Raw genomic sequence first — 144,179 nt, 5'->3', positions numbered from 1 at the left:
TTTTTTCTAAATGCAATTTCTAAATGTGAGTTAACTAAATGTGGCCTACATTATGTACAGTTCTGGGAATGGACTAAATGTTATAAAGCTATTTTTATGTGTATTCTAGAGTGAAGAAGATAAATATGTACTTTTGGATATGAAAGCAAGGATTCTTAATGTTTTAGGTCAAAATTATGAATATAGAAAGGAAAGATAAAAGGCTAGAATAAATAGTGTTCAGTTTTACTATTTATGATTAGAGAGATAATATGAATTTAAGTTCAGATATATTGTATCCTTTTTAGTAAAAGGAAAGAGAAGGAATGAGCAGATCCAAGGGTAGTGGAGAAAAGTACAAGCTGATCCTATAATAGGAAGTAAGAAAGTGCTCAAAAATTATTGAAGCATGTCCAAAGGACACAAAAGCTATCTTGAAGAAAATCCCATTGGTTAAGTCTGGGAAATATAAGTGAGAAAATAATTATAATGATGTTCTATAAACAAACAAACAAAAAAAACTAGAGTGTGCATTAATTTTTCTTGGTGTAAAAATAAATAAGGATAGGGAATGTCTTGTAGAAAACATACATGAAATATCAATTGTCATTTGTAAATCATGAAAGCAGTAATTGTTTGGAGAAGAATCATCTATGAATGCTCTTCCCTTGTGTGTGTTTGTTGTTTGTTCTTCTCACTTCTTTTTTGGGAGTGGGGGGCAGTTGCTGAGGATGAAATCCAGGGCCTTGCAAGTTCTCTGCAGGCAGTCTGCCCCTCAGCTAATGTCTCTGGATGCTAATATTAGCAGAAAGAGTATGACAAAAAACAAAATATGTGCGTGCTTTTAATGTATCTCCCAAAAGATATTAATTTATAAAAAGAAAAATAATAACTTTACCCCGTAGACAGAGAGAAGATACAGAGTTTACAAAGTTCACACATTTAGAGTTATCAGTGTTGAGGCAAGGCAACACAATGCTTCTTTTGAATTAATTAAAAGAAAACTGAATCGCTCCAAGATCTTCCTGGAAAATATTTCTTCCACAAACCTTATTACAAAGAAAATTATACAAATCCAAATTACAGAGAAATATGAAAAATAACTGTCCAAAAATTTAAGATCAAAGAGGACATAGGGAAATTGATTCAGATAAAAGGAGACTAAAGAGATAAGACAACTAAAGTAAATAATTGGTGATATTTTAATAAGGCCTTATAATAATAATAGTGATGCATCACTGTTTATTGGCTGATTGTTTATAATTGTATCAAAGTTGTATAAAACAATGTCCATATTTTTAGGAAGTCACACTGAAGCATGTAAAGATAAACATGTTCACAACATACTGCAATGAAAGTAAGTATCTATGGAGAGGTAGAGGATAAATGATAAAACAAGGAATGTGCTTCCCTTGTAAATCTGGATGAAGAGATTTCATGATTTTTCTGTATCATTTTCATAAGTTGAAGTTAGTTTTGAAAATTAAAATAAGTCATAATCCTGGAAGAGCAGAATTGGTACACCTTGGATTATAGGGAATGGTTGGAGAAAGAGCTGGATTGACAGTCCCTAATGCCACAAGTAATGAAGAATGAGTCCCTGATGGAACATAAGGGCTATTATTAATGGGCAAGGGGAGTAGTCTTTCTCAGGCCACACAAGTATTTCCCACAGATAGGTTTTCTGATTTCAAGTGGTCAAAATAAAAAAAAATACAAATATATAGTTTACAGTTTATTAAAAATAAGGTTGTAAAAGTGTTTCTAGGATGTCTACATCTAGAGAAAGATTCTTAGGCTATGACAGAAAACTCTAAGTTTGATACAGTGTTGTTCAAATTCTTTTACCATATTGTTTTTTGTCAAGAGTGTCACAGTAGCTGCTAACAATATTTTGGTTGCAAAAATAGCTAATATTTTTGAACATATATTTACAAAGCTCAGAAGACTTAAAATGTTGGACAAACTATCTCTATATTAGTATGTATATATATAATATTGCTATAATGGTATGCATATATGTGTGTGATAATTGTTTTTAGAATCAAATGAGAAGTAAATCTAGAAATAGGAATATCTCACAGATACAACAATGACTAAAAGAGGGACAAAAGATTTTAAAGAGAGTAAGTATGCTCATGGTTCACTTTAAAATATTCAATTTAGATAAAATAGATGACTTTTAACTTATTTATACTCATGCACCCTGAGTTCCCAGAAAAGCTCAATGGAATAGCAAATTCAGCCGGGTTTACAGATGAGAGGAGATGTAATAATCTTAGTATTTCTGACTACCTCGTGGAGACGAGGTGTTTCAGAATGGTTCTGTTTGCCAGAGTTCAGATGGGGCAAGCATAAATATCTCAGGTGTTCTTTCTCTTTGTGGTTCACAGGAATGCTCACTGAAGAGCTTCTGTGACTCTGGCCCTGAGTGTTTCAAATGCAACATAGCAAAATAAGAAGCAGTCTATATAAGTTTGCTTCCTCCCATCTGATTCCTTTTTCTTAGTACAGTACCTCCAAAACTCCTCAATATTTCTGAGGCAGCAAGTGTGAATGTGGAACATCAGGACAAGTATTCTCTAGATACTTGTTTGAAGGAATTACTGATGAGCAGACTCAATTCTCGGCAGACTCTGAGATAGCTAAGGAATGCTCACACCTGACCCATTCCCCATCATTGGAGTTGGGTCTCTGTTTTGGCATAGTTTCTTTCAAAAGAATCTTCTGGTTCCTGGATCTAACTCCTGAGGATCAAAACAGTACCTGAGCAAAGTGAACCTCACCTAAATTAGAACTATTGTTATGATTAAGATATTGGGGGTCTCTCAAAAGTTCATGTATGAAATAATGCAAGAAAGTTTAAAGGGATTGGCTTAAGAGAACCTTAACCCCATCAGTGAATTAATCCTCTGATAGGGATTAACTGGGTGGTAACTGTAGGAAGATAGGGTGTGGCCAGAGGAGGTGGGGCATTTGTGGTGTGCCTCTGGGGTTTATATTTTGTCCCTGAAGAGAGGAGCTGTCTCCATGCTTCTTGGTGGCCATGTCCTGACCTGCTTTCCTCTGCCACACTATTGTGCCATGATGTTCTCTGCCTCACCTTGAGCCATGAGGAATGTGGTTGGCTATCTATGAACTGAAATCTCTGAAATTCTGAGACTCAAAATAAATTTTTCCTCCTAAATTTGTTCTCATCAGGTGTTTTGGTCATAGTTGTGCGGAAGCTGCCTAAAACAACTATGTGTGCCCATTCTCATACCTGCCAAGCACTGAAATTGCTCAAATCAACGTAATTTTAAGGCAAATTACTATATTATATGATTCTTGCCTGAGAATTTTAACACCTTCTACATGAGTGAGTTCATGACATTCCACAGACTTTTTATGTGCATCTATAATGTACCAATTAAAAAAAAGGAAAAAAATAGAAGATGAGATCAATGTGACTTGAAAATAGGAAATGACTCTAGAACTTTGGGCCTAAATCTGAGTATTTAACACATTTTGGTAAACTAGATTTTAATCATTTTATGTTTAAGGCTTCACATATACATCCAATGATGTGTATGTGTGTGCGTGCATGTGTATGTATACCTACACACATGCACACATGTACACAAAAGCAGTGTCAGAAAACTTTACATAAAGGAAATATTTTCCCTATTCCATTTTGACCAAACATCTCATCCACTTCATCGGGCCTCTTTAAAGACAGAAATTTCTTCTCCAGGGAATAGCTACTGGACATATTCCCAAGAACACCGTCATTATCAATTTCTAGCAGAAAGTCTCTGTCAGCATTTTTTAACCTTTTGAGCTTTATGTTGATTATTGTTTCTTATACTATATTTCTCTTTATTTCTTTTTTATTTGCGGGACAGGTTCTTTATTTTAAAAAGTCACCTGTTAAAATAATATACAGTATTAAAACAGTGTTGCACTGTTGGTTTCTCTATCTCCTAACGGGCTCCAAAGAGACCATAATATTTTAGTTCAATAAGCTGCAGTATTCATAATTAACAGACTTCATAGAACCACCCTTACCTAATAATGGGGATTGGGTAAGGAAAGAAACTTTGAAAGATCAGCACATTACCAGTCCAGATTGTAGATGAAGTAATCAGGTGTCCCATCCCTGAAGAAGTCTAGTTTCAAAATAACAAAATTTTAAACATTTGGTACATAAACTCTCCAAAAACGTTCCAGCACTGACTAAAACAAACCACAATGAGACAGCCCTTTTAGAGACAGCAGCTTCAGACCCGGAAAAGGGTAATGAGATGAATTTCATATGGCTAAATCAGTGGTAAAAACAATTTTCCTACTTTCAAGAAGACAGGAGAGCAATAATGTGGTCAATTCAAGATTAAGAGTTCTATGACTTCATTCTGTGAAGGAGGTTGAGATGGGGCAAACACTTGGGTCCAAGGGCTGAGGATAGGCCTCAGTGGTAGGAGGCTAGCCAAGTATGGATGAGGCCCTAGGTTCAATCCCCAGCAAGACAAAAAACAAAAAGTCTCAAAGATCTTACCATCTTCATTTGTTCACTTTTGATGAAAAAAAATAAAAAGTTATACAAAGATATCTTAAAGCTAAACACACACACACACACACACACACACACACACACACACACACACACACCACCTAAGTAGCACTGGTTTTGCTTTTTGGCAAACTCCTCTTACAATCACTTTTATGGTTTCCTCTGGTTTGGCTGCTACTTTGTACAGATCAATGAGGTTTACCTTAGCCGACTTTTCTCTGGGCTCTGTTTTGCTTTCAGTAGGGTAAGCCTATACCCCTTTCCTTCCTCTCTGCAGAGGGCAATATGGATTAGACTGAAAAGTTACCTTCCAAAAGCAAGAAGGGAAATAGATTGCTGAGTCAGAGCTGTAAATTATTTGAAGTGTTTAAAAAAAAAACCTGGAACTTGGGGGAAATACAGAGGCATTTTGGTGAAAAATACAAGGAGGGGCGGGTGCAGAGGAGGTGTCAAAAAGAGAAAGCAGCCTTCCAATCAAAAATCAGCCCTTAGTTTCAAGGTGACCTTCCGGCTGGTTGGCCTCAGGTGAATCAGGGTCAGAGGAAGGAGCAGCAGCAGGACAGGTCTGGGGAGCTCTGCATCCCATTCAGGTCAAACAGAGTCTGATCCAGCATCCTTTGTGTATAGAGATGCTTCTCTACAGTGCATTACAGCTTATCTTCCAAGTCATGAGTTGTCTTTTCCCGTTTAGCCACCTGTCTCTCAGCAAACTCAGTATGGGTTTCTGCCTTGAGTTTAGCAGTAAGAACCTTTATCTCTGTCATATTAGTCTTCTTTTTCAGAGTACTTCTCTTCAGAAACACCCAGACGGTTCAGGTCCTCATCCATCTGTTCATCCACCTCTCATCAGCCAGATTCTGCCAGAAAAGCTCATTCCTCTTTGCACTCCAAATCTCCTCTAATAATCAAAAAATTATGAGTCACACTTTGCATAATTCCTATCTGCTTCATTTGCCATGTGCTCAGCTTCTTTGAGTTGGATTTCCTGGAGTTCCATCTTTATTTAGTGTCTTAGAGTCTGGTTTTCAATAATCTTCATATCTCTCTGACTCTCATCAGCAGCTTCCTCTTCTCCTCCTCCTCCTTCTTTTTCAGGGCAGTAGCCAGCTCCTCTTCAACCAGTAGGATCCGATGGTTCAAGGAGGTCACCTCAGGTGTTTCCCAGGCCTACCTTTCCCCCTTCACTTCCCCCTGGAGGCACTAAACTCCTCTGCATCATCTTCCTGGATCTTGCACTTCACTTTGTCAATGGTGGTGAAACCAGCCACAGTGCCCCCTCCCCACTCCAGCCATCTTCCCCTGATTCTTAATCTCTGACACCTGCCTCTCCTCCACTTGAGTTTCATCCCTGAAAATAGCAGCTACGATCCATAGCAAAAATGTATGTGTAATAAATTATGCATATAAAATAAAAATCAACAGTGTATTTATTATATACTATACAATTAACATAATCATATTTAAGTGCAATTAATATTAATATCAATCTTTATTTACATAGACATGACTTAGTACAATTGTCAGGCAGTGCCATTTGCCAACCCAATGTTTATCCAGCCACCTAGTGTTTATTCAGGTTTGATGAAGGGAAGGAGAGAAGTGCCTCTAAGGCTGTGTTAGACCAAATTCTCCTGCTCTTATAAAGTGGAGACCTACCAGAGTCTATCCTGCTCTAACATTCGGGCAAATATTCACACACCCCCAATTCTGCCAACATCCTGATAGATATTTGACAGTGGTCATTTCAAATTTCGTCTCTACTATAGTAGAGGTCATATTGGTTTGTATTTCCTAAACTATTGATGGTTTTATTTTTCCGTTTTCTTTTCTTAGTGTTTCTATTTGCAAGTTCAGTCAGAATCACAGATTCTCAGATTCTCCTTCTCCTTCTTCCACTGATGAAGTATCCTAAGTGGGAGACTGTGACTCATTAAGAGTAAACAGTTAAGAGCTTGGTGAAGTGATTTTCTATTTTTCCCCCTCAGTTATGTCTCACCTGGTGTGCTACTTAAAGACAGAGATCACTATGGAGCTTCTTTGAAACTTGATGATGTATATAGTATGTTTAGTGACTTTCTATGTAACTTCAAACAAATTTCAATAGAGATGGAACACTGGGCATCATTTAATTATGGCAGTTGAAAAATGGGACAGAAGATAACTAATGCCATTGTAATAATTCTAGCTTCTTTGAAATCCTGTCATATTCCTAAGAGTATCACTAATTCTCTGAATACTCAGATTCTCTAATTTAGTTTAAAGGCACAAATTGCTCTCCAATAAATGGGATGGACATCTGTCACCTGATCACTTAAGTCATTCACATATTGTAGAAAACTTAAGAAATAAATGCCAGATGTTAACTTGAAAAGAATTCATCTTTGAAAGTATAATTGATGGGCATTCACATATCTCAAGGTCTGAAATCTGTTTGTGTACCTCTAGCTAAGTAATGGAAATGAGATAAATGAGTGTAAGAAAAATTACATTATTTAAAACTAGTGTACTACAAAAGTCCACTTAATTTTACTAGAAAAAAAAATTTCAGCCCCAAAGAAATATATCTGGACAATGATGTAAGTACAATAATGATGAGTAATAATTATTTCTGGAATTATGTAAAAATATTTTCTTATTTTGCTTTTAAATAGAAGATAATATAGCACAGTTGATGCTTGTTTAAATTTTGCATACAAATATGCATAACGCCAACTGGATTCAATTTATTCTGTCTTAATTTGAATTAACTTGACGGGTTTTTTGACACAGGCTGAACAGACTAATTGTTGCTTATTTGGGTGCACTGAATCAGTGAACATGGCAATCAGATTCCAGACAGATGTTCATAGTTTCTTTGATTGCCCAGAGCCTGAGGTTGGAAAAGAAGAGAGAATCATTTTGCTGATTTACTTTGGTTAGTGTCTGTCATGGCACAGACTGCATTACAAATACAACTGTTAAAACAAGCAGATGCTGCTAAAGAGTTGTGAGGAACAGATAGGAATACTAATTACAATGTAACCTTTTGACACATTTGAACTTGTACAGTTTTGGTAAGCAGAATTTGGCCATAGTAAAATTACAGTACTACATTTATCTTCCCCCCCTTGTTTGTTTCAATATCTTCTTAGTATCAGTGTTGCTATTAATTTATTCTGATCAGTTTCAATGATAAAGATAGCAATCAAATGATAAAAAGAGTACCTTCCTCTCTCACTGCCAAATGGTCCTCTTATTGTCAAATTTTGTAGTGCATACTATTCACTACATATATTTTTTTTTAAAAGAAATAGGGTTTTATAGGTTCCATTGAATCCTCCTGTGAATGAATATGAGAAACAAGTAGAAGATGATCAACTGTGTACGACCATTGAATGTGTGTTCTATGGTTATGTACTCTTGTCAGGAGCAGACTAGGCTGAATATATCAAAGGAAGAAATGAAATAATGATGAATTATGTAAAAAGAGTAAAAGTGCTCTAAAATTAAATAGTTCAGAGGTCTTAAAGTTATTACTTAATATTATATGCATTTTATCATATATTTCTGGTTCATTTATGTTTCTCCTTCAAAAATTTTTTTTACATCTTGCCCAGTTTTTCCATTAAATATTTCATTAGTTTATTTTAAATTGATTTGTGGAAATTCTTTATATATTTTGCATAACAGTCTTCTATTGTTTTTGTGTATTTATGTGCAAATATTTTATAAGCTATGATTTATTTTTCAAATACTTAAAATAGTCTTTGCTGAATCAATGTTTTTAATTTTTAATGTTGTAGATTTTGACAATCATTTTCTTTGTCTACAGTGCTTTATAGTCTTATTTAAAAGTTATTTCTGTAAAGAAATCTTTTCCAACAAGAAGTCTTACATATAGTCCTATATAAATATTCTTCTAAATATCTTAAAGTTTGTTTTTTTCTCGTTACAATTTTTCGTACGATGAGAATTAATGTTATGTATAAGACATGGTTCCAAATATTTTTTGCATTAAAGTAACAAATTATCCTATCACTTTTGACTGCAATTTCTATTAATATTATCTTTTTGCCTCCCTTACCATCTTCCTCTCTTAAATTTTCTGTTATGCATATCTATGTAATTATTTTTCTTCATATCTATTATCTTTCTTTCTTTCTCATCATTTTCCCTCTCTTATTTATCTTTGTGATAACCTCTCACACACACACTTCCTGGTTCCTCAGTTCCTTTATCAGTATATCTATCCTTATTATCTCTCTAGTTCTATTTAAACATGTTATATTAAATTATAGATTTAATTCCATGAATATTTGTGTGCTTCTTGAAGTTCCATCAAGTTTTTTTTCCAAATATTTTGAGCATATCTCATTCTTTCAATTTTTAAATTTTAGACTTCACTTTATTTTTTTTTTAGTCTCTCTGAGTCACCCTTACATCTTAGACTTCTTTTTTAAATGATATATATTTGTACATCTTTATGGGAATACTTTATTAGTAATTTAATACATCATATTATATTATGTAATTATCAAATAAAGCTAACAAACATTTACAACTCTTCAATCATTAATAATTTATATGTGTTGGATATTTTGTACTCTTAGTCATTTTTAGACATATCATATTGTTTTAACTGGTACTTATCCTCAGGCACCAAAGAATATGCAGTAGAGAAAAGATAGTTTCTTCAATAAAGGGTGCTAACATAAATGAATGAACATATGGAGAAGAAAGAAACTAGATCCCTCTTCTTACTGTAAACAAAAATCAACTCAAATGGATCAAGACCTAGATGTTAATCCTGAAATGGTAAAATTACTACAAGAAAAAAAGAAGAAACACTTCTTTTAAGAATTGGTGTAGGCAACAAATTTTAGATAGGACCCCAAAGGCATAGGAAACCAGAGTGAAAATACACAAGTGGGATTATATCAAACTTAGAAGCTTCTGCATAGCAAAGGAAGAAATCAACAGAATTAAGAAACAATTTACAGAACGGGAGGTCTGAGACTTCTTAATGTCACTTTTCAATACTGTGTACAGCTAGAGCAACATAAGTGTTAGCAATCTAGGACTCCCTTGTATCATGGTCCATGTACCTTAGGAACGGGGAAGCTGGGTGGAAGGAAAACATCCTCATTAATGGTCCAAGAGAGCATGTCGTATTATTCTTCACAATACCAAAGGAAACATAAGCTCTAATGTACTTTGAAATCCATAACAACACTAATTTTCCATAGATATGTTTGAATCCTTAGCTTATGATGACAAGGAATACTTATGCCTCTGTGACTCTTTTTTTTTGTAGTTAATTTTATCATAATAATTATAGTTAATGGGTAATTACACCAGATCTCAGCTGCTTCTAGATAGTATACTTGTGTACATAGTAATTACAAATTACACCAAACATGCCAAATGAGCACATGAAAACCATATTATGTACTTAATTTTACAAATGCCATTTGTATTTATTTTACAAATATTTTTTTTAAATGAAGCAATATCTGTTGCTAAAATCCTCAACAAAATCAAAACATTAAATGATATGTCTGCAATAAGTAAAAATTTCCAATTGTTTTACATATCCATTCATTCTAGAAGTCATCAAAAGCCTTTAACTCTATTGACATGAATTTTTAAAAATATTTATTTTTTTAGTTTTAGGTGGACACAATATCTTTATTTTATTTTTATGTGGTGCTGAGAATCAAACTCAGTGCCCCAAGCATGCTAAGCGAGTGCTCTACCACTTGAGCCACATCCCCAGTCCCAATTGACACAATTTTTTTTGCATTGCGAATATTGGATTATTCAATTATCAACAAACTATGTTGCATTCCTTTAAGTCAGGCACCATTTCTTGGTCATAATTGGACCTGTCTACACCCTACTATTGCTTCACAGTCACAGACAGAAAGTAAGTATTAAGGATTAAATTACTTTTCTTCAAAATTCATAAGTTGGAACCCTAACCTCAAGTACCTTAGAATATGACTGTATTTAGAGGTAGGACCTTTAAAGCACTAATTACAATAAAATGAGGTCATCGTAGTGGGTCCTAATCCAGTTAGATTGGTCTTCTTATAAAAAGAGTACATTTGAATACACAGGGAGATCCTCTTGAATAAGGGGAAGACCACGTGAAGACAAAGGGAGAAGACAGCTATCAGTAAGCCAAAGGAGGAAGCCTGAAGAAAAACCAAAGCTACCAACACCTTAATATTAGACTTCCAATCTTCAGAACTCTGAGAAAACAAATTTCTACTATTTGAGCCACCTGATCTATTTTACTTTGATATGGCAGACCTAGCAAACTATATGCAGTGAATACTAAATAAAGAGATTGTATAAACTAGTTGTGAAGGAAATAGGTAACGTGTCTTAAAAACCTGGGAACTCATTTTCAGCTAATAAAAAGGACTAAGGGCATCGGTGACAAAGAAAATTGCTTGCAAAGGCAGGTAGATTTTATTTGTTTATTCAACAAATATTTATCAAGTCTATTGTACAGTCTAGTCTGTGGGGATGCAATCTGATGTACAACCATCTGTGTCCTCAGTCCTCATGGCATTTATAATTTGTGGAGAATGACATTTACAAATAAGCCATTTCCTAAAATCATTACTATGAGCTGAAATAAGCACATAAAGTAAAATAAGTGTATGTAACACAGAATTAACTCCTTCTTCTGAACTTACTGAATATTCCACTACTGAGTTATTATGTTTAAATTTCAAAAAGTTCATGTCATCCCTAGCTTTTAAAAGACATTTTAAATAATTTAATTTCTACTTAGGGTAATGTTATTCTTTTTGATGTTTTTAATAAACTGCCTACAACATAATATATCAATTTGTTCCTTCCATGCATTGTTCCATTGTGCTCAGACATTTAATTTCACATGAGCTTTAAATGTACCTTATTTGTGTTCATACATCCCTGTGATATATATCACTATTTTGCATTAGAGTTATTTAATAACAAGCATAAGAAAAAAGAATTTAATACTTTTCATTGTTTATTTCCTATCATTTGTATTTATTTTCAGCAATTTAAATATGATATGCCTAGGGGTGTGTGTGTGTGTGTCTGTGTCTATATACACACATGTGGCTAACAGTAGTTAATGTGTATCATTAATTAAAGAAAATCTGTGTCCCTTATTTTCCCAAACATTTCTTCTCCCTGCTCTCTCTCTTCTGAGATTTGAAAAGTTTGTTAGAACATTTGACATTGTTCCATTACCATTAGAACTCTGTTCTGTGTTCTCATATTTTGTTTTGGCCTGTCTTTGACATAATGAATCATATTTATTAAGTCATATTTGCTAAATGAATCAAATTTACTAAAAAAATACATTGAAGACACTCCTTATCTTTGCTATAGTGATAATGTGGTATTTTTGTATGTTTCCGTCTAAAATACTCCATATCAATGCTAAAATGACCCATCTGATCCCATATTATGTCCACATTCTTCATGAAGGCCTTTCTTGTGTTTATTATACATATTTTGAAATTCTATTCAGAAGCTTCCAGTGTCAGTGTCAAATATCTGCCTGTCTCTTTCAATTATTTTTTGTCGTTTGGCAGGTTTTTCTTTCTATTCCTTGCTTTTTCATAAACCTTGTAATGTTTGGTTGAAAGAAGCAGACACCTTATGTGAGACAATAAAGACATAGTTAAAGTGTCTCATTTGGGGGTGAGTTAAAAATAATTGGCATGCCTCTCATGCTAGAGTCAGGAGTTGCACTTAATTCCATTTCTTTTGTTGTTATTGTTAACTTTAGAGCACCCTGGTTATCAAATTCCTGTAGTGATTATCAGTATTTAGGATTGAGAAGGGTTTCTTAATATGATTTTATTATTTCTGCTAAACTCTCAACTTTATATCTTCTCTTTGCAATGTGCCTTAAAGACTTGTCCCCCTCCCTTGGCCCCGTAGAGTCTTATTCTTCTCCTGGTTCTTTTCTAAAAGTTTTACTCTGCTACCTGGTAGTAATTAGCTTTTAGTCTGGTGGCAGAGTCTGTGGGGAACATTCCCCATTATTCTTATTAAGCCTCAATCATAGGCAAACACTGTGTCTCTGCAGGGGGCACTGGTTTAGCTCTGGACTTCTCAGTGTCTCCACTGGTATTACAACTGCAGTTAGGGCCCAGCCTATATTTCTACCACTTGTAAAGAATTTCTCTCACCAGCCATCACTAATGTTTTAGGAACATGGCATGTGAGTCTTCTTTTTCAATATGTTTTGTGGGAAAGGGGAATAGGGTCAGAGTGTCAGAATGGGCTCCTGACATCACTGTGATCGCCCTTTTCAAGCCTACAACATTAGACAACCTTTTTTTTTAAAAAAAAAAAATATAACTTCAGCCAATCTTTCTATATCATATAAGATCCACATAGAAAAATCTGCAAATAGGCATAAACTCCCTCTATTCAGCACCAAAGTTCTCTAAATATGTTAGTTAGGGCACAGTCATCTCTACCAATTTGTTAGCAACTCCAGCCATATCCTCACCCATGCCTTGCTGCAGGATCCTGGGTGAGAACATGTTCACATCTCCTTTTCCCCTTACAGGCTTCTCCATAGATTTTGGGGTATGGTTTGTATCATTGCTTCAGTACTCCAGCTAAAGAAAAATCATGAACGTGGAATATTTTTGTTTGTTTGTTTGTGTTAAGGAACAGTGATCCTCTTTCAATTCTCTGGTTTTCAAGAAGAAATGCAAACTAAATAGTCCTAATTTCTAAGTTAATATTTGAAACATAAAATGTGGTTAAACAAATAAAAGGAGGTATTCCAGAAGAATATTCAATTTAAAGGAAACACTATGACCTGAGGAAGCATGATATTTTCAAGGAAATGAAAAAGGAACCCTTAGAGGATGGTGGCTGAAAATAGATAATGAATCCATAGATGTGAAGTTGGAGGGTAGAACAGGTCACATTATGCCAATATCTTTTTTGGGTCTTTTTCTTGTGAGTTATACAAATTTCTTGAAGTATTGTGAAACCCAATTTTAGAATTTTATTTTGAAATATTTGCCCCAGTTGTACTCTACAACACTAATTTCAAAACATATATGGAACAATTTGGAACTACTGTCACAATATAGTTTGAGAAAAAAATAGATCCTTGGACTAGGAAAATAAAATGGACATGAGAATAAACAGGAAGACTCCTCTTTGAAGGATCTAACACCGGCAGGGAATTGGAAGAAGTGCAGGGTGGCTATCAAACATGAATGATAGAATTTACGGGGACTAAACCAGAAATGGGTTAGGATGAGATTATGAAAGAGCACAGAGGCCATGCCAGGAAGCCTGTACTAATTTCTTCTATAAACAGTGATGAGATCACAGTGGGTTTTAAGCTGACCTGGAACATGATCATATTTAATTTGAGGAGAGGTAGTTTAAATCATTTAATCAGGACCTATATGGAAAGGATATGGTTACATTCTGAATTGTAAATGCAGCATTTAAAACATACATGCTAACAGTGTAAAACTACATAAGAATTTGGCTTTCCAAGCAAATTAATCAGCTACTCAAAGAAAATTTAGTTTGATTACCATTCTGCCTTCCTCAAAACAATTTGTCCAATCTTGGACTTCCCAGCCCATAGAATTGTGAGAAATAAATGTTTGTTTATGTCTGTTTAAAAAAAAAAAGCAACTTGCCATAAAATGTATTAGTCATGAAATAAGAATCATAGAATCTATGAAACTTAATTTGAAGATGATAAAGATGAATCAGTTGCTAACCAGATAATATAAAGACAATTTATCTTTTCCTCTTATGATTCAAATAAAAGCATAAATGAAAAATGTATTTTATATAATAGAAAATTTTATAATCCTGGTTTACAATGTAATTGCCTGTTATGGTTTAGATGTTAGGTGTCCCCCAAAAGTCATGTGTGAGACAGAGCAAGGAAGTTTAGAATCTCCTGATAGGGATCAGCTGGGTGGTGACTGTAGGCAGGTAGGGTGTGGCTGAAGGAGGAGGGTCACTAGGGGTATACCTTTGGGGTATATGTATTTTGTTCCTGGTGAGCACTCTGTTTCTTGATTGTCATTTATTTAAGCTGCTTTCCTCTGCCACAACCTTCCTCCTTGATGTCCCGTCTCACTTGGACCCAGCACAATGGAGATGGCTCTCTGTGGACAGAGACCACCATACCCATGAGTGCCAAATAAACTTTTCCGCCTCTAAAATTTTTCTTGTCAGGCCTTTTTAAAAAAATGACTAAAACATTGCCTTACATGATTGTTCTCAAAGGTTTTAAATGTTAATTTATTAATGTATCCAACTATCCATTCACTTGTTTTTTCAAGTGTTCACTGAACACATACCAAGTGCTGAATATTGTGCTGGATATACTGGATACACGAATTTCAAAGTTCCATGGTACATAATGTATTTTCCAAGAGTCCAGGAATCCATAAAAGAAAAAAAAAATCAAAAACACTTTACAATGCAGCAGGATGTAAGGAAATGAGCAAGGAAAGAATGTAAGGACCAAAATGAGACAGAATCAAGGCAATACAAGAAAGACAAGATTTTTTGATATGATTTACAATGCATTTAGTTAAAATTATTTCAGCAAAGCATTAAAGTGTTCTATATACTAGACCTCATGTTCAGTCTTCAGCATTTGAGCTATAAATATTGACAAGTTACAGTCACTAACTTCAAAAAACCAAGAATATAGTGAGAAAAGCAGACATATTCAAAATTAAGTAATTATTAAATTCTAATAACAATATAGACTATGTGGAATGAAAATCCAAAATGAGGAGTTGGATCAAATATTTAGAGAAAGTGACTTGGAATGAGATTTCGAAGGTAAATAATACCTCACCAGGAAAGAAATGGTGACACAGTGTTTCTTGACATTTCCAGATCCTTCTCTGCAGTAGCCTGCTATCTTATTGCTCATCTGTTTTCCACTACTCGGACATTCAACTTCACCTACTATTTCCCAATTCAAATAGAAAATTCCTTCTCTAATTATGTTATCTTACTTGGAAAAGTATTTTCCAATTTTATAAAGCCATGACTTAAAGTTAGTAAATATGTTTTATTGTCTTGGTTATCAAGCTCTATTTATGTTCCTGTCACATACACATTTACAAACCACAATTTAATCTGCTACCTATATATTTATTGTCAGAACAAAGAATAAAGTACAATGTTGTCCCTCACGATTTTGAAGTCTGCAATTTCCCTCTCCCTGGTTTTAAAATCTATCTCATCTGTCCTTCAATTGACTCCAGAGCCTGCAGAACAAGATAGTATCTTGGAGTCTTGAAAGAAGAAGAAAACTTATACCCCCTCACATAAATTATTTTCCCCTACTGATCAGAACATCTGGTGTAACAGAGTCTATAAATATTTAGCAAATGACTCTCAAATATTGTTTAAATCTTCTATTTGCCTCTATTTGAAACCCACTCTTTTATTATAACTGAGTTCTATTTTTCACCTTAACTAGAGTCACTGTTTATTGTTTTGCCATTAAGCAGTCTTATTGTTTAACTACAATATACTTAGGTACAAAGCTGTTACCTCAGTTGCTCACAAGTCAATTCCCCCAAATATATTAAAATGTATTTAAAACCATTGTTATGATTTGGATATGAGGTATCCTTCAAATAAGATGTGTGAGACAATGCAGGAATGTTCAGAGGTGATGTGATTAAAATATAATAACTCTAATCTAATTAGCTGAAAAATCTATTTGATAGATTAATAATTCCAAAGGAAAACTATTCTAAGCATAACTGTAAGCAGACAGATTGTGGCAGGAGGAAGTAGGTCACTGGGGTGTACCTTTGGGTTCATATTTTCCCCTGTCCCACACTGGCTCTCTGCTCTCTGGCTGTCATAAGCTGAGCAGTTTTCCTCCACCATACCCTCTGCCATGATGTTCTGTTTCGCCTTGGGGCAGAGAGCAATGGAGTTGACCAACAAAATACTGAGAACCCTGAATCTGTGAGCCAAAATAAACTTCTCTTCTCATTTGTTTTTGTCAGGTATTTTGATCATAGGAATGCAAAGCTGACTGACAAAAACATTAAAAAAATAAATTTAGAATGCTCAAAATTATCCTATTATAGTTAACGCAATGTCCCAGGGTTTCATAAATTGACTTCCAGATCACTCACATATAATTGAATCAAGCCTTTATTGAAGCATACAGGTGGCAACTGAGCAGGAACATAAAGTCTGTTCCCTGATCAGCCCCGAATAATTGGAAGGGGACTCCTTTTAAGCCAGAAAACCACAAAAGGGACGTTTGGGTGTTTAGCCAATGCAAGCAAACCAAGTGACAGAAGGGGAAGATTGCTGTCAGGTGGCGGGAAGCTTTACCAATCACAATTAGCCCAGTCAACCCAGTTACAGAAACAGAGCCCCTTTACAAAAACCCTAGTTACAAAACAAAGCCCCGTTAGGTATTTCCGTGTTCTTAAGGGTTTCTATAGCAAAGGAAAAGAACAACTTGCCCCAGTCACAACCTTTCTACTTGGCATGGCTGTTTTACAAAATGGAGTCACTTGGGCTTAACTATCACAATCCCATGTATCATAATTTAAATTTGTCCACAAAGTTTATGTCAAAGAGTCTTTCTAAGTGACTTGTACCATATATGGCCCTGTTCTTTAGGGGACATCTCATATTGTAAAAAATCCTAGTCAGATTCAGCACATATGTTATAATTCTTCAAGTACTTTATATAATGTGAAATTTCAAATATTCAATTTAAATAAATTTGAGTAAAATAAAATATGACTGACACATAAGTTCCATTTAGAATCTTTGTAATTGAATGATAACCATATAGACATTTACTGATAAAAGACTTAGATGGGGAGTCGGGATATATTTCAGTGGTAGAAAGCACTTGCCTGGCATACTTGAGGTCCGAGATTAGAACTCCAGCATGGCAAATAAAGTAGATTCAAGTTATCAAAAAGCAAGTTCATTTTTCAAAATTTTTTCCCCTCATACATTTTAAAGTATTCCAAATTTTCTGTTATGTAATACATCTCCCTTGTATTTGATTAAAATATATATTTCTTTTTTTTCATCTTTCATACATTTGATTCATGTGAGTTATGCTTTTCCATTTTTACCCCAAATACAAATTGCAGAATCACATCAGTTATACATTCACAATGTTTACATAATGCCATATTAGTGACTGTTGTATTCTGCTGTCTTTCCTATCCCCTACTATCCCCCCTCCTCTCCCCTCCCATCTTCCCTCTCTACCTCATCTGTTGTTGTTCCATTCTCTCCCTCCTCCCCCTTTCCCCTCCCAACCTCATATATGTGATTTCGTATAATGATGTGGTTTTCCTTCCGTTTCCATGCAATTTCCCTTCCCTCTCCCTTTTCCTCCTTTCATTCGTCTCAGTTTAATGTTACTCTTTTTCTCATGCTCTTTCCCCCTGTTCAGTTCTTAGTTGCTCTCCTTAAATCAAAGAAGACATTTGGAATTTGTTTTTTAAGGATTGGCTAGCTTCACTTAGCATAATCTGCTCTAATGCCATCCATTTCCCTGCAAATTCCATGATTTTGTCATTTTTTAGTGCTGCATAATACTCCATTGTGTATAGATGCCACATTTTCTTTATTCATTCATCTATTGAAGGGCCTCTAGGTTGGTTCCACAATCTAGCTATTGTGAATTGTGCTGCTATGATCATTGATGTGGCAGTATCCCTATAGTATGCTCTTTTAAGGTCCTCAGGGAATAGTCCGAGGAGGGCGATAGCTGGGTCGAATGGTGGTTCCATTCCCAGCTTTCCCAGGAGTCTCCATACTGCTTTCCATACTGGCCACACCAATTTGCAGTCCCACCAGCAATGTACAAGAGTACCCTTTTCCCCACATCCTCGCCAGCACTTATTGTTATTTGACTTCCTAATGGCTGCCAATCTTACTGGAGTGAGATGGTATCTTAGGGTGGTTTTGATTTGCATTTCTCTGACTGCTAGAGATGGTGAGCATTTTTTCATGTACTTATTGATTGATTGTATGTCCTCTTCTGAGAAGTGTCTGTTCAGGTCTTTGGCCCATTTGTTGATTGGGTTATTTGTTATCTTATTGTTTAATTTTTTGAGTTCTTTGTATATTCTGGAAATTAGGGCTCTATCTGAAGTGTGGGGAGTAAAGATTTGTTCCCAGGATGTAGGTTCCCTATTTACTTCTCTTATTGTTTCTCTTGCTGAGAAAAAACTTTTTTTTTAAGTAAGTCCCATTTGTTTATTCTTGTTATTAACTCTTGGGCTATGGGCCTCCTATTAAGGAATTTGGAGCCTGACCCCACAATATGTAGATCGGAGCCAACTTTTTCTTCTATCAGGTGCAGGGTCTCTGATTTGATATCAAGCTCCTTGATCCATTTTGAGTTAACTTTTGTGCATGGCGAGAGAAAGGGATTCAGTTTCATTTTGTTGCATATGGATTTCCAATTTTCCCAGCACCATTTGTTGAAGATGCTACCCTTCCTCCATTGCATGTTTTTAGCCCCTTTATCAAATATAAGAAAGTTGTAATTTTGTGGATTGGTTTCTGTGTCCTCTATTCTGTACCATTGATCCACCTGCCTGTTTTGGTACCAGTACCACGCTGTTTTTGTTACTATTGCTCTGTAGTACAGTTTGAACTCTGGTATCGCTATACCTCCAGATTCACACTTCCTGCTTAGAATTGTTTTTGCTATTCTGGGTCTTTTGTTATTCCATATGAATTTCATGATTGCTTTATCTATTTCTACAAGAAATGCCATTGGGATTTTGATTGGCATCGCATTAAACCTGTAGAGAACTTTGGGTATTATCGCCATTTTGATAATGTTAGTTCAGCCTATCCATGAACAGGGTACATTTTTCCATCTTCTAAGATCTTCTTCTATCTCTCTCTTTAGGGTTCTATAGTTTTCATTGTATAAATCTTTCACCTCTTTTGTTAGGTTGATTCCCAAGTATTTTATTTTTTTTTTTTTTGAGGCTATTGTGAATGGAATGGGTTTCCTCATTTCCATTTCAGAAGTTTTGTTGCTGACATACAGGAATGCCTTTGATTTATGCGTGTTGATTTTATATCCTGCCACTTTGCTGAATTCATTTATTAACTCTAGCAGTTTCTTTGTAGACCCTTTTGGGTCTGTTAAGTATATTATCATGTCATCCGTAAATAGTGATAATTTAAGTTCTTCTTTTCCTATTTTTATGCCTTTAATTTCTTTTGTCTGTCTGATTGCTCTGGCTAGCATTTCAAGAACTAAATTGAATAGAAGTGGTGAGAGAGGGCATCCCTGTCTAGTTCCAGATTTTAGAGGGAATGCCTTCAGTTTTTCTCCATTTAGAATGATGTTAGCCTGAGGCTTACCATATATAGCTTTTACAATGTTGAGGTAAGTTCCTGTTATCCCTATTTTTTCTAGTGTTTTGAACATAAAGGGATGCTGTACTTTGTCAAATGCTTTTTCTGCATCTATTGAGATGATCATATGGTTCTTATCCTTAAGTCTATTGATGTGGTGAATAACATTTATTGATTTCCGTATATTGAACCAGCCTTGCATCCCAGGGATGAATCCTACTTGATCATGGTGTACAATTTTTTTGATGTGCTTTTGCATTCGATTCGCCAGGATTTTATTGAGAATTTTTGCATCTAAGTTCATTAGAGATATTGGTCTATAGTTTTCTTTCTTTGAAGTGTCTTTGTCTGGTTTTGGGATCAGGGTTATGTTGGCCTCATAGAATGAATTTGGAAGAGCTCCTTCTTTTTCTATTTCTTGAAATAGCTTGAAAAGTATTGGAATTAATTCTTCTTTGAAGGTTTTGTAGAACTCTGCTGTATACCCATCCGGTCCCAGGCTTTTCTTAGTTGGTAGTCTTTTGATGGCCTCTTCAATTTCTTCTTTTGTTATTGGTCTGTTTAAATTGTGAGTGTCTTTCTGACTCAATCTGGGCAGATCATATGACTTAAGAAATTTATCAATATCTTCACTATCTTCTATTTTATTGGAATATAGGGTTTCAAAATATTTTTTAATTATCTTCTGTATTTCTGTAGTGTCTGTTGTGACATTGCCTTTTTCATCCCGTATGTTAGTAATTTGCGTTCTCTCTCTTCTTCTCTTCGTTAGCATGGCTAAGGGTCTGTCTATCTTATTTATTTTTTCAAAGAACCAACTCTTAGTTTTATCAATTTTTTCAATGGTTTTTTTTGTTTCAATTTCGTTGATTTCCGCTCTGATTTTAATTATTTCTTGTCTTCTGCTATGTTTGCTGTTGTTTTGTTCTTCCTTTTCTAAGGTTTTAAGATGTAGTGTGAGTTCATTTATTTGTTGGTTTTTTCTTTTTTTGAGGAATGAACTCCAGGAAATGAATTTCCCTCTTAAAACTGCTTTCATTGTGTCCCATAGATTCCGGTATGTTGTGTCTGTATTGTCGTTTAACTCTAGGAATTTTTTGATTTCCTCCTTTATGTCTTCTGTAACCCATTGATCATTCAGTAACATATTGTTCATTTTCCAGGTGATGCAGGATTTTTCCTTCCTTCTTTTATCATTGATTTCCAGTTTTATTCCATTATGGTCAGATATGGTCCATGGTATTATCTCCACACCTTTATATTTACTGAGAGTCGCCCTATGGCATAATATATGGTCTATCTTTGAGTAGGATTCATGTGCTGCTGAGAAGAATGTGTATCCACTTGATGACGGTTGATAAATTCTATATATGTCAGTTAAGTCTAGGTTATTGATTGTGTTATTGAGTTTTATAACTTCTTTGTTCAGCTTTTGTCTAGAGGATCTATCCAATGGCGAGAGTGGTGTGTTGAAGTCCCCCATAATAATTGTGTTGTGGTCTATTTGACTCTTGAACTTGAGGAGAGTTTGTTTTATGAACGTTGCACACCATTGTTTGGTGCATACAAATTGATAATTGTTATGTCTTGATGGTGGATGGTTCCTTTTAACAGTATATAGTGTCCTTCTTTATCCCTTTTGATTACCTTAGGTTTGAAGTTGACTTTATTCGATATGAGAATGGCCACTCCTGCTTGCTTCCTAGGGCCATGTGAGTGGTATGATTTTTCCCACCCTTTCACCTTCAGTCTGTGTATGTCTTTACCTATCATGTGAGTCTCCTGAAGGCAGCATATTGTTGGATTTGTTTTTTTAATCCAGGTTACTAGCCTATGTCTCTTGATTGGTGAATTTAAGCCATTAACATTTAAGGTTACAATTGAAATATGGTTTGTACTTCCAGTCATGTTTATTTATTTATTTATTTTAGATTGGTTAGTTTTCCCTCTTTGGTTATTTTTCTCCCCCTTTACTGAGATACCTCCCACTGTTAATTTTGGGTGCTATTTTTCAATTCCTCTTCTTGTAATATTTTGCTCAACATACTTTGCAGTGCTGGTTTTCTAGCTGTGAATTCTTTTAGCTTTTGTTTATCATGAAATATTTTAATTTCATTGTCCAATCTGAAGCTTAGTTTTGTTGGATACAGGATTCTTGGTTGAAATCCATTATTTTTCAGTGTTTGAAATACGTTGTTCCAGGATCTTCTCGCTTTCGAAGTCTGTGATGAAAAATCAGTCGTTAACCTAATTGGTTTACCCCTAAATGTAATCTGCCTCCTTTCTCTCATAGCTTTTAGTATTCTCTCCTTGTCCTGTATGTTAGCTATCTTCATAATTATGTGTCTTGGAGTTGGTCTATTATGGTTTTGGATGTTTGGGGTCCTGTAAGCTTCCAGGATTTGGCAATCCATTCCATCTTTCATCTCTGGGAAGTTTTCTAGTATTATCTCTCTTAGTATGCTATCCATTCCTTTGTATTGATTCTCTGTGCCTTCTTCTATCCCAGTGACTCTCAGATGAGGTCTTTTGATGAGGTCCCATATCTCTTGGATAGATTGCTCGTGAGATTTCAGCATCTTTTCTGTCTTGACTATATTCTTTTCAGTTTGATAAACTTTGTCTTCATTATCTGATGTTCTGACTTCTACTTGATGCAGTCTGTTTGTAATATTCTCTTTAGCACTTTTAATCTGATTTACGGTTTCTTGCATTTCTATGATTGCAGCTTGATATTTTTTTAACACCTCTATCTCCTGATAAAGCTCATTCTTTGTGGATTGAATTTGTGTGGTTAGTTCCTCTTCAAAATATACTTTCAATGCTTGGATTTGCTGTCTCATGTCTTCTCTAATATTCCGTTCCATCTGAATTACGTATGCCTTGATTTCTTTCCCTGTCCATGTTTCCGATTCTTCTAGGCCCTCCTGTAAATTTGGGTTGTCCTCTATTGTTTGTAACCCTTTTTTTCTTGTTTTTTCATATTGTTCACGTTGCTTTCCAGCTCTGTTTGACTGCTTAGTAACTGCTTTCTCCTACACATTTGTTTTGGCTTTGTATATCTCTGTTGTCTCTCTTTTGTGGTGGGAGATTATGCCTAGAAATGTTGGGCTTTGTTGTACTTTACAGCTGATTCATTCAATTCATATAAGGCTTCTAGGTTCTGTATGCATATAATGTTTTGCTGTTTGTTCTTAGGACTATATGTTTAGGTTGGGTGCTCTGGTGGTACGACGGTTAGTATGTCTTGGCTACTTTAGAAGATTGCTCCACTGAAGGTGGATACTACCAGGCAATTGGATCAGGGTGCTGATAGTAGCTAGGTATTTATGAGTCTTATAGACAGCCTCGAGACATTCACCTATTTGCATTTAGACAATTACACGCAATGGAAGATGTAATGCTTGGGATGAGAGTTGGGGGTTAGGGGAGTGAGGGTGCTGTTAAAAAAAGAAAAAAGGTTATAGGTAGAGATAGATTAGAGGGGAATGAAAAGAACAATAAAACTTGAAATGGGATAGAAAGAGAGAAGGAAAAGGGGAGAAAGGAACAGGGAGAGAAGAAGGAGAGAATAAAATATCGACAACCGCAACAACAACAAAAAAAAAACACCAAAAAAACACAAAAATTAAAGTCTTAGAGATCCACCTTCCTCTCTTCCAGTAGGCGGTGCTGTGCCCTCCAAGAGGAGCGTCTGCTCTCTACCAGCCAAGAGCTGTCTCTGTAGGGCGTCTCCTGGGGGTCTCTCAGACTTGTCAGTCCAGAGCCATTTCACTTCTCCAGCTCTTAACACCCTTCCTCCTGACAGTCTACCAGCCAGGTCCTGTTCCCCAGAAGTGACTCCCCCAAGGTCTAGTTACACTTTCAGCCCCACCCCATGTCCCTTTTAAGCCCCAGTGCTGTGGTAAACTGGTGGCTAAGACCTCGGGATTTGCCGCTGGTGATATGTGGGGCTGGGGTTCTGGGATCCCCTCTGCTTCCCTACGGACACGACCCCTGAGAAGTCAATGATGTTTCCTGGCTGCTTGTATCAGTATGGGAAGTCACGCACCTGCTAAAGTGGATTCTGCTGGGAAGGAATTCCGCCGGCCGAATTCCGATGACATCACCTCTCTGCTATGGCAGGCCCCAGGCTCCTTGCCGGAGTGTCCGAGGGGAGGGGTGGGACTGGTCCGGCCCGGTTCGCCTCAGCTTCTGGTTTGTGGAGGTTTGGCTAAAGACTTCTTCCTGCCAAGCTGTGTCTCGGCGTCTAGCAGGACCCAGTCACATTGGTTGCGGGCGGGTGGACGGATCTGCAGCTGTGCCCGCGGTGCCCGGATTGTGGCTGTTAGTTTTGGAATTCCGCGTCTCTGGCAGGGTCCCGCTCATCCGGGTCACACAGATGCTTCAAAAAAATTCTAGTAGCTCCCGGGCGGTCTCTCTTCAGAGGAATTTTGCTAGGAGAATCTCCGTTGGACGAATCCAAGAGTTATCCTTGTGATTTTATGTTCCCATCACTGGGTGTGCCTTAAAAGCGCAGCCTCTCTGCCCGCCGCCATGTTGGATCCCCTCTAAAATATATATTTCTTCAGACAGAAACTATAGCTGACAATTGTAAAATTAAAAAAAATATTTTTTTTTTAGAAAAACTAGAAAGTGTTCTAACATTGTTGTGGGAAGCCTCAAAAGCTATGGTATTTTGATATTATTGTAACAAAAATAATTTTCAAAATGGCATTGGGGAAGAACTTGATGAATGTTGTTTAGATTATATTTACATATGGATATTATACTCTTACACTCTAACAGATCTCTACACTTTCTAGAAAAATTATCTATCATTAAACAATTTTATGTCAAAAAGTAAAATGATTTATAATAACCCATTTAGAGTAATACTTAAATTGCAGACTGATACCATCCTGAATTCCTGAGTCATGGCTAATTCTAGAAATATGGCCTCATATTTTTTTCTATTGGAAATTGAGCAATTAAAATAACACACATTTATTATCTCATCATTTCAGTGGTTCAAAATGTAAGCATAGCATAGTGGTTCCTCTGCTCACGATCTCATGTGCTGCAATCAAAATAACAACAATACTGCATTCTCATTGGGAGAATTGACTGAGGAAGAATCCACATCCAAGCTCATTCAGGTTGTTAGAAAAATTCAGTTCCATGCTATCGTATATGTCTTCTGGGCTGAGAGGACATTGCCCTCCTGGCTCTGTAGCCTTCTCAATAAGCATTTCACAACATGGCAGTTTCCTTCTTAAAGCCCAGCAGAATAATCTCTTGCCCACCAGTCTGTTAAAATGAAATGCCATTTGAAATCATTGGAGACACATCTTAACATCTTCACTATATAAAATATCTTAATTTAGGGAATATATCTCATCATTTTTGCCTTAACCTTTACAAAAAGGACAGAGGTACCACCCACACTCAGAGATATTGGATTACACATGGCATGACATAGAGGAGGGAGCTTCTGGGTCTCCTTCAATTCCATTTCTGCACTTATCAAATGTTTCCATCAATTTCTCTGAATAGGTCAAATTCACACTTCTATTTAAAAATGAAATTTTAAATGTATTTGCTTGTAATTGTACACATAGAAAGTTTATGTTCCAAAAGTAAATAACCTTTAAAATTTTTAAACAAATTTTTTTCCCTTTAATTTCACAAAGAAGACTAAAGACAAGAAAATAGAATCTAACAAGCATATTTTAAGAGAGTTATCCCTTTTACACATTAACATAGAACAAGTCTCTCCCTTGGTTAGTTTGTCATAGGAGATGACTAAAGTAAAAAACAGCAACAAAAACACAGAAAAATAAAAAAGAAAAGAAAACTTTTGCAATGGCCTCCCCTTTTACACTGAAAATGTTTTACATTTGTATAATTCCACTTGACTTGGAGGTTCTAGAGATCTAATTTCTTTCATCCTAGAAGGCTGAGCTATTTCTAGAAGTGTGATTTTGCTTTCCTATATTCCCTTTTATCCTCTTAAATCTTTCTAACTACATATAATTTCTCAAAGGATTTTCCCTTGAGGGATGTATGTTCTTTTCTAGTATATTTAACTATCATTATGTTAGCAATTGTTTCATTGCTGAGACCAAAATAATTAACCTGAACAATTTAGAGGAGGAAAGATTTATTTTGGACCATGGTTTCAGAGGATTCAGTCCATGGTTGGCTTACTCCAATGCATCAGGGTGTGGAGAAGAAAAACTTCTTAGCTCATGGCAGCCAGGGAAGAAGGGGTTGGGGGTGGGTAGGGGCCAGAATCTAGATAAAACTTTAACCTCTGGTGACCACTTTGGCCAACCAGGTTCTTCCCTCAACAGTCCATTAGCTATCAATGCATTAATCTTCTGATGAGGTCAGAGTTCTCATGATGCAATCATTGTCTGAAAGTCCGACCTTGGAACATTGCTTCATGGAGGACCATGTTTTCAACACATGGGCTTCTGGGGGATTATTCCAGATCCAAACTATAGCAATCATCATTTCTTTTTTTAGTGCCCTGCAATGTATGATCAGCTATTTTAATCAAGAGGAGGTGGTTCTGTCTCTCATCCCTAACACTCCAATAAGATTAGGAGCCCTCTGTCCATTAAAGGGAGAGGAAGATGAGGTCCCTCTTCTTCCTGCCTCTGTAGAATTCCTCCTGGGCTTGCCAAAAATCTCCTTCTAACTATATTAACTATGTCAGCTTCACTTTGTTTCTGCTGCCAGAAAGATATGAGCAACAAAACTTGGTGATGGACTATTAAAAATGCTGCTCCCAAGTCTCTTCTAATTATCCAAGGTTTTGACCATAAATGTAGTGAAATGCTGTCCAATGTCCATTTCTTCTCAGGTTCCCAGTTTTAAGCCATTAAACAAAAATTTGCAGGAAAACTCCGCTGTTCTAATACCCCAATTTGTAAGCTTTTTCTTCTTCCCTAAAGAAAAATATGTCCTAATTAAAATACTTAACATTAACATTCCTTCAAGTCAAAGAGAAGTCTCTTCCTCCGGATTCAGGGAGCTCTTCAGGAAATCACAAGTTCACAGCCTTTCTGAAAGAGAGGAACAGAAAGGAAAGGGCTGCAGCAACATCCGAAATGAGGAGGAGAATAAAAGTTTGGGGAGCAAGGAAAGATTTAAAAAAAACACAATGCAGATAAATTTTTGTACATATAATAATCCTCAAAACAGTATTATACATGTTTATGTGGAACCAGGAATGGAGAGGATAGACTTGCAAAGTGGACGAAAGTATTGGGGGGAGATGATAGGATGGATTGTCTATTTTATTTATTTGTTACACCTCATCAAACTTGATAGATTGTGTTTTATTGTTCATATTTGGCATTTCATCCACACTCATTAAACAAACAATATTATTTATAGTTTGTAGTCACCTGTATTCATAAACGTATGCATACTCATATTTATGAAAAAAACTTATGTAAAAAATAGGAGGAAGGATTATGGATTTTTGTGGATCTATAGATTTTTATTTCTTTATACTATTATGTGTTAAATCTGAAATACATAACTACTATTCATTTGTATAAATACTTCAAGTTTAAATTTTTTAGCTTATTTTACTATAAATTTAGGTGTATATGCACTTATAAGAAAAAAACAGAGGGAATCTGCACCTAGTTTTCCCTAACAGTAACATCTTGTAAAAATATAGATCCACATCACAACCAGTTCACTGATATTGAAATAGTCTAGCTGCAGAACATTTCTTTCACTATGAGTGTTCCAATATTAACTATTGACAGTCACATTCATTATATTTCACCACCTAATTGTCACCACCATCCTTACATATCTTCACAAGTACTCTGTGCATCTTAACCTTGCTCCAAAAACAGTTTAGTAACAAATGATTTTTAAGTTATGCCAGAATAATTTTTAAAAAAGCCTCTTATGAAGATGCATCCCATTTTTTTTGAGAAAAAAAAGGAATAAAATCTGCAACAATTTTGCAAAAAAAGTTTGGCACAAAATCTGTGACAAGTATATGGTAAAATAAGGCATTTCCATTCACACCTTTTTCTTCATTCCTGGCAACCACTCATCTATTCTCCATTTCTATATTTCAATGGAGTTATATAAATGGAAATATATAGATTATAGTCTCTGAGATTGACTATTTTTCATGAACAATTCTCTGGAGATTTATCAAAATCATTGTGTGTATTAAAAGTTTGTTTCTTCATACTGTTGAAGAGTATTCCACAGAGTGGATATACCATAGTTTATTTATATCTTCACCCATTGAAAGACCTCTGTGTTGTTCACAGTTTTTTGCCAATTATAAAAAATCTGCTACAAACGTTAGTGTAAAAATACTTTTGTGCACACAAGTATTAATTTCTCTCTAATAAGTGCCACAGAATGCAATTGCTGTGTTGTTTGGTAGTTGCATGTTTAATTTTTGTTAAAGAAAATATCAAATAGAATTTGGATGTGAAATTTTAAATTCAGACTAGCAAAATATGAATTACTGGGAATCTCTGTCACTATTTTTAGGTGGTACAATAATAATAATAAATTGTTATTATAAATATTATTAATATTAACAATAATTAATAACTATAACTATAAATATTATCTAATCATTCTGTTAAATGCACAATAACAGCTCATTATGGTATTAATTTCCATTTCATCAATGGCTAATGATGTTGAACATATTCCAAGAGCCTATTTCTGCTTTCACATTTTCTGATAAAATGTCTCTTTTTGTCTTTTGTCCATTATCTGATTGGATTGTTTCTCACTTGTGAGTTTTGAGAGTACTTTATATATTTGAGATACTAGTCCTTCATTAAATATATGACTTGCAATATTGTTTCTCCCACGTTATGACTTTTCATCCTCTTAGGATCTTCACAAAGCAAAGATTTTTATGAAAACCAGTTGTTCAATCTGTCCTTTTTGATGCATCATGCTGCTTTCTGATTCACAGGTTTTTCAAATATATTATTTTCTCGCAAACTGCTGCCAGGGCATATAACATAGTTACCCTTGTGAAATAAAAAATTATGAGAATTCAGGGAGGTAAATGTTAAGGACTGAGAAAGGCAGAAGTTTGGATGTTATGACACATGTGTTACAAGGAAGCCTTCATGCAGACTTCAAATTTAGCTCCCTTCAATTCACTGCTTCCTAAGAAGTGGTTTGGAAAACCTTTGAAGGATTCATCTGACTACAAAAAGGAACAGACTTTCTGGGGTGTGAAAGGATTTGTGGTTGAAGATGCACCAGTCAGCAGCGGATCATGTGGACATTCTGCAGACAGAATTGTTTCAAGTCTGAAGTGGCCTGGGAAACTTTTATGCAGTTAAGCCTGGTCTTCAGCCAGTGGCTAAAGCACTTCATAGTAGTAACACTGAAGGAGCCTGGCAAGGGACACTGGGGCTAATAGGCTGAAAGGCATGTCCCCTGTATCATGTCCAAGAACTCCATGCCTACCCCTGGATCTCAAAGTATAGCTCCCATTTTCTTTTTCTTTCCCCTTTGTAAAGATTTATGTTTTTTGTTCATAATCTATAAATTGATTTTGTATAAGATGTGAAACTTGGAACAAGAATCATTTAAGGTTTGACTGTGAATGCCCAGTTACATCGGCTGGGGGAAAAAAACAAAAGTGTCTTTCTTCCATTGAATTACTTTTGCACTTTTGTCAAAATTCCACGGGTCAAATTTGTGTCTATTTGTGTTTTCTATTCTTTTTTTATTAATCTATTTGTCTGTGCTTCTGCTGTTACCACACAGTGTTGATTATTGTATCTATAGTGAGCCTTGCAATCATGTAGACTAATTCTTCAACTTTGTTCTTCTTTGTTAAATTTTTTTTCATCAATTCTAGTGGCCTAGTTTTTCCATGTTCATTTTAGAATAATCTAGTGTGATTCTACAAAAATCTTTCTTGGATTTTGATAGATATTGAACTAAGTCTATATGTCCAGATATAGAGAATTGGCTGTGTTACCATGTTCACATTTCCATCCATCAAAACAATATGATTATTCATTTTTTTATCTTTCATTTCTTTCATCAGTTTGTGTAGTTTTCAGCTTACTAACCCAGAGGACATTTTGTTAGATTTACAGCTAATCATTTCATTTCTTAGAAGTTTTGTTTGGTGTGTGTATGTATGTGTATGTGTGTGTGTGTGTGTGTGTGTGTGTGTTTGTTGGGGATTGAACCCAGGCCTTGTGCATACTAGAATAGTGCTCTACCTCTGAGCTACATTCCTAGTCCTCTTCACAGTTTTAAGTAATATTATATTCCAGTATCCATGTGTTTATTGCTAGCATACAGCAGTAGAGATAATTTCTATAGGTTAATTTGTATTCTTCAACCTTGCTAAATACATTTATTAGTTCAAAGATTGTTTTATTTTTGTAAAATAAAACAATGCCTTTGGAATTTATACACTGGAAATCATCTACAATAGTGACAGTTTTTCTTTCTTTCTTTTTTTTTTAATCTCTGTCTCTCTGTACCTATGTGTCACGTTGAATCAGAGTCTACCCTAGTCAGTATGAACTCATCTTAATTCCATTATATGCACAAATACACCATTTCCAATTAAGGGCACATTCTGAGGTTCCAGGTAGACATAATTTTGGCGAGATGTTATTCAACCCATTACCCTTAGGTCTCCCTCCCCCACTTGTACCTGATTGAATCCAGGAGCACTTAACTGCTGAGCCACATCCCCAGTCTTATTAATTTATTTATTTATAGACAGGGTCTTGCTAAGTTGCCTTAGAGTCTCACTAAGTTGCTAAGGCTGGCCTCAAACTTGCAGTCTTCCTGCCTCAACTTCCTGAGCCACTGGAATTACAGGCATGCATTATGAAGCCTGGCTACACTTAGGTTTTCTTTGTTCCACATATATCTTATACTTAATAGTTGACGACGCTGACAAGCCAGAAATGTCCACAGATGACAGATAAAATGGCCAAACCAAAACTTGCTATTTTTACACAAAGGGTCAGTAAAAGAGAAACCTATTTAATTTCATTTTCAGTGTCCTCAAAATGTCTTTGAGGGAAACCTAATAAAACAAACACTGGCCTGGTGCAGCATCACTTCCAGATCTTCAACACAGGTGCTAGAGATCTGCATGGGCTTTCCAGTCCGGGAGCATGATTCTCAGCAACATCAGCTGAGTTCATCTTCTCACCTTCTAGGAAAAAGTCAAGCTACAGGCTATGCATTGTGCTTTTTTTCTCAGAAATATTAGCCCTTGATGGTGTTGGTGAGGACAGACAGATGAGCATAAGCAGTTTTCTCTAGATTGCTCCAAACCTTTACCCAGGAACCAAGAAGAGTGAGCAGCTCACCTTATTCTAGGTCTGAATTCAAGATTTCTGAGATTTCTTTGTAATTTTTGAGCTCATATGGGGGCTTGTCAGGGCCTGAAGGAATAACAATCATTGAGCAGTATCACCAAGACCTGTGAAGTATAATGCTTCATTTGTTTCTTATACATCTAGGTTATATTTTCTCCTTTGTGTCTCTGGCACCAACACTTCCCACATTCTTCCTCAGACATCTGATGTGGAACTAACTAAACCAGAGATAGCTCAATCCCAAATTACAGAACAATTCATTTCCAGAATATGTTTCCTCATGATGCTTTTATCAGATGGAATCAAGCCACAGACGGGATTGTTGATGCAGGTTAGCTTAGATAAAGACGTCACTTTAGTAGGATGTTCTTGGCTACTTCATTTTTCTGGTAAAGAGTGCAAGCCATCCCATAAGACATCTTGCTTTATGTCCCTGATTGTTTTTTTTTTCCCTCTTCTTTTTAAGATTCTGCTCCCTTTCTTAGATAGCTCTATGATATACCCAATTTCTGTTGAATTTATTAATATATTTCTCATAGAAATGGCTTTTTTACCACCCCCCCCCCCCCGGAGAACAAGTTCCCTCTCTCATCTCTAATCTTCAACCTCCTTTGTGTGTTTATTTGTCTAAGATATCAGTCCTCTGTTTAAGACTCAAATGTCTAGAAGGGCTAACTGACACGAAGCAAGCCAGATATAAGCACAACCACAGAGAGTCCTGGAGGATATAGCAAATTAAAGAACACATGCCCTATCGACAAGATGGAATAGGCACTTGTTTTCATTTTATTAGATCCTCTGAATTTTCAAGAGAAGCCAGAAATTCAAGTTTTTAAAGGTTAGCAACTAATTAAAAAGAAAAAAAAGAGGAGATACATGAGAGCCAATATTATTCAGTCCAAATAGTATAGGTCTGAGAGCCAAATCTGGCTCACTGGTACTCACGTTAGGACTTTTGCTGTATCACTTTAATGATTTTTCCAGAAGATGCTAGGGGTTATCATGCAAATAGTCCTCCTGTGGTTCATATTAATACCCCTTGGGTGGCTTTGGAGATGAGGCCAATTTAAGACCTACTTATGGGGAAATCATGTCTCACATCTTTTTTGTGCTCCATCTGGCAAACCGCTCCCCCTGGCTCAAAGAATCATTGTCCAGCTGACTCCTGGCAGTAGGGCAGGGCTCCCCTAAAGAACAGAACACAGGATATCTGCCCAAATCTCTCTGTCCTCAGGATGAGTCTGTCGAAAGTGAATGGTTTATTATGGCACAAGCTGGTGTATAGCTGTGCAGCCTCCTCTGTAGGGGCAGCCTGAGAGCATCTGTCACACAGACACTGCAAACATCAATAGTATTGTTATCTTAGGCCCTGGGATTTTATTTTCCTCAATACTTTATTTACTTCATTGAACAATATTGAATTTTCTTCTGCCTGAGTTGGGCTGTGAGACTAAATCATCACCAGGTGCTTTAAATTGTTCTCTTGATGATTGCTCGCTTCTATTTCTGGTGCCGTTTTTATCTCTGAAGTACTGCTTTGGGTTTTCAATTTTGGTGGTCAGACCTGTGTTTCTCTTCACTGCAGAAGTTTAAACAAGTCTCTGAGGAATGTCTTCCTGTTTTATTCCTTGTTTCTAATGTGTCAGGCCAGGCCAGGACAGGACAGGCAGCCGGCTGCAGAAACCACAGTCTGGTTCATAGAAAGTTTAAGAACTACACCAGAGAACTTTCTGGTGTGGAAAGAGAAGAGCTAAGGAGGGATGAGCTTTTTAAATCATACTTCAAAAGAAAGGGAATTCTACTCAGTCTTTTGGTCTTCCAAGATATTTTTTTTCCTCCCAGATTCATGATTTAATCATTTTTTTTCTCTTTTCTTCATGTACTTTCTCTCTCTCACTGTTGTCAAGATGGAAAATCTCTACACATTTCTCGTTTCAGACCAATGGTACTTTCTTGGATTCCCAATGAAGGTTAGAGTCCTCACATCCATTGCCTCTGGTCCCCATATGTTGCCGATCAAAAGATTCATTACTCTTTATTATCACCATTATTGTTGCCTTTGTTGTTGTTGTTGTTGTGAATGATATTTTAAATATTTTGTTAGTACCTGGTTTATCATTAAAGTCACAAAGATAAGAGATATGTCTGTCTCACTCACCACTGGACTCCCAGGAGAAGAAATAAATGTAGATGTCTCTCAGCTGAACCTATTTCCCTTGTAAACGCAATGAGAATTTATACTCAATTTTTAATTTTATAGATTTCATAAACATTTAGCACCTGTCCACCAAATACAGTCTTATAGGTGCACTGAGGAAAACAGCCCACTTTGCTCTTCAAATTCAATACATTTGAGTCAGTTTTTCTCTTTCCTGCTACAGGTGTTTCCTTTTCTCACAGATAAGGTATGAGCTAGGTAATATAATTAGTTTACTGGTTAATAATTTAATTTTGGATAATCAACACTGGAAGCAATTTTTTTTTTAATATTGGGAACTTGGGATCCATAAATTTTAATTTCCTAGCAATTCGCTTAAACTTTGTTTTGTTAAGAACATGGAATTATTAATATTCTTAAGTCTTTCTCTATTTCATAAATCTAATAATAAATATTTGATAAATTCTTCATATTAGTTTGCTAGGACTTCTTTAAAACTGTGTTGCAACTGATTGGCCAGAAATTTATCTCATAGTTGTAGAGACATATTTCTTACACTCTAATGGAGATGCTGGTGGAGTTGATTTCTCATGAAAGCAATCAAAAGAATCTTCTGGCCTCTCTTCTTGGCTTTTAGCTGGTTCTCTTCTTGTTGTGTCTCTTCACACTGTCCTGTTTTTGTATTAATCTTTATGTCTAATTTCCCATTTTTATAAGAACTATCAAAAATGTATCTAGGCTGGGGATATAGCTCAGTTGGTAGAGTGCTTTCCTCACATGTACAGGGCCCTACCTTCAAACATAAACACCACAAAAAAAAAAGAAAGAAAGAAAAAGAAAGGATGTATCCACAATTATGACTTGATTACTTTTATAAAGACCCTATCTCCAAATACACTCAAATCCTGCAGTTTAACCAACAATATAACAATGAAATACTTAGAGTTAATTTTATACTGTAAAGAATACACATTTTTACTCTGATTTGGTATACTAAACTAACATTCACTGCAGTATGTGATGCAAACAATATGCAACTGATTGAGGACAGACAGATGCAAATGATGGGAACATGAAGTTAAGGGAATAATTCTTTCAAATGGGCCCACTATGCTGACTTCCACATGCTTTCTTTTCCAAGAAGCAATTTACCTGCAGCCCTGCATGACTTAATTGGACAGGATATGTTATCTTCCTCAGCACACGACCTGTTATCTGAAGGAGAAATTCATGCCTGAAATAACAATGTTGATGAGAGGAAATCACATACCCTGAAGAGGGAGAATTTTGTGAACCTGAGAAACTGATGTGACTCTATTTTTTAAAAACAAACCCAGCTTCTACCTCAAGGCCTATCCAAAGGGAGAGGGAATGACCCTTGTCCTTGGAAAACCCACAGAGCACTCCTAGGCACATAGCCACCCTGCTGAGTTGTTTGTCTGTAAATAACAGGAGAGATCTGCTGACTTAGTTATGCTAGCTCCCAGAAAGGCCACAGAATGGGCCTAATGCCTGACCATGACCCATAGCAACCCCCTAGCAACCACCAATCTACATGAGACAGGGAAAATACCTGAAATGCCAGGTGACCCTCCCAGTACTTTCTGTGATTGATAACATGTTAGGAAACCCTGTAGTTTAGCGAGTACACTCCTCACAGCTTAAACCAATCAGTTCAAATGTATCCACATCTTGAACTCACCAATCACCCTTACCCAACTTGTTCCTGACAGCGAATGTGCTAATCAATGTTAAGACTTGTTGTTTGATTTTCCCACAGTATGAAATGATTTGCTATGTGATATTGTGACACATAGAGTATCCCCCAAAGCTATAAAATCTCACTGAACAAACGACTGGACTCACTCTTTGGACCCGCTGCATCAGAAATGGTTGTGAGTCCAGGCTCCAGCTTGCAATAAAGACTCTTGTGTGATTGCATTGGATTCGGCTCTTGGAAGTCTACTGGAGTCCCAGGAATCTGGCATTACAAACCTTTTCACAGACCAGATCCCAGAACTCAGTGACAAAGGGTAATTGCTCAAAATCATAAAATCTGTAAGAAAGTATGGTTCAGAATACAATTAAAACTGGTCAGCACAGTCCAAAATGCCCTTTTATTGTTGAGGCAGTATAGACCTGAAAATCTGACATCATAAGTCAAGAAGTGGAGAGGACTCTCTAGAAACTTCTCTGGGATCCCCAATAAAACTGGATGGAGTGCAGGAGAGGCACACGGTTCTCCTCTCAAAGAGGATCCACTTTGTCATTTGAGAGTATTCCCTTTCCTTTTTCCTATTCCTTCAATAAACTAATGCCTGTTACTCTGAGAAACATGTCTGAAAATTTTCTGACTTGATCACAAGAACCGGGATTTGAAATGTGTGTGTGTGTTTCGGGGGAGGGTGTCTTTGTGCTGCCTCAGTTTCCTGTAACACAACCAAGCTCTGTACCTAGCCCTGTAACACAACCAAGAGCGGCAATTGTGTATAACTCATGTTTGTACTGTGAAAATTCAAAAATAAAAATAGCAATATTTATTAGAGTAATCAGAAAACATCTGAGGCTTTAATAGGAGCAAAGGATTAATGCAAATGGTATTTAATAAAATCAGAATTTGAATAAACATGGAAAAAAAAGACATTTAAGATATGGGGCTTGAGTGACAGAGTACAGATGAATAAAAATACCAGGCATATTTGTATCAGAGTGAGTAGGTGATCTGACTCAGCACATTGAGGAAGAATAAAAAAGTGAGTTAAATCAAATGAAAAATGGAAGTTAGAATAGATGAAAGTAGGTTTGGGATTTAAAATTTTGGAAACAGGGTTTGTATTTGATCAGAGTATGAAATATATAGTTTGTGAGCAGAAAATTGACCGAGATTATGGGAAAATCCAGGAATTATTATAATTTTTTACTCACTCTGTGCACATTGTAATGCAACTTGTCGATTTTTTTAGTTTCATAGGTTGACCTATTTCTCCTTTCCAATGTATCTTCTGGTTCATGTCTTGCTTTGACAAACCGAATGTAAACTACTTAACAATGTAGAAGTTTTGATTTTTTTGGTCCTGGACTTCAAATTAATGTCTTTTTTCCTTCTCCTCTGCAATCCCCGCCCCCAGGATTGAACTCAGGGGCATTCAACCACTGAGTCCCACCCCCAGTCCTATTTTGTATTTTATTTAGGGACAAGGTCTCAATGAGTTGCTTAGCACCTCACTTTTTCTGAGTTGGCTTTGAACTCACCATCCTCCAGCCTCAGCTTCCCAGGCTGCTGGGATTACACGTGTGCGCTTCCCTGCCAGGTCTCTCTCCTCTTTGTGATGGCTATTTGAAGAAGCCTGGTCCAACCTGCTAGAAGAAGAGAGGCCTTGTGAAAGAAATCTGACCCAGGAAAGGCCATCTTGATCACCAGTCCACAGCCTGACTTCTAATTGCCATAGACACATGACTGAATCCAAGCAAGATCAGTCTAGTCTGGACCTGGCCACAAAAAGCCTCCCTTTTAATCATAAACTCATGAAGGATAAAAAATTACTTATCATTCAGAGGATCAAATATTACAATTGTTTGTTAGGCCATATTATGGTGGTAGAGATAATTCAGATTGTTTAAATTGTGTAAATTTAGGAAAATAAACCTGGCAGCTAGAGAAGTGCTTGTGTGCAGATGTAGAGTGTGGGTGTGGGCAATTAGTAAGAAAGAAGAGTCAGGAAATGGATCTAAAAAGGAGCTTAGACTACAATAGTAATAATATTACTATTGTAAAAACCATTTATATTATAAAACATTATAAAAACCATTTTAAATCTGTGAATAAAAAAAAGGGAGAATAAGGAGAATTAAGGAATTGTTTGTATTTTTATCAAATATTATAGATAACACTTTTCTGTTTAATAATATTCTTAGAGTGATTTTTTTATGGCAGAAATGAGTATTTTCCTTAAGCCATTTTTTGCCCCATCAGTTTATCAACATATTCCTAGTCCATTTTGTGGAAAACAAGTTTTAAAAAAATCTATAAAAATTGTGGTCATGGTTAGACGTTTTGGAAAAATGAGAAGTCATTGCTCCACATGATTGGTTAAAATATAAATACCAAAGACTCCCTGTTCCAGGAAGAGCAATATAGCTTTTTGCTATGATAGAAACTTACATGGGATCACTTTGGTCTTTCAGTAAAATTTCTACATGCCTAAGTCCCATGACATATTAAGGATAAAGCCAGATTAAACATTTTTTCTCTTTAGTTCCTTGGCTGTCTGCCAAACTCTTACTGCTTCCTATGTCTGTGTCTAATCTAGTCTAAATTCTCTTAAAATTGCCTTAAAGGATGTGCCATCTGAGGATTGAAGATTCTTATAACAGAAGTTTAGAGAACCCATCCACATATATTAAGACTATGAAGGCATCAGTAAATATCTCAGGAATATATAATCTATATGGATATATAGATATATAAATATGTGATACACATACATTGCACAATTAACTTCAATGGATATGAATAACAAGAAATTAAGTTAAACTTTTAATATTTGGGTAGTTTAATGGTCATGTTAAGAATAAAAAAATGGCAATCATAACTTATTTTTTAAAAGTTCTCTATTGCTAATTAGGCAATATTCTTTCATCTACATGTACATGGATATGTGAATATATTTAGCATTTAGCACCAAATTTTTTTAGAAAATTATATTTTGCTCATAAAGTGCTCTTTTCAGACCAAGCATTTAATAAAACCAGAAGATTAATTTTAGGTAGAAATTAGTGAGTGAGGAGGGATGTATACAGTATATAGTGCTTTTTTTTAAATCTCCTTTGGTTCCTTGGTTCTTGTGATTCTCCAAAGATCCTTGCATCTTAATATCAGCTTTCTTTTTGTTAAGCAGATGTGTTACTTAGGAACAATTTGCAGCCCTGAGGAATCCTAATGATTTCAATAACAATGCATGTGATTTTGACAAGGATTTGCATCATTGTGAAGGATTCTGACTTGTATACTAACTGCCATGGTATACAAGAGGACCACCTCTGAGTCTGCCTCCAGATGCTTTATTTGAATGAAGCTAACTAGAATTAGCTTGAATTTTTTCTGTTTTTAACTTTTTGTTTATTTGATGATTCATCTCTTCCTTTTTGTTACAAATGAGAATTTTACATGCAAAGAACTAATTTCCATGACAAGAGTAGAATGTTTGTGCGACTTGTTCCCAAAGACAAGAGATGATCAAAAAGCCTAAAAAAGAGGGGAAGTAATATTTCTCTTAACCATATGCAAAAATCACCTATGAGAGGATACTTTTTAGACTTTTAGATTTTTTTTTCACTCAGAAGTACATTAGAAATTAAATCCCACATTATTGAACTTTCTAAACTTGACTTTTTCAATATTATTCAATCTACAGATATACTTAACTGTATCTCTTCTAAAAAGCCAATTCCCTCACTGTAAACAATAAGATCATTTTCATTTTTTAGTAATTGATTTTGGTTAGACCACTGAACTGAACATACTCTTTTGAAAAAAAAATCTCTATATATTCAGAAGAGCCACACAATTTAACTTGTTCAATGTCAAGTGACAGTGTACTTAGACTTACAAGATCAGAGGAAACACTAGGAAAGAGCTCAGTTACCTAGGTCTTCCTATGCTCATATTAATCAGGCAGGGATTTGCTATTCACTGGGAACTAATTCATGTTTGAGTACAAAAAAAAAAATAAAGCTTACTAAAGAGCTTTTCTTTACACTTTATTCCATTGGCCAATGTTTTCAAAAGTAAATAATTTATTACTTTAATGAGTGTATGCACAAATGATGGAGACGGAGCAGACCTCATAAATCAGAGCGACCCCATTTAATCAGCTGCAGAGTTGATCAGTCAGGCTTACCCACTTTCTGGGTTAATAATGCCCACCAGTTACAAGAGGGGTTTGGGTTTTTACAAGTTACACTGCAAGGTGACTTAATCATTGGAGACTTCAACAGGACATGTACGTGTGGCTTCATTGTCACTGGGAAAGAATCTACTGGAAAAGGATCAATGTTTCATGCCTCCTTCCCAGGGATTGTCTTATCACCAGGAAAGGATTTATTGAGGAAGGATCAAGGTTTTGCCTTCTTCCTCCCTCCTCCTGGGTTACACTGTCTTGGGGGTTCTTTCAATGAATATAACTAATATTTTCTGAAATAAAACACAATACCACCAAATGGAATAATACATATCAGGGCACATCAGAATCTGTCTCAGTTTGCAAAATGCTATTCCAGTTTTGTGCAATGTGCCTTGTTAAAATTTTAAAACAGAAAATTTTGCAGGTGATGGGAAGTAATTGAGGAAATTTATACATGACCACAAATAGCTTACATCTACATTTTAAATAGTAAAGTCTTCTCAAGATGAGGAATAGATCTGAGTGGAAAGGAAGTGAAAGTTTTTATAAGTCTATGGTGAAAAATATTCATGTATAAACTTGGTCAGTGGTAATGCAGACGAGGAGAAGGAACAGGTGTGAAGGAAGTTTAAGAAACAACATAGAAAAAAAATGGATTACTAATTCAAAAGAATAGCAAGCAATTGGTAATGACTCCAGTTGTCTTTTGCCCTGGCAATGCTGTGGATGGTGGTGCCAATAAAAAAAGAATTCAGAAAGGGGAGCTGATCTTGACACCATGAGTCATTAGCTACAAGAAAATGCACTTTAGATTAGTGAAAACACTATTGCCTGTAATGTTGAATATTTTCAAAATATAGCAGTTGAATTCATTATACTTGAAGAGTAAACAGTGGCTAAGAAAATAGAGGCAGTTACTATCTACTTATAATAAGGTTGACTGGAAGGGCAGGCAACAGAGTCACAGATGTAATTTCTTCATTTGTGTATTGTAATGTTTATTGAGTAGATCCATTGCTCTCATCTTTCTCTACCTAGATACTATTTTTCATATCCATTGAGTAAATTATTCCTAAGACTTCCCATCTAATTATTTTATGTGTTTATTTTTACTTATGAAAATTCAGCATCAACGGGCAAGAATATATAACTATAATTTATTGAATCCCTTCCATGGTTGATAATATACACAAAATTTTATTTACATGTGGGACAGGCATTTGTTCATAATACTAGAACATACATTATTTTAGCAATGGCAAGTTCTTTTCGTGTGTAACGCTGCAATAGTATATGAGAAAAAACTTGAGACAAAAAGCCAACCGAGTTGAGTCAATCTAATATATTTCATAGACACTCTTTTAGACTCTTTAGAGTTTAATAAAGATATGGTTTATTTTCCATATTGATGTTTTTTTTAAGGCTAGGAAACTGTAAATTATTGTAAGATATATCCAGTGAATGACTCTGGAATATTTTTGAGCAATAAAAAAAATAGTCATTTTTTTCCTCCTAAATCGATTTACGCTTGTTCCTTCATGCTAAATCATACAGTTATTATTACTACAATCCAAATCTGTATTGCTACTCACTTGAATTTCTGCAGCCACTCCTTGGCACTCCATCTTGGTCTTCTTTAGCTGACTCATCTCTCAGATCCACTCACCATAGAGTACCTAGTATGGATAATCTGTCAATTTAACTCCATTGGGACTTTGCACTTCTCAGAAACCAACACTGTTTGTTATCTTATGCATATAACCAGGCTCCCTTGTTTAAATTTCAATCCTTTTAACCTAAACCTAACCCTTAGCCACAAACGATGCTCTTTTCTCCACTGCATGACACAACATCAGACTTCTTGTCCTCTTCATGTCAAATTATGTATGCTTCTGGAATTCTCTCATAGATTTCTTATGTAAAGGGGCTTTCCTTCTCCACACATATCCAATCTGTATAAATATTGAGGCTGACCAGCTTCTTCTGGAAGTACACTTACATACCAGCTTTTTATGCTGGTCTTTCAGGTTCTTGAATCTTTCATCAGAAACTTAATATTATTAATTTTTTTTTTTAGATATGATGGATTTGTCTTTTCTATTAGATGCAAATAAGGATATAGGGTAAAAAACTGATATCAAAATTCTTTTGTTAAGTTCACTGGTTTTCTTTATTTTTTAATGAAACCTGTACTTATGGTGGGGCTACATCCTATACTTGGCTATTGATTTATTAATGATTAAATACCCTCATGTTTTCTGGTATTGATGTTCCATGACTATGTCTTGAGAAAAATATTTACGTAAAATTTTACTTAAAAAAGGCTTTCAATTATTTAACCAAAAAAAGCTATTTATATCACTTTTCCACTTTCACTTAAATAACTAAGACTTTTAAAGGTTTTTTTTAAAAAAATTTTGTTACTATTTTCTTCCTATTATTTCTTTCAATAGTGATATAAAAGCATCTAGGGTAATGAGAAGATAACTAGATAGTATTATCTAACAAATTCCCCCAGTTTCTTTTTAAGTAGATTATTATAGATGCTTTTTCTAGAAACCAAGACAATGTGGAGAGCTGCTTCAAGTCCTGATTCTTTCGAACAGGTCAGAAAGATTTCAGACATGTGGCTCAGAGCAACATGAATGAGTTTATGGAAGGGACAGGAAATGGGAAATAGGACATTTTTAAGGAAGAGCATGGGAACTTTCAGGACAGTATGCCTCTCCTGCACTCCAGTTTTTGTTTTTGTTTGGTAGTGGGGATTGAACTCAGGGCACTCAACCACTGAGCCAATCCCCAGCCCTATTTTGTATTTTATTTAAAGACAGGGTTTCACTGGGTTGCTTAGTGTCTTGCTTTTTGCTGAGGCTGGCTTTGAACTTGTGAGCCTCCTGCCATAGCCTCCTGAGCCACTGGGATTACAGGTATGTGCTACTGTGCCTACCTGTGCCTACTTTGATTGGGATCCCAGAGAAATTTCTAGAGAGTCCCCCCGTAGGTCCACCTCTTAACTTTTGATTGCCAGAAAGATGACACCAGACTTTTAAGCCCCAACTGTGATGGCAACTTTAGATCACCTGGGCTCATGTTTATCAGTTCCAACTGGATTCTTAACCATACATTTTTATAGATTTTATGGTTAGAAGGAACTATTCTTATCTGCCAGAGTTTCAGGATCTGGTTACAAAACAGTCTTCCCCTCAGGTTAACTTGGTTTCCACTCATCAACTTTGTTATTTTGGGGCTCCATTTCTTCTTCAGATAGAAGGTAGTTTGCTGAGAAATCTGACATACCCTGTCCACTTAGGCCAGGCAGGACTGCAGGTAAATTGCTTCTTGAAAAAGAAAACATGTGGGAGTCAGCACAGTGGGGCTGATTTTATAGAATTATTCTCTTAACCTGTGTCCCCACTATCCTCATTGTCTGTCCCTAACAGATAAGAAACTTAAAAGTTTCATAAATCTACAGTGCAGATTTTAAAAATAAATTTTACCTTACAGAATTTGAACTATTAAGGGAATGCTTATTAAAAGATTTACAAACATATTTTATTATCCTACAATAGATGACATGCCAAAACTTGTTCAGAAATTCGTTATATATACCTTGCCCTATGCTAACCTGAGGGACCTGCAAATAAAATTCTTAGTGAACTCAATTGCTCCCTTAAATTTAAAGTGTGGACATCCCACATAGGGTTGATAAGAGACGTTTCTGACTTTTCATATGAATTTTCTTTTGAAACCAAAATAACCATTCTCTTCTGTGAGCCAACAAATGGCAGTCAAGCATTTTATTCACAACAAGAAGGTAGTGTAATTGACATGCTAATTGACTCATCTTAGGCCTTAGGTTGGCACTGAAATAAGACCTGCCACTATGACATAGGATATACTTGTTAGTTTGATAAAAGTAAAATCTTTTTTGCATTATGGAAAGTAAGAACTACATCTTTATTTCTTTATAGACATACAGAGGTGCTGTAAAGTAGGAATCTGTGTTTCTACATAACTTCATATAAATAGTTTTTAGGCAGAAATGCCATTATAAGGTTACTATAAAATAAGTCCCAGTTTTAGGAATGTGAAATATTTCTGAAATAACTTCAATTTTTGGTTTTTGTAGGGCAGAGTTAACCATGGGTCCATAACTGTTTTCTCCTACTTTTTCCCCCCTAACCAATCTCCTTATAAATATTTGACTGATGGATTTACTTGAATGAAAATAAGTGAGAATCCTGCAGGGGTTGCTAGGTACTGATTGCTGAACTTGGGAATGCAGCATGCAGGATATCTTTCTGCAAAATACTTTATTGTAAATCTTCCTGCAATCTATGAATCTCTGGGCTGCAGCCACACTAGATATTGGTTAATCATGCAGCCAATACAGGGAGATGGGAATAGGAAAATATAAAAATTGAGACATCCTTATACTCATCCTTCTAAGAGCAAAACATGTTCTAGTACACACACACACACACACACACACACACACGAGAAACTATGTCTGGTGAATTTGGTTTTCCTGGATGTAAAAAGACTTGTGCCATGTGTATTATTTGTTAATTCTTTGTGAAGATTGTATATGAGGGTGTGAAAATTTGGGCCTCTGTGTTCATGCAATTTGTATGGGTTTTACTTTACAAACATTAGATCATTATAATAGTTCTGTGAAGTGGGCAGCACTTGTGTTATTAGCTACATCTTAGAAAGGATCTTATACTGTGGTGATAATAGTAGCTATAAGAAATCTGGAGCAGTAGCAGCCAATATTTATCTCTTATAAGAACAAGGCCCTTAATTAACTCATATGTTTTGCAATTATCCAGCATGCAGATTAATATGAAATCAATAAAACCCAAGCTTCAGTATAATTCTCATGCTTGGGCACCATTTAAGACATTGAAAAGCCTCCTAAAAATATGCTCAAATGATCATATAATTGGTAACATTTGCCAATGTCAAATACTTTGACCATGATCGATTAAGAACATTCCCTCTTTACCCCAACTTCTCTTTGCTAACCTGCCTTATATTGGATAGTGTGGAAGGAAATAGTGAGGAGGTAATTCAAAAAGGGATTTGTTTATTTGGGGTTCATGTAATATATGGGGTATAATAATTTGGCTTGCAGTTAATTTTATGTATAAGCAATGCCTGCAATCCTAGTGTAGGAATAGTTTTCTAGAGTAATCATCACATGTCGTGATAACCAAAATGATATGAAGGCAAAGTTTGTGCCATGGCTTGCATGCCTTTTGGTATACAACAGATGAATTTAATTGTCAGCAGAGGCAAGACAAACTTTAAAATGTACAGAATCAGAATCTGGTCTGGTTAACTTTCATGAGTTTTATAGTGCATATATGAAAGAAAGAGCTTTACATAAATCTTGAAATGATCTTTTATAACACTTCCCAATAACAAGTTGTGAAACTAAAATATTGCAAAGCTATTACTAAAAAAAATTATTTTGGTCTAACATGTTAGACAAACTTATTTTAGAAATTAAACTATAAAATTCTTCTGTGAAGAGGTAAAGAGATTGCAGCCAACAATATAAGATACAATTACCACATCAGTAGATCAGAAAGTTAATAATGTTGTGTTCCCAATATTGTTTGTTATGGGTCATTTTTAAAAGATTATAGTTTGTTGTAATATTGGTTCATTCATGTTATATTTTGTATTTTTAATATTTTTCTTAAATTTACACCAAATTTTATATGAATCAGGTCCATGATCCATCTCTGCCTGTAAGGTTAATATCGTTCTCTGTATTTTTCACATGAATAACTTAAGTAGGCTAAGCTACTACTAAAATATCATCTAATGTGCTTTTCTAGTCAACTGAACTTTCTTTTGTCCAGATTAAATCAATCATAGGGGAGAGAAAGAAAATCTGACATTATGCAGAGGATCAGATCCATACAAAAAAAAGAATAGAAAAGCCTAAGACATTCAGTTATCTATTCATTCTCTGTTTGTGCCAAACTTAAGGCTCTTTTGCTTAAATAGACAAATAAGAATGCATCTCTGATACAAGTTAATCTGCAAAATATTCTATTGTTGCTATGCTTTCAGTGTTTGGTGTATAGGCTCCTCCTACAAAAATAAATACTTTATGTATGAATTGGAGACTATTTCAAATTAAATGTTTGGGAGGCATTTATAATAATGCTGAATGAAAAGGCATTTTTGAGGCTTTGTAAAATGTTTAATTACAAGAAAAAAGTTTGAAATTTTAAGTACAATCTATCTTGAGTGTAGTATTAAAGTATTTTGTGTAGTATTTAGTATTTTACAATACTTAAATCACTTGTCTCTGAAGGTTAATATGCTTATTCAAATGTGCAAAAGTATTCTAATCTGGATGGTCAAGAAAGAGAACAAAAAGCCAGAATGATTTGGAACCTATTTTAAAAAAGAGAATGACCAATCCAGGTAGACAAGACTTGAGTTTATTTATGCGATTCAAAACTCCCTTCTTGAAAGGACATTTACAAACTTAATTTCAAAAATAAAATAAATTCTGAATGACAAATGTTCACGTTTTAATTTCAATATTACAGGTATGTTCTTTCATGATAAATTATCAGTTGAAAATGTTCCAGTGGAATCTGGTATCAATTACTTTTACACTTCATATAATAAATAATAAAACATTTATTTTCAAGTCTTACATATATTACTTAAAAATAGATACAAAGTTCAGTTTGTAATTTTTAAATTTTATTGCTGTTTCAAGCTACCTGAAAGAAAATACCTTAGTGAAAATTATGTTTCAATTATCTTGAATAAGTATGGCTTAAAACAGTCCACCCATGTATTATTTAGCTATCAGGTTGGTCAAATGATGGATGATGTCTTGAAAGTTAAGAAATGGTATCAGTTGGGCAGGTAAAATAATATTTGATACTTTTATAATATGCAACTTGGAATCAAATTCAAGAAGTTGACTGATTAAAAATCTAACATTGCACAAATTCATAAATAATTGCTTAGTTTCCATCTTTAAACCTGCTTTTTTGAAGCACACCGAAACAATGACATAGAGAAAAAAATGTACATAAGACTGTTTGCTTGATGGAGGCATCAATTTGTTAAAATATTTCTCATACATATTTTCCTGTTCAAAAATATAAACTTGATTGTTTTCCATATATACAAGTATCCTGTGAAATCCTGGATTCTGAGAAGAAATAGTTTGAGGTATAGCATTGAGTAAAACATCCAAATGCATGATATTTTTGGCTGAAATTCATTAAAGTTACTGTCGGCAGAGAGTTGATTGGAGTGTGCTCCCAAAAGTCTTCCAGGTTTTGCCCTCTGAGAAATTTGTCAGCGACATCAAATAATTGAACTCTTCAACATAAATATATACAAAGGCATTTTATTATTAATCAAAGAAAGGGAAATAGAGACATCAGAAATTGCAGCTTTATTTTTTGAAATACATATATTTATTGCCATCATAGTTCCGCAATTGTCATAAAATTAGAGTCAGATGGGATTCTGAGACACGTGCAAGTTTTGGAAATGGACATGTAGATAACAGTATGGAACTGTACATAAAATAATTACAATTTATTAAACACACTGTTTTAGCATATCCTCGATGGACGGGAATGAGCACCATATATTTTTTTATGAATATATATTTTTGTCTTTTTTTTTTTCTACAGCACCAAAGAAATCCAAATAGGAAAAGGAGAGATGAGGGTCGAGAATTAAGAATCAGCCCTGTTTCCATCTCAGCCACACTACCTTATTTCTTTATGATTTTCAAAGCTTTTTTCACATGATTCTGCCCCCTCAAGGGCATCAGTATTTCCTAAATGGTACAAGTATATATAGCAATTTGTACTCTATACCATCCTTATTCAAAACTTGCATGTGGCATGAAATGGATTCTGGCACCAAGGTATATTTTCCGTTGGTTTCATAGGTTCTTCGTCTTAATCTTAGCCAAGAAAGCAAACTGGACCAACTTCAAATCGAAATTTTTGATTCTGATCTCCAAAGTCATTGATCATTACATCAATGATAGGTACTTGATCGATTTTCGGTGTGTTGATTTCAATTACAGCCTTTTCATAGCCTTTTCTGGACTGTAAAATTAAGCATAAATTAAAAATTACATGATAATTTAATATTGCTAAAACACATGTTATTTTCCTAAGCTTCTGAAAGGAGGCTAGAAGATAAGAAAGAAGAGAATAAATCCAAAATTTGCCAAAAATTGTGTGATAACTTTTTGCTATTATGAGTGGAGGATCACATTCAGTTTTAAATTTTGAATATTAACAATAATACTTAATATTTAATTGTAGTAACGCAACTATGATCATCCAACATACTGCACATTTAAAACTAATTAAGTTGATAAATACAATTTAATATAAAAATTGATGCTGGTACTAGATCCCATAATATAAGTAGTACATCCTTATTATTTTAATTATAATTAAGATATAGATGGTCAAATTCTCTTGTCAAATACAGTATAAAATCATAACAGAAGTTGAAACATTTCTACTGCCATATGCTAATTTTTATAAATATTAATAGTATACTACTATTTAGAATGCTTTCCAGGACTTGTGCATCTATAACCTGATTTGTGTTCTCTTTCTTGTTCTACTTGTACCCCACTCATTCTGTTGAAATCATGGGTGCTCTTATTTTGCAATTGTGCTATCTCTTCAGTCATCAACACTTAGTCAAAGCAAATTGCTATTATATGGAATTCCCATGTGCATGAACATTGGTTCCAGAGAATAAAGATAACAAAAATGATAGTAGTTTCCTAAGTTGCTGTTAACACAGTGACAATTAAAAAGCACCTATCTAAGATTACCTTCTGTTATGTCTTCAAAAATGTATCTTTGTGTATTTCAGAGTGTCTGCATGTGTGCATATCTGTGTGTGAACATTAGTGGTTTTGAAAACTCTGTATTTTAATATGTCAATGTTAAGCATCAAATCTTATTAATAACTGACAGCCATTGAGAGAAATCTGGCTTAGAATTAAAGTGAGGCTGTTAGAGGCTGCCTCTCATCTGTGAAGAAGACAAGCAGAGGTTTCACTCACCGCACAGCCATCATGCAGTGCTTTGATGTAAGGGTTGTTATCATAGGACATCTCCTCATCATTTTATCCCAGGAACCGAAGTGCTTTGTCATAACTTCCTGATGACACATCATACCAGGCAGCCGACTGATGACAGTTATAGGAGAAATTTTGCTGAGCAGAGGCAGTGAGAAGTTTCAGGAATGTCATTTGCACCATGTTAATGGTATTGCCTTCAACATCTAAATATGAAAGCTGGGAATAAAAGAATAAAAAGACACATAAAGACTCTTTTTCTCTTTTATGCTATGAAAAAATAAATCACTGTTGACAGTGAACTTTGATGCTGGAAGGATGTAGATGAATCCACAGCCCTTTTGTAACCCACTGAGAAAAAGTGAGAATTGAGGGTTACAAGACCCAGAGACAGAATTTTATGAACTCAGGTCTCTATCTCCAACTCACTTACTCTATCTAACCACTGCTTATCCTTGACAAAATCACAATGTCTATTGTTTCCTAATCAGAAAACACTGCCAGAAAAATAAAAATGATTCTGCTTTGAGGAAATACTTCAGTATATTTCATATCTTTTTTTTTAAATTGTAAAATAATGAAGCAATGAAAACCAAGGAATCTCAGTGTGATGCAAAGGTTAACTGGTTTTGTTCTTTGATCATGCTCCTGTACTTTTTATTTTGGGGCTATAGTCTTCCAAGGTGTTTTGGTCTTCTAATTTTCAAAGCAGAGTTTCAGTCCATTCTCAGATTTTATATATATGCTTTTTTTCACTGTTTTATCACCAGCACCCAGCTTAATGGCAGAGACAATAGGAATTAATAATTGTTGAGTCAATACTATTTTGTATTTATAGCAGAAAAATAGTTTTAAATGTAAATTATTAAGACTTGTCTTATGTCATCTTCACAAAATTTTTGTTGGGCATAATGGAGATCACTGAGCTTAAGAGAAATGTATAAACCTAAATTTAAAAAAAACATTACAAATTCACTGTGATTTATACATGAAGGCAATACAAAAGCACTGATCTGACTTTTCTTCTTATAAAAACTTTATCTATTCCTTACTGATTAACAGAGAGATATTGAGGAGCCTCGTGAGTTTAGGGGAAAAATTTACTTTGGCAATGAACTCTAAGGAAAATAAAGCTTCACAAAACAAACACACACAGTGTTCTACTTGTGTATATTTTACACTCATACACAAATAAGAATGTAGCTTGGATGCATAATATCTAGCCTGAATACTAAACTGGGAAATTATAAGTCATTAATATGTATGTTTATATAGTAATGATAAATGTATGAATTTTCATCAGTGGAAAATAGTAGCATTTTAAAAAAATATTAATTGATTGAATAATTATTTGGATAAGTGGGAAACACTTCAATTTGGTTAACCCCTAATTAAAGTAATTTAAACACATATTTTAAATGACTTTTAATATGAATTTTGTCTAAGACACAATCTTAAAATATCTTTACAAAATTTTTAAGGGAAACTGGTAATTGTATGGAAATATGCAAATTTGGCTTACAATACAAATAAAAGGTAGGTTTGTTCAGTATATTCCCAAAGGTAACAATCAGAAAAAATAATCGTACATGCTAAAAGTTCTTCATGAAATGAAAACCAAAGAATAAACTAGGGATCAAGCAAATAGGAAATGAAATAGTGATAGTCAAAGATATTAAATGGATATTAAATACTTTTGCTGATATTTTTAGCAAAATTCATTTTATGATAACTTTGTCTTGAACTTGAAATTTAGTACTTCCATCTATTTTGATACAAAAACAAATTAAATTGCTTTAGGATACCATAGTGGTCACAGAGATGCTAGGTGGAGCAAATTGTAGAACACAAGATCTATATAATTTGAACTCGGCTTATGGAATTTGAAATAAACCATTTCATGCTGAGGTAATAACATACCAATTTTCCTCTCTTAAATTCACTAAACCAACTTCCTGGTTTCTCCTTTGGCCACGATGAAAGTCTTACCTATTGTAAAGGAACAGAAAAATTAAAAGTTAGGCAAATATTATAAATGATAATTTTTTTTGTCTATATGGGTAAATTTTAGTAAGATTAAGAAACTACAGAGCTTTTGAAATATACATAAAATGAGATAAAGAGCAACATTTGAGCTAGATCCTATGAATTGCATGTAATAAATATTGAATCATTTTTTTTTTCATGATCTCTTCAGTGGTTTAAAAATAAATGGGGAGAGATAACTTGGTAAAGGCAGACTAAGAGCTGTAGGGGACATCATTAGAACTCTCGGGTAATCTCTCACAAAAGAAATCCTCCAAATGCCAGCCAGCATCAACCCCCAAAGACAAGGAACAGCACTGTGTATCAAAGGAAGCATTCTGAAAACATTTCTCCAGTAACTAAGGGTGAGCTGTCCCAGAAAAGTCATTGGTAGAAAGTAAGACTAATCATTTCTTCTGGGAATATAAAGAATCCGTTGTAGATCTGCATTTATTATTAAGTAAAGATCAGTAAATTATGAGTTTATAAGGCTTTATCACTAGGAAATCTGAATAATCAGTGTGAGGGGCAGCATTTTCCTTTGCCATGGATTATTTTGGGGGCTAGAGGAGGTGTATGATGCCTTGCCATGTGATAAGTTGGGTTGGAAGATGGAAGTTGCTTTGTCTCCTGACCATAATATATCATTCTGATGTTACCAACAAATATTCTCCTAAAAAGATCAATCACACATAAAATTATTTGCTTTGTCTTATGGAGTTCCTTTACCTCTAGGAGCCTGTGTCATTTTCTAAAGAAATTGTTTGGAAAATGCACTTATGCTAATGAAAATCTCTGATTCTGTTAATGATCTGCATGTAGCTTTAAAGACGTAACTCAAGTACATTGATACTATTAGGTGAAAAGCATGTAAAAGAAAAATTCTTTATGAAATTTTTCATTTTGAATATAATATGCAGCTGTGAGTGTTACCATGTGATAATTGGGCAGAAGAATACTATATATGTACTAAAATTTGAGATTCAGCTGTGATGTGTCATGGAAAAACCATAGAATTTTAGAGAGCAAGCAGGTGCCTAAAGAATACATCTGGGCAAAAAATAAAGGAAAGAAGTATTTGTTAACTCTATGCATCACTTGGGTGCCTTATTCATGTTTATGCAAATGAAATGCTCTAATTACCCTGTAAGAAAAGCAGATAAATGAAAATATGACAGTATAATTTTCCTGTTTAGTTCAATATTGCAAAAACATGGCAGGAACTGTCAATATTCGCCACCAAAACAGATTGGTACTTACTCCCTCAGATTTTTTGTCTGGATAAAGGCAAGTCTCACCGCCAGATGTGAAATTACAATAAACTTTGAAGGAATCTCCTGAGCAACCTTGGTTAGGATCAATCCAATATTCACCTAGAAAGTAGGAAAAAGCAGGTCATACACAAGTTCATTAACAATATCAAATGTATGAGAATCACATTTTATTAAAAAGAGAAATAAGGAAAGTCAATATTCATAGATCTCGTTACTTTTATGCTTTTAGGCATATTAGGGTATATATTTGATTAGCTGGAGTGACCTTTTCTTTTTTGCCTCAACTCTTTGTAAAGGAACCATATCTGAAATATTTTTTTTTTTTGGTCTTATCATACCAATCACTTTTAGGTATTAATCCGTTACCTCTTCAAATAATAACATCCTGTGAATCCATGTGTAATAAATTACATGTATAATGGAATCAGATCTAGTTGAATCCAAATCTACTATGTAGTACTTTGTTTTAGAAATGTGAGTGTGATAATCCATTTTGACCTAATTTATTTATCTGTAACAATGGAGTACCTATTTAGCCACAGAAATCATACCTTCACCTTATTTTACACAAAAACCTCTTGTAGTAAATGTTGATCCTAAGAAGGAGAACTGCATTATATATTTAAATGTGACCTGCTATTAATGCCATTAATGCAATGTGGTCAAACGAATTTTGTCATGTGAATAATCATGATTAATATTTTAGCATTAGGTGAATAAAGATGGTCAAGATTAGGAGTAACATAAAGTTATTCTTTGAATAATTGACAGAATGGTTTTTGTTAACAAGAATTATTAGGAGACAAAATTGATAAACAGGTGACAATTACTTTGCTTTCTTCCTATCACATCATGCTCTAAACTTAATTTTAAATGTGAATTTGAATTATGTGAATACAACGATTTTGAACTTATAATTTTAAAAGCTCTGGTAGCTTAGCTTAGTACTGGAACTCTCAAAACTCCAACTTCATTCAATGTTTATCTTCTACTATATGAAAACAGTGGAAGTACTCTAATAGTTAATAGCTTCTACTGTTTATCAGGTAACAAAAACATTCACACTTTTTACAATTACACTACTAATACATACATATCTGAAACAAATTGAAATTCTCAGAAAAAATATACAAGAGAACAAAAATCCTATCTAAGATTTTATCAACAGAGCTAACTATGCTCTTTGATATTTTAATGTTTTTAAAGAATATTTTGTTTGAATTATATGGGAAAAAATTTTATTTTGCTTTATGGAATTAACATTTTTATTAAATAGTCTTTCAAATAATGTTAATAGCTTAATTATTCAGATATCTTTGTTTAATAAATGGATCAATATCCTGTAGATCCTATGTTCAATTTATCTTCAATTTACCCATATATCATTTCTACTGCCATATCTCTAAATGAAGCCTCCATCACCTCTTGTCCAGAGTAGTCCCAGAGCTTCTTAACCAGCTCTCTTGAATTCATTTTACTTTCTTCCAAAAACACTTTAAATCATTTTCAATTTGCTCACTATTGTTCAGCTACAATCGCCTTCTTTTAATTTCATGAAAACATCAAAATCTTCTCTTCAAAGCTTTGCAAATGTGCTGCATCTTCTGCCTGGAATATTCTTTTGATTCTTAGTGTGACTGTCTATATTAAAGTTTCAGCTTAAATGCCATATCCACAATATTAATATTGAGTTTATACAAGATGGATTCATCCCCTACATAAATAAATACCCACTTTTCATATAACTATCCATAATATGCTATTACTAATATTTTTCATTTTTCTATCTCTACCATTAGATAATAAATAGGTCAAGAACATTATTTTTTCTGTTCACCTATGAATGTGTGTATGAAAAACAGCACCTGGCAGTATTCAAGAATTAATTAATTAACCTTACTTTGATGTCACACTTAAAAGTAATGAAGATAGTTATCACAGAGAAATTATTGGAAACTACAGTCCACAGTGGGATTACACTCTTAAAGTTTATAATACTTTTTAAAATTCTCTGGTTCTAAATCATATGTGCTTTCAAATTCAGTACATGCTGCCATCTTTTACATTTAATTTTCTATTTTGTATGATTACTTTATTCATTGAGATCTAAAGTATAAGAATCATGTATATTATGTAGCTGTATTCTCTGTATTCTCATTTAAATGTCATAAAAACTTCAGTGGAAATTCGTTGATTGGTCAAGTATATTTTAATTTGTGAATAGAAGGGAAAATTTTGTAGCACAGGCTCAAGCCAAATTATTTAAATCCTTTGTGTACATAATGCCAGTTAAAAGTAAGAATCTCTTTATAAATCACAGATCTAAACGTGTATTTTTCATTTAAATAAACACAAATTGGAAGACCCTGAATTATCAATTTGCACAGAATCCTTAACTACTAGCTGTGTTTTAGTTTTAATTGGCTATGCTTAAGAAAGTAAGATTTTATGATATTTTTCCTTTATAGTGGCTATATATGAATTAATTTAGACTTTCCTATCTTCACTGTGTTATTTAGATCTAATTTATTAAATTCATTTTTTGATGATATTGAAAAGCAGTATTTTCTTAGAAGTAAAGGGAGGTAAAGTATTTCAGTATCGATGGGAAGATTTATTAATCATAAATATCTACCCCTTTGTTAGTTAAGTACTTATGACTTTAATCAACTATCTAAGCATAGCTGAACTTTTCCTTCTCAGAAAAATAGATACATATAGGTTTTTCCAAGCTCTAGGCAAAAGAAAATATCCTGATTATAATTATTAAGCAAAATATGAATAGTTCTACTAGATAATTGTGGATCAATGAAAGAAAAATTTTTGTTGCAAGTTATCCCAATCCTTAAATATTCTGTTCATCAAATTTTTCTAAACTGATAGATCAAATGTTCATGTTATGCTATTTAATCATATTCAGATTATCCATGTTAGTGTAAAGTACTTGATCAAATTCATGCAAATATTAATTAATATTAATGTGATTGTCTTAATGTACTATATTAATCATATTAATATAAAGTAACTTAGTAACAATTGTATGGTGATATGCACATATGTATGCATACATAATACCCATTCTGAGTTATTTATAAGGCAAAGTGCATTTGTGTGAGCAATCATTATCCAAAAATCATCTTGTCACAGTTCAATGAAAACCTTATTTAACAGACAAGGATTTTCCAAAGAAGACCTTGAATTACACAATATAAATGACTTTTTCTGTCTACAAGAGTAGAATTAGTAATTGTTTGCTCTAGTTTTATTTAGAGAGTATATTAAACATTTAATTAGAATTAACGAGCTCACAATGCACTTCAGTAACTTAGCAACTCAGTACATTTGTTTTGTCATGTATTATTAACATACCATCTGGGAAGTCAGGGTGGCTGAGTTGCAGGTCTTTGCAAGTTCGGGTGGGATTAGTCTGAGTACCCATTGGAAACTTCATATGCTCAATGTCTTGCTTTAGGGAATTGAGGGAACCAAATATTTCCTCCATTCCATCGGAGTAATCAAGAATATTATCGCCTATATCTGCTTGCATGCTTTCAGTATGTCTTCTCATTTTTTTGGGTGACAAGATTGGTAAAGGCTGAATGACTTCACCAGGTGGACCCTGTAAAGAAGACAAAGTGGGTATAAAATATGTGAGTGTTCCATAAAGTAAAGAATATTCTTCCAGCTTATAAGAAATTACAGTTGGTTTAGCTTTTCTATAGTTGCAAAATGATGCATGAAAAAATCATATGAATAAATACACATATATATGTATATATGTAAATTTTGTAATTTCTTTTAAAAATTATCTGGTGGAAATATGGAGGTAGGTGCACAAGTCAGATTTCTGGCACTTTATGTACATATTGTAGCATAGTTTTCTATTAACATGTTATGTATGTTACTCTCTGATTTTCTGAGTAGTTCTCATTTACACACTATTTCTAGAACTATATTTTAAAGTCTCAGCTGGACGCAGTGGCTCACACTGGTAATCCCAGAAAATTAGAAGCCTGAGACAGGAGGATTGCAAGTTTTAGGCTAGACTCAGCAATTTAGTGAGGCCTTAAGCAACTTAGCAAGACCCTGTCTCAAAACAAAAAATAAAAAATGGGTTGGGGATGTAGCTGAATAGTTAAGTGCACCCCCCTCAATCTCTAGTACCCACTGCCTCCCCTCCCCTGAAAATGTCTCTACAGATTAGAGCAACATTTTAAAGCTCTTACACTATCTAATAAAATGTATTACATTTCACAAAAATTTATATTCTGAAACAGAATATTAGTGTGTTTCATTATGTATTACTTATATCTTTATAAATTAACACTTAAAAGTAATCAGACTTCAATTTATGTTTATGTAAAAGTAGAACCACACCAAATATTTAATCCACATTGTTATGGGTTAAAGTGAACATTGGAATAACTTCTATGTTGAATTTATAACTCTTAATACCTCAGAAATTTGATCTTATTTTCAAATAGGGTCATGGGAGATGCAGGAGTTAAGATGAGGTCATTAGGGTGGACCCTAATACAACATGTCTGACATTATTATAAAGATGGAACATTTGAACACAGAGACACACACAGAGGGAAGACAATATAAAGGAGATTCAGAACAGATCCTTCCTCAGGGCTCTCAGAAGAAAACAACCCTATTGGCCCCTTGATTAGGACTCCTACCCTCCAGAACTGTGAGATAATACATTCTGTTTTAATAGCCACTCAGTCTTCTGGTATGCTGTCAGGGTAGTCTTAGAAAACTAGTAAACATGTAATTGGAAACATTTTAACTCAGGAAAGAAGATTAAGTATTCTTTCCCATACTTATATATTGTAATTCTACCTTTTAGTAGTGTTTAAGTCTGGTTAATATAAGTACTTATAAATGGTAGTTATTATTTTTGTTTCTATTACTATCATTACATGATACAGAGAAACAATGCCCAGCATCTGAACTTTTATCTTTATTCCTAAAGTCAGGTAAATGTTCCTTTGTGGCATACAATTAATTGGATTCATTAAAGTATGATAAAAATCATGATTCTTTTGAAAAAAATAAAGATTATTATAATATGTAATTAAGGTTTCCTCTATTTAAAGAGTCAAATCAGTTCATAGGTCTTGGCATGTAGACTTTATTACTTAGTTGACATTGTTACATTTGTTATAAAGTCAGAACCTTGGACAGTACATAGTTTTCATCCATTTTATAGTTGCAAACAAATCACTGCCAGTCTCCAGATGTAAGTTATCAAAACATCATTCTTGTCAACATGCACTTACCGGAGGTCCAGGAGGCCCTGGAAGACCACTGTCACCTTTCTGGCCAGCGGGTCCCTGTTAGAAAAAGAGTGAATATAAGTAGGAGAACAAAGTAATTTAATGGACTTCACTCAAAAATTAAAATGTCAAAGGGAGAAGCACTTACAGAGGAGCCTTTGTTACCCTTGGGACCTTGAGCACCCTAGAAAATGCAGACAAAAGCACAGATTAAAAATCTAGAGCATTTATACCTTTTTGTTATACTTGTAGCTTAACTGTGACTTAGAAGATTGCTTTGTCCAGTACTTACAGGTAAGCCTGGAGGACCAGGTGGGCCTATGGGACCAGCGGGACCTGGAATTCCCTAGAGGGAGAATGATCTGATTTAATGAGTTTTCCTCAGCAATTCCATTTCCATTCTTTGCATAAAAACACACATTCCAAAAAGTAGAGATTAAAAATCCCCTAAGAACAGCCTAAAATTTTCCATTGTGAAGCTAAGAAATAACTTTTATAAAGTAATCTGAATTTTTCCACCTGGTGTACTGTCTATAGATATTGAGATACTAGATAAATATCTATAGTATGAAGGTTATGTACATATATATTTTATATCCCTGCAGCACTCAGAATAAACTTGCATATGATGAGGATTCAAAACATGGTTGTGCAAATACTAAACTATGATTGTTATGGTTTTAATAATTTACATTTTTAATGTATTTACTTTAATGTCAATTCAACATCATTTGAAAATACCACTGATTAAAATAAACTCCAATAAAGATGCTCTAAAGTACTTCTTTGGTCATGTTTAAAGAAATATGTGAAGCGTGTGTGTGTGTACGATTGGAAGAGAGAAAGAAGCATTCATGCTTTTACTCACCCCATCCCCCTTTGCTCCTGGAGACCCTTGAGTTCCAGGGAATCCTCTGTCACCCTTCTCCCCTTGCTCTCCTGGAGGACCTATCAAGCCAATTAAACCAGGATGGCCCTTTGGAAGAGGGGGAAAAATTTAGTAGTACATAAATTAGAGCCATTAGTAAACTCTAGTCATAAAATATTTGCACATTAAATTCATGAAATAAAAATTTTAAATGTATATAAAATACATTTAAATAACCTTTCTAAATGGAATGTAAAGATCTTCCCTCTCTTCTTGCTTAACAGGATTTTTACTACTTAACATTAAGTGCAACCTTTGTTAGGGGTTTGGTATGTTACGGAACTGAATGTTTTCTAAAAATATCTTTGATGTTTCATGTAAGGATCATTCAGCTTAAAAAACAATATCGATAAGTAATATTGATGATATAAACAACGGAAAACTCATTATTTTAATGAGCATCTAATTTAATATGAAATGTTTTCTATTCTCCAGAGACTTTGCAGTTTTAAGAAAACATCTGGAGATTTAAAAATAATCTAAACAATATTAATGCCATTCAAAAAAACAAGCTTGTTTTCTCTACTTAGTTCAACACAGTATAAATTCTTGGAGATCGGATTACTACTTGAAAGATATTTCTAGTTTAAATTATTTTTATGTTTCAAAACATAAAAGTGGTCATTTTGGTATTCCATCTGCTTATCTTGTGAACAGTTATTTTAGTACAACCATATGCTTTCTCCATATGGTTTCTAAAAGGGCACAATGAGAAGATGCAACACTGGATCCTGGTTCGTTTTCCACCATTACTTTGCATACATTCTCTTCTATAAACACATCTGGGAAGCTGAGAGTTGTAGCTTTTCATGGTTAGAATGACAAAGCTATCTTTCGAAATTTCCTTTTGAGAGGTTTTAATCTGCAAAAGTAATGACTTCTGTTATTAGTACATCAAAAGTATAACAACACACTTTAAAAAAATTCTTACCTTCTCACCCTTGGAGCCAGGATCTCCTTTGAGACCAGGTAAACCAGGAGGTCCCTAAATAATAAGAAAAAAATAAACACATTGAGAGTAGGCATAAATATAAAAATCATATTACTTATCACAGTTAGTTTGATTTGGGAACTATGTAGTTTAAAAAAAGTTCATAATGATCAATGTTTATTTTTCAGGATTACATGTAAATGTATATATTTAACACATCCTGGTTTAATCTGTGACAATAACATTAAACCATAATATTCATAATCCTGATTAAATAAATACGAATTGAGAAATATGCCATAGTTTGTGTGGATATTGATATAAAATGGACAAATTCCTTATATTGTTCTATTAACAGACAAAAATACTTTAGGCAAAGTATATGCAGTATTAAATGTGCATGTGTCTAACAATATTCTTCTAATGAGAAGAAAATTAATCATCAAATTTATGTAAATTAAGTTAGATTCTTTTTTGTATTAACATAAACAATCATGCTGCTTTGTTAAACCACAGACAAAAAGAAGACTATAAAAAATTCTCTATTCACTTTTAAATATATCCTAAGAGTGGATTTTGACATTGCCCTTTCATCTAGATTAGAATACCCAACAGGGGTGCAGGTAGGTGGTAGAGTACTTGACTAGTATGTGCAAGGCCTTGGGTTCAATCCCCAGAACAACAACAAGAAAGAACATTAGAATATGTTATAGTAATGGATCTCTCAAAGTGCTGTCCTCCAAACATTAGCATCAGCATCACCTATGGACTTATTAGGAAGAAAATTCTTAGACCTTGTGCAGATCAACAGAACCAGAATGTGTGGTATCCCATAATCTGTTTCATAGATCTGATGCTCATTAAAGCTTAAAAACATTTCCCTGTGGTATCAGACCCTAAATCCAGTTAATCAATATACAAATCAGAGCACATAGAGGATACGATGTATATTAAAATAAAACATGACTTATTTAGTTTACTAGCTAAAGGATTTTATAATTAAATGTACATAATTTGTACCTACTTTTTTTCTAGTCTTATCAGAAATGACAGGTGAAAGAAAATAATGCCCAAGAGCCTATTTAAAAAAAAATGTTTTATAGGAAGCCCCAAGAGCACAAATTTTAAGGAAAATAGTAAAAATGGTAAAGGAAGCAATCAGGTAATCATTTAGACAGCTTATGTCACTATTAGTGTATAAGAGGTCAGACTATGTATTAGAACAAAGAAGCATAAAAGAAGCCTATGAAAATCACTTTAATAAAAATGTAATCATAAGTTTGATCCCTAGCACCGCAAAAAATTGTAATTGTAATAAGGAACTATGTATGTGAAACATTTAAGAATATTGGTTATACTTGATATATATCAGTTAAAAATCCATACATTTTCTAGGTTAAAAATATGAAACTGAAGCCCTGTCACAAAATCAAATGTACAAAGTGTTGGGGAGGCAGCCCAGTGGTAGAGCACCCATGGGTTCAATCTCTAGTACAAAAACAAAAGCCCCAAAATTATATATATATATATATATATATATATATATATATATATATATATGCTTTTTCTTCACATCTCATTTTATATTCAAACTTTCATGTATACAATATGCTTTACAGAAATTTTGCTGTAAGGGGGAAAACTGATAAATATGTTTTCACCTGGACATCAATATTCCCAATCACTGTCATAGTCACAAATGTTGAAGTCTAATATCTCATAAGTCTGAGCTTTATTCATAAAAATATTATAAAAGTAACTATGTCTTAATATGGTGATAATGAAAGAAAAATCAGGCTTATGAAATACTGGATAAACAGTGAAGCAGAACAAAAAAGTCAATTATGATCATTAGCTTTAGTTACATTATAGATGGGTACCTATTATTTTTTTTTCCTTCTATTCTAATAGTACAAGCTAAAATAAAAAAAGAAAATAGTAATTCTAGTTTTCAGGCTTCATAAGAAATATACTAGACACTGTGTTTCAAATTCATCTTAAATATTTTCTATAAAATTATTCATGAAGGAGTTAAAGGAAAAGAGTATTAATCCCTCTAAGTTAATAAGTTCTTATGAAATTACAAACTTATCTATGGATGAATTTGCCAAGCAAAATCAATTTTGTATTTTCATCAGCTGAAAATAGAAATTGATAATGTTATGATATTGAGAGCAGTTATAAATATCCTTCTGAACTTGGAACATATCAAAAAACAACAACTCTGCATATAAAAATGTTATTCCAAATTACATGTTTTCTATTTCCTCTTTAGGACATTGTAAATTGAAAACCCCTAGGGAAATACATAATTCATATGCAGTAAAGAGAAATGGAAAACAGGGACCATACATTCTTAAGTGTGTAGAATATACAATCAAACATTCCCCCATGCAGTATTATGCTTTATGGAATATTTGCTTGATCTGCATCTCAAAGTTCTAATGTGCTGAAGCTTAAAGAAACTGCAGATCCCACACTTTCTCTAAAAGATAAAATCATGAGATATTGTTTAATTTAGTGGAAAGAAAATGCTTTATTATTTCAACCTGTTTGATCATTATGAAATGCCAACCATCTCATCCCCTTTTAGAGTTTAAATGTAGCATTAAAGCAAAAAAATAAAATTGTAATTCAATAACCCATCTTACTTTTTATTCAGGCTTTTATGTTTGAAAAATAATGCTAGCAGATATTTTATTTATCACTTTGTGAAAAGAAAGAATACATAATAATATTAAGTAAACTTGTCCAAAGATAAATAATGAATAATTTTTCAGTTGCACTGGAATGTATATGATTTTAAAAGAATATGATGCAAAACAAAAGCTTAAAACTAAATGATAGTTTTGCCTCCAAAAAATCAAATAAATATCAATTTTTAAAGTTATTAAATCACACTAATTTTGACCTCTAGCCATAACAATTTAGTTACCATTATTTTTCTATTTAAAACACTCTAATTCACATTTAATTTTCGCTATGTACTAAAGAAACCACCAGTTCCACTTAAAAGCAAAAATAAGAGCATAGTTGTTTACATAGGCTCATCATCGTCCTTTTCTTCTCTATTAGTGCCTACATTTTCTACTTTTGTGACCTAAGTTCCATATGGGGATTCTAAATGTACGCATGTCCATATATGTCTGTGTATATACACATGGGTATATATGCACATGTATAGAATTAATGCATATGTAGAGGTTTAAGTTAAATGTTATCATTTGTATTTTGCTATTTAAAGTAAAAGGCATATACAGCACTTCTACAAAACTCTAGTCAAGTTGACAACAGAGTGGAGAAGACAACAAGCAAATATCATTTTTAGAATTTGATATCTGTTAATTTCACTCTAAAAAATTTGTCTCCATAAATTTCCTATAAAAATGGTAAACTATTATCTATGCTGCTGCTGGATGGACCATCTGTTAGAGTTCAATTGTCTAATTAGGTACCAGCCAATCTGGAAAGATGAAAGCCAACCAAGTTCAATAAGTTGATTTATTGAACAGCTAAACTGGGTTTAAATACTAGGGTATGGGAAGACCTAGGTAGCTTTGACTAGTGGAATTTTGGAACTTTGCTGTAGGATGTTACAGGCAGCTTCTACAAGGGGAAAGGTGACCCAATAGATAGCTGCAGAACTCTAGTAACAAGCTGAATCTTGCAAGACTTGAATACTTGTGCAAACATATTTAAAAAGGTAATGAGGAAAAACTAAATTATGGAGAAAGTATATTCAAAGCAATTTTATGTGAATTATTTTCTGAGTTGAATGTAAACTGTGTAAGTTTTCAAATCTCTATCTCCCACATCTTATTCACATTTATACCTCTCGTTTCCTTCTTTCATAATTTATATTTCTAATCAGGGAAGGATCCTTATTGGCAATTATTTAAATGGTTTTATTCTGGGTATACTTACCATCCTCTGCTTGATTTGATTATTGTACTTGTCACATGTTCTAACTGCCGAAAGTATAACTGTACATGCTGACCTTCTGCATTTGCTCTAACAGTCAACATCTTCCAAATCAGAGTATAGACAACACACATACATACACACACACACACACACACACACACACACACACACACACATAAACTGAGGTGAAATTAGTTTCTTTTCACTAAAAGACACAACTGATGTTTCTTAAAATATTGATCATTATTTTATTCACTTAATTCTTTATTTTATGTTAGTAGTACCCATCAATTGTTTAAGTTGTATAAAAATAACTCATTTAACAGGCATAAAAATTCCAGGAGGTAGAAGATGTTAATAACTAAATTAAACTCATTTAAATTTTATGCCATTTCATGAAACAGATGCTCTTAATCCCATTTTATAAATAAACTAAAACTAGAGAGAAAGAGAAGAAGGAATAACAACTTTTCCATTGTCATCCCATAAGTAAATGGCAGTGCACATATTTGAAAATAGGGAGTTTGGATTTAGTCAATGATCTTAACCAGTAACCATGATAAACCACTTCTCACTCTGCTTAAAACATTACCTGTTAAGATAAATCATTTTTAGTTGAATTGAAAAACCTCATTAAATTGCCAAAAGTAGCAGTTTTAAGGTAATAGCTCAATCCATCCTCACCTCATAGACTTAGTACCATTTTCATAGAGATTAGACATCACACCGAAGGCCAACTGATGCTAAAAAAAAGTTACAGTATTTTTATATCATAAATAAGTACTCTCTAACAAAACCAGCAGCCAGAGAATTGAATAGGCCCATGCTGATTGCTTCTGAGGCTCATCATTTCACTGTTCCTAAAAAGGATTGTTCAGTCCCTTGACCTCTAAATTTACATTTGCTTATGAGTCAGAAGTTCAAACTTGCAAGCTGGAAACAGGTGGTATGCCTGATGGTTTTATTTTTAATATTAGCCAAAGGAAGTCTTCAGCATGGTACTTTTTTTATTTCATCTGTAGAAAGGTCAGCATACTTATTGGAAAACCTGAAATAATAATAAGAGAACCTCTGGCAAATTTTAGGATGACATTAAGGCAGAGTATTTTTTATTCCAGGCTCTTACCCTGTGCAGTTAGGCACTTACCAAATCTAAGGAGAGTATTTCCTAAGTAGTGTAGTTGTGGAGTGATCCTCTTTCAGCCAGGACCCTATTTCTATGCTGATGAGATTATGTGCCCAGTTGAAAATCTCCAGCTTGAAGTCAATTACAATTTGGTAGTAATTATTCAGTTACCAAATAAGTAATCTTTAACTTCTTCAGCAAAAGTTTAAAATAATATTTTAACATTTATGAAATACTTGGTAGGTATCTGAGGGGAAATTGTGCCATCTTAAAAAAAAATGGCCAGAATCCCTCTTGAATAATTATGATTGTGAATCTGAGTTTTGATGGTTTTAGGGTATAAAGGCACCTGAGATAATTAATATATCCATGACAAGAGGCTTTTGACTAAATTTTTTATTAATTTAACAATTAATTTATTTAATAGTTTGATGAATTTAATAATTAAATTAATGAAATGATTAATTTAAATTACTATATGGAGGAACTTGACCATTTAAACCAATTTTTACCACACTTGCATAGTGCAACATACACTGCTTGCTGTTTTCATTAATCCTTTAATATAACTATTATTGGATAGTGAAGTTAAAATAACTGTATTGTGAAATTGAACTATGCATAAAGCAAACAAGTCACCTATTGAACAATAATTTTAAAGAACAAGTCTTTTTTTCTCATTTTCTGCCCAAATTTTAGAAAGGATAATTCACATGCTAGAATAAAATGCATCTCTGAATAGTATGCTGGTCAATCACTGCTTTACTACATTTCTCAAGCATATTGTTTGCACATAATGTTTATAATAGAGACTAAATGTGAATGTTGTTATAATCATATCTTTTTTTTTGTTAATGGGGTTTAGTGTCTTATCTTTCAGCCTATATGTCTCACAGAAAGAACCATTTATTTGGTCAAGGAGTCACTGTAAGCCTGTACTAACATTACTCTTTTAAATGAAGTACCAGGAAGCAAAGTTTAATTGCATGCATTTGGGGGGAACTGTCTGTACTAGGAAAATGACTGGCAAGGCCATTAGTGGCATTTTATTCTGAGGGGAAATAATTTTTTCATCCAAAAGGTTAAAAAAAAAAGGAACATTCTTGTGATCAAGTGGCATCTTTTCCATGTATCTATCAGTTAAACATATTTGAATTTTTTAAGGTATGAGTAATATACTTCTTTGAATATTGTATCAAGTACAAACCAAGTTACCATCTAAAAATTTCAGGATTCTGCCGTGTAGACAATTTTGTTTCAGTAATTCTCTCTTTAAATAAAGAAAAAGATGCTACTCACCATAGGACCAGGTGGTCCATCTTGGCCTGCAGCTCCAGGGAGACCTTGTTCTCCCTACAGAAAAAAATCATATTTTTATTAATAATAAATGATTATGTATTTTTTTCAATTTTGGAAATTCAGAAAGGAAAACAGCAAACATCCCCTGTGAATTCCACTGCATGAAAAACATCTACAAATACTGTGAGCATTTTTGTGTTTAAAATTTCAACTCCATGTGCTTGTCTGTATGCAGTACAGCCACACATACATATGTGTGCACAGAGGCATGCAAAGAAATTTTATGTCATTGAGAAATTAGGGTTTAGTTCCCTATTCTTCCTTTGCAAGTTAGAATTTTACCATGAACTTATTAAATAAATGACATACTTAAATATGTAGGAATGTCTGTACATAATAATTACTGAATTGCCACAAAAACATTCTCAATATAACTTATGAAATATGCTGTCAGAAACATTTTAACTCATAATTTTCCAGAAATAAAATGCTGTTTTCAAGGCAGCATTTTTCAGCTAAAATGCTTACTCACCACAGGGCCAGGGATTCCCTGGAAAACTTCTGGACCAGGCTTTCCAGCTGGACCCTGAGGACCAACTGGGCCAGTTTTCCCAGGAGGACCTTCAGCACCTGCTTCTCCCTATTAGAAAAAAAAAGAACACATGAATGCACCCATAATCAGAAAAATACATCTTACTCTTTTAAAATACATTGAAAATAAATGCTTATTTAATGTATTAAAAGATTTTGAAACATAATATTTGTAAAGTATATTTTACCTTAGCACCTTTTTCACCTTGTCTTCCCTCTGAACCTGCAGGTCCAGGAGGACCCTATAAACATAAAACTGCAGTTAAATATGTGTCACATTTATTGCAATTCTGGACTGACTTACAAATACTCCAATTTAACTAGTAACAGACTAATACATTTTTGGTTTTCTATTGATATTAAGTTTCAAACACAAGGTGGAAAATTAAAATGATTTTCACATACAAGCTTTCACCCCAAAAATTAAAAATAAAACACAGGGTAGACTACAGACAATCATATAGCGCCAATGTAAGTTAATGGTAAAAATAAAGTGTTTAAAAATGCTGATGAAGTAAAATAGTTACTATTGAGTATAAATACTCACATCATTTATTATGTTGAATTATTAGCGATGAATTGAATATTAAATTTTGCTTCCATCTTTATGTATATTTTAAGAGTGGACTGCTTCTTAATCTAAGAACATCTGGATGTGTTTACACATCCTTAAAGGAACATGTCCTGGTTGAAGAAACATTTATAATCATGATGGTCAACACAGTATTTTCATTCTCTGGAACTATGTAACTCATAGAAATAAGTAACATTAAAAAATAGTATCACTTCTTAAAAACTACCATTAGAGCAAAATTAGAAAAAAGTACTACATTCAAGATGTCATACAAAAAGCATATATATGGGAAGATTAAATAAAAAAATTTGGTGATCTCCTAGAACTTGCTTTTTTATTTCTTCCCCAATTCCTCTTGTTTTTCATTTGTTCACTTCAGTTTTGTCAATGATTACGCTTAAAAGTATTAACCAAGATTGAAGCTGTGGTATTTGTTGTGGTATTTGGTGAAAATAAGGTGAAGAATGAGGAATTACTTTTTAAAATTTTTCAGCTATTGAAATAACATTCTAATGATGAATACAGGCAAGATTTTCACGTCTTTTAAATTCATATTTAAAATGAATATCAAACACTCCATCAAACTCCAAATTCCATGAACTCATTTTATCTCGGAGAATCAGTGAAGAAAACACTGGTAATTATTTTCTCAGTATCAGAACTGTAACCTCATTTGACATTCACTGTGCCTCAATCACAATATAAGAAATGTATAAATTCTATACAGTCATCTCTTGAGGTGGTAGCAATATGCTCTTAATAATGCATAAAATAACATTTCAAAACATATAAACTTCACATTATTTATGCAAGTATATTTTTGCATTAAAGCATAAACCCTGAATCTTTCTCACTGTTAAATGTTGAGCCATAAATTATTTTGGTGTGATATTTAAAATAATACTCAATGTAATCATAATGACTATTAATTTGAAAACAGAAATAATGAAGCTCAATGTAAGTTTTTCCTTATTCATGAAAAATATTTTTTCTTAAATTAGTGATGTGAATTTATGCAGTCTTAAACTCAAAAGATTACATTTAATATGTGAACTTTATACCATAGATTTATCAATGGCTGCTTTTTAAAACACAAACCATCCTGCATGTAAAAACAGAAAAAAAATACCCTTTATGCCAAGAGAGAGAAATAAAATCTGAGTTTGAAGAGCCTAGAGAGTTTTAACATAACTAAACTACAACAACAAAATTATTATTAAAATAAAGGTTTTTCCACCCAAAGGGGCTTTTTTTTCTGTATGTGTAAAGATAACTGTCACTGTGTGAGTCCTTATTAAATAACAATTCCATTTATTTTCTCATTTTGATTTATTCATTTCATTTTTTCCCAAATGACAAAAATTTTACTTTTTTAAAAAAAAGCAGACTTGCTTTTCCTAGGAAAGTTGGAAATTTTCTTTGAAAAAACTCATAGTGCTCCTATGATTTAAATGCATCCCCTCAAAAGTGTGTGTTGGAAACTCAGCAATGCAACACCACAGGGAGGTGGAGCCTAATGGGCTCCATCCTTGTGGGTGGATTAATACTGATTGTAAAAGGACTCCAGGCGTGAGATTCATTCCTTGTGCTCTCTCATACTCTTCCATCCCTGCCCTTCTGCCATTGTGATGCAGCAAGAGGACCCTTGATAAATGCAGTTCATCAGTCTCAGATTTCCCAGTCTTAGAACCATGAACAAATACATTTCTATTCCTTAGAAATTACCCAGTGTATGGTATTCAGTTATAGCAGCACAAAATAAACTAGTATAATGCACACAGAAAAATTCTTGTCTTGATTATTTTTCAGGTTTGCAACAAGAGGCCCTCGTTAGTTCTTCTCTGGCATTTGCTGCTGTAACAGATTTTCCTATCTGTGATAAATACACTTCCTATAAAATTCTATTATTATCATCTTTCCATTATTCATATTTTATAATATATCCTATATGTTATCCATTCTTCCACTCATGTCACAAATATTTAAATATTACTTATGTTCCAGAAATGTGCTATGCATGGTGAATACAAATAAAATATAAAATTGCAATCCTAAGGGAATTTCCAAAATTCAGTTACAGAGACAGACATAAAAGTTAATAAATAGACTATACTGTAAAATAAATGAAGACCAGATAGGTTTGAAAAATAGGTACACTGATCCAGTTAGGCAGTAGGGAAAGTTTTCCTAAAAATTAAATATCTGATCTAAACCTGACAGTGCGGGATGCTTCCTTAGAACAGTTTACCTTCTGAACATTTACATGAAAGCACAAAGGCATAGAATGGAAAGTGTATGGTGCTCTTCAGAGAACTGCTAGTAGTTCAGTCAGACTGTCAGCCAAGAATCTGGGCATACATGTGAGTCACAGGGGCAGAATTCTGGGAAGCATGCTGATGTTGGGGTTTGAGAAGCAAGGAGGAAAGAGGGAATGTATAGAAAGGGAGAACTTGAGAAAGGTTCTGACTTCAAATATTAGTAAAATTAACTGCTGAATTTAGTGCTATTAGAACACTTAAGTATATATTAAGTGAACAAGTGCTCTTATTTTACACATTAAAAAATTATAACAGCTACTCAAAAAGCTAAGGCAGAAGGACTGTAAGTTCAAGTCCAGCTGGGCAACTTTGAGACTGTACCTCAAAACAAGTAAAAAAAATAAAAAAGAGCAGCATATGTTGCTTATAGGTAGAGCACTCCCAGGTTCAATCCACAATAGTCACAAAAGAGAAAACATTAGGACAGTTTTTCCTAAAAAGTATTAAAAACACTAACATTTTGAGTATTTAAAAAGTAAAGTCAAAATCAATTTAATTAAGGACTCTTAAGAACTTTTAATATTCTTCTTGACTGTCTCTGAAAGAGGTATATACCCTGCAGAGACTCCCAATTTAAATGCACACTTTGTTTATGTAATGACCCTCAAAGGGCATAGTTTTTTACTGAACAGAAATTTTAAGAAAATTTATAATGCATTTTATCATTATAATTTATTTTTCTACCTATATATTTATATAATAAAGGAATTTTCAAGGGCCTTTATAAAAGCAAACATTTCAATTTGAAATTTAAGTTAACAATACATATAGTAACACACATATGCATTATGTGTTTTTGTGTGTGCAGTTATATATGCTCAAACTATATATGTATGTCTATTTACCATATATGGCATACATGTATGCATATATATGATTTATTGGCCTTTGTATTCAATAATAGCAGTTATTTTGATTTTTATTGTAAGCTTTCCTTTGGTAATATGAGCTGTACTTTAAAATTCCATTTAATATGTGTACTTTCAAATTATAAGGTTAATATTGTTTTAATTAGTTCCAGAATTTTTTTTTCAGTATAAGGGGACATGAAACTAGCTGTAATGATCACTTTTGCATCAAAATTCCAAGGCTTATTGATGTGAGCTGTACTATCTTCTGGTGCCTTAAGGAAAGAGATATTTATTTTTCAGTATTACAAATGTAGGACCTAAGGTACATGGACTACAAATTATAATGTAATTTTTCTAGTTCAATAACTATCAGAATCTTGTTTCTGTATCACTGCGACTCAAAGTATTACAATCAATATTCTATTAGGAAGTCTTATTATCATTTATTTGTCAAATTCATTCCCAGAAAAATGATAATATTTTGAACATGTTTCTAGTAATTGTTACTTATGCTATATATTTTAGCAAAATTGTTATTGGTCTGCCTTTCTGTTGCCTCCAATGTAGGGAAACTGAAGATAGGGGGAATGTTAATTTCCATAAAATACATGCAAAGCTTACTTAAGACTACCTGTCCCAGATGGACTGAAGAGAAATAGATTGCAAAACAATTCATTTGACCAAATTAAAAAAAAAAGTGACTTCACACATTTGTAGTGTAGTGTAGTCTAAAGAATGACCTTACAATACATATTACTTGTTCCCAACTATTTCCTTCTCAGTTAACTCTGTTTAATCACATTATTATTTATCAAATTTCTACTGAATCTCTCTTATTTTATAAATCTATTTTATTAAAAATATATGCAGTTTTTTTTTAGTGTTAGTGGAATGCATTACAATTCTTATTATACATATAGAGTACAATTTTTCGTATCTTTGTATATAGAGTATGTTCACACCAATTCATGCCTTTATACATTTTTTTGCATTACAATTCTTATTACACATATATACAAAAATTTTTCATATCTATGTTTATATATAAAATATGTTGATATGCAGTTTTATGAATTTAAATTATCCCCTTTTCTGCAATTGTTCTCAAAGGAAATTCCTTTGTAATATGTTATGTAAATTTACATGAAGGAATAAATAATTTAAATATGTATAGATTTCAATAGAATTACAATATCCTGTACTTTGAAAATGCATTTCATTAGTATTTTAAAATTATTTTTAACATGCACCACTCAACTGAGTATTGATCACTATAAAATGGAAATGAGAAAGAAAAAGAAAAATTTAGCAAGAAACAAAGCTAACCTATTATAAAGTTACTTGTTGCTAATAAGTTTTCTTTTAAATTACACAATCGCAAAATTAGAAATGGTTTAATCTTTCACCTATATATTTTATTTACTGATAAATAAATCTATGAATAATGCCACAATTTGAAACTTTTATTCAATGTTGGTAGTAACATCTTACTGTCTGCACTCCTAAAAAATGTAGGCACTGGGCTTGCTTCTTTAAATATACAGGATATTAATTTAATTTAGTCCTCACATTCACTTTGGACTTAGTTATTATGCCCACTTTATAAATGAAAAAAAAACCTGAGACTCAAAGAAATTAACTTATCATATATCATATTCTTTGGTAACAAAACAGATTTGAAACTGGGTGTGACTGATTCTAATGCAACTGCATTCTAAATTATTGGTTTCTAATATTAAGATATGAAAGATGGTGGTTTGCAGGTTGCAAAAGAACTAAGTAATACTAATCCCTCATGTTCTTTCATTTTTATAGCTAACAGCACCTATTTAAGCTAAAGCAGAACTGCTGACTAAATCAACCAGTTTGTTTGGCTGTAGTTTAAAACAATTCAAGCATCAATCAATTGCAAGTACTATACAAAGCAAACCATACTTTTAGTAATAAGGGTATTATTGTTAGAACAATTTTCACACCATCAAAATACCTTTTATTTTGTCTAAAAAATGGATTACTATGTAAAACTGATAAAGTCAGTTATGTGCATAGCACTTTATGTTAACCTACTATAGGAAACAATTTAGCACATTGTGTTAAACAACTTTCAGGTCAGATTTTATTATGCCATTTTTTTTTGTTATGTCACATTTTAAATGAAGAAAACCTTCGTGTTATTGTTAAATTGTGCTGACCTAAGGCTGCTTATTCTACCATATCAAAATGCATGTGAAAAACATTGTAAGCAATGCATAGTTACCATATTTCTTATACCATTAATAATTCATGGGTACACAGCCTTCTAATTTTGTTAACAAAGTGACTAGAATAGATTAAGATAGTCCATCATATTTGTATAAATTATTACTTTAAATAACTTTATGATCTTAGGTTCTCAACATACAAATTCATTACATCATGCAACTCAGTATCAGAAACTTCCTATATGCTATTTTGCATAATTACAATGCACTTTCTCCCACAGAAATAACTACCATCCTAAACTTTTGTTAATCATTGTTTTATCATTTTTTTAAATTTTACCATGTAGTTTGAATACTAACAATGTTTTACCTTTTTTGCCCATTATATAAGCAAAATGTTGAAATATATTATTTTGCACTTCAATATTTTGCATTTATATATAGATGCTCCTCAACTTCTAATGGGATTCTCTTATCATATACTCATGATAAATTGAAAATACCATATATTGAAAATGCATTTAGTATACCTGACCTGTTGAATATTATAGTTTAGCAATACAGTGCTTGGTAGAGTACCAGTCCTTTGCTCACTGGCAGCTGCTCAGCGTGATACTCTCTTATGATGTATATGATGTAACACTAGCCTAGGAAAACATCAAAATTCAATATTTGAAGGCCAGTTTATACTGACTGTACTTTTCACACCATCATAATGTCAGAAAATATAACTCAAATCACTTTAAGTTGGTAATATGTTTTCTCTCACAGGTTTTTTGAGATTCAACCTTCTGGATTGAAGCATCTCTAATATATTCATTTTCACCGCCATGAAATATTTTTGTTTATGAATATAATTAATTTATCTTTTCTATTGTTATTATTATGAATAAAGATGATATGAACATTCTTAAATGTGCCTCATGGTAAACATGTGCAAGAAATAATGTAGGATATGTACCTAGAAATGTGATTACCAGTTGGTAGGAATAGTAGAATAGAATCTATTAGGTAACTTAGAACTATTTCTCTAAAGTGGTTTTACAAATTAACAAAGAATTGATGTGAATGATAATCCCCCTCATTTTTTAAAAACATCTTTTCTAACATCTGGTTTGCCAAGAGTAGATTTTTGTTAATTGGTGAATATAGGATGTTATTTCTATGTGATTTTCAGTACGTATTTCCCTGACTTCAACAACATCATATCTATCATTTGTGTATTTGGGGGGCATTTCTGTCAAATGCCTTCTCGTGACTTTTGCTAATTTTTTTTTTCTATTGGAATATTTTCTTTCAGAATTTGAAAGAAATACTTAGATATTTTGAAAAATTATTCTTTACAAGTTTCTCTATGTTAGAAATATTTTCTCCTAACAGATCTTTTATTTTCCATGTCTCTTTAATATTTTTTGATAAACAGAAAATGTTAATTATGATACATTTGATAGATCAATTGTTTTCTTTTCAGTAGCAATCTAATGTAAAATTATTAGGTGCTACAAGAGGCTGGTCTATAGACATTGTTACATTATGAAAATAGTACAACAGGAAACAAAGGATAGACACAGGAAACCACGACAGGCTAAGAACAAGTAATGAGATTGAATCAGTAATGAAGTTTCCCCTAAAAGAAAGGTCCAGGATCAGATGGCTTTATTGCTACATTTACCAAACCTTTGTAAAACTAAGCCCACATCTTCTAAAACTATTTCAAAGAATTGAAAGAGAGGGAACTCTTCCAAACTCACTCTACCAGTATAGCATTTTATCCATATTAAAAACAAAACAAAAAAACAAAAAACAAGAACACAACAACAACAAAAACTAAACACAAATATCTTAGATGGTCATAGGTATAAGAATCCCCACCCCCAAATACTATCAAATGGTACTCAATAGCACATTGAGAAAGTCATTCACTAGGATCAAGTGATGCTTTAACATCCACAGATCAACAAATAGACTTCCTCACACCAACAGAATGATCAGAATAATATTATCATCTCAACCAATGTAAAGACATATTCAGTAAAATAATGTCCCTACATGATTAAAACTCTAAACATACTACGTATAGAAGACATTTGCTTTAACATAAACAACAATGACTATATATGCTAAATACCCAGTCAACATTATACTGAATACGCTAAAGCTGAAGGCCTTTTCTCTAAAACCTGGAACAAAACAAGAATGTCGACTCTCACCACTTTGTCAATATAGTATTTGAAGTCTTAGTGCAATTAGGCAAGGGAAAGAAATGAAAGGTATATAAACAAGAAAGGAAGAAGTTGAATTACCTCCTTCTACTGACAGTATGATTGATTCCATATTAAAAAAAAAAAAAAGAAAATCTGAAGACTCCACTAAAAGACTATTAGAAATGATAAATGAATTTAGTAAAGATGTAGGATAAAAAAACCACATGTAAGAATTAGTAATCTTTTTATATACCAATAATAAATTGGCTGAGAAATAAATCTACAAACTCATTCACAATAATTATGAAGAGAAATGAAATACATAGGAATAAATTTAACCAAGGAAGTGAAAGAACTCTATAATGAAAATCTCTGAACAATGAGTAGATACAAAAAAGAAAATAGGAAATAACTCCCATTTTCATAGATTGTAAGAAAAACCTTAAACATGCTGCCCAAAGCAATTTAAAATTCAAGCCCTATGAAAATACCAAGGATATTCTTCATTGAACTAGTGGAAAAAAGTCTAAAATTCATATGAAACCACCAAAGACCACAAATAGTCAAAGCAATATTGAAAACAACAGCACACACACACACACGCGCATACATGTGCGCATACAGACGTGCACATGTGTATGCTCACACTCACACACAAATGCTGAAAGCAACACAATACTAGATTTCAAGACATAACACTGATCCGTAGTAACCTAAACAGCATAGTACTTGTACACAGACACATAGACCAGTGGAAATAGAATAGAGATCCCAGAAATAATCCTACACAACTGACTGATTTTTGAGAAAGGTACCAAAAACAGAACTGGGAGAAAGGACAGTCTTTAAAAAAAAAAACTGGATATCCACATGTAGAAGACTGAAACTTGCCTCTATCTCTCAATTTCTATAAAAATCAACTCAGGATGGATCAAAGACCCAGGTATAAGAACTGAAACCATAAATTACTGGAAGAAAACATCAGCAAACACTTCCAGACATTTATATAGGCATTTTATTATATGACTCCAAATATACAGGAACCAAAAGCAAAAAATAGACAGATGAGGTTATATCAAACCAAAAACTTCTACATAGCAAAGGCAACTACCATGAACAGAATAGAAAAACACCCAACAGAGTGAGAGAAAATATTTGTAAGAAACTCAAAAATCTCAACAGCATAAAAACAAATAATCCAATTTTTAAAGTGGGCATATAGTCTGAACAGACATTTCTTAAAAGAAGCAATACAGATGGAAAACAAATACATGAAAAGAGGAGATCAAAATAATAATTGCAAATCATTAGAAATAGATGGACTATCGTTGAAAAGACAAAAATAAATGATTCTTCAAGGATGTGCAAATAAAGAACTCTAATGCATTGTTCATGGGAATGTTATTGAGTATAGTCATTATGGAGATTAGTATATGGGTTCCTTAAAGTAAATTAAAAAGAATGGATTTATCATATAATCCACCATCCCTCTTCCGCTTATATATCCAAATGAAATGAAATCGGCGTACTGAAGAGATAACTGCACTCCTGTGTTCACAGCAATCCTAATCACAATTGCTAAGATATGGAGTCAAACTAGTGTTCCCAGAAAGATGAATGGACCAAGAAAATGTGCTACATATATGTAATGGAATATTATTCAAAAATAAAAAAAAACGAAATATTGTCATTTATAGGAAAATAGATAGAATTATAGAACATCATGTTAAGTGAAATAAGCCAGACTCAGAAAAAGACAAATACCACACATTCTCTCCAAAGCTAAAATAATCCAATTTGAACACTGTGATTACTGGAGGCTCAGCAGGGTGGAGGGGAGAAGGCGTAAAGGGAGGTTGGACAATAGGTCCCAGACACAGGTAGAAGGAATAAGTTGTAGTGTTGTTGCACAGGACAGGGGGAGGATTATAGTTCATAATAATCATAATATAGTTCATAATAAGCTGATATACAGTTTTGTGAAGATCTAGAAGAGAGGAGCCTCAACTTCCTAACCATAAATGATGAGGGGAGGGAATGATAATTACCTTGATTTGATTGGTGCATGCTGTATACCTGGATTGAAATATCACACCGTGCCCCATTATATATAAAATTATTATGTTAATCAAATAGAAAAGCAAATTAAATTTAGTTTAAGAGTTTTGAAAATCCAGGTTCTTCTGCAGTCAATATTTTGAACAACACATACTTGTATGTTGGTACAGATCTTCAGGAAAATTCTTTTGAATTTTTACTCACAAGAAAGAGAAGTTTGACCATGTAAAGCAATATAATATTATATACTGATTCCTGAGATTATTTTACTGATACGACATGAAGGTTTTTGCAATGCTTTAAGCTACCACTAGGGTATTGACATCTTATCCCCACATGGTACTCCAGGAGTTGATGTTCAGGGTAGCACTGGAATTTGTTATAACAGTCTATATTTTCACTGAGGAGAGTACTAAGCACTCCCTAAATAAGAGCTGTTTTTCTTATTTTCATCATGATATTGAAGTGGTTAAAGGGTTTTCTATTTTAGTAAGTATTCTGACACATTTTTCAGTATCCTTAGAACATACTGCCTATAGCTTACATACATAAGTTTAAATACATGGTGAATAAAGAACAGATATTTCAAAATGAAGAATTAAAAAAAAAAAAAAAAAACTTACTCTTTTTCCAGGAGGACCTGGTGGGCCAGCCTCACCAGATGGACCAGGAGGACCCTATAAATAAATATAAATTACATATGAAAGACACCGTTAAAGAAATTGGAAATTTTCTTATGGATTATATGATTTCTCAAAACCTGTACTTAAATAGATCTTGCTTCCTCATTTCTACAAATCTATTTTTTCCTTAAAAAATTCAGCTTAATTTCAGATACCTAAACTTCCTCCAGATATCTACAAATGAAGTTGATAAATTCTTATGGTAATCTTCAAAGCTAAAGGAGAGTGAATCAGATTCCCTCTAGGTAAAACTCTGTCCTTTTAAAAAATGCTAATTTCTATTTGGCAAATATTCAACCAGTATACTAATTAATAGACTCATGCAATTAATAATTCTACTCATAATCACATAAATTTGTGAAACTATGAAGCTTTTACCTGTAAATTACTTATATAGCATTAGCATTGCTATGCCCAGGTATTCACAGTATGCTGAGATTTGATCCAGAAATCTCATCTACACGGCAGAAGCCTGCATCTCTGAGTGCAAATACCTTATGGATATGGTTCTAGAGACAAAATTGTGATAGGACTGCAGTTATCTTCAGATGCTACTTAACTTAGTACCCACCCTATGTAGTCAAAGCACACACTGCCATTCACAAATTGAAAGATGAAAAACTAAAAAAACAGGTTTATATTATGCTAAGTTCAGTTAAGTTAGTAATTGAACAAATTCATGCTAATGATAAGTTACTAAGGAGGCTTTCTTCCTTTCAGTCTTATTTTTTTTCAGACATAACCTTCTTAAGTTCATATATGAATCATGATCAGTGAAACTACAAAGCATGTACAACTGCAAGAATGGGATCCTAATTACAATAAGCTGTACTCCATGTATATGTAATATGTCAAAATACACTAAGCTGTGCTCCATGTATATGTAATATGTCAAAATACACTCTACTGTCATGCATACCTAAAAAGAACAGATACAAAAAAGATATCTTTATTTAACACAAATGAATGGATAACTGAATCTGATATAGTATGTCAAATCATTAGTATGCTGTGACTGTAGTTTTTATTATGAGGACTTTGATTATATTTTTGATACATCTCAAAGAGAAACACTTCTAAGATTAAACTGGAATTCAAATATTTCTTTTGGAAAAAAGTACACACAATGAGCTGTGCTTTTGAAAGGATGATCATTGCTTTAAAATAACTTGAGTGTGTAATGAGTAAGAAAAAATTTAATAGGCTTTCTTACCGGTTGACCAGGATCTCCATCTTCATCCTTGTCACCACCAACACTATCTTGACCCTATGATCAGGAAGAGAAAATGAATCCAGACATTTTTCACTACATTTCATTTTATCAGGGAAAAAAGGTTTAATAGACTATCTTAGTGTGTTCTTGAGATAAATTATCAGAGGGACAAATAAAATTACTATTACTTTTTTTTAGGACTGTGGTGCCTCTTACTCGCTCCATAAAGATAAATGAAACTGCTGTTATATGAGATTAAAAATATAGTATGCTTTTGATATAAGTCAAGGAAGAAGAGGCAGTTAGTGTGAAAGGCAAGTTCATCCTTTCACCAGGAACAGATATGGTGCAGTAGATGATCGGATTTGCATTATAAAAGAGACAGGGAAAAACAACAGCCCTGCAACTTTAGTAATAGGTAATCATAATCATATATGTAGAAATAATAATCTATAATAATAATATCACATGTATTTTCTTGTAGTTGTTTGTTTTCTTTCTTGTTCTGTCTTTGAAAGTCCATTTAAGTAATGAGGAATCTTCTTTATTAACAAGAGAAACACTGCGAACATCCCTACCAAAATCATTAGAATTTTTTTTCCATAATACTTCCTGCAGGGCCAGGTTCCCCAGGAGGACCAGGATCTCCAGGAAAACCAACAGGACCCTAAAAGGAGGTTTTTGAAGAAAAATAAATAAATGAAAGAATATGAAAATTTGAAATTTAAAAGGGAAAAGTCAAGGCAAAGTCTAGGAGAATATTTCTTGTGCTGGAAAATTTCTTAAAAGTAAAATTAATTCAGAATGTTTATGAACATATGAAATGAAGAAAAGTCAGCTTCACTAGCCAGATTTCTAATATTTCTATAAAAAGTTCAAAAGTGAATCTGGCATAAATGCCACTTTAAAGGGAATTAAACTCACTCACCGGGTAACCCTTGGGGCCATCGTCACCTGGTGGCCCCTTAGCACCAGGAGGTCCAGCAGCACCAGGTGGACCAGCTTCTCCTTTTTCTCCCCTTTCTCCTTTTGGAGCCTACATAACATAAGAAAATAGTTACTTTACAAGCTTTAAATCAATTTTTAACCTTAGCATATTAAGCACACAATTCTTTGCTGGGGGTTTTGTTTTGAACATTGTAAAAAGTATAACAGAATGTATCCAGTCAACGGCTATTAGTTGTAATGCTTTCACTTGGGCAAATATTATCTTTTCTCAACTTGTATGTGAATGGAAATAGTCTAGGGTATGTGACGGTATTAAGCATTAAGCATTAAGCATTAAGTCTCTGCCTTTCTGATTGCTTTTAATGGGTTAGAAAGGGAAACTAAAAACCTAAATCATTACTGGTAGTTAAGTTACATTTCAAAATGCTTTAAAGAAATTTCCAAACAACTAACATCCTACATTGACAATAAGATGACACTTACACCTGAGCCTGCTTCTCCAGGAGGCCCTGGGTTCCCTGCTTCTCCAGGTTCACCCTATGAGGAAAAAAAAATTAAATAATCATTAGAGCAGAGAAATGACATCTTGCAGTTGTAAATCTGCCTTCAGTTATGATCATACATTTGAGAGTAATCACTCCATTATTTTATTGGTTAGAAAAAGACAAAGAAAAACTTGAATAACAGTAAGGAACTTTTTATATTAATAAATTCAGTATTTTTATTTTTCAGATGAGGAGACAGAACCACATAGGCTTGATATTACAATTCTCATGGGTTAATTATAGTCAGCACATCAAGTTAGCTTACCACCAAACAAATATGCATGCTTCCTAACAAATCATGTACTTGTATGCACCAATATTTACATTATAATCAATTTTATTGATTAAAAGTTTCAAATTGTTTCTAACTGAAATATGAATTCACTTTCTCTTTAACATAACAAATCGTCTAATAATTTGAGACTACATTATGAATCCTATAGGATATGGTTAATAGAGATCAAGAGAACACAGAAAAAAGATTATAATTATAAGGTATAGAAGGCATTTAGATACTAACTAAAACTGCTCCCTTTGAGAATACACTTGTAGGGCTGGGGATGTGGCTCAAGCAGTAGCGCGCCTGCCTGGTGTGCGTGCGGCCCGGGTTCGATCCTCAGCACCACATACAGACAAAGATGTTGTATCCGCCAAATATTAAAAAATAAATATTAAAATTCTCTCTCTCTCCCTCTTTCTCACTCTCTCTCACTCTTTCTTTAAAAAAAAAAAGAGAATACACTTGTAATAAATTTCATAGCATTTATGATCTCATTTAGATATGGATGGCTATTTTCTAGCTTACTAGAATAATAAATAAATCTCTAGACATGTAGATTTTAGCTATGAAAGCCTGTTGCTAATGCCTCACACAGAGAAATACATAAAAATATAACAACATGCTAAAGTGATCGTTTAAATAATACAATACATTCATGAACTGTATTTCCACTCATAATCATGGTGCTACCAACTCTAAAATCAGAGATCTTAGCAATTCTGAAGTGGGCTGTGTACGTCTAAATTGAAAAAGATACATGATGTCTAGTTTCCTTTAGTTTTAAACTCTGGTATTTCCAATATTTGTAGCACAAACTCCATGCTTCTCAATGGTTTCAAGGGTAGAAAATTAAATGTAAGCACAGAGGAAACTATTTTGTGTACAAAATTCTCACTCTTTGAGAATATATATATATTTTAACTCCTTATGTTATCTGCATAATTGTGGAAGACATCAAGTATTTCAAGAAATTTATCAGTAGTAGTTAGTGTGTGTAAATTTTCAACTCTCAAGGTGAATAGCAAGTATTTCCAGAATTTTGGATAAACCTTACAAGTAAAATATTACATTTGTATTATTTATGAAGAAAGAAATTGTTGTGCTATCTCAGTCTAATGGATTGATATATAATAGTAATATTTTTATGAGCTGGTTATTCATACCTTTGAATGGAAACAAGTAGTTTGCAATTCAAATCAACTATAAAATGCTCATGTTAAATATTTTATATATGGTATACATATAATATTTATTTAGAATATAGAAAATATGTTGGTCCTGTACAAAATGTTTTCTTATGTGTCATATTAAGCTAGGGCAATAATGCAGAGGTGGCAATTAGCGGTCAAATTACTATAGGTTTTTAAATCCCTGTCAACTGTAAAGTTAAACATATTCTATAAGCCTTCTTCCATTTTTTTAAATATAGAAAATGATAGGCAGTGAAGAGATGGTTTTAAATAATTTTTAATATTTAAGGATGATCTTTTAAATTATAAAGTCAAATTTAAGAACAATACATTAATATTAATTTGTCCAGAAACACATATGAAAATTACCTTTATTGTGCAAGTATGCACAATATATATATAGCAATTCCATAAGATGTAATTAATATTTTCTAGAAATACCTCAGTTCCAATTTTTGAAAGTGGGCAGGACAAAATTACAAATGAATAAAATGATGCCACAGGGAATATATCAACAAGATTACAAAATACTGATTCTAAAGAATAATACTTGATGTAAGTATATGATAGAGAACTGGTATATGATAAAGTGTTAGCTTATGAAAGTGTAATGTCTTATAACCTTTTTACCTCATTCTATATAATTCTTGCTTGTATGTTCAGAGCTATAGACATATTAAATATTAAGAAAATATCCTCTTTTGAGGGAATTATTAAAGTTTAGAAGTTATTTATGGTAAATATACATTACATGTACATGTTAAATATGTTTACCCAAAGCACACAATGACTAAAGACACTGCCTTCTTCTATTTTTCATTTTTAATGACTGAAAATAAAGTTTCCAAAATATAAATGAGGATATGTTCAACCAGAATGAAAGATGATGTCAGAAATCTATAATATATAGCAGATTCTAAAAATAAAAAAAATAAATAAATAAGATTAAAGTGTTTTATTTCTATACTGTTTGGTGTCACATAGAAAATGAAATATAATAAAAGAACAAAATTAGAACTTTCTTTTGTCATATAACAAATTTCAAATCAGGTACATTTAAAACATAAAAATCAAATCACCAACTAGAGTGAATCATTCTCATAAAACTCATAGTTGGTAAGGTGCTACCACAGAGGCTTTAAACAAAATGGAAACAGTGTGGGACTTCCTTGGAACTCCAAACATCAGTGTCTATCTGTAAGAGTTTCACAGAAGAAAAAGCATAAAAGAAGCCAATGAGGAACTTAAAACTATTCCCCTGTATTTGAAACTTTAGGAAACAAGCTGAAACAGCTGAGTGGAACACTACTAGAAAGCATTAGAACCAAAAAGGGATAGTGTAACAAAGAAAAGGGTCAAGGCTGATGTCATTGATCTGATACACAAGTATCCACAAATCAGCATTGTCTTAAGCTTTTCCTCCTAGGACAACTGACCTCAATGACAAATGCTCTTTCAATCCCACCCTCCAACCACCAGAACAACTTAAACACTCGACTTTCAATTTCAAAATATAAAAAAGATATCCAAATAAACTACACCATTGATGCACTAACACAAAATTTTCCAATGAAGTAATTAATGTACTGGAATAGTCACATAAATTTTCTAAAGTAAACATCAAAATAACACATTCTGTTATTACATTTTATTTCTGAGCTTCAAATTCTTTTTTGATTTTTTTTTTAGTTGTAGATGGACATAATACCTTGATTTACTTATCTTTATTTGGTGCTGAGGATCAAAGCCAGTGCTTCACACATGAAAGGCAAATGCTCTACCACTGAGCCACAACCCCAGCACTTTCAAATTCTTTAATTAAAAATCAATGAATTTCTTTTAATAATTCAGTACAAGATAAAATGTGTCAAGACTTGAGGTCAAGGAGCAGAATCACTTCTTTCCTTTTGGTACCAGGAATTGAACCCAGGGCACTTAGCCACTGAGCCACATCCTCAGTCATTGTATTTTTTATTTTAAGACAGGATCTCACTAAAATTGCTTAATGCATTGCTAAGTTGCCAAGGCTATATTCAAACTTGTGATCCTCCCGCCTCAGCCTCCTAAGCCATTGTTATTATAGACAAGCAGAATCACTTTTAAAAGTTTGGGATAAATCTGATATCTTTAAATAATCATCAAATTCAGGAAAAATTTAAATTTTTTACCATATAATATTTTCTGCTATGAAATACAATTCTTTCCTCAAAACTGGTAAATAATTTATTTTTTAAATCAAGAAAATACCAATGATAATTTTCTTCATAATTCTATTAAGAAGTGAGCATGAATACAAATTTTTTAAAAAATCAGTGAATCATTTTGACATTTTCATAAAAGAAGAGAAAATTATTAAAATGAAATCATGTTCATCAGAAAAGGAAGCTATTCCAAACCTGGATGTTTTGGCATATGCTAACTATTTTGAAAAGTGCCAAAGACAGGTCATATTATTAGTAATGGAAATATAACTCAAAACATGACAAAATCAATGACTAATTCTTTTGTGTCATGAACATTTCTATTTCCCTTTTAAGTCAGTTACGTTGAACAATCTCTTCTATGTTCAGTCCTATGACTATCTAGAGACTGAACTCCCATCAGAAATTCATGGAGTGGAGTATCATATTTTCAAATGAAAAAACTTTGATGAAATTACTGAAGATTTTTTAGTTTCAGCTTTCCAGCTCTCAAAGGTGGATAATGATGACACCATCATTATGAAGTTGTTGCATTGATTAAAGAAAATAACCCATGTACAGCATTCAGTACAATATCTGGCAATCAAAAACATGATATCTCAAAAGTACTTTAACTTTTAATGTGTTTAAGTACCAGAGTAGATGTCATGTAAGTCATATAACTATATGTAAAATACTTAAAGATCCCTTTAAATTAGAAGCACTTAATACAATTTTATCAAAATATATAAAAGTATACAATATTATCAAAAGCTCTTACTTTCACCTATTTCAAATGGCATCTTACTAAATTTCTTACCTTTTCTCCAACACCACCAACTGAACCAACAGATCCTGGGGGTCCTTGTGGTCCCTTTAGTGTAGAAAAGGTAATACAGTTATCCTTATTCTTGTGTTGAAACATAAGTTCATAAATATATATCTAGTTTTTCTCAGAGACAGAAACATATGCTAGAATTTTGTTGTCAAATGTACTGACAGCAAATAATTTAATATAGCACATTGACTTTCAAATTCTCCAGAATTTCTAATGTAGAGCAGTAGTCTTTGCAGGTCTGATCATTCCAGTTGACACTTAGAACAAAATTTTGATCTCTCTACTCTGGAAGTCAGGTAAATTTTACAGGATGATTTTGTGGTAGATTAAAACTATGACTCTAGTTATGTATTACATAATCCATATGAAAAATACCCCCTTTATAAATGATTCATGGAACCATAGCAACCATATCTAAAGAGTAGTTTGCTACATATTGGATGCTGCTTGGAAGTTTTATTAACCAGCTATCTGAATCAGCAATGATTATTCCACATTTCTTCTACTTAATCTGGTTGTGGTCCTTAAAGAGAATAAAATCTAACATACAGGTATGAAATTACCAAAATTGTTTTCTCAAGAAAGTAAAAATTGGGGGCAATGTTGAAAGGAAAGAGCAATTATGAAATGTATTTATAACATTTCATTATAGATTTCAATTACTTTGGCAAATTATTTTCTTATCAAAATTAGTGCTTAATAAACAAATATATGCATTTCAAATTTTAGTTTAAGGTTTTAGGGCAGAAAGTCAGAATTAATAAATGTAGATCGTTATAAGTCATATCATGCTAATTACAACTGAATTCTTTATTAAATTTATAATTTGTTTCAAAGTATTACAAGAAAATCTCATTATCCATCAACAATTGCTAATTATACAAATCTGGTATGATTATTATTTATTTTATGCTGCTCCACATCAAAGTCCAAAGTTAAAGCCTAAGAAGCAACTAAAATACGGCATCTTTATAAAAGACATAAAGGTAAGAAAGTAACAACATATGAAGGCCAAACATGTATACAATATTATTCTGAGGTGAGAAATAAAGAAAAGGAGATATAGCTGAAATAATGATATCAATATTTAATGGCTGCAGATGGAGACAGAGTAGGAAAAAGGTGAGGGGTAAAACAGAAAGCACCATTGTCTTTAGGACTACTTTGTGCAGATCAATAAATTCTAACAAAGAAATTAGTAGTACACTAATCTTTCTTCTATTTCAATTTAATGTCCCCCTTCTAGTTTTCTTTTTCTCCCTGTCTTCCCCACCACCACCACTTATTTTGGACTAGCTTTCACAAATCAAAGAAAACATTAGACCTTTGATTTATCAGTCTGACTCATTTCACTTGGCATGATATTCTCCAGTTCCACCCATTTACCAGTTCCACCTATTCTTCTTCATGGCTGAGTAAAACTCCATTGTGTATATATACACATCATTTTCTTTGTTGATTCATCTGTTGAGAGATACTTTGGTTTCATGGCTTGTCTATTGTGAACTGTGCTGCTATAAACACTGATGTGGCTGCATCCCTATAGTATACAGGACTGAAGAAAAAGGACAAGCGAGAGGGGATAGGATAAGGGAAGAACAGAGGAATGAATCTGACCTAACTTTCCTATGGACATATATGAATATCACTGTCATGTACAAACCCATGGTACTAACAACAGCAGCAAAAACCTGAAAGTAAAAGTAAACAGCAGAAAGAACAGTAGACAGAAGCAAACAGGGCAAGGGAAGGAGGGAAGGAAAGAGGAAATACTGGGGACTGAAATAGAGCATCATATAATATATTCCAGGCTTTTATTATTGTGTCCAAATGAATCATAACATTATGTATAAATAAAAAGAACCAAAAATTTTTTTAAAATAAATTAACAGTGTGGAGATTCACAATAATCATCAAAAAGTAGAAAATACAAACTTACCATGGGGCCAACATCTCCATTTTCACCTTTTTCACCAGGTGGACCTGGTAGACCCTAGGAAAACATAGTACACAAATAAAAATCACTCAATACATCTTGTCAAAAGTCACGAATTAAGTATAAAGTAAGATAAATACATGGAAATTAAAATGCAGAAGCTAACATTTGTTAAAATACTTATAATGGAAGTTTTGCTCTCATGTGATAAAATCTTATACCTACATTTACAGATAAAATCTGTGCTTTGTTCAATATTATACTGTTCAATTTTCTTTACTATAACTAAGTACATCATATGATTTTGGAATTTATGAACACCTACCCATTTACTCTACCTTTTTAATGAACTGGATATAATAACATTGCCACGGTACAAATCTTCTGAAAAATATTATCCCAGATTATTTCAGAATATCTCATCTAGGGGAGGTTTTTATAGACAGGTATCACTTTGAAAAACTCTTTTGTAAAATTGATATTTCAATATATCTTCAATATTATACATATCTTCTGAAGTCTGGGCCTGTTAATTCATCTCTGAATCTTAAAAAAATTCACATGACCATAAAAATTATAAATTTATACATTGTTTCCTCAAATTAATTTCCACTGTATCCATTTGCTTTAGGAGAAATTCTGTGTTACAGTATAAAACTAGAATAGGCTGGATTCAAATTTTACTTGACCATCTTTATGTGAAAATTATTTTACTTCTTCCATATCACTTACTCAATTAGCAGAAGAATTTATATTTTCTCTCTCTTATCACAACAGTACTTGTGTGTACTTGAATTGTATACCTATATACATGACTGTGTGACTCCTCTACATACTTATAATATTGGCCTACTTTTGGGCAGTGTCAATTATTTTCTTCCTTAGAACTGGCAGAGGCCAAACAAACAAAGAAAAAAACAAAAACTAAGATCTCAATAAAATACTGCTGAATAAATGGTGAAAGCATGAAACCTAAGAAAGCAAACAAATCAAAAGAAACAAGCCAAAAAAAAAGTTTCTTGTAATGCTGACTGTGAAATTGGAAATTCTCTATTATTTAAAATGTTTAATCTCAGGAAAAATAGCTACATAAACAAACTGATAGAATAGTATACTACTGTTAATTTGATACTAATATTCTAAACAAGAATACTATATATAATAATAAAGCCAAATACCAATGAAGATACATGGTATAAATTTAACTGTAGAATATGTATGTGAAATAGGTATAATAGTTGTTGGACAGAAATTTATGGTAAGTTTTCAATTGTAAGATTATAAATTATTTTCATTTTTAAACTTTTTGGTGATATAGTCATTTGTATACAATATTTGCATTTCAAACATGGATTTGTTTGTTGTTTGTTTTGCTGTTTAGTGCTGGTGATCAATCTCAGGGCTTTACACATGGTAGGCAATCATGCTACCACTGACCTCTTCCTCCAGTATCCACAAAATTTATGTTTAATGTTTTTACTATGGTATTTCAGAAGTATTCTAACTAACAAAAAATATAAACAATGCTAAAGATCTAAATAAATGCTAGTATTTTAATAAAATGATTGATTTTGGTGCAGTACTGCCATGGTTGTAAATTATTTGACCCTGACCCACAATAATATTTACTTATAATCCTCACACATGCAAGCATGTGCAAAGTAGCTGAACCATGAATTTCAAAAGGCAATGTTCACCATTTTGATAGATAATGACCTTTGAAATTTTTATTCTATTTTACCATATCCTGTTCTATCTCATTTTTTAAATGCAGGTAATAACCCTGAAATTGTTTTTATGACCTGCTAATTCCACATGACCCGCAGGAAAGAGTACATTACTGAATATATCTGTAAACTTTTAAAATGTTGTATATATTCATTTTATGTGTAAAACTTAATTACTGACTTATAATGGCCAGTTATATATATATATATATATATATATATATATATATATATATATATATATATATATATACTGATTTAATTTGTTTCCCTCAAACATTAGTAAGATATCTAAGAAAAGAGACTGCTATATGTGCTTTCTAAGCTGTTACCATGCTCTGAAGGCAGTGTCTAGAATTAATATTTAAGTTTTTTACAAAGAAGTAACCACGTATTGTTTCTTAGATAGTACTCTATGCAGAATCACCAGGGGCAGATTACTAAAATGTTAGATTCAAAGGTCGTCAACTTCAGACACTCCATTTCATTTATGCAGAAAGAACTTAAATACTTAAACATGCAAGTAAAGTTTAACACAGATGAAACAAATATTTCACTTTCAGACAATTTTCTTAAGAAGTATGTACTGCAACATAAATGTAAAGTTCTTAAAAACATTACAAATATTAAGTCACATTCTTTATCTTTAGTCCAAGTTTATATATAATTTTAATATATAGTACATTTGATTGAAAATCCCCATATTAAATGTTACATAAATATGTTAATAGTTTTTTGTCTCTTGCAAGTACATTTTATATTGTCATCTTATTTTAGGCTTATGATCAGTTCAACAGAAACCTCCAAATAAAAAAAAAATCAAAATATTTTAAATTAAGTTGTATTGTAATTTGAGTTAAGATATAATATTTTTATTGTTGAAATTAATAGAGATATAATAAGCAAAATTCTCTTTCAGCAAATAACTAAATGTGCTTAATGGCATTCTAGTGATAATCAGTTTTCATATGTCCTAACTTTCTCCTAGGGAGTGATTTATGCATGGAGAGGTTCTATTGTAGGGTTTGTGAATTTAAAATCATCTGCCACTTCAGTGAAACACCAAAAATGAATTTAGGTCAAAAACTCTCTCTCTGAAACACACACACACAAAAACAAACAAACAAACAAACAAACAACAAAAAAACCCACTCTCTTTCTCTTCATATGCAGATAAACAATAAATATCAAATTAAGTAATTTTATTCAATGTCTATTGTGATTGCTCCTAACTCTATGAAGAATCAATTAAAGGATAGATGTAATTGTGTACATATTAACTACATTAGCATTTTTTCAATATCCCTATTTAAAGATGTAGTTATGGGACAATATGAACAATTTTTTAATAAATTGATTTCTTGAGTCATCCTCACCAAGGAACACTTTTTTCTTATTTCATGAAAAAGGTGATAATTTCTATTGAAGCACATAATGGCAATTTTATAAATATAAACTACAAGGCAATTTTTTTTAACCATGAGAGCACAAGTTCCTAAATTACAACCTTACAGAATTCAGAGTAATCACATACATGACAAAAACAGAAATTGAATAGTAACACGTCCATTGGTGATCTTGTTTTAATGCTTTCTTGTTTTCAAATATGTGTATTTCTCACACATACTGTAAGTAGTACTCATGACTATTTATTTACAACTATAAAAATGTCAAATACAAATATGAAAGTAAAGCTTTGTACTTTTCAAGCATAAAAAAATTTTGTCATTAAAATGAAGCAGATAATTAGAATATCATGTTAACGAGTAAAAATACCCCTATTTTAACCATAATAATTACATTAAAATTATTATGTGACAAGATGTAATTTGAACAATTATGTACATAACAAGCTATTTAATACCAAAATCCAATACTTTTACGATTTTATTTAGGAAAATAAAGATGATTAAATATATACAAATTTCACTTTCATATACTTTTTTATGACTTCACAAATTCTAAGGTACGGTAAGCCAGATTACTTAATGTATCATTTCTAATATTGCTAATTGAGCACAAGCAACATCCACATTACCTAAATTCCATTTAAAACATCTTTACAATCTTACAAGGAATCACTAGATATGTAGAGAATAGTAAGTATAGAATAAGTTAGGGGAAAAAGACCAGACGGTTGCAAAGTTTATAGGGATCAGTGAACATCAGGTGGAAAGCGAATCATACTCAGAATAGAGATGGCCAAGAAGAGTCCAGTTGTAAGATCTATGCTACAGAAATAAAAGTTTCTCATCTACAATGTCTTGCAATATAATATTTCCTTCCCAGATATGCTTCATAAAACACAAATTATTTTAATTAAAAAAATTCAATTGGTTTACTATTAATCTACCTATTATTGTTTATCTTACTATTTTTTGGCAGTGTCATATTTCTCTTAATACTTCTGAATGTTTGTTGTTACCTGAATTATTAAAATTTCTGCTATAAGACCCAGGAAACAACCATTCTAATGTCTTACCTTACTTATCAGACTTATACATATGTAGTTGATTTTTTTAAAATATAGGAATGAAGAAAGGGGTGTTATAATACCTGAGGTATTTAGCCTAAGAGCTAAATGTACTGCAAAAACAGGAATCAGGCTGACACATGTTCAGAAAAATTAAGAACACTTGGTAAAAGGCAGTTGAAGTTCAGATATAATGTGAGTAAAATAACCATTATAGTTAAATATTGTTCTTACATAGAAACAAGGAAAGATGCTTTTCTTGCCTCCACTAGGTGAACCTGACATAAGAACCAGGTGGAAATGATGGAGTAAACAATTAGAGAACCACTTACCTGAAGACCTATGGGACCAGGAGGTCCAGGGAAACCTCTTGCACCCTCATCACCTTTCTGCCCAAATATCCCCTGCTGTCCTCTGGGACCTGGTTCTCCATCACCTCCCTAGGGAGCAGCAAGGAAAATTATCATGAATTGGAAAACCATTATGATACGAGTCATAAAATGTCTCCATTGCAATTTGTTCAAAGCTGATATATTTGAGAATAACCAAAGTAAAATGTAAACCAAATTCCCACTATTCGCTACAAACATGTCATTGTTCATGTTGCTAACATTTCATGTTTCTGGAGTACTGCTGATTGTGAGTTGATCATATATATGAATGAAGCAAAAGCTTTTTAACAGTGAAAAATGTATTACATATTAAGTTATTTTCAACTAGTTATAGTCTAGGTTGAAAGAAAGTCACGTTTTCTTGTTCTAAGGATAAGCTTGGTTAGCTATGCAATATAATTTAAACATGACCGATATCAAACATACAAATAGAACTTATTACCATACAAAAATTAACTGTGAGTCAGTGTCAAACATACAAATAAAACATTACCACACAAAAAAATCATTGGGTTATGTGACATTTCATAAATTTCACGAAGGAGATCTTGGTTGAACAAAATGGAATACTTACAGCAATTCCTGGGGCACCAACTGGTCCTTGAAGACCTGGAGGACCGGGAGGACCCTGAGAGAGATAAAGACCAGTAAATTTAAAACTGTAGCCAGAAAATCCTATATAAAGCAAAACCTTTGCAATAAAAAAGCAAAACCTTTGACGGATCAAGGTCTATTAAACCTCTCTACACCCTTTGGACAAACAGCAACATTACTCAGAAAATTTTCACTTTTAGAACTGTCAACTGCTGCTTATTTTACTCCTTGGAGATCCATAATTTTATATTTGGAGTCAATTTTAAATTGACACTTACTGAAAGCCTTCTCATCTATATGTGGTAGATATGTAAAAAAATAGATTTGTACACTAATATACATCAAGTCGAAGGTTCACATTAAAATTTTTTCACAATACCAGATTTCTTTAGTGAAAATGTATGGGTCAGGAATAGTACATGAAAAATTTGTCTATGTAATATCTTCTAACAGAACATGAGAATTCTGAAGACTCCCTAGAGATAGTATGTAATTTAGATACATGAAAATTTCAAACTTCTAATATGAGCACACACACAAACTTGATGTTATATATCAAGTATATTGGACTCTTTATTTTGAACAATAGATTCCAAAGGCATTATGAGCCTTACTTGCATAGATATATCCTTGTTATCTTATTTTCTTGCATTAAAACTAGTCAGGCTCTATAAAAGATATGAAGGCAATCAAGAGTCATTGAATTCTATTTTATTCTATGGTTACCACCTTTGGGGAAGATTGCTTACAGCAAAGATTCCAAAAATGTTGTCTGCAAACCACTGAGGGTATTTGAGACCATTTGAGTTTTCTTCCAGTTCAAAATTCTTCATATAAAAACACTACTACGATGTTATCTTTTATACAGTCTAGGCATTTGCAGTAATGATGCACTAATGATGATAAAATTGCTGACGACTTTAACAATCATCATGTCAATAGCTACAAATTATAAAAGCAATAACTATATTTTCATAGTCCTGAACTCTGTCATCATAAAATGATGTTTATGTTCTTGATGAAGCATGAATCATCCTTCATTTTATTAAATATTGACTTTCTTTTGTCAGGAATAGCACATAAAAATAGCACATGTCCTTTGATATTCATAGGACCAAACTGAAGGAAAAAGTTCTTTTGTTATATATTGAAGTACAACGCCTCTTTCAAAAAGGCACTTGGACTGTAGTTTGATTTGATGCTGAGGCAGCACTTTTTATATGGAATTCTATTTTTACTTAAAAGACAAGACAAACAGTAAGATTGTAATTATTTAACTTGGGAATTTGGCAGAGATGTGATGAAAATAAAGGAAGTTTGTGAATTAAAAAAAACTGACAATATTTATAAATGCATCAAAGATAACATTGAAATTTTCAAGCAATATTAGAATTCTGAAATCTTATATCTGCCATTGCAGGCCTCTCTGCTGCCCAATCTGAAATCATTTTCTGATATTATTGATATTGTATAAAGTAACGTGTTAATACTTTGAAGATCTTACTTAGTCAACCAATAATTTTCAAATGATCATTGCAGGATGATATAAAATTATATATGAGGAAAAGAGTCATTCAAATGCAAGGTAGACCAATAAAAACGTAATAGCATAAGGAGCTCACTGATTTGACAGCAAATTCCATACCACAATTGACCTTAAGAAAAGTTACGATTTATTAAATGTTGAGGTAGAATCAAAAATACCCCACATCATCTGAAAAAAGATTTCAAAACACTCTTGCCTTTCCAACTTCATATATATGTGAGCCTGGATTTCAACCAAAACAACCTATCATTACAGACTGCAGTGAGAAGCACATTTGAGGATATAGCTTCTTCTATTAATCTAGACCCCCAAAATATGAGGCATCGCTACTCTTTGTACTATATATTTTTTTTGGGGGGGGGGATATAGCTATATTTCATTAAAACTGCCTGGGGATTATCATTCTTAGTTTTAATGAATCAATTTGTAAGTATTTAAAATTTCTCAGTTTAATTCATAGTATAATAATCCACATGGAGCACAGCTTTTTGGCATTCTTAAAAAGTGTTTAAATCTACGAGGGTCCTGAGACAAAAATTTTTCAGAACTTCTGGCTTATAGTCAACCAGTCATATTTAATTATAGCTTTAAGGAGGAAATAAAACCTTTCAAACATGGCTTCTGGAAATCACATAAGGTTTTCTAATTAGACAAACTGTATTTACTTATCTTTAAGAAATCTAAACAAAACCTAAGAAAAGGTAATTTACTAAAATAGAACTTTTAATTTATATCCAATAGCAACTGCCTCACACTTAGGCATATGGTTTCCATACACAATTTCCTGTGATACTTGTACAGCATAGATCCAGAATATCAATGTTGCCCATCACTCACTAAGGTTGTGTTCTCCTGATATAGAAATACATGAAGGACTAACGATGGGTTAAATATTGCATTATCTGAAAGCTGCTTCTTGTTTTGATACAAATTATTCTCTTTAGTTAGGACCATTCATCACACTGGATTTTGGTGACTATTCAGTTTAAGAATCAATTCTAAAAAGAAAAAAAAAAACTTTGTTCGAAGTTATGTTTTAATGTATGCAATAACTGAAACATGAAAAGCATCAGGATGATAAATAGGTCACAGGACAGAGTCATGGCTTAATGGAATATAATTTCTAGAATGTTATGTAAACTTCTATACTAGTTGAAAAAATAACAAATGTAGAACATTACTTTGTACTTCCCCACCTTGCCTTCTTATTGCAGAATATGGAACACTTAAAGAAAGAAAAAGAGGAAAATAAGAACTAAATGTCTGTAGATGCTCTTTAAAGAGCATGAATTAATGAATAAATGCAGAGGAAAAGTACATGAGATATTATCACTTACCTTACTTAATCTAAGAAGAAGGGAAATTTTAAAAAATATAATTCAATTAGGGTTTAAACTGGTAAACAGTGAGTAAGAAAAGCCTGAGAGGCAAGAATGAACACACCATTTGGCTACACAAAAGAAATTCTTTCACCAGCTTCAAGATTTGTTAAGAAAAATATTCCAAAATAAGCACTTAGAATATATGGAAACAGATTTATCAATTTATATACAGGTAAAGACCACAGGAATGGTATTTAATTTGGCATATGTTTGCATAGTATTTCCCACATGGAAAAGCAGGCTGGCTATTGCATTACAGTACTCTTTCATTGCTAGAGTGGAGTTTAAAAATAACCTACAAATATCATACTGGACTTAATGACATAAGCAGAAGACCTCACAGAAATGTACAGCATTATGGAATGATATAACACAAAGGTAATAAAGTATTGATATTATAAACATTTGGCTAGGTAAGTAAGTAGTATTATGGGAAACTATCCATGGTAAACAGTAAAAGCTGTTAAATGAATGACGCTGGAAATAAGCAGCTGGAAACTCACGTTTTCTCCTTTGTCCCCCTTGCTGCCTTTCTGTCCTGGTTCACCAATTTCACCCTGTATTTGACAGAGTTAAGTGAAAGTTTATTTGTAACATGGTAACTTGCGTTGCATTGTTATCATTATCATTGAATTATTACATTTTATCTTTAACACAATTCCATGTTAGCATTTAACATCACTGTTTTAAGATGTATAATCCTGGGATCTGTGTGTTTAGCTTTGTAGTTTTGACAAACATACAGACAAAAAGTCAGATTAACATGGAGAAATATTGCAACTGGATTTAGAATTTAAAAAATTGATTTTATCTCAAATATCCCACTGTAAAATGATAATGGGAACACATTGGTGTAGAGACAAATAACCCTACATTAATCAAAAAGTGCTTTTCTCCTAGTTTTTCAAATAGTAAGATAATGCACATTTTGAATATGTGCTGTTTCACAAATTTTCTATAGCATTTTAGAATAATATTAGAAAATTTATTAAATTCAAACACAACTTTGCATTTGGAATAAAATGCTTAAAGTCTTTACTTATATATTATATACTTATATTAGTAAGAGAGCATATAATTGTCAATTCAGTATGTAACTCATTCTTAAGTCTTATTATATAATATCTAAGATGCAAGTGCTAAATATATGCACGTATTTATTTTTATTTTACATTCATTTCAGAAAAATTTTTTAAGATAAATATTAGTTGGCATCTACTATTTTTACTTACTGTCACTTTCCTCTTATTTCATTTTCCTATTTGTATCCCACATACTGTTTTATGGAAGATATACTAGCTTTCAACCTCTAAAATAAAACTTTCCAACATGTGGAAGGTATGGTAAAGTTTGATAAAGATCACCTTCCACCTGTCATCCAATCTTAGACTAATTATAAAACATTTGAGAAAAAAATTAACCTTTCAAACACGTTGTATAAAATATTGGACACTGACCTTGTCTCCATCTTCACCAGGGGAGCCAGCAGGACCAGCAGGTCCTGGGAGACCCACGGGGCCCTGTACTCCATCTCTCCCTGCAGGGCCTTGGGGACCTTTTTCTCCCTGTATTGAAAAATCAAACAGATCATTAATTTGTTGTTAACAAACCTAACAACTAGCTTTATGCTACAATTTTTAAGTGCAGCTACAATTTATATATATATATAATCTAGATATAACCTAGTTCCTATACTTGACAAGGAAATTGTTTAATGTTTCTAAGGAAAAAAAAATTCAAGCAGCAAATGATAACATACATAAAAGATCCCTATATCATTTTATGACTAAGTCTTTTAAATTATTTATGAATCTAAGCAATGGTCCACAGAAGTAATTATGATTCAACTGAGAAATTTTTCTCTCAGACACATAGGTTCTAAGTAAGTACTGGCAAGTAGGATCCGATGCCTGATGTTTGTGAAAACTTGCTGAACCTCAACTCCTCTTTAGTGTCACTGAAGTAGCTATACAGAAGATATAAGGCTTTTAAAAAAATCATAAAATCCACTTCCTTCTATGTCCAACTTCACAATAGGCTTTAGATGTAACTCTTTCCTATTTTAACACACCTGTCATGGATTTTCTGGATTTTGGTATTTTAATTCATTGCTACTTTTCCTAATTCAAAACGACAAGGGTGTTAGTTTTTCCTATTTTTATTTTTGTTTGTTTTTGACAGGGGCATTTATTTACATACAATGTGTAATTTAAAAAAAAAATTCTTAATAATAAAACCTACCTCTGCTTTCCAGAAAACATCCTTTCAGAATTTAAAATATTTTACTTCCTAAAAGTCAAACTTTCATAGGTTTTGAATAACACTGTATTCTCAATTGTATTCAGTGATTCCCTTTTCTTTTTTTATACCAGCTGGCCATCTACAGGTTATTAGATCCAGCCTTCACATTGCCCACCTCTCCAAACTTCCCCCACCATCCATCTCTTGCCCTTTATACTGACTTTTATCTGCTTTGTCTCCCAGTTAGTCCCACCCAGTGCTGGGGATCAAACTTGGTGCCTTGCATGTTAGCAAACACTATACCATTGAGCTGTACTACCAGCCCTCCTAGTTATCTATTCTCCATTTTATCTCTGTCACTGACTCTTGAATTCTAAGTACCAATGTCCTTGGTCTAAATTACTGAAATAACTCACTGCTTTCCCCTACATTCATTTTTACTTCCATTCAAACCATGCTCTACATTGTAACCAGAGAATCAGATCATATTACATAATTTCTTAGGTCAATTACTTGTTGCTGTTCCTAAGAGAAAGACCAAGCTTACTGGTGGCTTCTACTTCTGATGCAACCATATCTAATTAATTAATTAATGCCAACCTAAATAAAATAACTATTAAACAAAGGTAACTTGTTGATACTTTTTAAATATGTTTTTGTTTTCAAAATGTGTGACAAACTTATTATAGAACATACTTCTCACATCATTCTGAAGACTTTTTTAAAAAAAATCCCTCAATAATATATTATAGTTCAAACCTATCTATACTCATAAAATGTGCTGTGTTGCTTTTACTAAACTTCACTACTTCACACTCAAAAGCCAAGTTAGATATTTCCTTTTAATTTGGATTCCCCTGCTAACTTTAACTCGTAAAGTTAATTGTTTTGTACAAGGGCAACTGCAAATTAAGATGAATTTATCCTCATCTGCCTTCATGATAGCACATGTAATTTCCAGCCTGGAGTCACTTGCTATCTATTTCTTCTGTTCCTGGTCTGTGTGAAGTTGAGAAAAATCCTTCCACAATCTATGGCACTCTAAATTTAGATTTTCCACTCACAGTTCCTCATAATGACATCACTTCTCCTCCTTATGCATCTCTTAGACTGACACCTACACAACTACTGGAACATCCATTTATCCTTAAGAGTCAGTCTTTATTTCACCACTAATACCCCTCTGGTTACATTAAATACTAAATCTTACCTTAAAAACCGACAGTGAGTTGCACTCCTTCAGGCCCTGTAATTGGCCTGGTCTTATATTTAACCTATATGCACATCCTCAACTTTAATCACAATTTGCAAAATCCATCTCTACTTACTCAAATGTTAATTTATGTATGTATTTTGAGATCATTATTTCATTCTGCTCTATAAAAGTTCTGGTGTAAATAATGATGATTATTTACTAAAAACATATCAATTTCTGGAAAATGCTTTAAAACAATAATCTCACCTAATCCTCACAAAATACTGTGATTATCTTCTTTTCAGAAATGAGGAAACAGTGTTAGATAGTAGCTAGCAATGAGCAGTGAAATGCAGGCAAGGTCACAAGTGTTCTTTAAATTACGTTAGGGTTTTTTAAACTGCTTCCAAATTAGAGAAGAAAGCAAAGTTAATTCATTAAAAAAAAATAAGCAAAAACAAAGGACCTAATGGGAAAATACATCAAAACATATGGATTAATGGGACTAACTCTTGACAGACTCCATTGATAATGATGTGAAGCTAGGAATTATGGCTCTAAGTGTCTTTAACTCTCTGCAAGGAATATTCTTTTAGCAGTGAAGACACAATAAGGTAACTTCTGACCAGCTATTGACCCCAGTGCCCACATTAACATGGGATTGACTTGTAGATGAAGCCCCCCTAAATAGGATGGCCACCATGACAGTTCCGGAGAAAACCAACTAAGGTCACAAACTCCACCTCCCAATGTGAAGGAGGGATTGAATGCCTGATTAGCAAAGAGTAGAGAAGGTGGTCCCCAGTTATCCTGGTAAACATCTATCAGTAATAAACTTGGAGACAAGGTTGTCTCCTTTGTCATTCTCTGCTTGAAAACAGCCTACTCTCTCTTTTGAGAGTGCTCTCTGCTTTTAAGCCTCACTATGCTTCTACTTTACTTTCACATATAATAAATTTCTCTTGATGATTTTTGGTGTCCGACTTTAAATTTTCTTTCATTGGAACACAAGAACCAAGGTTTGGAGTTTCAGCTCTTTGATTTCCTGTGGCCAAGAAGTTCTAATGTTAGGCAGAAATCATGAATTAAATAAATGATAGCGATGAATGCACATCCCAGTTCTGATCAGCTTTAGGCTGGTAGTCTTTTTCTGTTCTGACTTCTTCAATTTCCTAAATTTTAAGTTGACTCTTTTCTTATTACTAGTGAAGGAGGTAAATGTGTGTACAAAACAATAACAAGAGGAGGCAATGCATTCAGTCCTACTAATACTTCTATTTGCTGCTCACCCTACATATTGCTACATAGCTTTCTTGAGGTGATCCACATGCACTGACTCCAAGTCTCTTGAATCCACTTTCTCCTTGAACTCCACTGCATTTACAATAAGGTCATAATGTCCAATGGGTCAAATCCCAGTACCTCTGTTTGCTCTTTTTATTTTCAGTATTCTTTACCTTTTAAAGCACTGAACAAAAAGAAACTCTTCTCTCAGGGCCTATTTGATGGCATGCCTCTGGAGATATGTATACACACATTTTTTTTCTTATCACTCATGGATGTTTTACTCTATCTCTTACTGAATCCTTTTACAACTAACATCCATTATTATTCTCCATAGAATGAATTCTCTGTTATTCTCTCTTAACATTGCCTCATAAGGTAATCTAATATTATGGTTTTAAATATTGCTCTTATTCTAAATGGGTCATAGATTTACAGTCCTGGCCCTTACCCTTTTCTCTGCAATTTCATATATATATGCTTGATACTGTAATAAGTACTTGGAGCAATTTTTTCCAAAACTTCTAACTCCTAGGATATAATTCATTTATTGTTAATGCAGTAACTTCACTGTGTTTTAAATCTAGCTTCCCTTTATTTCTACAGCTGGTTTTCACGAAGACAAACAATTCAGTTTCCTATCTGTATTCTTATGTGTAATAACCTTCCAATGCAGTTATAGGTCTAAGGATCAGTATCCCTATCAAAATATTTCTACCAATGCAGTAAGTTGAAAGAGGTTTTTAGCACCATTCTCTAGCCCACCTGAGTGAGTTTCTAATCTGATAATTAAGGGATGCTGATTGGGACATAGTTATTGCCAAGTGGGTCATGTGGATATGCATGGCTCTTGTTTTCCACTTTCTTCCTTTCCAAGATGCTGGGTGAGTGGGAATGTGCTTGACTTCTATATCACCCATGTTGTCATTTTGTCATGAAAGTCTACACCTACTGATAATTACATAACATTTTTATAACAAAAGTCACTGAGTGGTAGTTAAAAAACAAAACTTATATTTGGAAAAAGGAAGGAATATAAGGGATGCATTTAACCTTTTGGTCAATATTTCCAACATTTTTTACTAGTTTTTTGCATGTTTGCATGAATATTTATGGGTCCTTTTACCTAACATTTTGGAATTACTTTCTGTTACTGTCCCTAAACAGACACCTCCCTGAAAAAAAAAATACTACCTAACACAGTGTCTAGTGGTTAGTTTTCTCAATAGGTATTTGTTGAATAAAAGAAAATGGAATGAACATCCCAAAGCTGCATTCTTTACTGTATTATGCCAAGATATGTGTGACCTAGATTTCTCAGTGAACTTTTATCAAAGGGCTTGAATCTGTTTCTTTTTTTTATCTCCTCCATGCAGAGACAATTCTAAAATGTAAGGCTTAAAGAAAATTTCTCAGCATATATTAGAAAAGCTTTTTCTGCCACCCCATAATTCTAAACACAGGTGTTATTAAATGTTTCTGTTTTTTATTATTCTGGATTACAGGGATCAAAATAAAAAAGGAAGGAAGAAATGAATGAATGAATAAATTAATGGATGAAAGAAAATAAAGAATGAAAAGGAAATAAGAGGAAAGCAAAGCAAAAGAGAAAGGGAAAAAAACTGCTTTATTTTGAAACTGCTATGATTCAAATGTTTGCCAATAAAGCATGTGATGGAAAGCTGATCCTAGTGCCACCATGTTGAAAGGTAGGGCCCAACAAGAGATAATTGTGTCATAAGGGTGGAGTGAAGGAGTCAATGTTGTCACAGGGGAGGATTCATTATCACAGGGTTAGGTTTACTATAAAAGGGAGTTCAGTCCCCCTTTACTCTCTGTCAAACTCTCTTTGTTGTGTGATGATGTAGGATGGATGCTCTTGTGAAATGTGGCCCCTTGATCTTGCGCTTCCCAGCCTGTAGAACCATGAAGCTATCCAAATTCTGTTCATTATGAACTCCCCAGTCTGTGATATTATCTTACAGCAGCACCTAGTCAGAAACTCTGAATGATATCACAGAGTAATGAGAGAAAATATGTGGACAATAAATGCAATATATTTGCTAGAGCTGAGGATTAACTATAATTGAATTGTGGATGTTGAGACTTACAGGCATACAAATGCATTAAACTTATATTTTGAGAGATCTTAGCCAGCACCTTCATCTACATTTACTGAAATAGGCTGTATTTTAATCTTGAAAATGAGAATGCTCTTTCAAAAAAAATATGATTAAATCAAAAGCTGGAAAAAAGTAAAGTAGAAATTAAAAAAAAACATAAATTAAATCACAAGTCCTTCATCACTAAAATATCAAAATTTAAAACCATAAATATACCCTGAATAATTGGTCAGAGTTCTCGTATCTCACTCAGTTGAGATCAAAACTCAAATTACAAATATACAGCCACTTTCTATGGGATTCATTTATGGATTATAGAAATGACTGAAACTGAAGTTGTATCATAACAGGTGTGAAAAGTTCACACTTTTCTAATAAAAAGCAGCAAGTTTAGTTTTAATCAAAACTCCCAATTTTGTTTTTAAAAAGGAGCGAAATGAGAAGATTTTTACTTAATAATATCCAACTCACTCACAGATATTAGGGTTTCATAAAGTGTGGGAAAATGTCACCTCATTTAATTGAATTTGAAATTTCCTCTATTATAAATATAAAAGGAGGTGTCTTGATATGCCAGGCACATATATAGGAAGAGTACAGTCAGGTAGGAAGAGCTAATATTCTTGAATAAAAAGTAATAACTTGTGCAAGGTAGTATTTTAATGTATTTTTTCCTCAACATTACTTACAGGAGCACCCTTTTCTCCAGCTGGACCAGGGGGCCCATGGGGTCCCAGACACCCTGGCAAACCAATTGGGCCAGCAGTACCGGCTGATCCACGTTCTCCTGGTGAGCCCTAGAACAGAGGAAAATAATTATTTTGTTATTAATGGAAATAAAACTATTACTGCCTTAAGTCACTTAGGTAACAATGGCATTTTACAGTCCAGTAAAAAATATAAAAAGAACTTTTAGAAAAATTTAAGATCTCAAATATGAACAGCTGAATCCACTATTCAGGAGACTAATTTCTTGTTACAATATTCAGTTGTTGACTTTAGGAAAGACTAATGAGATAAACAACCACTTCAAAATTATATATGTATTTACTGTTTTATGGATGTTAGCTTTTTAAATTTGTGTTTGCAATTGTGTACAATGCTCTATAAAATATCTATCCAATCTAATCTCTCATAAGCTTTCTTTGTGTATATTATAAAAAATTGGCAGAATCCACTCCTTACACTATTATTTCTTGAAGTGATTTTAGAATTTCACTCCAAACTTGCTAAATTAGAATTTCTAATTCTAAAAATTGCCTTCAAAAAATGTCATAAAATATTTTCAAGTACAACTTTTACATAGAAAAGTTTGATAATCACTATACCAAAGTTTACAATTTTTTCCTGGAGAAGAAGGCCTTAAACTTATTATAGAATTCTCTAGAAAACATTGGGTCTTATTAATTCACATCTGATTAGGTTTGTGAAACTGACTAAGAAAGATACCACATTTTTTAAAACTAATTTGCTTTGAAAAATATCTAATATGTAAAATTTTTTAAAAATAACCTTATAGTTTTTATATTCTGTTTCAACAATTTATGAAAAAATTAAGTAGTGAAGGATAAAAGAAATTTAAAAATATTTACTAAGTTATGTAAAGCTTAAGTATTATATACTTTCTATTTTTATTTTTATTTAATATAAATAGTATTTTACCTTTGGATGAGATTCTTAGATGGGTGATTGTTATAATTTATCATATTATTTTATAATTGAATAAAATGGGGAAATGGGCTCATTCGTTCCATGAGATAATATAGTACCTTTACCTAATAATTAGTATCTTTATATAATTTCATTTTAAAATTCATAATCAATTATTTATAAAACCTGAAAAAACATTATTTAACACTTATTTGTTAGTGCTATACTTCCCCTACTGTGGAAATCATTCTATTATATAAATTTGAATTACTGAATTTATTCTAATTTATATTTTATTATATAAGTAATTAATTACAGATGGCAATAACGAAAATAGTAACCAATGATTCATATTTCCATATGCTTTAAAATTTACAAATTATTTTGTTTCACTTTGTCATTTTATTCTCTCCAAAATCTGAGGGAATTGATCCTGCAATGGCAGCATCTGAGCTTTAAAGATGAAGAACCTGAGGCTCCAAGAGTTCCTCATGATTACATAGTTGTTGAGGGAACTCCGACATTGGACTCTGTTCAGTGCTCTCTCCATAGGACCCCCCCACACACACACACACTGCTGCTCTCTGATGAGGACATCAATAATTTCCAAGGACCATTATTGGGGAATGTCCCTAAATTCAGCACCCACTCAATTTCACCAAGTCCTCATTGATTACAAAAAGATTACAAGTAAATTTACTTCTTAATTTCCTGACTTTATTTTTCTAAATAAATTCACAAGCTACATAAAGTACTTTTATCTAGCCAGTTGTCTGAATATAACAATTAAATAAAATAAATGAAAGGGATACAGATTTATAGGAGATAGAGTAATCCATGAAATATTATTTTCTCTCATTTCTGTTGATTTATGACTAATTGAACCACTATCATTACTATGGAGTAACTTAAACACGGGGATGCAGAAATAATTGGAGAAACTTTGCCAAACTATGGTTAAAGAAATTATGAAATTAGATGTGGACTTAAATAAATAATGACATTTCTGAGCTCTAAGTACATGTACAAAGACCAATCTAGAAAATAGTCTTCATATTGCATAATAATGAAAAAATTGTGTAAATAGTACATATTTACCAATCAAGTATCCCAAATACTAAAAATGCATACACAGTTACAAGGTAAAACATAAGTTAGCATTTTTCAAGTAATAAACTTCTGAAGTGCTATCAATCTATATTATTTTAATTTCATAATAATAAAATAATTTTTTGTAGAAGTGACTTATCTGTTAAGTCAAGTGGCACAGTTCTGATGAGTGACTGCAGAGGCCAGTGCAGAAGAGAAATAATGATGGCAGAGTCTTTGGAGTGTTTCAGTGTCAAGAAGTGCACCTCTAAATGAAAAATAGCTCAAAGATATGCTGCTAATTATTAGAGGGGAAACCAAACAGAGAGAGAAAAAAGGGAGGAATTGGGAGGAGCAGTGAGATGCACAGATATTCCCTGAATTAATAAAATGAGAGAAAGGTTTCAGTAATAAAAATACTCCTTTGTTGGTAATATACTCCTTTGTTGGTAATAGAAATACATCAACAAAATACAATATATAATGCAACAAGGGTTATTCTGTTTCATTCAGGTTACAATTGACAACCCCTTAAGATAAATTCTCACTATCAGAAAAACTGATCAATGTACCTACAAGGTATGACATCTTTTATTTTAATATTCCACTTGTAAACCTCAGGAAAGGATTACCACCCATTGTTTTTTCAAAGAGAAAATATGCATCCTATATAAGTGATGAGATATTTTATTTGTAATTGATTATACAAAAAGAGATGCAGTTATGATAAATCAAGGCATAAAATCATTAGGTTTTTAATCCTGTCTAAACCCCAATGTTGAAAGTCTACCCAAGTAATCCAATAAATATTATTTTCTCTCATTTCTGTTGTTTTATGGTATCACCACAGGCTATGGGGGTGGACAACTGTGAGAATGGAAAGATAAAGAGGATTACTAGAAAGAAGATGATTATGTAAAGAAAATTTGCTATTTTCTGATTTTCAAGCCTAAAATGTAACAATAACTGTGCAAAGTACTTTTCATATGTAAGGTATTTTAACATACCACAGTGAATCTCATCACCATGTACATCCACAAGACACTAAGTAAGTAGCAGAAAGACCAGTAGAGGGAAGGGAACAGGGGAGGAAGGAGGAAAGTGAAAGAGGAAGTATTAGGGACTGAATTAGAGTGAATAATATCTCATGCTTTTATAATTATGTCAACATGAATCCTATTGTCATGTATAATTCAAAATAACCTACTAAGGACTTTATAAATGGGGAACATTTTTTTCCCTGATTCTCTTTGTACCCATATAACCCGTACGTATTGTGTTAAATTTTGATAAGTAGAAGAAATAGAGCCATTTAAGGCCACTTCTTCCTTAAAGTTCAAATTGGTTATAAACACTTTCAATGGATAAAAGTGCTTTCCTTTACCCAAATAGTTCTTCTCCATTTTCAAGACCACCAAGGAACTATTTTCAGCTTGGCTAACTACTCAACAAACCTTTTACCTAAGACACCATGAGGCTCTTTTATCACATTGCTGCCCTGATCTGAAAAATTAAATCTTTCTCTTATTGATGCTGAGTTTAAAATTACTTGAGTAAATACACCTTCTTCAGAGTATATTCATCCTGATCTTTCCATAAAAACATTCATACACAAATACTTAAGAGTGTTTTTACTTTATGTTTTAGAATTCCAGGTGAAAAGTATTTTTTTCTAGTATTACACATCTCACTGTTACTTACACAGTATGTCCAATTTATCTCTGAATATTTGGTTACACTATCTCCTGATGTGAGAAGTCTTGGTATTTTCCTTTACTATCAAAAAAATTCCAGCCATTCTTTAGTCACAAGTAAAAAACCTTTTAACCAAAAAACAGTATTTCCCTAAGAATTAGAAGAGAAAAATACTTTTAAATATTCCTTACATATAGTATTTCAGTTTTGCTACAATTATTTTCTAAATAAATCAGCATAGCACTCGACACTAAATTTCCTTTTAAAAAATATCCCCACTCTCTTCTTTGATATTACCAAAAAGTAAAATATGTACTATGTACATTAAATAATAGAAACAATAGCAATAAATATGGAACATAATTAAATCAGTGATATGCATTTATATTTTTATAAAAGCTCACCTGCTAGATTTTTTTAAAAAGCTCTCTTGCTAATCAACAGAAATTTAAAAACTTGCAGAATAACAGAGTTGATTGTGTGTTTTCCCTAAAAAGATGTGGTACTGGAATTAAAAGAAATACATGCTGCCTTAACTTGATGCATTATGATTGATATGTCACAAGGAAATAATTTATGGCTCTTTCTTTAAAAAGAATGCATATTAAATTAACAATGAGGTATCTTTAATATTTAAGGTTAATCAAGCTATTTCAAATAATTGTATTAATGTGTCTCAAGTATAGTTGAAATGCCGATTTGAATCTATGCAAGTTTGTATAGTTTGTAGATATTTTATGCTTTTATTACAAAGCATAACTATTTTAATTTCTCCCTTGAAGCATTCATAAGATTAAATTTCAGATTACCATCTTTCTGTGAAACCTGCATTAAAATTAATAACAAAAATATATTACCTCTTTGTAGTTAAAATATTGTTCATGATCTTGTCACAGCTCATAAACTTTGAAACAAATGATGAAAACAAGAAGAGACTTTTAAAATGTATATTTGTGCCCCAAAGTACAATTTCAATTTCCTTTCCTACTAGTTATTTCAAATATTCTATAAGCCTAGATATTTGTAATAACAGCATGCTCTGCAGTGATTTTATTTTATACATAAATAAATGAAAAGTGAAAATCTCTGATGGTACCTACTGATTAAGCAAGTGATACATAGAAAATTTGCAAATCTTAAATATTCACAAGCCAACTTTAAAAGAATAAGACTTATGAATCCTTTAATCTCAATTGAACTACTGGAGAAGTTCTGTCTCTTTTTATAAATTGAAGTTTAAATCCAATATTAAAAGAGGGTCCAGTTTACATATTCAATAAAAAACATACTGAGGATCCACTCTCTAGTGACACTTACTGGAGATACAAAATATATTACAATAGGTACCACCAGCCCTTGAGAAACCTGCACTGTAAATGAATTATGTTTCATAAAGAGTAGACATGTATAATGATAAAATTTTTGCATTGCTGTACAGTTATAAGAAGCTTTACAACTGTGCAATAAATGAAAAATTATGTCTAAGATGTATATTTAGATTTAAATACAGGTTAAAGTCACAATGATCAGAACCACAAAGGTAGAAATTTCTGCGTATTTCTGTCAATGATTCCAGCACTTGGAGTAGAGCACTTGGAATACAGCAGGCCCTAAGTAAGTGTATCAATTGAATGTGCAATCTTTTCTGTTCCAGAGTCAGAGCACATACTTTCTGATCTTGAGCAAATTCTCTAAAAGTCATTTGCTAACCAATAAATTAGGGACACATCCTATCATGAGGCTTGTGTGATATTTAATATGTTGATAACACCTGAAATTCTTTGAACAATTCTTGTCTTAAAGTATGAATGCAACAGATGTTGGAAAACTATACATAAGCATCTATATATTTTTAAATAATTATATAATCTCAAATAATTGTATATGTAAAATTTTATAGAAGAGATAACTAAGATCCAAGAAATAATATGGTATTGTTAAAGTAAGGTGGGGGAGGAAGAACTTTCTCCACACAGCATTAAACTGTTTTTGTGTTTGCCCCTAGAGCGATAATGATTATTTTATATATTAAAAGTATTGAACTGGAAAGAATTTTCAAGAAAGGTTAAAGTCTAGAGAAATATCAGTTTCCTAATTTGTGATATAAATACCAATGGACACATGACAATTTAAAAGTTCTATTTACATGACCTTGCTAAGGTCTAAATATCTGCACTATTTTTATGATGTGGCATTTTCATACAGGAGCTAATAGGAAATATGTAAGATATACAAGTGAAGAGATCTACTGCCCAGCATGAGGACTCAAGTTAATAAAAGGGCACTGTACTATGCATTGAGGATGAATAAGTAGATTTCAGCTGCTCTTGTCATAAAAAAGTAACTGTGATAGAAAGTTACTCGATTTATTATAGTAATAATTTCACTATTTAAATGTATCCCATAACATCATGTTGTAAACCTGAAATATATTTTCAAAAACCTTTTGTAAAGGCAATAATTTAATATGTATTGAATTACACATATTATAATGACAGTATCATTATATTTGAGTACTCAATAAAAACCACTATGGAAAACTTAGGATTTTTTTTCTCATTTTCAAATAAAAATTGATCATGCTTTCAAAAAAGAGGAATTTAAATATCTATATTTAGTTCCTTTTTTAAGTAGATTGTTAGTTTTAGCTCCTTCTGCAACCTCCTCTCTAAATTTTCAGTCTTTTCTTCCTCACAATGACAACAAAACAAGCAACAATAACATCATTCTACATTCTTGGGGCAGTGAAAACAGGGGCTGTTTTTCAAATGCTTATAGCATAGATATTTTATCAGTTATTTTATATGTGTATTTCATATTCTGAGGAGCATCTGTAAAGTAAATGAAACTGATAAACAGACAAATGATCTCATTAGCATTCACTTAGCATGTATCTACTATGGGGAGAATAGAAGCATAAACATAAGATGCTTCTATAAGAGGTTCTTGTAATACAGAGCTATTCAAGTAGGTCAATTTAAAGGCCAAATTGACCTTCAAGGCAAGACTAGTATGATATAATTCTACTCTTCAAATGATATATTTTAGATCACACAGGCCAAAAATTTAGATGAGATATCAAACATTATTAGAAATTAAAGCATAAATTCTGAATGGTCAAAGTCATGCAGTTATGCAACCTTTGGTCATTGGTCTCCAACCCTGTCTCTACCTGTCTCTCATCCCTAGCTGAATGTGAGAATGGCTTACTGAGATCATCCTGGGCCACAATGTTATGGCCACAAGAGGGTATGCTTTATCATAAAAAGTACCATATATGACCCAATAAGCCAGCAGGTGCCATCCTTCTGAAACCTTGTCTATTCCCTTGTCAGTGCAAAGAAGATTCCCAGGAACAGGATGCAGGGGGGAAAAATGAAAAGAAATAGTAATTATGAAAGGAAATAAATGTAAGCTCTTAAAGAAGAGAAGACACCAAGATGAAATAATAGCATATGAAGAGTATAACAGATTTAGAATCTTCGGGGGGAAACCATGAAAGAGAAGTTATAGGAAATGGCTATCACAGTATTTCAGTTGAGAAATACTGAACACTTACCCTTTAGCAGCTATTTGACTGTTTAATATATTCTCCCCATATTGAATCCTAACACTCCCAGGAGAAGGAAAGAAATATAAAGATAAAAGGCTTTACCAACCACCCTATCATATTTGTTTTAGTCATATTTTTAAAGAAAAAAAAACTGTTGTAAAGAGATGATTTCATATCATAAGATACAGAGAAAACATTACTTAGGGAAAACATTCTCCTGATTTTCCTTTAGGAAAATAGAGGGGGTAAGTTAAAGCTGAGAATTTGTACATGTCATATCTGCACATATGGCATGTTTATATATATATACAAAACATTTACCCAGTTTATCTTCAATATGCAGGAAAGTGCTGCACTGCCTGCCTCTCTCATTCTTCACTCCTTGGTGCTTTTTGTTTCTTGTGTGTAACAAGTCACCTACTACGTGCTTAAACTCCTGTGATCAGTAGTCCTGCCTAGGCTTTGACTGGCATCTATGGCCAGTTCTTGGATACAACATCATGCATATAGTGAGCACTTGATTTTGCTTGACTTAAAAAGAACAAAGTAACAGAACTCTGTTGGTAATTTTTTTTAAGTGCAAGAACTATGAACTGTTTCTCAATATACATTTACTCCTAGTAGCAAAATCTTTTAGAAAATCATAGTCTTAAAATACCTGTTCTTTCCTAACAGGACCAAAACAGCAATGAGAACTTCAAGACTAAATTCAGCACACACAAGAATTATTTTTCATAGATAAAACTGTTTGTTTTTTATTATTTATAGCTCCAATTCCAACATAATTCTTTTAGACAAAAAGCATTATTTTCAATTTTGTCTCACTGGCCTTTTAGTTTATCACTTAATACTTATTATTTTTTTTTTCTTATCTGTCATCCTCAGTAAAACATAAGTTCTTTGTAGGAAAAGTCTGTATAACTTCATCTTAATAGATGGTATATTCAGATATATTGTCATTCCAAAAGAAAAAAATTATAGTAGTTTACAGAGAATACATAATATATAAGAGAATATAAGTAAAAAACAGGTAAGCATGAAAGACAGGTAAGCAAATAACATTTTATTGGCTTTATATGAAGCTAAAAATATTAACAATCTAAACATGCCTACAGACAAGCGATTTTCCCTCTGTAGGCCATGATCCATTGATGAGTTATAAAGTCAATTTAGTGGATCTTATCCAGAAGTTAAAAAATAATAAAAATAAAACATAATAAATAATATTAAAATATGTACACAATTTGTACTTTTTATAATAAGTATTTCAAAAGATTAGAAAAATGATAATAAGGCATCATCTTCCCTATTGAGATTTAATTTTGACTCCATGATTTTTGCAAGCCAAAGGAAGAAGGAAATTCTGCATTTCACAATTCATAACAACTGAAAGAAAAATAGTTATACAAGAAACCACACAAAAATAAAATAATTCTATAAAAGCAGACTTAAAATGAATACTTTTAAAGTTATGATTATCAATAGATTTCTTCTGAGTATATTTACAGATAGGATCCTGTTTAAAGCAATCTCCCATATTCTCAAGCATATTCTTTAGACATGTCTTTAGGCATGTCTTTATGCTTCACCTTCTTTCTGAACACAAGACGATGGCATTCCATGTAGACCAGGCAGAGCTTAGTAAGCCCAGTGTGAGAGAATGTGATAACAGTGTGATGCAAATTCTCTGGTCTCTGTTTATTTCTGAATGAATTATGAATAAAGAGAACAGGTGCAAAATATATTCATAGGTGAATAAACAGATGGACACAGAGATAGATGGATGATTACAAATATTGTATTCGCTTTCTATGGATTAGAAAACATAGATAGGATACAGAGTTTAGGGTGCATGGTTGTGACACATGAAAAACATCTATAATCATTAGGGACTCAACCTTTGCTATGATAGTTTAAGCAGTTTAGTCTTTGATCATTCAAACAGTCAATGGGTTACAGGGAAACTAAGAGTATTAAAGCCGAGTTATCTGGAATATTAGCTCTTCTGACTCTTATTTTAGACAAAATTGTTCACAAGGGTATGGAAGTCGGGTGTGATGGCACACGCCTGTAATCCCAGTGGCTTGGGAGGCTAAGACAGGAGGATCACAATTTCAAAGCCAACCTCATCAACTGCAAGGCACTAAGCAACTCAGTGAGATCCTGTCTCTAAATAAAATAAAAAATAGGGCTGGGGATGTGGCTCAGTGGCCAAGTATCTCTGAGTTCAATCCCTGGTACCAAAAAAATAAAAATAAAAATAAATAAAAAGGGTACAGAAATGTCAGGACAACTTGGAAAAATGTAATCAAAAAGGAGGGAGGAAGGAAAAGAGAGGGGGAAATTTAGTTAAGAGATGTTACAGAGTGAGAGATCTACATATCTAGAAAGGAATTTATGTAATGAGCTATCATGAATTTCATCTGCAGATAAAGGACTTTAAACTTATACAATCTAATTATCTTCTCTAAGTCTAAGATCATTTGCCTTAATAATGAAATGCAATAATATGACCATGTCAATTTTCAAGAATATAATGAATATATAGTACCCAAAACAAGGGTTGGAAGAATGCACTCTCAATAATATTTTGTTTTCTTTTTCTATTTCCTTTTTATTTCCCATTTCTTCTTTACTCACATTCTTTTCCTTAGACAATTCTTCAATTTTTAATTTTCTTTCCCCTAATGTGAGTAACTGCTAAATCTCCAACATTCTCTGTTTCTGTGCATTTCTTCTGTACTTACAATTACTTGGCCAATATCCCAAAGTAAAGTTAATGTGAGATTGATATAAAATCAGACCTACCCATTATAAAACAAAGGATTTCTATAGAATATTCCTATGCTGTTTTCCTATTAAGACTTATAATTTTAGATCTGTCCCCAACAGATCAGACATTTCCCTCTACTATTCCACTGTTATCTTTTTGATTAACATCACAATACAGAACTTGTTACTTTTCTTGCCAAGAAAAATCATCATTCCTGATTCCTTCATTTTAAATAAAACCACACATTATCAAATCTTATAAAATGATAATTAACATAAACAAATTTTCTAGATAGGTTAGAGTTTGCATCTAGAAGACCAATTTTTTGTTGTTATTGTTGTTGTTGTTGCTCTGCTTTGCTTTGCTTTAATCTCTGTCAGTTGGAATAAATTTTTTTTCAAAGTCTACTTCCACATGCACATGACTGAATGACTGCTATAACTGAAGCCAATGGAGGCTTGTTTGGCACTTGTTACAGGCTGGAATCCTCAACTTGAGTCCCTCTTCCATTTTTTACTGTGATCATAGCCACAGTTTTGGAAACCCATTCCCGTGAAGGTTGCCTCTCTTTTCAGTGCATCCTCCTCCAACAATTGGGGAATAGCTTTAATTGGTTTATGCTTGAAAAATCGGATGAAAATTTACTGTCAGAATAAGTAGTTATTCAAGATTAAGTCAAAGTGAGTATTTGAGAAACATTTCTACTAATAAAGGATAAAAATCTTTAAACATTTTTTGTGACTTCCATGAGGTTTTAAATTTTTATGTATGAATTTTCCCTTTGTTGTTGATACAGATGAAGCAAAATGGTTCTGGGTTTGGAAGGCAACATTAAACTGTCATTCCCTCAAAAACACAAGCCTGACATTATCATTCAGTTTTTGTCTTTCCTCACTGCCCATGTCCAAAATTAAAAAAAAAAAAAGTGCTGTTACTCTGCCTTCCTGTGTTGACATCTGCACAGTGCTATGACTCCCCACTTGCCTGGTCAAGGGCTCACTATAGTATTATAAATTAGCCCCTGAATGTTTAAAACCATCTAGCCTTTCCCATCTTCATTGTATATTTTACACTAAGGGAAAAGCTTGTTTTCCTAAAATTTTATTTATTCATTATTTATTTATTTAATCCACTTGCTCCAAAGATGTCAAGTCTTCAAATTAACTCCCACTTACCATATTAGAGCTTCAACAATCATATACCATATTCTATTTCTGCTTTAGCTTTACATGATGCAAAATATTTAGCTAAGTACTTAGTTCCCAGCAAGAATTGAAAAAAATTTTACTTCTTCTTCCCCCCAAAGCTTACCCTACTTTAGTAAAACTAGATATGACCTCAAACACTCTATCCCTTTCCTCATGTGTTCTCTCTTATGTTTTTGTAATCTCCTGTGCTTTGTTTGTAAAGCCAAGTTGAAGGGCCTTTCCACTGATTTCTCTTCTCTCCCTCCCCCCATAGAATTAATATCTATTGTTTGTATGTCATTAGGCTTTTAATCACCAATCAATTGATAGTGCTGTTTAATCTTTAGTGGGACATTTTTTCTTCAAAACCATTTATCATATTTTGAGTCAAGTGACATCTTTTGTGGTTTTTAATTGTATAGAAAAAAGTATTTAGTAATCGTTATGTAAGTATTTGTTGAAGGCAACTAAATAAACAGCACATTAACTTTTATATTATATGTTGTTCTATATTTAACTGGACAATTTCTAATAAATATTCTGTAAACTATATGTCCAGAGGGTTTATTATGCACCATGCATATATATTGGTTTCAGTTGCTCTGAAAACCTGAAAACACTTATTTGCATGGGTCCTAAAAAATATTTTAAAACAATTCTTATAGTTATAATTCAGACTTCACTAGAACAATGATCATTGATTTAAAAAAAAATTATGCCTAAAATAAGATGATCTTATAACCTGAAAGTCTGATTAAATGGATTGCATTCTACTAGAGTTATTGAAGATTTTATGTCCAAATAAAAACTTTTGTCTTATTCAACTATTTTTCTTGCTAACATTACCACCACTAAATTGTGAGAGATGTAAAACAATCTTATACATAGGATTTTATAAATTTCATGGAAAGTCAAATATATTCATTGAAATATATTATTTTTCCTTAAAAAATCTTCACCAATTTGAATGATTTATAGATCTTCAGGTCTAAGAATAATGTCAATCACCCTAAAAAAATGTTATGCTTGCTGTGTTCTCAGTATTAGTTATGGAATACAGACTTTACTCCTATATCAGGCTTTATGATAATTAAATTGAAAGGTATGGAATGATTTCTGTGTGCCAGGTGCTGTACTGTGAACATAACCAAAGTAATACAGGGAATTCACAGAGTAATAAAAGAGGCAACTGATGATATTCCAATATAATTTATAAAACAGAAGTCAGAACTCTGAGGCAGGGGGAGTTTCACTAATAAATGATACATAGAAATTTCTACATCTATGAATAATTGCAATTTTTCCAAGGAGAAAGAAAAAAATGCAGTTTCCTAGAAGAACATGAGAGTATAAATTATACTCTCTCAAAGTAGAAAAGATCAAGGTGGTTTGGGGAACAAGAAGATGTTCAGTACCTTAGACTGGGTAGACTTAAAGGGGAAGAATTAGGGGGAAAAATAGGCTATGGTGATTAGAATCAAATTGGAAAGATGACCCAGTAGCCATGAGGAGTTTGATTTCTCAAGGCACAGTGTAGAGTCATGAGAAAGGTATAAGCAAAGGAATGGCATGGGTAAGGAGGTGCATTAAACTAAAATTTAGAACTGATCTTAAAAACTGACTGATGAGTGAAGGAAAATGGAGTCAAGAAGAAATACATTGCGAGACAAGGAGGAAAAGAAAGGAATCTGAACAGAGTATGGTGATGGAAATGAAGAAAAGGGGTAAAGAAACATTTGGAAGTGGAACTAATATGACTTCAACATGCTGCGGATGGTAGTTAAGAAGGGATTTAAAGCAACTTTCCACTAATCAGGCTGATGAAAAAAGATGGAGATTGAGAAAAGGCCACCAAATATTGCCTTTGGTCTGTTACAGTGGCTTTTCAGAGTACAGACAGGAATAAAATTGAATTCGAGGAAAAACATGAAGACTGTATTCAATGGTTCTCAAAGGAGTTTATTTAGACATATGATCATCAGAAAAAAGAGATTAAAAGTCTGATGTTTACTCATTTGCCAATTATTTCATAATGTTAAATTGACTAAATCGATATGTATCATATGTAAAATGGCATGTATTTTTCATGTTTATGGGGTTTATTTATATCACCAACAAAATATGAGTCTTATGAAGTACTTAGAATCTCAAATTAAGCCTGTTTTGTAGCAAATGATGACTGAATATAATATATAAGCAATTCAGTCTTATTTTATGATTAATTTTAAAATGAGAGGAAAAGCGATGGAGTAAAAAGAATTCAAATTATAGCTTCTCTATGGTTTCCATGACCATGAGTTTCTATTCTTCATAATTATGATTTATTTCTTTGCTAATAGTAAGAAGCAAAATAGCTCTTTATATCTCTGGAGAGAAGTAGAAGCAGAAGCAAATATTTTCCAATCATCTAAACCCTTCTGTTTCTGTACTCATTAGCGCATGCAATTAGTAGAAACCAGGCATTGACTGATTTGATTGGCATGTGTTTATTTTCTCTCCTACACCCTGTGAGATCACAGCAGGAGAGTAATGAAAGAATAGTTGTAATTTGCAATCATAGATAGTGTAGCTATGGATTATCATCATACTTACAACTGGACCAGGTGGGCCCTGGGGACCTTCTCCTCCTTTCAGTCCAGGTGCACCCTGGGAGAAGTGTAAAATCAAAGAAAATGAATCAATGTGAACTAAATATAAATGTAAGGAGATGTACGATTGATAAAATGAGAAAGTCAGAAAGTATTTTTTGATACAAACATATATACATATATACAACGATAATCAAATGCTTATGTTTACATATGTTGTCTTAAATACTCAGGATTCTATTTAAGCTCTGAAAAAAAAATGCTTGTAATAAGCACTTCCATTCACACACATATTTATATGTTGATCATACCTGAGCTCCAGGAAGACCTTGTTCACCTGGGAATCCACGTAATCCTGCTGGTCCATCTTTCCCTGAGATCCCTTGAGGTCCTGGATCACCCTAAAGAAGATAATATAAATCCATCAATAAAGAGTAATTTCTACACACGTTTGTATGAACAAAATTGTAGTTACCTCCAACCTGCTCTCAGGAAAGCTTAAAATTACTTAATAATGAAAATTTTGTGTGGAATGTCCTGTACATTAAAATGAAATAACAATACCTCAATTTAAGGATTTATATGTATAAATCAATAGTTTTATGGTCAATGAGCTAATTGTGCCATTATTCAGTAATATCTTCAAGTATAATAACCTTATACTAAATATATTCCTGACATGTTTTTCTGACATTAATTTAAATACTAACAAAATAGAGAGACTCTCTGGAGAAGTGGTAAGCAGTACAGTTAAAAGCAAATGAATGCTTGGAGCTAAGAAAAGTCCTTAAGGATGTCATACCTTTGCACCTTCTTTTCCTGCAGCACCAGGAAGACCTTGCTCACCAGGAGGACCAGGAGGGCCAGGGTGCCCACGTTCACCTATGGGACCAGTCTCACCTGTTGGTCCCTGAATTAGATAAGCAAAACCACATTAGTTTGCTCTTTTAATTTTTGACCAATATAATGCATACTCAAAACATATCTTACTCCCTTTTACAAAAGTTTATCCTTTTCCTTTATTTTCATGCTGTTCTAAAAAGCACTTCTTATCAAACACTGACAGTGACATATCTGACAAAAGTCTGAAATGATTTCTTGCAATCGTGGTTAGGATATCCAAGGGTACAAAAGAAAAAAAATACACGAAGTCTAAAAAGATATTTTCCTTGTTTAATACTAGAATTGCTTCAGTGTAAGGGCAGTCCAAGTATTGTTAAAAACTGTTTTGGAAGCCAGGTATGATGGTACACACCTGTATTCCCAGCAGCTTGGGAGACTGAAGCAGGAGGATTTGAGTTCAAAGCCAGCCTTAGCAATGGCAAGCAAATCAGTGAGATCCTGTCTCCAAATAAAAATACAAAATAGGGCTGGGAATGTGGCTCAGTGATCAAATGCCCTTGATTAAATCCCCAGTACCAAAAAAAAAAGTTTCATGCCATTTCCCTTTTTATATAAGGTGTTAAATCAGTTTAACAATAAAGAGACATTGGTGATATATTGATAGGTACTCTACTGAATCACTACTTGATAATAAGCCTAGACCCTGGGAACTCAAAAACTCAAGTAGTTCTCTTCAGAATTTCCATGCACTGGAGACCTCTCTATTTCTAATTTATATTCATTTGAAAAAGTCTAAGGAATGTGGCAGGGGTCCCCTGAAAGCAGTGAGTTTGGGCCAGAAGTTCCTTGAGGCCAAAGGTATAACAAATAGCCAGGTCCCTTAAATTGCAGCAAATGCCAAAATGAAAAATGTCAGGTCATTAATATGTCCCCTGACTGGTACCATTTGTGGTCCTAGAGTGTAACAAGCTATCAAGTATAAACAAGGAATGGTGATCAGCTGGTCTCTATGTTCACTTAGAATAAACAGCAAGATGAAGGATTTAAGTTGAAGATATATAAAGAGGAAAATTCCAAATGTTAAGGTTGTTATACAGTGAAATGTGTTACTGAAGTTGCTTTGGAATATCATTCCTTGTTATTTTTCTAAAAATGCAACATATTTTTAACTTTTGGTCTTGTATAAAGAACACATGTGCCCCAAATATTGGCACACGTTTCTAGATTTATATTTCTTTATGTAATAACTGGAAGTCTTCAACTATTATTGGGCAAAAGTTTTTCTCCCAGAGATAATTTTTTATCCAAATGCCAGGATTCACAAGAAAATAATATGAAATTGTTACTAATTAAATAACTATATCAGTGAGACAAAAATGGGCAGAGATTTATACAAAAAAAGATGAACTATTTCTTCCATTACTTCACTCCCTTTATTCTAACATGAAAATATAGTTACATTTAAAACAGGGAGTTCAATTATTTATTGATTTATTTATTTGGTACCAGGCATTGAACCCAGGGGTATTTAACCATGGAGTCATATTGCAAACCCTTTTTATTTTCTTATTTTGAGACAGGTCTTACTAAGTTACTGAGGCTGGCTTTCAACTTGTGATCCTCCTGCCTCAGCTTCCTGAGTCACTGGGATTATAGGCATGTGCCACTGTGGGAATTAAGATTGTCTTTAAAATAGTTGGATTTCCATTCATAATAGGAAAAATATATCAATGAAGATTTATACTCAATAAAATACCTGCTACTTTTACGCCTTAACATAAAGTAGGAGGAAAAAAAACAAGTCAGGTCCCAGAATTGTAGATGTCTGCATTGGGCAGGGATACATTTTCAAAAGGTATCAGTTCCTGAATATTCAGCTAAGACACCCAACATGTTTACATTCTAGATAGACTAATTCAGTTTCTCCTCAGAGATATTGAGTATAATAGGAATTATGCTCTAGTTATTCTTTCTTTTTTTGAAAAAAAATGGTTATGAAGTTTTTTGAAACAGAAAGTAAAAGTATTTTCAGAGGAAGCTTTCAAATTATTGATTAATGTATATAATATGCAATATATACTTAATATATGTATACTCTTGCTATGTATGGTATACACTGAAATATATTTGTATTACTTATATACTTATTCATATATAAAAGTATTTCCTAAAAAATAGATTTCACTGTATATATATAATTAAAACTGAAGATCTTTAAAAAGAACCCTTGAGTACACACACACACACACACACCAAAAAAATGCATGATGACATGCATGCTGTATTTCCTTGGAAAAAGAATCAAGAGTTAAAATTTTCCCTTAGGTTTGAAATTATTCTCTGAAATAAAATTATTAAGAAATCCAATAATTCTTCATTTTTGCTTTTGCCACACAAATTCTTAGAAAAGGAGTGTAGTTTTTGTTTCTCTGGGGAGGGATGCATATTTATGGATGTGCATGTTAGTGTATGTGTGAATACATGAGTTACAAAGTACTAAGAACAAATTATTAATAGGAAAAAGAGTAAAAAAATTAAATAATTAAAACATTTCTCCAACTGATCTTGCTTTACTGTAACTTGCTATTACCAGGGGTAAAATTCCTGCTGAGTAAACTAAAAGTGTTCTGTCCAGTCCATATGTTTTGGGAAAGGATAACAATTTTATTTTTTATGCACACTAATTATTATATGCAGCTCTGTGATACCATAATTCAGGATATTTCTCTAATATTTTAGTTGTCTGCTACCTGTCTTGAGAGAGATTCTTTTTTTTTAAAGAGAGAGTGAGAAAGGGAGAGAGAGAGAGAGAGAGAGAGAGAGAGAGAGAGAGAGAGAATTTTAATATTTATTTTTTAGTTATCGGCGGACACAACATCTTTCTTTGTATGTGGTGCTGAGGATCGAACCCGGGCCACACGCATGCCAGGCAAGCGTGCTACTGCTTGAGCCACATCCCCAGCCCCCAGAGAGATTCTTGTCTTAACCAATATTTCACATATGCTCAAGAAAACAAAATAACACTTATTCCTGATATGAATAACTGTTGTTATGATGACAAAACCCCTTAAAAACATGTAATAAGTTACAAATATTAAAATTTATAAATATTGTTGAATTCTGAGCTTTATCATATTCTTCTAGGCCTAATTAATACTCAAAGGCCTGAAGTCATTTTGTAATTTTAAATTCTAAATGGACAAACTCTTTAGAAAGAATTTGGGGTTCATAAAATATAGATGGTGCCATGGTCAGGCTTTAGTGTTAAACTCATTGTGAATTTCTGATACACTTTCATTATATATTCTTCTCTTTTATTGATACAGGCAAATGAGAACCTGCCTCAATTAAGCAGTTATTTGCTAAATATCATTTGATGTTGGTAATCTTCAGATACTTAAATGTGATCTGAAATTTAAAAATAAAACATTTGGAATCATAATAACATGGATCCATGTTACACAACTTATTAAGGTGAAAAGATAAACATAAAAATATATCTCATTAGCAAAATAAAGGAACATACCTGTGGTCCAACAACACCTCCTGGCCCAGGGGGGGCAGTCTTGCCTTGAAATCCCTAAAGAAACAAAGTATTATCTGTAAAAACTATGCAAAGGACAAAGCATAAATTAAAATTTGACAATTGAATAACTATTAAAAGAAAGTCAACTATTGGCTAAAAATACCTCAAGTGCTTAAATCTGAGTTAACATATTCCAGTTCTTTTAAAAATCCAAAATTTGCTATCTTCATTGCTTCACATTGTAATGCAATAATTATTTTCAATATACTAAAATATAAGGCAGTATGATTAAGCTGGAGCACAAATGTATTCTTAGCCATGTTCTACCAGGTCAAACAACATATAGAATGTTAACATAGCAATGTTTATGGATGAAATAAATGATGATTTAGACATTCTTTAAAACAGTCCCCTGATTCTCTATGCATAGATAAATCTATAGTCAGTGATCTACATATATTTCTTTTTAATGCATTCCAAAAATCTCATAAAATATAAAAGGATACAAAAATACATGTTTTACATATACAAGAGAATACTTTGCATGATGAGTAATCATTTCATCTTTTTACAAATGTTCTTTCTAAAAACCCAAAAGAATATTGTTATAAATACACCTTGCAAATAATGCAATCATTAAAATAGAATCTGGTTGATGTGAACAGAATGCCTTTATTAAATCAAGCTTTGGGGAATTTATTTTGGTACCTACATTTCTCTAGACTCGTGGATTATTTATTCCGTATAATTGCATTATGATAGACAAAGTGCTTTCTCATGTGAGTAAGGTTACATTTAACAGTTAAGAGAACACATAGAAAAAACTAGGAGGAAAACATTTCAAAGAATAAAATTAAATAAAGTGAACAGTGTTTACAAAAGTTTTGTTCACTGTAACATGTAATAAAACTGGAAATAATAAAATTAGCAAGAAAAGAAGCTAGTAGTCCACATTTGTAGCACAACCTTCCAGGTAATTATGATTGAATTATTTGTAATAGCAAAATTCTATAATTAAAAGAAATCTAAACTTATAATTATTATAATTTATATCAGAAGGGAAACATAAAACTCTATAATTCTTTTTTTAATATTTACTTTTTGGTTGTAGTTGGACATAATACCTTTATTTTATTTATTTACTTTTATGTGGTGCTGAGGATCTCACATGTGGGAGGCAAGCGCTCTACCACTGAGCCACAACCCCAGTCTCATAAAACTCTATAATTCTTAAGACTATCAGGGTTCCACTTGAGCTATCATTCTAAATAGCCAAACCCACTAATCCTGCATGAAATTATCACAGAATTTATTTAGAATTTTATAGTCAAAATAGCAGTTTGCTTAATTTTAACTTTTTAGCAACTGGGAAGTTTGGAAATCTGTCATCATATTTTCAGATTATATACACACACACATATAAACACACATATACATGTGCACAATATATGTGGGTATGAATATGTACACTTCTCCTGGATTTTGTCAACAACCTCCATGACTACATTTCTTACCTCTATGATGATTCATTCTTCCACCTGCTCCAAACTATTTCTAAAACACTCATCTATGTTAAACCCTGACACTTTCTCAATAAGGGCCTATTGGTCATTCCAATTGTATGTGGTTCTGTCTCCAACATTTCCAACATGGTGCTCACTGGAAGTACCTTCTCTGAGTTGTGGTTTTCTTTATTTCTTTTGTTTCTTTATTAATGAAGTATCTTCTGTTTACACACTTTCCTGCAGCTATCAAACTCAGTCATTTAAACCTAGAGTGTCACCTAAGAGACTCTCAACATTGAGCTTCTCTCATGTCCCAGTAGACTTGTGTTATTCAACTCTTTCTTTGATGATTGCAGTTTTTCAAATCAGGTTCACTCATTTATCTACTTTTAGCCAGAATCACTATCTCACATAAGCAAATCTAATCAACTCATTGCTAATCATATGTCAAGTAATATTGATGACAAAGTTCAGCACAATCTTAACCTTGTTGCTACTCCAGTCACATCTTTTGCTTTGAAAATGTGTCCTAGGTTCTACCCACACTAATCCTCTCACCTGTATCTGAATCATACATTTGTATGACCTGTTCCCTTTGTTTGGATCACCCTTCCCCTTCAAGTTTGACTTGAAGGAGCAAATGCTTTTCTGAACTTAAAAAATATTAAAATCTTTTTCCTTAGTGAATGTGAGAGCAAAAAGTGTATTTAACAATTGATTAAAATTAATTGATTAAAAATCAATATTTCATTGAGGAAAGTCTATGAAAAATTTACATTCCACATTTGCACTCATGCATCCTAAGGGGAAAGAGAAAAGCTTGGCTGCTAGCCCAATTGTGGAAGTGATGGATTTTGGAGGAGCTGGAAGAGAGCACTGCCCATATGTCTGCTTATTCAAGACATTTATTGCATTTGCAAGTATCTGATAAATTTACACCAGAGATTGTACAGAAAAACTACACACAGGAGAATTCTTACAGACCAGAATGGGGTTTTCTTGTCTGATATTTTTATGTAAGAAAACTAAACTTACTTTTTAATTTTAGAATAAATGACGCCCTTTTAAAGTCCTTAAAAACAGAAATTAATTTGATATATTCATGGGTAGCTTGGAATATCTAAGACCCAACCAAAATGTAATTCCTATTCTAATAATCTCTAAGGGACTTTATTAATTTTGGCATCAATCCTGGATTTAGCAGTGTCACTGAGACAGATTTGGGATATTTCACTATAATAGGAGCTGTTTCTGATTTTTCCTGGAGACTTGAAAAAGTTTGAAAATGTAAGGCATCAAAATGAATCTTGAATTTATGAATGTGGAAGAAGCTAAAAAATAATGAAATAATTTCCTCTTTGAAATAAGATAACACATATATACAAAGCCTATCCAGTCTAGATTCTGATCTTATGCAAAGAAATCTTTTGAATTCTAGGCAGCAAAATAAAGTGAGAAAGAACAGTTCCTGGCCATAGGGTGATTCACTCTTCTATGAAAAGAGGTTGTGAAATCAGAAATATAATTTCCCAAAAATAATCCTGGCCTTTGTCTACGAGAAACTACTAGAGAGAAGGATTCTTCCTAGAGGCATTAGTTAATATGCTCTTTTCTTCTTTGTTTAAATTCAGATGTTATATATGACATAGTTATTTCAGAGAAAAGCAGAAGCTCTTGACTAAATTGAAGACAAAGTGATTTTAAAATGGTAATGCTCTAGGTATTCCTTCCTCAAAAGCAATTTCAAAAATATTCCTGTTATTCCCAAGAAATAATGTGATGGTTAAAATGACTGGATGCAAGATTTAAGTGGGAATGTTGTGTGGGAATTTGAGTGTAAATTTCACTGTGGATTCTTATTTAGAGAATCTATATTTTCCTCATCATGGAGATATCATTCCCAAGAGGAAACTCAAACAATTTTATTTTTTGGTCCCACTATAAATCATTTTGATTTAGCTTTGGAAAGTCCAGACTTTGAAATTTCTAGCCTGGATAAAATTAGGAAGCTGTTAAACTAAGAATTGTCACTTGGAGAGTGAGACAGGAATTGGGTTGCTGCTGACAGACTGTTTCTCCCATGGCAGAAAATTAATAATATTTTAAGATTTGTTAACACATATGGCTATGCAATTCCAAATATGTCTTCATGTTGGCAGAAAGCCTTGAAGTGATTTTTTAACCATGCAGTCAAAGATAGTCTATGTTGTGGTTTTCTCAAGAAATCTGGATAAAATTAACCAATATTAAGAAACAAGAATATGTTCCAAGGATATATGCCAAACCTTGAGGATTTCTGACTAGAATAACAAACCATTGGTACATTCAGATATGTAGTTTCATAACAGTGATAAAATAAATCACTAACCCATGAGAATTCTTAAGCCATCGAGGAGTTAACAATTTCTCCTGTGCCCAATCATCATCGTATATAAGATGGATTATTCAGTTAATTTGTTTAACGTTATATTTCTCCATTTCTAAATAATACAAAATTACTTTTTTCAATCTACATTTCCCTACTCAACAAGAGAGGAAGCATTTGAAATAGTTCCATACCACTTATACCCTTATGGTTGTAACATCAGCAGAATTCACTCTCTAGTTCTGGAAAGAAGAACTTTGTGTTATGTGCATGACTTACAGTAATGTGTGACGATATCATGAAAGCATCCAAAGAATAATGGGTTCTTGTCCATCAACTCATTATTAAAGTACCATTATTAACAATAAGATCGATTAAATAAATTAACATAACAGTTTTTTCAAGGATATTTGTTTAGGTACAAACATTGGTCTATTTATGTATTTATTCATGTTTAAATAAAAGGTCTAATGGAATTCATTCCTACATTGTTCTCAAGCTTGTCATTTAAATGTTAAAATAAGTAGCTTCTGTGAACTAATGAGGTACTAAAGATTGAAAATTCCACTCAGAATAAGTTACTTACAGTCTCCCCACGTTGCCCAGGGTGTCCTGGCAGCCCATCCTTCACAGGTGGACCCTGAAATCACAAGTTTTAAATACCCATGAAGTAAATATTTCTTTAATTATAGACTAGAAGAATAATGTTAGACAATTTACTAATATTTCACTGGACATTATATTTTGATGTTCTAATTGATTTTATACTTGGTGATGTTCAGTTTTATATATGGCATGTATCTCTTTAACATAAGTCTATAGCTATAACTGAGACTAAAGAAAAAAATGTAGAATTCTATTCTATACCTTTTACAATTAAGTGAATTTATCTCATTGCATCTTTTTAAAACAATGTTTACATAGATCTGCATTTTATTTTTTTTCTTCCACATGATTAAAATAAAAAAATTTATTTTTATAAAACTATTCTTCAATTTGTGTGTGTGTGTGTGTGTGTGTGTGTGTGTGTGTGTGTGTGTGTGATGTGTTTGTAAGCCAATTCCCTGTGCATTGAAACATGGATAATAGAGAAAGATAGTGTCCTCTAGTGGTGATCCAAACTTCAAACTGACAAGAATGAAAAAGGAATGAAATTTACAAAAACAAAGGCACTTTATATCTAAAATCGCTTCAAGTAAAGGAAACAATGTACTATGCTCAATTCTGGAAATTATCAGGGCCACTTTTTCCCATTCAGTTTTCTTAAAAACCCTCTTGGAAGCAAAATTCTTATGAAGTACTGGAGAGCAACTCTGCCATGGTATTGCTTTCTCTAATGGGTGCAATCTTTGTCATGTCTGAAGAAATAGATGAAGCAATTAACTAAGTACTTAAAGCAAACAACTCTCCAAGGAACAAAACTGGAGCTCCAAGGGCCCAAACATTCTTAGATGTCACTTCAACATTTTTTCATTAAAACATATTACATATGTTTCCATTTCTCACTAGGTCATGAGTAATATAAGATGATGTTTTGCCCTCGGTTTAGAAGTGAAACACAAAAATGGGTAGTTCATTCTAAAAGATTTCATCCAGGTTCATGTTTTCAAAACAACAAATAAAAACAATTTTTCTACTTTGTCTCTATTTTGATACAGATGGAATTAATATGATATCAGTTTCAGATAATTATAAAAAATTTACAAAAAGCAGTGGAAGACAGCTAAAGAATAATAAAATTGAGTGTGGTCTTTCCCTATCAAACTAAAACACTTCTTAAATGCTGAGCTTTGCAATCAGTATAAAACATACACACGTTTCTAACAAATCTGTAAATATTAAAGTTAAATATCTCACTATATTTGCTGATAGAGATGAAATGTTCATTAAAAAATTATAATCCTTTAAAACAGTGATTTTAGTTCTTAATGATGATATCCTGGAATGAAAGCAACATGATTTTTAGTGGTGTTTCTAGACAGTCTAAGGCAACAGAGTTAATGGTCTATAGGATCAGTATCATCAACACTTTTCTTGATTTAAGTATGTACTTCTAATATTAGGCAATTAATCCTAAATAACTCTAATGGCTTTCCACTACTACCCAATAAAATAAAGCCAAATAATTGCTAAATAGTTTATTTATAAATGATAATTTTATCCATCCAAATAGGCTGCCTTTTTGATTTAGTTAATGAAGGATGGAGGAAACAAGTTCATCTAATGGGAGGTGTGTATATACAGGAAGTCAAACTGTGAAAAAACCCTTCCAAATAGTTTTTAAACTATCCAGTGAGAAAACACCCTCATGAACACTAGATTTGATATTTTTCCTACAAATATAAATGTTCCTCATAATAATGATGCTATAAATTTTAATCATTTAAACTTTTTCTTGAATGAGATAACTGTATACTCTCCAAATATGGCAAAAATGACATAAAAGTAAAAGAACCAAAAGAGAACATTCCAAACACTCAGTCTTTGTGTGAGTGTGTGTGTGTGTGTGTGTGTGTGTGTGTGTGTGTAATTAGTCTGTAGGAGGAGACTGGTTCTATCCCTCACCTCAATTTTTTCTTTCTTTTTCTATCCCCTGCTTTGGTACTGAGGATTAAACCCAGAGGTGCTTAACCTTTGAGCACAACCCTAGCTGCTAAGTTGCTGAGGCTGGTTTTGAACTTACTCCTGCCTCAGCCTCCCAAACCACTGGGATCAATTTCTTCTTTCTATGTCAAAGAGATGAAGGTATTTCTTTTCCAAATTTCATAAAACTTTATACCAGAAACATGTTAAGCATTTTTAGTTCATACTTTAATATTTCACTGGATAGTAAACAGTACACAAAGCACTTTATTCAGCAGGGACAGCAATGCTTCTTAATAGTGCCATGTCTCTCCAACTAGACTGTGGGCTTCTAAAGTCTAGGCATCTATTATAATTCTAATACCTCTTAGAGATAAAATGAGTGCATGATCAATGGCTCCAAACTTAACTAAAAGGCATGTGAAAGAACAAACTGAAAAAGTCTGAGAAAAAATGAGTCCAATGGCTCTCTTTGATAAGATTATCATATTGCATGGGGAAACAACTTGCAACAATGTAAACAAATATGTAAATGTATAAGTATGATGTATAAATATATCTAACATAGGAAATACAATAATGTTAAGGCTATATGTCTCAAGTGGATTTTTCTTTTAGCTAAATGATCCATGTACATGGCTTCAGAATACTTTTGGACTTACCTTTGAAAATGTGTATATACAGTCACTTTACAAACCACATTTTCACTTTTCTGTGAAACTGCACATATGATATTGCATTTGGAACACAACTCAGTGAGCAAGACATTATGTGCAGGAAATATCAATATATTAATAGTAACTGTGTGTGAATCCACTTTAATCCTATAATATAGATAATAACCTGATATGTTTGTGGTCATAAAGCAGAACTGTTAAGTGTTAAAATGATACTCTTAAGCAGTGTCTAAAATTATTGCAAAAAGTAAGTGATTACCTAAATGGTTAACCTTTAATTCAAGAAGGTTTTTCAAAATAAATGATTCACCAATTTTATTTGTATACACACTAAAGTTTGGAAGATATTTTCTAGTCTAGGCTAGAACAATGATTCACAAACTGTTGTGAAACAGAACTATCTGTATGGCTAATTAAAATATGGCTATCAGGTGAAACTTTGTATTTCTACTAATATCCCAAGGGCAGCTGCTGCTACTGGGCCCAAACAAGCATTTTGAGAACCATTGCACTAGACAGATGGGTGAGGTAATTCTAGTGTATATAAAGAAACTAAATTAAGGAAGGAAGGAAGGAAGAGAAAGAGAGAAAAGGAGGACAAAAGATAAAGAAAGAGAAAACCACTGAACAGGACTATGTTCCCATTAATATTTAAATATAAAAATAAAGCATTTCAATTAACTTTGGGAAAATATTTAATGATGACATTCAAAACAATATTATAATAAACAAATTTTATAAGAAGAATATAAGTCAATAAATGTTATGATTACATTTTCTAAAAAATGCATTCTAGAGCGAAAAATAATAAACACATATAAATCTCAATGTGATATAAGTGTGTCAGAATGTTGGAAGAAGTTTAGGAAGTGATAATTGAAGATGGATGCAAAATTCCATTTGCAAGATGTAATTTGCTAGTGGAAGATAACAGGGAAATGACAACAGACCAAATATTTAATAATTAAAAATATTTATTGTACAATATTTAAATAATAAATATTGTAGAAAAGTAATTGACAAAATAATATTCACATTATTTAAAACAATGCAAAATAAGAGGTATTTAAATTACATTAAAATTCTTTGAATTCATAAATGGAAAACATTCTTTTACATTTTATTTTCAATTTTGCTTTTATAAGGATTTAATTACATCTACATCTCATAATTTAAACTGCAACTCTCAAAAAATGTGAAAATATTATAAAATAAAGAAAGAAAAGGAAATTATGACACTTACAGGAGGGCCTTTTGGTCCAGGAAATCCAACTGGACCCTGAAGTCCTTGAGGACCCTAAAGTAAAGAGTATAGAAAGCTTAATGATATGCCTGGAAAGAGAAACCTCCATGCCTCATGGCTTATTTATTCAGATAAAATACAGAACAACATACAACTTCTTCACAGTAGTGACAAAACTATGGTACTATGATATGGTAAATAGTACTAATAGAAAAGCAAAATAGTTTTTTACTACTTAAAATTGTACATCATAGGAGCACTGTACATATTTAGAGTTCATATAAAAAAACTAATAGAACAATAGTAGCAATAAGTTCCACAGATTTTTTTTTTTACTTTGAATGTTGGCTATAAACATTCATAAAAGGAAAATTTCAATTCAATGCCATACTTCTCCAAAGGAAAAATATGTTTAAAAGTGACTCCATAAATTTTCTGGCTCTAGTGAGTCACAAATAAAAGGGAAAATAAGGGACTGAGGCTGTGGCTCAGTGGTAGAGTGCTTGTCTAGCATGTATGAGGCACTGGGTTCGATTCTCAGCACCACATATAAATAAATGAATAAAATAAAGGTCCATGCATCCAAAAAATATTTTAAAAAGGGCAAAAAAGTATCTCAAAATAATCATAAAAGATATCTTTAATATTTGTAGATAAAATGTATTTATTTTTGAGGATGTTACTATCTCATTTTACTCATGTATAAACTTCTTTGGTAGAAAGATAAAAAGAACTTTATTGTATAAGTATTCTCATTAACAGTCAGTCTAAATATGCTTTTATAATATTATTCTAGGCTCGATGTTTAATTAACAATATTATTCAACTTTCTTATTTACATATCTTTAAAATGCATGAAGTAGACTCTATTATGATGATTGTGTTGGTGGCAAAAAAAAAATTGGTAAAATTTAATTCTGTGTATGCCAGAATGTAATAATTGTATTCATAAAAAGAAGATACGCAAAATTAAAGATAATATAAATAAAATTTAATAAGTAATAAAGATTTAATAAGATTTATCTACATTCTAAAAGTTTATTGGTGTTGAACTTTAATAGAATTTATTCTTTTAAAGTATCAGTTTAGACTTCTCAGGAGAAATTTCATTACTACTCTTAAGGCAATGCTAGTTCTGCAATAAGCATAAGCTTTTACTATTACCAGCATCTCATCCTGAAATGAAAAGGATTCATCAAATTTATATAGTTAAAAAATATACAACATGAAATTAATAAAATACTGAGAAAATATTTGTAATTTATAAGTTTTTGTACTATCTTTAAACTATGAAAATACGATTCTTAAATATACATCATAAAAAAACTTAGCATTTTAAATAAAAAATTTTAAATAGTATTTTAAGGCTTTACAGTATTCTCTATTCCCCTAACTTCTTCAGACATATTTGCTTTTTAAAATTTTAATACTTTTAAAATAAAATTTGATTTTAAATTTAAGAAACATTTTAAAAATCACTATTTCAATGAAAAGTTTAAAAAATTGAGCTTGTTTTATAAAGTTCCACAAAAAATTGTTCACATATTTTCCTTATATTAGTCAAATATAGTAGTATCCCCTTTTCTGATTTTACTTTCCACAGTGTAAGTTACTGGTGATAAATTATGATCTGAAAATATGAAAGAGAAAATACTAGAAATAAACAATTCAGTGGTTTAAAATTATGTATTATTTTACACATAGTAAAATTTCATCTCCTTTGGTTCAGTCCACCTGGAACATAAAGAATCCCTTATTCAGGGCATTTACATTGTAAATACTACACACCCATTAGTCATTTTGTAGCCATTTGAATTATCAATCAACTGTCATAGTATTGCAATGGCTGTGTTCAATTAAATCTTATTATACTAAATAAGGTCCTCAAAGCACAAGAATAAGGATGATGGTAATTTTATTACAGTATGTCATAATCTATTTTATTATTATTGTTAATAGCTTATTCTGCTTAATTGATAAACTTTATCATACATATGTAGAAAGTATAGGGGGGAAAACATGGTTTATATAGGGTTTGGCACTATCTGCTGTTTCAAATACCTTAGAGTCCTGAAGGTAACCATGGCAGGTACAGGTAAAGAGGTACTACTATAGTTTCTGGGTAAGGTAAAAAATGTTTAAAGAATCAGTGTAAAGATTGTGTTTGTACCCAAGTATGAAGACTGTATAATATATCTAGTGTCTAGTTAAATTTTATTATTAGACAAATAATGAATAGTTTTTCATATCCCCTAAATATTACAAGGAGCATGCATATGCCAAAATTACTCACTTTTTAAGTAGAATTCAAATGTAATTAGGTATGTTGGTTCTGTTATATTTTGTTTTGTTTTGCTAAATCTGGTAACCTCAGACCCAATTAAATCTATTTAACTATTTTTTTAATATTTATTTTTTTAGTTGTAGTTGGACACAACACCTTTGTTTTATTTATTTATTTTTATGTGGTGCTGAAGATGGAGCACTCTATTGCTGAGCCACACCCCCAGCCTGAAAATGCATCTTTCTAGATTCATATTTAAAAAAGACAAAATTACCCTTTGCTTTGATTCTCAAAATGTATTTTTCCCACTCTCAGAGTGTTTTTACAATTACAAGTATTCATACTGTTGGATCTAACCACTATGTCCAAATTAAAATGTGAAAACATAGAAAGCATATTTATAAGCTGGGGACCTGTCTCATTTGCACGTATGAGGACCTGGGTTTGATCCCCAGCACCATGAAAAGCAAATAAAAAGCAAACAAAAAAGAAAACTAAAAGCATATTTACTTATAAAGAAACATGTTGATTGTTCAATTCTGGAATGCATAAATAAAGCACTAAAAGAGAATATAGTCTGTTCTTTAAAAACAAAGATCAGTGTGCTACAATTTGTTAAACTATTCTAATTTGTTTTGTGATTTGGTCAGTTTAATTAATCTAATGTGCTGAATAACTGTAATCATCAAATACATCAAATATGTCCATTATTAACTCAAAAGGTGCAGGAGGAATGGACTTGATTTGGGAATAATTCATCAAGAATGAGAAATGTTAGGAAAGTTTAATTTAATTAAATATGAGCCAAAATCAGAAAGTAACTAATTAAATATTTATTCTTACATCATATGTACTCACATTTTGGTCATATATAAAAACTAAGTTTTACTCACTATTTCTTTTTTGAAGTAACAAAACTACTCTTTCTCAGTTTTCCTTTTATAAAACACCTATCATAAGTTTCAAATAATAATCAATAAAAAATACTAACATGACTATATAATATCAAAAGCTATTACAGATACTAAGAAATAATTCTAATATCTTTGACTGTAATACAGAGGATAGCATTAAAAAAAAATCTGGACTCATGCAAAACAGCATTTTGCCAAAAAAGTCAAACAAAGGGCATGCTTGCTCATCTGTATTTTGCTTTATTTTATATCAATTGAAAATCAATTTACTAAATAGTTTTTCTATTTACTGGAATAGATGTTTTGTCTTGAGTTAAATTTATATTGATTGTGGCTTAATGGCCACTGGTAGCTTGCATTCTACCAGCATAATTTTGCTGCCAGCTCCACAGACAAATTGACTATTAATATGGAAAACAAGACAAGTGGATGAAAGGGCATAGGTGTTTTAAGCACATTTTAAGTAAAAAATTTACATTGGCTTGAGTTTAAGAGTAATATCTTAGGCCAATTACATTATTTCTCTCATTTCTTTAATAAAATTAGTTGCATATAACTCATAAAGCTTTCATATTGGCAGGGCGAAGTAAATTAAAGAATATGATTTTTTTTTAACTCAAAACAAAATTTTTGTGGATGAATGGATACAGATACTTTTTTCCAGAAGGGTAAACACTTGCAGAAGTACTCATTTTCATCTTATTTTAGGTGACTGAATCATACGTACTCTTTCACCTGGAGGACCAGGAGGGCCATCACCTCCCGAAGTGCCCTAGAAGCAAAAAAAAAAAAAAAAAAGAGACAGAAGAGAAAAGAAAAAATCAGTTTTAATTCCTTGTTATGGCAGCCTCCAGAAAAGGAATTTGCAACAAAGATCATTTGAAACAAGTGCCAACAATACCTTTGGGCCCGGTTTCCCAGTGGGACCTCTTGCACCTCTGGAACCTCGAGGACCCTGCATATGAGAGCAAAACATGAAACTGATCTAATTCCAAGCAAATCCAAAGGCACAGAAACATTATATTGAAAAATTGAATCACAAATGAAAATTACTGTTTTAAATGAAAGCACTCACCGTTGGACCACGCTGACCCCTCGGGCCTGGTTTGCCAGCAACTCCCTGCCAAAGACAGTTCAAACCGTTTCCATGTGCTGTATACCACAGTAAATTATGAAGTCTGGCGTTGAAATATGGTTTCTCATGCAAGGACACTGACATTAGCTAGTTCAGGATAAAACAATTAAATATCATACCCGTGCACCTTTCTCCCCATTGGCACCTGGAAACCCAGGAAATCCAGTGGAACCCTAAAATAATAAAAAATAATAAACAGTGAATATGATAACTTAAACTAGCAGGTCAAAAGATGTGATTATTTTGGAAAACAGAAATTCTGACACAGCTGGTAATACTTAAATAAAAATATAATTAAAATCATATATAAGTTTAAAGGGACCACACGAGCTCCACTTATGTATTTGAAATTGAACTTACAATGACATCTGAAATCCTGGAAGCATTGAAAGCATGAATTAATAAAACATGTTTTAGTATTTAACTTCAAAAGTCAAATAATTAATAAAAAATTATAACTCCTATTATAAAAAAGCAGTCCAATTTTGTGTAAAATGTATTTTTAACTTAATAGTCTACATTCTTGCTTTGACTCTAAAGAAAAATCCTATTTTCATAAGCATGACTAGTCAAACATTAAAACAGAGGCTTTATGAAGATGTTTTTCCTCAATTAACATTATTGTATCCGTATGTATATCATTTCAGCTGAATATCTGTGTACTTTTAGAACTTTATAAGTCATATAGGCTGGCCACCTTTCCTCCATGAAGATGTTTTTCCTGAATTAACATTATTGTATCCATATGTATATCATTTCAGCTGAATATCTGTGTACTTTTAGAACTTTATAAGTCATACAGGCTGGCCACCTTTCCTCCATGTTTTCTACTTGACCCTTGAATGTGACTACCAAACAAAGCAAGGTACTGAACAATTAAATACTATGTTTAATATTCCAAAGATAAAATTCAAGGTTTCTGTCTGCCATGCACCAGTTAAGTAAGTTGCATACATTACTTATCCTGTTTGAGTATGATTTTTTTTTTTTTTTTTTTTTGCAAAATGAGGCCAGTGACACATATTTTACAGGTATTTTGAAAGTGAAGGGAGATTGGAATAAAGGAATGCTGAGTAACAATAATAATTAATGATAACAACATATAATACAATGATCATTTTAAATGCAATAAATACACTGAAACATTATTTCATTTAGGCCACACATGACCACATTTTACAGATAAAATATAATATAATCTCCAATATTAAAATTCCTCCTTTTGACCTTGTGTATAATCTCAGATTTTTCATCTTGTCAGATATTTCTTTAATCAAGACTGAGACCAGTCTCCTCATAATTGAATAAGGAAATACAGATCAAGGTTCAAATCATTTTATTTACTATAAGTCCCTGGAGATGGCTGGAGGTTTTCTAAATATTTGCCTTTCCTGTTTAGACCACTGTATAATTAGGTTCAATAATGTGTAAAGTCTCTAGCAGATAGGAAATATAACTAAATCTCCTTTGACTTAAACAAATTTTGTGGGTTTTGGAATCAACTGACTTGTACTGACCTACACTAAAACAATTATTCTCCAACTGGTAAGTGGTCCCTCTGTCTGAGAATAATCTAATTATTGCTGAAAATATGAATTGGCAAGTCACACTCCATATCTACAGAAATTAAAACACACAATCTGATAGAAGGTCCAAGAATCTGCTCATTCAACAACCTCTTCAGGCGGTATGTACTTTAATGTTTGAGAATTCTTGGAAGCTGTTTCTTAAACATGTACAGTAAGAACAGGCAAGTATGAAATATTACCTATATGCAGAAAGAAGATAACTATTTAGCTTTATTCCAAATTTGAAAGTGATGAATATTACATTCTTAGAAAATAGGGTGAATTCTACTAATATCTTCCACAAGTGCTATTAAAGTAAATCAGGAAAATTGTATGTAAAGACCTAAGGCAGTTGATGGTTAAAATAATAACCCACCACTTATCAACATATTCTGATTCATGACTTTAGAGTCAACTTCTGTTCAACCTAAAGACAATTGTTAGACATGAAATTTCCACATACTAGCGGAACAGTCTCAACTAATTATATTTTGTGAAGGGCTTTTGAAGCTTCTTTCCTTTCTCTACAGAGAATCAGATAAAGGTGCATCTAATAGAGTTTTTTTTTAATTAGTTGTTCAAAACATTACAAAGCTCATGATAAATCATCTTTCATACATTTGACTCAATTGGATTATGAACTCCCATTTTTACCCCAAATACATATTGCAGAATCACATTGGTTACATCTAATAGAGTTTTACGGTATGGCTATTTCAGGAATTTGACAAGAAAATATAAAAATTTATTTTCATTAAATTTTACCTGGGAACAAATATTTAGTTCTGTCTTGACTTGACCAGATAACTAATCATATTAATAAATACTAATTTAAGCAAATTGTTCCCATAGATCAATTTATTTTCAATGCATTTATTTTTTTACATGGTTTCTGCTCTAGGAAGTCAGTGGGAAATAAACACAAAGAGTCCGATCCACAAGTTAAGCAGTTTATAATATATGAGGATAGTATCTTTATTTTCCTGTATAAGGACTTATCAACAAAATACAGACTCTGTAAAAAGGCATCACCTGCTTTTAGATAGAAGAAACAAAAAAACAAAAGAGACGACAATGTCAAAGACTAATGGTAAAATTATATCAGTTAATAAAAGTGAAACTTTCAAAATTATTTTAAATGCCATTTGAATTGTTAAAGTATACTATCCAGAAAGAGATTTTACAGTTTGAAATAGCTATCATCTTAAAATACGATGGTGTGACTTTTGAATTCCCATTATGGTTTATATTGCTACAAAGACACTGTATAAATTAAAGTGTCTAATTATAGTCCTTAAATTGCTTCAAAGAGATGAGCAATCAAATTTCACTCTTAATATAATAAAGACTTAATTCCATTCAAAATTTATTGGCTTCCACATAGAAAAAAAGTGAGGCTATCTTTGATCTTTAATGCACCCATAACTTTTGTTTTAGAAATGAGAAACCCAAAAGTTCTTTGATCATAGAAAAAAAAATTTAGTTATGCAGAAAAGAAATATAAAAAATAAAGGCCAATATTTCAGACATTTAAGTTATCGAATTAGAAATACATTTGATTCCTCTAGGAAGAAATATTTCTATTTAGTCATTCTGTTGCATTTTTCTAATAAAAAGAATTCAAAGAATACTAAGCAAAGGAATGACTTAGAAGAAACAAAAAATAATCAGAATTTCAGATAAACTCATAAAATTGTGTTCATTCAAGTAATGTTATGGCAGTTTTCTAAGTATTCAAGTCAAAACAAAACAACACCACAATTGTAATTCAGCCTAGTAAATAGATCAAGAATTCATGAAGCGTAAGGCCGTTTATTCTGCAGTGAATAGTTTCTTACAATATTTGTGAAAAAATGTTGACATTTGAAAGAAAGGTAACTGTCAGAGCAATATATTAGAGATAATATTTAAAAGGTCAAAATAATTATTCAAAATAACTATTCAAAATTTCAGTGTATTAGAAAACATTTAAATGATACTTGTATTATTTTTAAATCATAAATTTTATGAATCTTATTTTAGAAAATATCATATGTGTTTCTTATCAAAAATTATAAGAAAAATCAAGACAAGCCTAAAATAGTGTCATCACTAGACAATGAGTTATACATGTAGTCTACCTTTCACTGGGGGAGGGACATTTCTGTCTCACCCTAGTTATCTGCGAATTGCATGTAGTCTACCTTTCACTGGGGGAGGGACATTTCTGTCTCACCCTAGTTATCTGCGAAATGATTAATAAATATATGTTAATTATATAATAGAATATTATACAATCAGGATTCTCCTTTTCTACTTTATGCATTATGTGTGAATGGGTCAAACTGTGCTATATATAGGGAAATAGATTAATATAGAGACTTTCATCTACATATACAGTATATAATGAACCCTCCAATATTAATAATCAACATTTACAAACTATCTTAATGTACCTAGTCAATGAATCAACTACAGTCTTCACTAAATTGTATGGTTAGCTGGGGAAAAATGAGTACTGGAGATTAAAACACAATTTTAAAACCATCTTTTTTCATAAAATATGTATATTTCAAATACTCAAAAATGGGATTCAGGGGCTGGGGTTGTGGCTCAGCAGTAGAGTGCTCACCTAGCACATGCAAGGCGGTGGGTTTAATCCTCGGTACCACATAAAAATAAATAAATAAGATAAAAGTATTGTGTCCAACCATGATTAAAAAAAAATTTTAAATGGGATTCATGTGATATAATGGGGTTAATAGTGACCCTTCCCAAAAAATAGATACATCCAAGTCCAAAGCTCTGAAACCTGTGAATTCTGCTTTATTTTGAAGAAGGAGGAGGAGAAAAAGGAGGAGGAGGAGGAGAAAAATAAAAATGTCTGGTCTTCCTCAAATGAAATTAAGAATCTTGAAAGGAGATCGTCCTGAATTATCCAGGTGGTTCCTAATTTCAGTGGAATTAGTAAGAAATTTTAATGAGAATAGAGCAGTTATCAGCAATGACATATTCTCAGAGGAAAGCTAGATATATTGCCAAGACAATGAATTCTAGTTTGGACTTGAGAAAAAATTTAGTTTTAAGACAAGCATTAACAAAGACAAATGATACATGAATCAGTAACAAAGAAGGTTCTTAGGAAAATATAAAAAGTTTAGAAAATAATTATCTGCAGCACATTTTTTTAAGTTATGTGAGCTTCTTTAGGAAGTTCATAAAACCAACTTTTAAGAAAACTTTTTTTCGTACGTAATCAATACAACCACAGCAAATAAAATTTCTATATTGATGTGGAACTATATTTTACAGAGTTGTTTCATTTGATCATCATGAAAATACTGAGAGGAAAGAAAGGCAAAGCAAAGAGATGATGTTTTCATCTCTACATTATTCTAGGCAGTAAGAAAGTGTTCACCAAATGTTCAGTTAATTAATGATCAATAAAGGAGGGTAGAAGAAGGGGAGAGAATTCAATAAAGTTCTGTGAATGATAAAATGAGAAATGAGGTTTATGTTTTAAAATGTGGACTTTCTACTCTGTCTCTTCTCCCTATTGTTGAAAACTAATAATAGTCTATGATTAAAATTCATAATGGATTGCAAATTAGAATCTAAACTAATTAATATATTTAATATAAGAAAGCCAGAGATATTTACATAAATTCTTTTATGGAAATGATATTTATACTTATCTAAATGATATATTTGAATTGAAATTCCTTATAAGTGGTAAAATATCATGTAAAGTAAAATAAGAGATACAGACACTAAATGCATTTCTTTCTAGGTCAAAATCCATTCTATATTACATGAGCCTCCAATTCTGACAGTAGTTCTATTATGGAAATAATTATGTCATTATAGGATGACCTCAGTGTAAAAAACAGTGTGGGTTTAAAAAGTAATTGTCATGTATAACTATAATTCTCTAATAAAAGCATTTTAAAATCCCTAGGTGATTTGTCTGTAAGTGAGGCAGATCCAAAATCACCCTATACCACAATCCCCATACCAGAATCACTCTGGAAACTGGATAATAAGAATATTATTGAGCCCTACCATAAGTCTAATAATCCAGAATCTCTGCAGGGGGATGAAAGATATGAACAAATGATCCAGGGGTCTTTGTATCCACTGCATTTGAGACACTGATTTTGAAACACCTGCTTTACCTGCCTCAAATGAGGATTTTAACATATTTACTGTTCTAGGTCAGCCATTTATAGGACAGAAATCAGTGAGGCTAGAGTGAATTTTACATTGTCTCTTGGACACATGTACTTATATGCTACCACTGAAGTCACTTTAACTTTACCAAACCAGTGTTACCAACCTGACCAATGTATTTTAAACAAACAAAAATGCACCCTAACACTGTCAAGTAGGAATTTCTCAACATTTAATAATCTATTTTTTGGAGAGACTAATTTTAGAAGATCCAGCTTCTGTATTTTTATAATATCTAAAACATATTTTTAATATATAGGACATTTTAAAATAGTGTGTGTTTCACTGAATTATTTATTAAGACTAGATCAGAGAAAAAGTAAATATCAATATTGTTGACTTAAAACCAAAGCAAGTCACATTTATGTATACTATAATATAGATATTAAAAAGCAACTTAGAAAATAGTATATATTTTTTTGAATTGTGTAAAAATAAATGATGGATTTTCAGGAAATGCTATTATTGCTACATGGTATAATTGTGAGTGCATACAACTTTAAGAATTATATTTGGATTTATTGAATTTTCCACAAAGCATGCTTTTGAAATAAAATAGTAAGTGCTGTATTTAAAAGTTCAATTGTATACCTTAATAACAAAAGTCCAATTGATGAATTTTGTATTCTTATATGCTTAATCAATATTTATTGAGAACATATTGAGTTGCAGTATTTAAGCTTGGTTCTTGGATGGGGTAGTGAGTAAGACAGCCATAACTGCATGGCTTACTGTCTACAAGGAGGAGATGGGAAATTAAGATTTAGTCTGTTAGGTGACATAAGGGAAGATACCCAGGAAGGAATTAAACAAAAACTCTGAGCCCAGAGAGAAGCAATTAGGGGATGCTTCTGGAAAATAGAGTCACCTTAACTGAAAACTAAATGTTAGTAGCTGATAGCCAAATAAAATGATGATAGCCAACTGGAAGGAAGAAATCAACCTAGTGCTTTAGGAACCTATAAGCAGTTTAACATGGCTAGTACTTACAGAAAATGTGTGTGTGTCTATGTGTGTGTGAGAGTGACTGTTGCATGTACAGAAGGATATGAGGTTAGATGTGAGGATGGTAACGTAATCAATCAGTGACTGAATAACGAAGGACCTTGCAAATCACGCTCATATATTTGGATTATTTTCTAAGTACAGTAGAAATAGGATTTAATTATTTAAAATGATGTGATCTGATTTTTGTTTTAAAAGTTAAGTACAACTCTGATATAAAATTATGCTGAAGGAAACCAGACAGGAGGGTTAATGAGACTAATTAGGAAATGGTTACAGTATCCAGGTGAGTGGCAATGGTGATTGACACTAAGGTAGTACTGACAAAAATGAAGAAAGAGTACGGTAAGACTTGTTAATAATTGGATCTGGGGATAAACAAAACCAAACATTACATATTTACTTTTGGCTTTGTGAATTGAATAGACGCTAATGTTATTTTCAGAGGTAGAGAACATAGAAGAAAGAGTCATTTTGTAGTTGGAAGAATGAGGAAAAGGTGAAAAGTTCAGCTTGGAACATTTTAAGCTTGAGGTGCCTATAAGATATCCAAATGGAAAAGTCCAGAGGGCATTTGGACCAATTTGCTGCTTTGGGTAAAAGCATTGATGTGGGAGGCAATACATCACAAGCTGATAGAAGCCATGTATACTGATTTAATCTTCTCTAAAGTACATAGAGTGAAAGAAAGTCTAAGATATAACTGTGATGCCTAATGCACACTAGAAGAGCCTTTAAAGGAAACAGGGACAGCAACCCATAAGGAAGAAATAAGTGAGACAAGCCTGCTGATGTAAAATGAACTCATGGAGAATCGATATGGCTCAATTGTTGAAGAGTCCTACATGGTGAATAAAAACAGAAAAATACCAGTTTTTCAGAAACTGTCATTGCTTGTGTTAATGAAAGAAATTTTTAGTCATATGATAAGAACAGAAGCTGATTTTCTCAAGTCTGGTACAAGGCCATTAGCAACAGGAATTGCCATAGAGCTGAAGGTCTGGGTTTGCCAAAGTGAAAGAAATCTAAAAATCAAGTCAGCTGTAAGGCAAAGGCTTTTTCAATGCAGCTGTTCATTCTTTAAGGAAGGATCTCTCCCAGTGTTATGTTCATTAAGGAGGCTCCACAACAAAAGGAATCTCTCTGAACCTTAACCATGACAGCTTTCAAAGAAAGATTTTTCAGTTTGCTTGCTTTCTGTTTCATTCAAGACCCACAATCATAGGTCTCAGTAGATTCCAGGATAAACCATACATTGTACTGAAATTCAACCCTTCCTAAAATAATGTCAAGTGCAACCGCCCATGGGGAGTGTCTTTTGCACTTGGCATGCCTTCTAACCTTCCCTGATGGCAAACCTGAATGGGCCCCATCCTGGGATTCAGGGTATTTCAATGCAATGATTCTTCTAAAGGAGAAAGACCATGGTTCCACTATTCTTACAATGGCAAGTCTCTCTAGCTTTCAGGTAAAGATTTGGCTGCAAATACTCTTGAGAGAGAAGCACTGACTAAGAGCACTGACCATGTAAAATCTGAGATCTTGGAATGTCCAAGTATCCCGACGTACTCTTTTCAGGAAAATTAAAATGCAGGTGTCCACATTTTTCTGTGCTTTCACTATTGCACTTTGCAGATGTTGCAGTTTATACTAATTGACCTTTCATGGTAACCCTGCATTGAACAAGTCTATCAACAACATTTTTCTAACAGACTGCACTCATTTTGTGTCTATGGGTCACACTTGGGTTATTCTCACACTATTTCAGACTTTATTATTATATCTGTTAGAGTGATCTGCCGCAGTCTCCGGCTGGGCACAAATCAGGAGTCTCCACACAGCTTGTAGATTCAAACAGCAATTCTTTATTCCTGAACTCACACCGGCCGTCTACAAACACGTTCTGGGGGAATCCACGTTCTCTCCCAAATCCACTTCTCCCAAATCCACTACTCTGCCCAAATCCACTTCTCCCAAATCCACTACTCTGCCCAAATCCACTCTCTCCCAAATCCACTACTCTGCCCAAATCCACTCCGCATGGGCTTCTGTCTCCCAAAATATACTGTCTGACCCTAAGCACTCAAGAGGAACTCAGCAGCAGGATACGCCCTATTCTAAAGGGGGAACACCCTAATCTCCTATTATGCTAAACTGCCCTATTCTAAAGGGGGAACACCCTAGTCTCCTATTATGCTAAACCGCCCTATGCTAAAGGGGGAACACCCTAAACACGGATCCTGCCCTGGTCCTTGAGCAAGGTCACCTTTCAGAAGTCCTTCCACTAGACAGCATGGGAGTAAGCTGGCAAGGAGATTGTCAGTGATCCATGATCAATGATCTTTGATGTTACTATTGTAACTGGTAGTGGTGTCCCACCAACCTCTTTCATATAAAATGACAAATAAAATTGATGAAAATGTGTGGGTTTTGACTACTCTAACTACAGTCATTTTCCTGTCTTCGTCCCTCTCCTTGGATCTCCCTATTCCTGAAGACACAACAATTTTGGAGTTAGGTCAATTCATAACTTTGCAGTAGCTTCTAATTGTTCAAGTGAAAGAGTCACATCTCTCACTTCAAAAAAATTTTTTTCATTTGTTCTTATTAGTTATACAGGACAATATGATGTATTTTGACATATTATACATATATGGAGTATAACTTCTCATTCTTCTGGTTGTACATGATGTAGAATTACATTGGTCATGTAATCATATATGATACAGGATAGTAATGTCTGATTAATTCTACTATCTTTCCTATTACCATTTCCCCTCCCTTCCCTTCATTTCCCTTTGTCTAATCCAAAGTACTTCTATTCTCTACCCCTGCCCATTGTGAGTTAGCATCCACATATCAGAGAAGACATTTGGCCTTTGTTTTTTGGGGGAATTGGCTTATTTCACTTAGCATTATATTCTCCAGTTCCAATCATATACTGGCAAATGCCATAAATTCATTCTTCATTTTGGTTGAGTAATATTCCACTGTATATATAAACCACATTTTCTTTATCCATTCTTCTGTTGAAGGGTACCTATGTTGGTTCCATAGCTTACCTATTGTGAATCAAGCTGTTATAAACATTGATGTGGCTGTGTCACTATAGTATGCTGAATTTGAGTCCTTTGGGTACAAACAGAGGAGTGAGATAACTGGTATTCTGAGGAACCTCCATACTGCTTTCCATATTAGTTGCAGCAATTTGCAGTACCATCACAATGCATGAGTGAACCTTTTCCCCCACATCCTTACCAACATTTATTGTGACTTGCATTTTTGATAATTGCCATTTTGATACCTCTCATTTTTGGTCAAAAGTGAGAAATCAAAAGCTTAGCAAAGAAGACATTTTGAAAGCCGACATAGGGTAAAAACAGATGCCATAATCTTCCCTTTTTCTGTGCATAGAGTTATTTGAATATATCAAATGTTCAAGTCTATATTACTTTTTGTACTAGAAAAACCACGTTATTCTACACTAACTTGTCCAGGTAATAGCAAAAAGTAATTTTTAAAGGCATATTTAGTATGATTGGATGCATTCATAGCACAGCTACAAATCTTTCAAAGTTGTTATAAACCACGCAAAACTACTTCCTTGTGACAGTTTGTTGAACATTTAAATGGAAATTGAAAAACCTAAGCTATCAATTTCATTTCAGATAGCAATTCTACTGAGCTTAAAAATCTAAAATTCCATAGTGCTGTGAAAATACCAACTATCAAAAATATATACAATTAAATTACAATCTTTAAAAAATCTACATTGTTTTCAAACATCTACCTGGCGAAACATACATTTCTTTTGTAAAATCATTTAATGTTCTACAATGTGCCATGTAATCTGGATAATTTTCAAATAACTCTTATGTTCCTCCTGAGTTTAAGATGTAGATATCTAAATATAAAATTGCTCATTTCTCCTCCAGGTCTGATTCTCAGACAGGAGGTTTCCAGTCTGACACTACTCCACTGAAATTGTCATGGTCACTGAGAGAAGGTAACTAATTGTCTTATTCGAACTTTCTCATACCCACTCCTGTTATTTTCCCTTACTTTAGCTCTTTTGGTTTCTGTTAAATCCTGTCTGATAAATCCTGACTTTAACCTTTGTAGCCTTTTTTTTTTGCCCTTAACAGCTCATTTTTATGTGCTTTCCTTTTCTCTTTTTGTATTCATTTTTCTCCCTCTTCTCTCCTTTCAATTCAAAAATAAAGCTCTAATTAAGGACTCAATTACTACTTCTATAAACTCCTCTTGCGTAAATGTCATCTTCTTTCTTGATATTCTGCTTCTAGAAATGAAGCATAATGTTTTCCCTTTTTTTTAGGAAGGCACTTGTTTTCTACCTTTATTTGTTGGCAACCTCTGAGAAGCTGCATAAGAAAGTTAACAGGCTTGGGTTTTCGACCCAGGCCGAATGGCATTCCAATCCTGACTTCATCAGTCATTACTTTCCTCACCTTCTGGTAAACTTAGTCTGTCTTCATCTCACTGTCGCATTTGTAAATATCTGTTACTGATGTTTGATGCGAAGATCAAGAAGACTAAAAATACAACACAGTGCTTGACATTAAGGTAGACATGTAAAAATGGCAGATATTATTATCTCTGATATCAACCTTCTGTCATTCTCAAAAACTGTTGATTAACTGTCATTAGTCTTCTCCTTATTGTTTCCACTAGAGTATGCACTCTCTAAGAGTATGAAATCTGAAGTTTCTGCAGACTAATGCAATACTTGCTCATTAAATAGGTGTGCCTTTAAGGTTTACATTTTTTCCTGATGACTTTCTCTCTCTCCCTCCCTTCCTGCTTCCTAGTACCATGGTCCTGAGCTGCTTTCTTCCACCACACTCTTCTACCATGGTGTTCTGCCTCACCTCAAGCCCCAAGGAATAGAATCAGCTGTCTGGGAGACCTCAGAAAACCATGTGCCCCCCAAACACACTTTTATTCTTTAAAAATGTT

General features: G+C 32.8%; 1 protein-coding gene, 2 long non-coding RNA genes and 1 pseudogene across 3 annotated transcripts; all 4 read right to left on the bottom strand.

Moving 5' to 3' along the window:
• Positions 1 to 5,064: 5,064 nt before the first annotated feature.
• LOC143386214 (uncharacterized) lies at positions 5,065 to 5,874 on the bottom strand (annotated as a pseudogene).
• A 41,432-nt stretch (positions 5,875 to 47,306) lies between these two features.
• Positions 47,307 to 102,984, bottom strand: LOC143388525 (uncharacterized). The gene is given in 26 exon segments (XM_077108001.1): positions 47,307 to 47,453; positions 48,437 to 48,670; positions 50,372 to 50,440; positions 51,737 to 51,849; positions 55,120 to 55,369; positions 57,039 to 57,092; positions 57,184 to 57,219; positions 57,328 to 57,381; positions 57,904 to 58,011; positions 58,895 to 58,948; positions 65,244 to 65,297; positions 65,776 to 65,883; positions 66,023 to 66,076; positions 76,664 to 76,717; positions 77,937 to 77,991; positions 78,551 to 78,603; positions 78,865 to 78,972; positions 79,368 to 79,421; positions 83,900 to 83,953; positions 85,857 to 85,910; positions 90,386 to 90,493; positions 91,020 to 91,073; positions 94,471 to 94,524; positions 95,425 to 95,532; positions 101,500 to 101,607; positions 102,931 to 102,984. Coding segments are annotated over 26 exon segments (2,253 nt in total).
• A 12,720-nt stretch (positions 102,985 to 115,704) lies between these two features.
• Positions 115,705 to 119,745, bottom strand: LOC143388521 (uncharacterized). Its single transcript, XR_013090017.1, has 3 exons — positions 119,715 to 119,745; positions 116,148 to 116,255; positions 115,705 to 115,746 (listed from the first exon to the last, which is right to left on the bottom strand). It is a non-coding gene; the product is annotated as an uncharacterized LOC143388521 (long non-coding RNA).
• Positions 119,746 to 132,011: 12,266 nt separating this feature from the next.
• LOC143388530 (uncharacterized) lies at positions 132,012 to 132,595 on the bottom strand. Its single transcript, XR_013154835.1, has 4 exons — positions 132,540 to 132,595; positions 132,361 to 132,405; positions 132,187 to 132,240; positions 132,012 to 132,057 (listed from the first exon to the last, which is right to left on the bottom strand). It is a non-coding gene; the product is annotated as an uncharacterized LOC143388530 (long non-coding RNA).
• Positions 132,596 to 144,179: the final 11,584 nt, after the last annotated feature.

This window comes from Callospermophilus lateralis, unplaced genomic scaffold, assembly GCF_048772815.1.
Source record: "Callospermophilus lateralis isolate mCalLat2 unplaced genomic scaffold, mCalLat2.hap1 Scaffold_107, whole genome shotgun sequence".
Taxonomy (NCBI): domain Eukaryota; kingdom Metazoa; phylum Chordata; class Mammalia; order Rodentia; family Sciuridae; genus Callospermophilus; species Callospermophilus lateralis.
The sequence above is the reverse complement of the archived record's forward strand: the minus strand, read 5'-3'. Positions and strand labels throughout refer to the sequence as shown.